This window comes from Gymnodraco acuticeps, unplaced genomic scaffold, assembly GCF_902827175.1.
Source record: "Gymnodraco acuticeps unplaced genomic scaffold, fGymAcu1.1, whole genome shotgun sequence".
Classification (NCBI taxonomy): Eukaryota; Metazoa; Chordata; class Actinopteri; order Perciformes; family Bathydraconidae; genus Gymnodraco; species Gymnodraco acuticeps.
Genome location: NW_022990529.1, coordinates 1 through 135,000, shown reverse-complemented (window position 1 = coordinate 135,000; position 135,000 = coordinate 1). Strand labels below are relative to the sequence as shown.

General features: G+C 40.2%; 1 protein-coding gene and 1 long non-coding RNA gene across 3 annotated transcripts; both read left to right on the top strand.

Moving 5' to 3' along the window:
* Window positions 1-28,374: 28,374 nt before the first annotated feature.
* Window positions 28,375-113,801, top strand: LOC117553375 (solute carrier family 23 member 2-like). Of its 2 annotated transcripts, none has more exons than XM_034227272.1 (12): window positions 28,375-28,426; window positions 51,170-51,319; window positions 60,431-60,588; window positions 70,168-70,348; window positions 71,908-72,089; window positions 78,423-78,540; window positions 80,595-80,751; window positions 84,623-84,876; window positions 99,783-99,947; window positions 105,506-105,614; window positions 113,317-113,412; window positions 113,486-113,801. In XM_034227272.1, exons 1-12 carry the CDS (start codon window positions 28,409-28,411, stop codon window positions 113,665-113,667), a joined length of 1,770 nt encoding a protein of 589 aa, XP_034083163.1. In that variant the 5' UTR covers window positions 28,375-28,408; the 3' UTR covers window positions 113,668-113,801. The 2 variants fall into 2 exon arrangements, with proteins under 2 accessions (XP_034083163.1, XP_034083162.1); XM_034227271.1 differs by lacking the exon at window positions 28,375-28,426 and adding an exon at window positions 33,108-33,242.
* Window positions 91,631-96,764, top strand: LOC117553376. Its single transcript, XR_004570144.1, has 4 exons — window positions 91,631-91,695; window positions 92,168-92,239; window positions 95,853-95,974; window positions 96,428-96,764. It is a non-coding gene; the product is annotated as an uncharacterized LOC117553376 (long non-coding RNA).
* Window positions 113,802-135,000: the final 21,199 nt, after the last annotated feature.

The window sequence follows — 135,000 nt, the reverse complement described above, 5'->3', positions numbered from 1 at the left end:
CTTTGTGTCTAATATGGATTACTACAGGTGTAAACGAAATGCAACACAAGGGTGAAGCGCTTTATCTAATGATAGACTATAGAAATATAATCGTGATAGATGAAAAGTAATTTTCATCAACACAGACGTGCAATCACCGCTAAATGCACTTTAACACAGAGGTATCTCCTCTTGCACTTTAGGTATCTCTTGTATCTCCTCTTGCACTTTATATGTCGTAGCTGCTACATTGTATGCCATGTGGTAAATACTTGTATATGCTGCTCATGCTCTTTCTGCATATCATGTATTTATTTATGCTATGTTTATAAATGTCATGTTCTTATATGTTGTATGTGACGGACTATGGATTTAAATGAGCTCAAAGCTAAAATCTGGCATACTTGCATTTTAAGCATTATTTGTTTAGAGCACAAACTCAAGGCCCGGGGGCCAAATCAGGCCCGTGGTGGATTTAATTTCGGCCCGCAGGATAATTTCTAATTCCTATTAGATCTGGTCCTCCGGTAAATTGCACGCACACCTTCACTCCATCCTGAGGGTCTCCTCAGCTCAGAGCCTGAGCCCAAACATTGATGAACTTGCTCCCAAGATGAGATGCCAAGTATCTGAACTAGCATCACAGAGCAGCACACTGAGTTCAATGGATGTTTCCTTCTGCACTTTCTCTCACAACAACAGGGCATGTTTGGTTTGTTCTTTGAGGGAAATAGTTTTGTTGAAGCTGTTGTTGGCCTGTGGGAAAATGTACTCATAAGAAATGACTCTGGAAAAGCTGCAGATAGAGCCGTAAGAAATGAATGCAACTGATTATTTAATGTTTCCTGTTGTTTTTATAGGCAATAATTTAAGCTTTGTTAGTTCCAGGTTTAATATGTGCAATAAGTTCATTTCAATAAGTTCACCCTCCACTAGCAGCCATTTTTATATTTTGGCCCACTGTGTATTTGAGTTTGACCCCCCTGCTTTAAAGTGTTCATCAATGTGTCCCTGTTCAAATAAACGATTAAATGAAATGAACAACATTTTTTATTTTCAACTCTCCTGTTTTTGCCGTTGCAGGCTGTAATATATGAATAGACGCTTGTTTTTTTAAATGAAGAGTATTTATGTACATAGGCTCCCGGTAGCTTTTCCATAAATCCCATAAAAACCAACAATCCAGCCGTAGTTTCTCAGAAGATCAGCAAATACTTTATTAATGAAAAAAGTCATGAAATGAACCGGCTTAAATTAGGGATAAGCAAATGTTGTCATTAAAAAACTTTGGAAGAAGACAGTAAAACACCATGTCACGGTTATCCTGGCCAACATTATGTTATCCTGATTCATCAATGTGCTTAAAACTCTCCAATTTTACCTTTTTTTAACAAATATGTTTTGTATCACAGATAGAAAACATTCAATTCAAGATTCAAGGCTTTATTGTCATGTGCACAGTAGCTTCAGTGTAGTTATGGCAATGAAAAACTGAAGTCACAGGCTCCTCCAACAGTGCAGCATGAATATATATATATAAGACATACAACAAATCAAGCAGATCAAACAATATCAAAAGCCACATTGTGCGTGGATTGTTAAGGTCTTTCTGCAGCTTCTCTGTCTTTGAGCGTCACACCGTCACGAGAGTCCACGCTTCATCACAGCCTGGAAATTAAGCTCTGATCCATTATTTTCAATGCATCTAATCACATGTTTTATTAGTCACTGTCTGGCACGTCTGTCTGATTGTTAAAAGTGGTTGGTAACTTTTAGGCGGTTAAGAATTATATTACTAACGCATCTGTAGTTAGGTTTGATCACCACTTTTTGAAATGGTGTCAAAGGCATTTTATCTTATTGAATATACGCGATCTGGCACTTCCTATGTTTTAAGCTGAAGCTACAGCATGAAACCAAGGTTAACTTTCTCATGATGGAAGTATTCCCACCTTCTTGTTGTTGTATCACGTGAAAGACTCACACTGTGGTGAACTTTGAAAGGCTGAAGATACAAAGAATCCTTTCAGAACGAGGAGTACTTCAAACACTTGCTGTAAAGACTCACAGCTGCAACTGTGTAGTAAAACAGTCTGTAAGCTGCACTTTTTAAAAAGGCAAATAGAAACCAGCCCTGACGGAAAATAAATTATCTGTGTAGAACGCATCCAGGATTTACAGTACACATTCTTAAAGATCAAATGCAAAGCTTCCAAATATGCTACATTTTTATAGAAATGTTGTTTTTAAGACTGCCTGTATTTTTTTTTTATTTAAATCGAGATAATACACCCAAAAAAAAGCTTTTTATTGATCCAAAACTCGACCCAAAGCCGTCTGAATTTCTGACATGTAATTCCCAGCAGCCTCCGCGCGCATGACGTAATAGTGGCCAAACAGTCTCTGGACCAAATATCCCGACTCGGCAGTCTCGGTCACATGTTTTTCGAAAAGAAAACTGAATTAACATGGGTTATTGTTGAGCTTTTTGTTGTACGAACGGTGCGGGATCTGGGAGAGTTTTACATGCATTTCCCAAAGTCCAAATCATCCGCAAAAAATGGATTTTGTTAGTGAATCGTGTTGGATGGCAACCGACAAAATGGAGCAAGTTGTGTTCTGACCACTTCGCGTGTGATGCATACGACGTTGATCCTGCTATCATGAAGTCTGTTGGTGGTGGAGAAGCATTAATAGCACGTCGGAGGCTGAAACCCGGAGCCGTCCCCTCCACATTTCAGCACAAGAAACCACTGAAAGAACGAAAGAGCCGGGCGATGCAGAAACGCCAAAGAATTGAGGTAAACAACTTTTGATTAGATTTCAAAGCGCACGGAGCACAGCAGATAACGCAGATAACGGAATTGCAGTTGTATTGCTTATAGAGGTGGGCACCGTTAGATTCGGTGTCTTTACGATCATAAACAATGTGTTGGATGTGGAGCTAGGATAAGTAATAAGGGCGCTAGGAGTGATAGGTTAGCATTTTTCGCTCGGGGCTAATTCACTGTTAGCATTGTAGTTTATCTGCAGCTCATTCATCGCTCCTCCACTCATAACGGAAAAGTGTGAACAATATGCATTATGATAGGGATTAAATCCACTATTATTCCTCCTGGCCCAATTAAAAATGCCCCCCGCGCAATTAAAAGTGACTGTGAGCACTTAGAAAACCCAACATTCTTCTAACCACTTCATTAGGCCTATGCATCAAAAAAGCCCTCCGCCATGCTTTCATTTCTTTCAGCCGAGTGGGTGCTTATAGAGGTGGGCACCGTTAGATTCTGTGTCTTTACGAGCATAAACAATGTGTTGGATGTGGAGCTAGGATAAGTAATAAGGGAGCTAGGAGTGATTTTGATGCATTAAGTTGCCGGAAGTTGGCTATAGGGGACGCTGGCGTGTTTTTCGCCGCTCTTCTTGCCAACGCTTATTCCTCGTGTCTATCACTCCCTGCCGTCAAATCTTTTTCACATACACAGCGAAAAGATTGTTCTGCTCTGGTTTTGTGTTTCTGCCATCTCCGTTGCTCAGCTGATTATGTTTGGCTGCTGTTTAGTTCCTAGCCTCTGCCGTCCTGCCATTAGCAAAACGAGCTCACCGTCGTGCTCTGCTATCCGTGGAATCCCCGCTCTGGAATACCCCAACTGGGCTCCTCTCTGTCCCGCTCCCTGGACTACCCACGAACCCTCCCTCAGTCCTGCCATCTCAAGTGGGGGGTTTTCCATCACCGCTGCTGAGGTTCGAGGTCCGGTTTCTACCAGGCTAATGGTGCTAGCTGCTAGCTGGCTCGCTGTTCTTCCCACATGCCCTACCCCGGAGCCTGCGGTCTTCAGACTCTGGCCCCCCGCACCAACCTGTGAACCTTCGGGGATAGAGCCTTCAGTATGGCAGCCCCCACTCTCTGGAACGCTCTCCCTGCGGAGATCCACAACATCCCCACACTTGACGCCTTCAAAAGGGCCCTCAAGTCCCATCTGTCTGCCAAGGACTTCGGCCCCAAATCTATTTGTTGTTTTGTCTGACTGCCTTTTGTTATGTTATGTTTGTTATGTTTGTTTATACTCCTGTTCTTCCTTGTAAAGCGACCTTGGGTATTATGAAAGGCGCTATAGAAACCCAAGTTATTATTATTATTATTATTATTATTAATAGGTTAGCATTTTTCGCTCGGGGCTAATTCAGAGTCTCACTGTTAGCATTGTGTTTGGTTGTGATGGTTCCCAAATTACCCAGTGGTGAGTCCGCCTGGACTTTATTTTTCTAAACCTCTCTAAAAAGGTCAAACGTCACTTGTTTTGCATCAATCTTGATACAGGGTACCTATTATGTTATAGTTTGGATTCCTAAAGCTTTTAGTCTATAGTCTACTCAGAATCAGACATGATAACGAAACTAAGTTGTACTATCGGCGGAAGCAGCTGTGAGCGATAAGCCAAGGTTTGTTTGTTTGGCCACTGTGACGTCACGCGACGCCATCTTGCGGAGGAGCGGCTGTGAAAATAAATGGTCGGACTTGGTGTTTGAACAAAATAAATATTGCGCATTGCCAGACGCATATTATCTCCGATTTTAATACTGCAATATCTTAGATAGTGTTGTAGCTATATGATTTCGATTTTACTGGCAATTATAAAAAAACCTTTGCATTTGATCTTTAAGCTGTCTTAATGATGATAAAACAAATATATTTTAGCGCCGGTTCAAGTCCCCGAACAGACCTAAATATGGAGTGTGGACTGCTACTTGGAGAGGTCCCAGTTCACCTCCTGGGCCCCTGCCGTGGTGCCCTTGCCGCAGATATACATTGCCAAAATAGCTACATGACATTCACCAAATATGTTATTGGCTCTGCTTGGAAAGGTTTTCAGCACTCAGTGGCAATTTCTAGTTCTGTACCCAAAGGGGAACAAAGTCACAGTCACTGAGCGGTTTTATTGCTGATCATGTGGGGGGGGGGGCTTACAGAATCTTTGACTACTGATGTTGCTTTTGAAAACACACATAAAAACAGTACTACTTACAGTTTCAAAGGCGCCCCCTTGTTGTGATGATGTAGGTTACATTAGAATATCAAAGGGTGGACTTTTAGGAAAAAACGAATAAAACAACTTGACGTTGACCAGGCAATATTTCTACTGCTCCCAAACTGTTGTGTGTCTTCTGACTGGCTCTACATGGTGCAATGACACACAATATACACAAGTCTCAGTGGGGCAACGAACCAAAGTGAATGGTTTGGCATACAAATGTACACATGAAAACACAACGTGCTTGAAAAGAAAAAGGTTGGAGTGATGGAAAACATTCTGATAAACTTCAGATTTGTATTCCTCTCGCAAATCATTGATGTATGACCTTCCTACATGTGTATGGAGCCATGTAAACGTACTGTGGCCTACAATATAAACATCTTATAGCAAAAGGGCAAAAAGACTCCCGACTCCTTTAAGAAGGGCCTATAAACCTTTCTTTTCAAAAAAGCCTTTATTAAACTTGTGTTTTTAAGTATGTAGTTTATGCCCCTTGTAGCACTTTGGGATTGCTTTTAGTAATGAAAGGTGCTTTACAAATCAAATGCATTATTATTATTATTATTATATTTATTATCAAAGAATCTTTCAAAGTCTACAATATAAACATCTTTTCGCAAAAGGGAAAAGATATATTTCAAAGTATGACATATGGTCCCTTTTTTAGAATCTCTCACATTTGTATACAAAGGTATGGTAATGAGAAATGAGAATTTTAAATATTTGAAACATTATTCCATAATGCCAAACAATATGTCTTGGTATTATGTTTGAAATTAATTCATTGTTTGGTCATCAATATTTAAGCCTCAGCTGCTCCCAACCTTTTCTCAATGAATCCAGCTCTCATGGCAAGTCACCCGAACACGCCATGACATAGGAGTGAATTGATTTTATGATTGGTTTCCATTTGACACACGGTACGGTGAGGGTAAACTTAGTATCCATTGTTGTGTAAACTCTTTAGAGCAGGGGTGGGGAACCTTTTTCCTCTCAAGGGCCATTTCAATGTTTTCAACATCCTCCGAGGGCCGTACAAATGATTGACCTCTGCTTAAAAATACTAAAATGACAGTCCACTCATTTCACCTTTCTTTGCTGTGCAAAGAAAAAGCAACCTCTTAATCCAGATATCTCACCATGACTCGCGTATGCATGCACGTGCACGGTGTGGCATGACCACCAAAACAGAAAGATATGGACACAAGATGTGTGCAAATGTATTTAGTTTCCTATCCATGTGAACATGATTTAAGTGGGGGGGGACCTAACCTCCTCTAGGGGGGTCCGGGGGAATGCACCCCCGGGAAGATTTTTTTTTAAATGTTGAAGTTAAAAGCATCAATCTGGTGCACTTTGAGAGCAACATTAGGAGATCTATGGAAACATCTCTCAGCACCCATATGAAACAGATCTGTAAGCAGATTTTATTTTTCTTTATGGATATTTTACAAATCACTCCCCTTTCAAACTGTATTCTTGTTTATTAATAACAACTTTTTTTTACTGTCATATAGTATTTTATACCTGTTTACTTTATTCTCTTATTTTTGTAACTATAATGATCATATAAAGATGTGCCTTCACCTCACTGGTTGTAGAAAAAGCTTCTTATATTCGTTAGCATAGCTAGCTAACCAGATGCTAATAACAACAAAGTTATTGACTGTATGATCAGTATGACAGATGAACAGATCGCCACTGGGCTTTCAACTAAAGACACAGCCACGCAAAAACTATAGGTTACTTACGTAACCCCAGTTCTCAGAGTAACATGAAGTGAGATGTCTCACTATGGGATGCGCCTCATCGCGGAGCAAACAGAAGCATCAATCTCATTACGCCAATCCTGATTGGCTGGTGATCTTGACGTCAGGGAATTCACCCCCTATAAGTAGCTTGCGCCACGACGCATGCGCCATTCAAAATAAGCACCTCTTCTCGCTTCACCATAGCAAGGAGGGCCGTCTGGTGAGACATCTCACTTCATGTTACTCTGAGAACTGGGGTTACGTAAGTAACCTATAGTTCTCATTCATAACACTCCGTTCGATGTCTCACTATGGGAAATTGTAGCTCCCGTATTGTCAGACGAGCTTATCTCGAAAATCACCAAACCAACCAGAACTTAACAGGTAGAGCTCTGACTCAACCAGGTGCCCAGCACTGCTTGAGTCACCTGGGAGCAGAACGTCCAGCCTGTTAAGAGGCGGACAAAAGTGAGCGGCGAGGACCAGCTCGCCGCTGCACCAATGTCTTGGATGGGAGATATCCTGGACAGAGTCCAGGATGTCGAAAGAGCTCGCGGACCCGAGGGTGCCTGCGAACTCTGACTCGTATGAGCCCCAAAGCAATTGCTTCCACAAACCAGTGGGAGAGCCGTTGCTCAGTAACAGGCTTGCCCTTATAAGGGTTAGCCCAGGACACAAGGGGTTGGTCATTATGACGAAGCACCCTTGATCTGTCCCTGTATGTGCGTAAAGCACGGGCTGGACACGGCAAATCCGGCCGCTGTTCCCCGGAGGAATACAGTGGCGGGGAGGATGCCTCAATGTCAAATGTGGTACCTGAACCAACCGCCTTAAGATAAAGGCAGGGTTGGGCTTCAACCACACTCTGTTTGCCCTGGGGCGAACTGAGTGCATGAAGACTGTACAGATAGTGCATGAGTGCCACTGGCTCGCTTGGCAGCTGCCAGGGTCAGCTTCATGTCACACCGTATTCAGATTGTACCACTCACGGGCCAGGCCCATAGAGCCAAGCGCTCTGGGTGTGGGTGAAAGATCGCCCCCCCCCGCTTGGGACAGTATGTCCCTGCGTAGTGGGAGCTGCCATGGTTGCCCGCACAGCAGCTGATATATCTCCGCTAGCCAGTACATAGCTGGCCAGTGCGGAGCTATCAGGATAAGTGTGTGGCGTTGCTCTCTCACTCTGGCCAGAGTTGGGGGTATCAGAGCCAGGGGTGGGAACGCGTACAGAAGGCCCGGGGGCCAATTGTGCGAGAGTGCATCCACGCCTAACGGTGCATTTAGATCGCGCATCGAAAAGAACAGCATGATTTTAAAAGCAATGTATTTCTACTGCCTGCAGCACGTCTTTTTCTCCGGTCGGGTCTTGGAAGACCGGAAGCTGTGTGGTTCATAAAAACATGTTCTTACTCAATATCAAGCCACAGTTATTGCTTTTATTTTAAATCGTATAATTTCTGACTTTTATTGCCGTCTGTGAGGAAAATAAATGGGGCTCAGAGCCTCAGGATACTGAAATCTGTATTTTTTAAAATCTTTTTTTCCTTCTAATTTGTTATTCTTTTCAAAATAACACACTGTTATTTACTCACCAATAACACACAATTATCCTTGCTTTTATTTATTGGTTTAATTCCATAATCTCGGGCTTTTTTGGCGTCCGTCAGGAACTGAATTTCAAAATAAAAATAACCGGAAACAGACGTAGGCCTATAAGGGACATTTCGAGCATCATTGCGATTGTCAACATTTCTGAGTTTAGGATGGCCGAAGACACTACACTACCCATAATCCCCAGCTATCGTTTAGGACTACAGTCCCCGTAAGGTCACGCAGAGCGTCAAACAGCTGTGTGAAATGGAATTAAACCACGCCAAACTATCCAAAACTGGAATCGAACGCCCCCCCAGAACTACACATGCTGGCTATTGTGTTTCGCAAAATGTTCTATGGGACGTCTCTACTGAACGTTTTCGTTTTTCCCACAATTAGAAGTTGCCAGTATTAAACACATTGGTGTTATCAAATGTAAAACATATCATTAATAAATGGGTGAAAATCGCTTGTGTCCATAATGCGCAGCATTAATACCCACATGACAGCTCATTGTTACTTTGTAATTCTACTCCACTACAATTCAGAGGTTAACCTGGTATTTTTACTCCACTGCATTTATTTGAGTTACTTTGCAGATTCTGATTAATGATGTGAAATATAAACAACCCTTAAATCAGACTTTAGTTACACCTGAGTAAAATTCAAGTAAGGTGATTGTCAAGTGCCAACAATCAGGAGAGATATTTGATAGTTGGTGCTTGAGAAGACTAAACATGTATCTGCAATTGACATGAATGGAAACGAGTAATAAAGTATATTCATTACTCGTTATTCTCTACTAATAGTTAATTAAAGACTGTATATTATGGCTATTTTGCACATCCCTTTCAATATTTTCAAAGGTGTATTGACATATCATATACACAACTACGGTGTAATTATGCAATGAATGAAACACTTGGGTCACAGATTCCTCAACAGTGCATTCCAAGACATCTATCAATATGTGTGTACCTCCACCATTAAACTGTCATATTCTGCACATTTATTATTCTATCTACATACATAAGAGTATAATTCATATGTATAATATCAGTTAAAATAAGTGCTTCAACATAGTTAACATTGCAGGAAAGCAATATATTAGACGTTAAGTACTTTGTCAGGCTTAATCTGTATCTATCTGTAGATAGATACCCCCAAAGTTTTTTTCTTATTTAAAAGAAGACCTTAATCTGTTATTTAATGTTTAAATAAAGGTTAATTCGTTTTTCTGTTTTGCACCTCCTCCTATTAATATCTTTGTACATTCTGCACTAAACTGTTTTATTGTAGAGATCACTTATAGTATCTTCTTGATTTTTTATATTCTATATTTATACTTTCCCCCTATGAAAGTATGTACTCTTAATATTTTTTTAAACAAATAAAACACAATAATTCAATAACGTGCTTTAACCACTAGGCGGTGCACACAAGGTACACACAGCCATAATAACATCTGAAAATGTGTAGTTTTATGCATGCTTTCACATAATTTTACAGCATATTGCTATACTATTTCAGACTCAGTATTTACATTCAAAGAAAATCAGTAATATCTTTAAAAACTACAGTCCTTTTATATCAGCTGTGCACCGTTATGGTGTAAATATAACCTATCTGTGAATTAGATCAAATGTAAAAGTCAGCCGAATTAGTGTTGATACTGCAAGGAGACGTATTGTGTGAAGAGAAATTGAAGATGTTGTTTAATTGTTGAATATATTTATGATCCACGTCAAGTATTCAGTTTCGGCGGCATTTTCTCAGTTTTTCCAAAGGTCTTCTCATCAGGGCTCTATAAATAAAGAACTACGGCAGATCTGTAATATGTAATGCAGCCGAACCGTGTATTACAATGCCGTTATTTGATGACTTTCAAAGAGAAAAGCAAGAGCGCTCGGAATTAAGTATTATTTTATTCTTTTAAAATGTTTTCCGGATTTCATATCATATAAACACCAAATCCCAGCATGCATTGCGGCTAAAACATCCAATAAGCGAGCTTAAAACCATAGCTGAGGATCTTGGGTAATCGCTCGAAATGCCTACGTCTGTTTCCGGTTATTTTTATCTTGAAATTCAGTCCCTGACGGACGCCAAAAAAGCCCGAGATTATGGAATTAAACCAATAAATAAAAGCAAGGATAATTGTGTGTTATTTGTGAGTAAATAACAGTGTGTTATTTTGAAAAGAATAACAAATTAGAAGGAAAAAAAGATTTTAAAAAATACAGATTTCAGTATCCTGAGGCTCTGAGCCCCATTTATTTTCCTCACAGACGGCAACAAAAGTCCGAAATTATACGATTTAAAATAAAAGCAATAACTGTGGCTTGATATTGAGTAAGAACATGTTTTTATGAACCACACAGCTTCCGGTCTTCCTCGACCCGACCGGAGAAAAATACCTGCTGCAGGCAATAGAAATACATTGCTTTTAAAATCGTGCTGTGCAACACGAAAAAAAGGGGCAAATCATGTTGGTGAACACGAATCAATAGATTAAAAATCGTGTTGGTGAACACGAAATGCCGTGAGACTGGGTTGGGTATTGTGCATGCTGCCTCGCTGTCACATGGCTTGCTGGGAAACTTAAATAGAATCCAGCCATTTAGGATTTTAAAACATGTTTAAATGTCTCCCGTAAAAAAGGGTCTATACTTTTATTATGTATGCATGTCAATGAAAGTAAATATTTGCACTCTTTGAAAAGTCCAAGTACCCAAAGCAACATGTTAATAATGATTTTCAATATTATAAGTGATTTAGCACATTTGACTGTTAGGTGTCATTTGAAGTTCATTAGGTCAAACAATTGTAAGAAGGACTTATTTAACTGATCTCTGTCTAAAAATTGGTGGAGTTTTGAGAAAGCTCTCTAAATAAACACAACAAAACACAAGCTACACAATTGAGTTAAGGGTCCTAAAAAAAGTCTTAATCCAGCCCCTCTACGGAAATACCAGCAAACAAGCCTCATAAATCAAAAGGGTTTAGTGAAGTGAAGTTCTACTCACTTTTAAGACGGATCTACTTCATCATCGAGGTGTTTTTCTTTGAAACAATACACCTCAACTTTGGCTAGCTCTGCTCTTATCGCTCTTCAGTCCTCAGTCTCAGAATAACTGCATGCAAATACGTAAAGATCAATAAAGTAACAGCTCCTAGTGCTCATGGTACAGTTTATTATTTGTGGAGTGAAGTCCTTGCTACAGTTTGAGCTGAAGTTGATGCAGAGAACTGTCCTCATGATTAACGACGTGCATACCCTCCCACACAGACACACACACACAAATGTACAGACACACACAAATGTACAGACACACAACGAGAAAGAGATACAACCTACGTATCAGATACATCACAGACATGTTAAGTTATGTGAATACATTGAACACTTCAATGCAGATGAGCATCCAGCAATGCAGCGGTATTACACTTTGCAGATAAACATACTTATACCCGCACGGCCTCTGTATTCCGGTTTCCTCCCGTTTACCATTTGTTTCTGTCTCTCTGTCCCTCATGCACACATAATCGCACACCAACAAATTCCTGTCCCTGGCTGTAAATCAAGACTATCAAACTTTAGAAGTCATTTAAAAGAAACATCAGCTCTCGTCATCTCACGCCTAGACTACTGCAACTCCCTCCTGGCTGGTCTACCTGCATGTGCCATCCGACCTCTGCAGCTCATCCAGAATGCAGCGGCTCGTCTGGTCTTCAACCTTCCTAAATTTTCCCACATCACTCCGCTCCTCCGCTGCCTTCACTGGCTTCCGGTAACTGCTAGAATCCACTTCAAGACACTGGTACTTGCTTACCATGCTGCGAATGGATCTGGCCCTTCCTACATCCAGGACATGGTTAAACCGTACACCCCAGCGCGTGCACTACGCTCTGCATCAGCCAAACGACTCGCTGCACCCTCGCTGCGAGGGGGACCCAAGTTCCCATCGGCGAAAACACGTGGGTTTGCTGTCCTGGCTCCAAGATGGTGGAATGAGCTCCCCATTGACATCAGGACAGCAGAAAGCTTACACACCTTCCGGCGCAAACTGAAAACTCATCTCTTTCGACTCCACTTCGAGCGTTAGAACGATTAACAAAGCACTTTTATACTAATAAAGGACTGGATTACCTAAAGCCAGTTGAGTAGCACTTGAAATGTTTGGCTCTATGAAACCTGATGTACTTTATGATTCTGTTTTCTTCAAGGTTGTGTCTTCCTGGTCGAATGTACTTATTGTAAGTCGCTTTGGATAAAAGCGTCAGCTAAATGTAATGTAATGTAATGTAAAAAGAAACATCAATGCATAATCTTACAAGCTTACACAACAAAATGAACTGTACTTTCATAATCATTCAACAGCACGCTGTCAATTCAGCTCTTTTTCACTGAGTTTGAACTGCACTTTCATTTCGTCCAATTAATGGACCTAAACTGTGGCTTGATAAATGTTAGAAATAAACATTTCATTTTGGGGTTTTTTGTAGATCTTTTGACTTTGTAGTCATAGCAGCTGAACAGAACAGAAGCTACCATGTCTTAGATTTTTGAATTGCTGAAGCTGTCAGTATCAAAATAATTGTGGTTATACAATTCTTCAGGTTTCCACCTTTCTGCAGTCACATTTGAAGCTTCACTCGTCCTCAAATCTACTTTGACAAGCTAAGAATCAAAATCGTCTTGCCAGTCATGCTTGAATGCAGCAAGGAAAAAAAGCCACCGTCTTGTCCGTCTCCTTTCTCAAGTTCAAATTGGATCATCTATCATTGGTGCTATAGAAACTTCAAAGTGCATATCCGGTTATCTTCGATGAGTAAACATGAATCCAACCTGTCAAACTCCCCAGTCTGCCCTGACAGCTCAGCTTGTTACAGTGGATGCAGTTCTTCTATATAGATACAGTTGCAAGAAAAAGTGAACCCTTTGGAATGACCTGGATTTCTGCATAAGTTGGTCATAACATGTGTTCTGATCTTCATCTAAGTCACAACAATAGACAAACACAGTCTGCTTAAACTAATACCACACAAACAATTATATGTTTTGTATTGAACACACCATGTAAACATTCACAGTGCAGGGTGGACCCCTCGGCTAAAGACTTCTTCAAGAGCTAATTGGAGTCAGGAGTCAGCCAACCTGGAGTCCAATCAATGAGACGAGATTGGAGGTGTTGGTTAAAGCTGCCCTGCCCTATAAAAAATACACACCAGTTTTGAATTTGCTATTCTTAAGAAGCATTGCCAGATGTGAACCATGCCTCGCACAGAAGAGCTCTCAGAAGACCTACGATTAAGAATGGTTGACTTGCATAAAGCTGGAAAGGGTTACAAAGGTATCTCTAAAAGCCTTGATGTTCATCAGTCCACGGTAAGACAAGTTGTCTATACATGGAGAAAGTTCAGCACTGTTGCTACTCTCCCTAGAAGTGGCCGTCCTGTAAAGATGACTGCAAGAGCACAGCGCAGAATGCTCAATGAGGTGAAGAAGAATCCTAGAGTGTCAGCTAGAGACTTAAAGAAATCTCTGGCACATGCCAACATCTCTGTTGACGAATCTACGATACGTAAAACACTGAACAAGAATGGAGTTCATGGGAGGACACCACGGAGGACACCACGGAGGAAGCCACTGCTGTCCAGAAAAAACATTGCTGCACGTTTGAAGTTTGCAAAAGAGCACCTGGATGTTCCACAGCACTACTGGCAACATATTCTGTGGACAGATGAAACCAAAGTTGAGTTGTTTGGAAGGAACACACAACGCTATGTGCGGAGAATCCAAAGGGTTCACATACTTTTTCTTGCAACTGTATATGTGTGTGTAAGAGTGTGCGTTTGCTTGTCTGTGTGGGTTGTTCATTCTCAGTGTGTGTGTAGGTTTGAGGGCCGCCATGCAGCTGCGAAACACTGTTGTTAGTGTGTGTGAGGGTGTTTGTGTGAAGGTATATTTTGGGACTTTTTTTTGCTTAAGTTTCGGTTAAACATTAGGTTAATGCCAGCATGAATGGGAGTGCATCTGCATTAGTCACTTCACGTCGCGAGTTTGTCAATTTAAAGTATCCTGAGACTCACTTGCTCCTTGCACTGTGTGTCCTGAGTGGGTGCAAGGAGACAGGACTTGGCACTGATTCGCTATCTTTCCCCAACAAACCGTTTAGCTTTAAGGACTTTTCCCTCTGACTGAACAAAGTTCTTATGGAAGGTGACAAGAGCATGTGGCTGGCACAAAGTGATTTCCCGTTTTACTGTCACTTTAAAGTGCTACATGTCGCAGAGTCAATTCCCCGCTACCTGTGACAGATAGAAATTGGCCAGGCTGGGGCCCTGCAAAATGGGTTTTCCAGTTGATGTGAGCGAGAGCACCACAGCAAGTCACTCGGAGAGATCCATTGGAGTTTAGATTGCTTCAAACGGTAACGGTGGTCCGGTGGTTTGCTGGTACATAGTGTGTGGAGATGCTATCGGCGGATGCGAGTGATGTTACAGCCAGGGAAAGATACATTCATTATCTCCTCGTTGTCCATGATAACCTCTTACATCATACAGGCAAACTGTGTGTTTGGAGTTAGTGTTTGGAGACCCTGATAGAGAAGGTAAACTGGAGAGGTTGTAGGGGCTTTGGGTATGGGTTGTGAGTTTTGGTATTTGATGTGATCATCAGATAGGAATGCAGTTTTGGAGTAGAAACTGCTCTGAATTAGAGGAATAATAAAAGAGGACTTTTGAGAAAAATCCTGGAGATTTAAGAGACGTTCCATCAACAGAGACTTGGCAGATGGTAGCAGGAAATCATTACATTTCTTTCCAGCTAAAAAATAAAAAGATAACCAGACATCAGTTCCTTGACTATTATCTTTATTTATTTATATGTTTCTTATGTTTTATTTTTCTTTATCTCATGAACCTGAATTCCTTTAACATCTTTTTCATTTTTTTGTTTGCTATGAAACAGTATTTAAGATACGAAAACTTTGTAGATAAAGAATGATCACCTAAATGAGGAGCATACACTTATTTTTATTTATGTATTCATTTGTTTAACAGGGACAGTGCACATTAATTAACATTCCTGTAAATGTGCCAGAGTTAGCCAAGAGGCTATTTTTCATCTGTTGTCCCTGGACAGATTTGATAAGTGAACCTAAAACAAATTTAATTTAAACAAGTAAATACAATCAAATTAAAACATGCAACATACATTACTGGAATACTTAAATAAATAAAAAGACAGAACAATAAAACAAAACAAAATAATATGTTGTGACGACCCCTCCCCCCTTCTGCCTGTCTGTGCCATGGATGTATGTGCTCCCTGCCTTGCTGTCCTCTGGCAGGTACTGGGAGTGTCGTCCTGTCTGTGCCTGCCCATCTAGAGGCGGAGCCTCAAGAAGGCATAAAGGCTTGCCCAGCTGGGAGGTTCACTTTCTGATCCTGATCCTGGCCTGCTGCAGCAACCTCAGCCTTCCACCTGTGTTTGTATTTTCACAAATAGAATAAAGATTTCACAAATCTGAAACTGTGTTATAAAGAATCTTTAGACCCTCTGGAATAATCCAGTCCAGATTTGATGAGTCTAGGTATAGTGGTTTTAGATCAGGACCTGGTCTAATGTGGTCTAGATTAAAAAAAAGCACTGAAATCTCCCTTGTTTGTATTTTCACAAATAGAATAAAGGTTTCACAAATCTCAAACTGGGTTATAAATAATCTTTAGACTTTCTGGGATAATCCAGTCCAAATAAATCGGCTTTGCAGCGATTTAAGAGGTTCAAACACGGAGGATTGTTCGCTCAGCGCTGTAAATTAAATGTCCCTTAACTTTCCCCTTAACTGCCGAATCGGATGCTCTGAATCGGAAGCCAACTTCAGCGTCGTCAGTTTGAGAGCAATACATAATTGGAACTGCTTGTCTCATTTAAACAGAGGTTATAATTGGATGCATCCTGCTCCATCTCTTTTATTTCACTATACATGTACTCCTCTTTTTGTGACCTGGAAATTGATGTTTGTCCATTAGCTGCCACAGGACAGTACCTCACACTTTTTATTTTTCGTTTTAACATATATTAGTAGCATGATGAATATATTAACATTTGCTGAGTAACTTACAGGCATAACTAAACTGTGTTTGTAACAATCACAAACTATGTAGTCAGGCTGTTTGCCCTTCATGTAGCAGAACTCAACAGCTTTTAGGAGATTGTTTAATGTCCTGGTGTCAGGTTCTCTTTCAAAAATTAAAAATCTCCCAAGAAAAGTTTTTTCCTCCGCATCAATCAAAAGTATTTTATTGATCCATTCTTTAGCCAGAGAATTGCACTATAGTCTTCCAGGGAGTCACGTTCAGGATGGCAGCACAAGCAGTTTCACATTGTATAACACATACATTTCATTAAAGCAAAACAAGGGAATAGTACAGAAGGAGGGACATCAAGGCCATACCAGCAATCTCTCTAGGGGGTATAAAACAGCAGCATGTTTCCTTTAAGGCATTTTGTAAAAGTTTAGAGGTATTTAAAGAAGGCAGTGCTCTTAAGGTAATGATATTTTGCAACTCAGTCCATGCCCAGGGAGCATGAAAAGACAAAGTAGTCTTACCGCTCAGAGCACACCCTAGGGACTTTTAAAATAATTCAATGAGAAGATCTAGTACTGCATTTGCTGGTGTGAAAGGATAAAAGGCTGGAGATATAAATAGTTTACCTAACAATGTATTGACATTAAACAGCAACACGGGCAGTTATCTGCTCCAAGTGATACGATTGTTAAAGGAATGCTCCACTCATTAGATAATTAATCAAAACAACTTCAGTATTTAGTGAAACATTATGTTTAAACCATACCCTGAAGAAATCAGCGATATTCCCCGGTAAATAATGATTGTATAGCTCTTTTTTATCAAAACCTGTATATTCCGTCAGGCCGCTGCCATTTTGCCCATTTTCAGTAGTCACGTGATGGTCGTGATGTCATCCATGCGTTCACTTTGTAAACACACGAAAACATGGAGTATTTGAGTTCGTACTCGTCAGCCGAGGAAGAAGTTTTGAGCAATATGAAGAGATTGGTTGGGGGAATACAGCCATACAGGTTCGAGCCTACTTAGTACTACTTAGTAGATACAATGATTTTGATTACTAGATATGTATGCATGTAGTACCACCCTTGCTAGCGATTCCCTCTCTAGTTTAGCATACTCAGCCTCGTTGTCCCTGGCCCTAGAACCACGATTTTATGGGGCCGGAAAAACTGGGGGAAAATACCCACTAGCCGGTACTACGCTATATGGAAAGGCCACCAAAAACTGGCCTGGACGATAAAGGACGTTTAAACGGGACTACCCGCTGCAATGGAAATGCGCTATAACATACCTTATTCTTACTCCGAGCACTACTTCTGGTCCTCCGTCGCTTCACACTTGCAGAGGGCGATTTCTCAACTGGCCGAACTGGTGTCCTGGTCGGTGATGACACCAGAAAGACCGATGGTACTGCATCTTCATTAAGTAATGGTTGTTCAATAAATCCCATGTTATGTTTTATCATACTCTCAGAGTAGTCGTCCGGAAACTTGAAATGTTCGCTGCATACATGCGCCTGTGGATCTTTCGGTTCGGGCCGGCCACATTTCGCTAGCCACTGCCTCCGAACGTACTTCCTACGCTTACCTTTTGGCAACAGATGGAACCGAGCATTCCGTGGATTGTTCCTATCAGAATTGTGGCAATGTTTCGCGATACAATGAGGCATATTTGAAGAGAGTAACTACAGTAAATAACATGAACATCAACGTGTCCTCGAAACCAAACGCATTGTTTACGTCACGTCCGGTTAAATGGCGCCGCCCACAGTGTTGATGTTATTTCGGTAATTAATCAGTTTAAAATCACTGATAATGTCATCGGATTAAAAAAAAAAAAAAAAGACTGGCAGAGACTGGTCTGTTTTGTCGGATGATAATTATTTAAAAATGAGTGTCATGAGCATACCATTCCTTTAAAATAAATTGTGAGGGTGGGTATTTTTTTTTAACGTTCTGCAGTGTGAAATGCAGAATGTAGTGTCATGAAGTAATGATAAAGTTGCATACATGTTAATCACATTGCCATAGTCTTATACAGAAATTAAGAGTTCATAGAAGAATAGCCAATGCTCATGCTAGTGCTAATGGAGATCCTAATAAAGACAAAGAGTGTTTTCTTTGTGCGTCCAAGGAAAAGCATTTTTAAATGGAACGTGTTTTTTGTACGAAATGAATCTATACATGAACCTTGTAATGTTAAGATTGTAGGATCAGCTTCATAATAGCGAGAACGATTAAAGGGCATTCAATTAAAGCTGCAGTAATATCAAACTATCTTGCCTCACCTCTTTACCTTAATTCAAAGAGGGCAGCGCTGTGTAGATAATGTGTTGTCTTTGTCTAGACTTTAAAAGCTTTAGGATCAGTAATTATTAATGGAGGAAATACTCTATGAGATCAGATGGGGTGAGATAGTTGCTAAAAGAAAATCACAAACTTAATGGCACATCTATCGATTATAGGTTGTCATATGTGAACTTTTATTACATGTAAAGGATAAGTTGTTTGTTACACATGACACATATTGTGTGCAGTAGACAGTTGTATTCGTGCTTACAAGATCAGGATTCAGGTTTGGTAACAACAAGCTGTTAACTGTTAAGCCCCAAGCCTGTTTTTCAGATCTCAGGCTCGAAAACGACATGTCCAGAACAAATGACTATATCTTCACTTCTAAAAGGGGTACATTAATATCTTTGTTCTCAAAGCAATGGTAAACCTGTGAGTCTGATGTAGAAAAGTCATAATCAATATAGATGTTTTTATTTTAAAGTAAATTCAGATTGAACATATATAGTAAAACAAATGTGAATGATAGTTTCCGTCATTAGTAGTAGTAGTAGAACCTTTATTTATCCAGGAAAATCAATTAAGAACAAATTCTTATTTACAATGATGACCTGACAGGAGGCAAAGGCTTCCTGAGGGGATGGGGTTTGGGAGGAAAACAAATACAAAGACAGACTCCGGGCACTACAGAACCCAGGAGACAACACAAACACATAGAGCAAAGATGACAGGCATAGCAGTTAAACATATAAAAACTCTAAAACAATATTGCTGTGGTTCAATCAGTCATTAAAATCAGCATCAGGCAAAGCAGCTACATGTGTGTACCAGGGTGTCAATAATAGTGACATTGAAGGTGCGGGGCGGGGGGAGACAAAGGTTTTCATTTTCAACGTTTTTTGAATGACATTCCAGCTATCTGCTGCTGCAAATTGAAAGGCGGAGCGGCCAAAGGATGTATGGGCTTTGGGGATCTTTAAAGCCCCTGTCACACTGTCCCGAAATTGACACCCGATGGACACACGATAAAGGAAATGTTCAAATTCGGCTGTGATCGTAGCAACATTGGGCCATTCGTGAGGGCATCTTAAGCCATCGTATGACCGCCGGTGGAGTTTCTCAGGCTCCGGCAGCAACTTCGTGAGCGGCAACTTCGTAAGGCACTCGTGAGGGCATCTTGTCAAGTCGTGTCATCTTCGTGTTATCATCGGTGCATTCGCCCTCACTCTGATCGGGGCGAATGCCCGATGGCACCGATGATAACAAGATGCCCTCACAATGGCCTTACGAAGGGCAAAATTGACACACGAATTCAACACGAAAATGAACCTTCGCAAGGTTCTTTCAGCTGTTTTTTGGCATGCCAAAGATTTTGCCACCGCTCACGAAGTTGCTGCCGGAGCCTGAGAAACTCCACCGGCGGTCATACGAAGGCTTAAGATGCCCTCACGAATGGCCCGATGTTGCTACGATCAGAGCCGAATTTGAACATTTCCTTTATCGTGTGTCCATCGGGTTGTTTTATTGCACAACAAAATGATGTAAACATATTATGTAAATAACCCAATTTGTGTTCTGTGAAACTGAAAAGGATATAATATATTATTTTGAAGGCGAGTTGACAGGAAGTTGTTGTTGCTATGAAAACAACAACATGACGGAAAAAACTTAATATCTTCTACATATAAAGACGGATAAAGTAAAGAACAAAGTCTGAAGATATCAGTACAGTATCATAGTACTTTAACATAATTGTTTGTGTTACTTTCGTTGCAGTTGTATGTCTTAAATGTAATGTAAATGTTGCCTTTGTGTGTGGTTCGGGGCCATCTTCGTGCGAAATTCACAATTCAATATTCGTCTGTCCATCGGATGTACATTTCGGGACAGTGTGACAGGGGCTTAACAGGATGCTTGTAGCTGACCGGGTGTTGTGCTTCGGGGGTGTGCGGAGTTGCAGTAATTGTGTGAGGTAGAAGGGGGTGAAAACCACCCTTGAATTATGGGATTGGAGACAAAAAGCTTTAGCAATCCAGACTATAACATATAATAAGTACCCTGTATCAAGATTGATGCAAAACAAGTGAAATTTGACCTTTTTAGAGAGATTTAGAAAAAGAAAACCCACCTACAGTATGGGGTCATTTGGGTGTATTTGCCATATCTCTGGAACCCATTGGTCGATGTTGGTGATTGACACCTCTTTTGAACCGTTAGAGCCAATAGAATCGAGAGGAAGTTCCTAAATCCATCTAAACATTACCATTGGTGAATGAGAGTGATGCGCAGCCAGCATGTCCAAAACCGGAAGCTCTCATACACAGTGATGATACTTATATCATTGGAATCTGTGGAATCTCAGCTTATGATATGTTTGTGCAGATTCGATGAAGTATAACATATTTCTACCGTGAGTTAAGTGCGTTAGCACTCTTTCGCTTAGTGCTAATTCATACGCTTGGTGTTAGAGTTGTGTTTTGTTTCGGTATAAATGGTTCATATCGTCAGTTAGCTGAGTGTCTTCCCGTTAAGTGGGTATGACACATTAATAGGTTGTCAAATGTTAAGAAGCCCTGAGACACAGTTTTGTGAAAATGTTGCTTAACAGGTTAATGTTTAAACAGATCTAATAAATGTTAACTGTTTAAATATATATCCTGAAATGTTCCTGTTATTTAAGGGTGATAGAAGAGAAGGAATTGTTTTATTTTTTTTTAATTAAGGTTATTTTTTTGCCCCTAGTGGCTAAAACTGCACATCACACTGAGACTCTTCTGGAAACTATTTCTATACTTAACGAATCTTTTTTTTTTTTAACCAGATCTAATAGCTGTTAAAGGTGGGGTATGTCATTTTGGAGAAACCAGCTTGAGATCGCTAGAATTTGAAAATACACAGCCGGAAAAAATCTGCCACTTCCTCACAGAGCCCCTCCTCCAACACACACGAACGCGCACATGACCAATGAGAGCACAAGATAAGTTTGTGCACAGATGGAAGGCTGACAGGCAGGTAGGCCATCCAGTTACTTTAGCCGGGCCGGCTCAGATGATTGGTCGTGCTTTTTACAGTACTACGGCTTCCACAGATGACATTTTGTAATGGATGTAAAGACTGAATCTAACTAGATGTTGTTCTTCTCTAGAGGGCAATACTGCACAATCACTGTGAGTTTAAGTCTCTACTGGATTTATTTGTATGCGTAATGGATCAGGTTTTTTTTTAACTGTAATGGCTTGAAATCGCCTACAGTATGTTCTGGGTGACCTTTTAAATTTAACCAGATCTTTATTTTGCTACCCTTTTCCTGTATTTTAGGAGTGCTAGAAGCGAAGGAATTTTAAAATGAAGGTAATTGTTTTGCCCCTAGAGGCTAGACTTTAGCCTAAAAAAAACTATACTATTACTACTACTACTACTACTATACTAACGATACTCTAGCCGCTTAAGTCTCTACTGGATTTATTTGTATGCGTAATGGATCAGGTTTTTTTTAACTGTAATGGCTTGAAATCGCCTACAGTATGTTCTGGGTGACCTTTTAAATTTAACCAGAGCTTTATTTTGCTACCCTTTTCCTGTTTTTTAGGAGTGCTAGAAGCGAAGGAATTTTAAAATGAAGGTAATTGTTTTGCCCCTAGAGGCTAGACTCTAGCCTAAAAAAATCTATACTATTACTACTACTACTACTACTATTACTACTACTATACTAACGATACTCTAGCCGCTTAAGTATCTTCTGGAACCTTTGTTGATGTTTAATAAATTGATCTAATAAATGTTAACTGTTTAAATATATATCCTGACTGAATGTTATTATATGTTATTGCTCACTCATTTTGAGCTTTAGTCTGTTCTGGAAATGTTTTTATGTCTTACTAATTGTTGTTGTTGTTTATCATGTTTTCTAAAGTTTCATTGTCAAGGCTGCCTTCTTCGTAGTCGTCGGGGACATCTGGGACCATACTAGAAAGGAAATTAATGAATCTTCTCCACCGTGGTATTTTCAAGGCGGCTATCTCCTGAACACAACGTTCTTTCACTTGTTGGAGTTCACGGATTCTCTCAAGCAAAGTCATTATCTCTGAATCCTTCTCAACAAAAAAGCGTTCCTTCTGTTGTTCCAGTTCGTGGTTTCTCTCATGCAAAACTACTATCTCTGCATTTTTCACCTCAACACAACGCAACTTCTCTTGTTTGAGTTCCTGGTTTGTCTTTTGCAAGGCAGCCATCTCTGCATCCTTCTCCTCAACACAGGGTTCTTCCAGTTGTTTGAGATCCTCTGCTTTGTCATTCTGATGCATCTTGAGGAGCTTTTCATATTTCATGTTCAGTTCCTCATAGTTTCCGCGCAAAACGTTCTGCTCAATTTTCAGGGCATTCTTTTTAACATTGTGCCTCACTTCTGGTTCCACCTTCACCTCATTTTCCTTCTTGTCCACCTTCACCACCTTCACCTCCTCCTCAACACAATGCTCCTTCTCTTGTTTCAGTGTTTGGTTTTCCTTCAGCAAAGCAGCTATCTCTGCATCCTTCTCCTCAACATAACGTTCCTTTTGTAAATGGAGTTCCTGGTTTCTCTCACACAAAGCAGCTATCTTGACAGTTTTCTCCTCAACATAACGTTCCTTTTGTAAATGGAGTTCCTGGTTTCTCTCACACAAAGCAGCTATCTTGACAGTTTTCTCCTCAACATAACGTTCCTTTTGTAAATGGAGTTCCTGGTTTCTCTCCCGCAAAGCAGCTATCTCTACAGATTTCTCCTCAACATAACGTACCTTTTGTAAATGGAGTTCCTGGTTTCTCTCACACAAAGCAGCTATCTTGACAGTTTTCTCCTCAACATAACGTTCCTTTTGTAAATGGAGTTCCTGGTTTCTCTCACGCAAAGCAGCTATCTCTACAGATTTCTCCTCAAGACAACGCTCCTTCTGTTGTTGGACTTCAATCTGAAGCTTATTCCTTAAAGTCCTTTCCTGCTCCAGCAACAACTTGATTTCCTGATTTTCTTTTTGCAGAATCTCGAGCTTGACTTCCATCTCATCTCTATTGTTCATCTCCATCTCTACTGCGGTGATGAAATGACCTGTTGTTAAGCAAACTGAATATAATTGTTCAACTGAATTAAAGCCACAAAAATGGAGTTCACTTAGATTATCTCGTTAAAATAGACGTGCAAGTCTACCTAATGTTAGCTTGCTACAAAACCTATTTCTGCAATGATCTGACACTAGCTGGAACAGTTCCTTCTGCCTTCTGACTGATGCTCTGACGCTCTGATGAATTCACCGTCACAGCTGAGACCTGCAAACTTCTAAAGCATCAAGGCAAAGATAATGTCATCAATCTGAAGGTTCCATTTGCTGATGTCAGCGAATGCATCAGCTGACAGGAAGTAAGAATGGACCCATGCTGTTGCCTAGCAACGCAATTCTGTTTAATACATAATATTAAGAAATGTAAACGATCAAAATGCTTTATTAAGTATAATGTATGTTTGTGAAAGAGACAACCAAAGGAAACTGGTGTCATAATTCTGTTCACGTCTCCTCTCTCTGTCCTTCACTTACGTGCTTTCGTTTTTTAACCTCCTCCCATTTACTTCACGGTGGGAGACAGGAGATAATAAGGGGAGAAAGGAAGCAAGCTCATTGAAAACCAACAAGATGCAGCCGTACAGTCAGCCTGGACAGTTTAGTGATTCACTGCCATCCCCTAAAAGCTGTTAAACTTGTCACTTTGTGTTTCACAAATGTAGGGCTTTGTCGCTAATGAGTTGTGGAATGATCAATCCCAGCATTAGAACTTTTACACAAAGTGAGCAATTTATTTGTTATGAATCTAATTAAAAACAGCTTCATCGTACAATTATATAACAAACAATCTGGTAATGTTAAAACCCTTTTAGTACAAGAGGGCTCTTACAATAAATAAAATATGCAAACACTGGTTTAGAGGGAAAGTTTATACAAATGCAATGTTGACCCCTTGTCCCACACTGCAGGACAGTGTCATAGACTGGACTGAATACATGTCGGTCATCTGGCTCTTCCAATTCACCTTATCCAATAAACGTCATAAATCCAAGAAAGCGAACCCATTTTAGGCTTGAGTAATAGTTATAGACAATTATAAGCAAATAGCTGTATGGAACAGTGTTGAGCTGATAGTACAATTATTATTAAAAAGTAAGTAGGTCGTTATTAAAAAGAATAATGATCAATTAAATAATAAGTAGGGCGGGGAAAATACTACATGGCAGATCCAGATAGAGCTAATTATTGTTCTTGAGATCCTTAGTCCAGTGGAGGTCTTATGGAATGAACAGAGCTCTGTGCCCATTTCTAGAGAAACTGCGTACGCTACACCACGAAAGAAGGCATCTGGATCTGTGGGTGGAGATGATGGGCGTTATCCTACATGATGTCATGGGCTTTTCCCTGCTGCTCACAGACCTAGAGGCCACCCGCAATACCAATTCAGGCCATGGCATAAATTGTAGGTCCTTTCCTCATTACCTTTCTGTTTACTTATATGCACCACTGCCATGCTCACCTTTGCACTGGCTCTACATTTTGATCTGAACTACAAACCTGTTAAGTTCCGTGACTGTGAATCTTGCGCGCTGTTGAGGTGACAGCATCTTTCAACATCTTTTCAACATCTTGACAGATTTATAGAGCCCTGATGAGAAGACTTCTAGACAAACATGAGGAACTGAAAACGTGACGTGGATCATAAATATATCAGCCATTAAACAACATCTTACATTTCTTTTCACACAATACGTCTCCTTGCAGTATCAACACTAATTCGGCTGACTTTTATATTTGATCCAATTGGTAGATAAGCTGTATTTACACCATAAAGGTGCACAGCTGATATAAAGGGACACCTAGTGGTTAAAGCATGTTATTGAATTTCATTATTTTTATTATTAGATATGAATAGGATCCCTATAAAGTATATTCATTACTCGTTATTCTCTACTAATAGTTAATTAAAGACTGTATATAATGACTATTTTGCACATCCCTTTCAAGATTTCAAGATTTTCTAAGGTTTATTGACATATCATATAGGCCTACACAACTATGGTGTAGTTCTGCATTGAATTAAAAACTTGGGTCGCAGGTTCCTCAATAGTGCATTACAAGACATCTATCAATATTTGTGCATACCTCCAGCAATGTTAACTATGTTGAAGCACTTATTTTAACTGATATTATACATAATGTATACTCTTATAAGAGGTATGTAGATATTTAATCTCCGGCCTTGTCAGGTATTGAACAATCAATAAATAAAGAACACAGAATTGTTAAATATAAAACACAGAATTTGTGTGATTATACTAAATGATTTACAAATAAACACCACTGCATATTTACAACTGTTACACATGCTGATGTAACGCAAATGTTCCAACTTGGGAACCATAAAGTATATCTTATCTTAAGCTGATCGATGGCTACTGCCATATTTGCAAAATTTGCCTCTGAACCTTGACAAGTGTATGTTTCAGGCTTATCAATTCATGTAATGTAATGTAATGTTATCAATTAACAACAGGGGTCACAAACATAAGACCAGCTGTTAGATAAAGCTCTTCTGACCTTAGCTGGCATGTGTATATATATATTAATGCTGCCCATTATGGGCACAAACAATTTTCACCCATTTATTAATTATATGTTTTAAATTTGAGTGTTTCCTATCCCCTAAACCTCCAGGGATGTACACAGTTTAATACTGGCAACTTCTTATTATGGGAAATACGAAAACGTCTTTTAAAACTACAACTCCCAGTAGAGACGTGCCATAGATAGAGAACATGTTGCGAAACAGAATAGCCAGCATGTGTAGTTCTGGGGACGGTGTGGGGGAGGGGGGGACGCGGTGGACCCGTTCAAATCCAGTTTTGGACAGTCTGCCGTGGTTCCATCCCATTTCAAGTGCTGTTCGAGGCTCGGCGTAACCCTCGGAGAACACTCTCCAATCACAGAGCTTGAGGACTATCACGGGGTTTGTCAAACAGAGCACATGGTGTAGTCCAAACGATAGCTGGGGATTCTGGGTAGTGTAGTGTCTTCTGCTATCCTTTACTCCGAAAAAATATTTGTTTCTCCGAATCGAAGGGGAAAAATACAAAAGCATTGCACACAGTTTAAACCAATCAATGATGTGTAATTAACAAGGATAATCTGGTGTTTTTTAGTCGATGAGTAGTGCAGATATCACTGTAAAATCAATCGACAGTAAGGGGAATACTTACTTCCGGGTGTACAATTCTCCGTTATCCAATGAGAATGGACGCTCACATTTTCTTTAAGGGCAGCCGACACAAACGAATGCCGTGCTACCATGAGCGTCATTACCAGTAGAAATACATTGCTTTTTAAATCGTGCTGTGCAACACGAAAAAAAAAGGGGGAAATCGTGTTGGTGAACACGAATCAATAGATTCAAAATCGTGTTGGTGAACACGAAATGCCATGAGACTGGGTTGGAACACCTCACACACACACTACTGAAAATTAAGCCTCACACACACACTATTGAAATCCTCTCACATTCACTACTGAACACCTCACACACACACTACTGAAAACATCTGGCCTTGCACACACACTACTGAAATACTCTCACATTCACTACTGAACACCTCACACACACACTACTGAAAATTAAGCCTCACACACACACTATTGAAATACTCTCACATTCACTACTGAACACCTCACACACACACTACCGAAAACATCTGGCCTTGCACACACACTACTGAAAACATCTGGCCTTGCACACATACTACTGAAATACTCTCACATTCACTACTGAACACCTCACACACACACTACTGAAAACATCTGGCCTTGCACACACACTACTGAAAACATCTGGCCTTGCACACACACTACTGAAATACTCTCACATTCACTACTGAACACCTCACACACACACTACTGAAAACATCTGGCCTTGCACACACACTACTGAAAACATCTGGCCTTGCACACATACTACTGAAATACTCTCACATTCACTACTGAACACCTCACACACACACTACTGAAAACATCTGGCCTTGCACACACACTACTGAAAACATCTGGCCTTGCACACATACTACTGAAATACTCTCACATTCACTACTGAACACCTCACACACACACTACTGAAAACATCTGGCCTTGCACACACACTACTGAAAACATCTGGCCTTGCACACACACTACTGAAATACTCTCACATTCACTACTGAACACCTCACACACACGCTACTGAAAATTAACGTCATACACACACTATTGAAATCCTCTCACATTCATTACTGAACACCTCGCACACACACTACTGAACATTAACCTCACACACACACTCCTGAAAAACATTTTACTGAAAGGTTCTCAGTAGGGAATGTGCATGTGTTTCACCTATGTGTGTGTGAGGGGATTCTTGCTGTAACGGAAGTCATTCTAATGTAAGGGAAGTCATTCTAATGTAACGGAAGTCATCTGCTAGTGGTCTCTTTGCTAGCCCCGTTAGCTTCATTAGCTCCAGGCTGCTACTCGGACGTGTTTGTTGTGTTGATGCCTGGTGGAGTATTCTTCATTGAAATATCGCACTTATCTTATGGCTCTGCGGTTCAAACAGACCGTCCATGAATGCAGTTTATTCGGTAAGTGAAATTCAAGCACTTTATTTCTTACTTGTCTCTTTATTCAGCTAACAAGCTAGACGAAGCTACATCTGTGCTAACGATGCTATCCGTAGCATACAAGTTAAAACATAATAGAGAAGTGTAAAACATTAAGAAGGATTACTGTAAAACATAAGGCTTCTCGGTGAGGTTGGTAAAATAAGGTCATGCTTGTACATTAGTTAGTTTGCTAGTTAGGTAACTGTATGCATTGTTATTGTTAATTTAAAATAGCTATGCTCGACGATGCAGACAGCTAGCGTCACATTAGTGTTGAAGAGCAGAGTATGAGATTAACCTCACTATAAGATCTGTGTATCTGAAAAATATGAATCTCACATTTCCAGTTGGTTCCAGAAATAATGTTGACGTAGATATTGCAATATGGTTTGTTGAGCTGGAGTTGATTATTGAAGCTTACTGGTTAACGTTCATCATATTAAACGAACGAACCCAAACGTTGTTGTTTTTATTAATATTATTACCAATACTTACTTAGCATTTTATTATCATTACACTGGAGAAACCGACTTATTTTGGCAGCAGAACGTGAACATGTAACTTAATGCCTGCATTTGAGGACGAAAAATAGCTCAGTCAATGCTTTAGGGACAAGGGAATGATTTGTTTAAATATTAGATATGACGTTATGTGTGCTTCTGTGACAATGAAGCTTATTCATTGCATTACATTTGTTGAAGATGTGTGTCTTTTACCCTTACGTGTGTGTTACAAATGAATGTGAATATGGCATAGGACAAATATTTAAATTGACTGTCTCATGAAAAACGATTCTAAAATGAAAAGGACCCCAACTATACAATAATACACAATCCAACTGATAAGATACAGTAAGGGCTTTGATATCCAGCACTTTTTTAAAGGATAACAAAAAGATTATCACATGACATTTGCATGTAAAAAAAGTCTGTGACCAACACATTGTTACTTTACATATAAAGTATGTTTACTTTTATTCAACCGAAACAGCCAACTGCTTTTTTATAGAAAAGGTCAAAGCAATGGTTGACAAAGGAGGTGTTTAGAAACCTAACCACTCCCATCACTGTACCATCCTCAACAAGCATAACATCCTGAGTTGGGAAGATTTAATAAAGTATAGGAACATCGTTCTGGTGTACAAAATCCTGCACAATACAGCCCCTCCACCTCTTAGCTCATTGGTTACTCAACGTAACAACACCAGACGGACCACTAGAAGCTCCACACGTGGCGACCTATCAGTCCCATTCAGGAAGAGTACTTTTGGTCAGTCATCATTCTCGGTCACAGCAATACAAAACTGGAATTCTCTACCCACTCAAATCAAAGACATACATACACATCCCACCTTCACAGCTCACTTAAAAACATGGTTCACTGAGAACTACACCTGCACACACTAGTCTGTGTTGAGTATGGCGTGAGTGTTACATGTTGTGATCATGGATATTGCCCCTGGTTTCTGTTATGTGATTGTGATGTGCTATATGTGACATGTACTGTATATAGTAACGTGTGTTGTTTATTGTTCTCTTTTATCCTCACACCGGTATCTACTTGTCTTTCCTCCTTTTTATTTTCTTTTATATATTTTATTATAACTAATGCTGTTGATATATTGTATTTTTAAGGGTGTCTATTACCATCTGGCCAGGGACAACAGCTGGAAATTAGCCATGTCGGCTAAAGCTGCACCATTTACTGTTTTTGTGACAGTTCATCGATGGGGACTGTCCACGACACTATAAATAAATAAATAAACTAAATCTCTCCGTTGGTGCGCTGGGCTAATGCTAATAATGCTAATGCGAGCAAATAAAATGGCGGCTTCACAAAAACTTTTCTGAGCTTTACGGGGCGTGGTTTGCAATTCGTCCAGCCAATCAAAATTGGAACTTTTTCCTCCCATGAAAGTACCTGCTCTCTAGCAGGGACTGAAAAGGGGTGAAAAGGTTCCCGAAAGAAATTCTAGTTCCAGATCTTTTTGGTGTGAACGCAAAATCCCAGGAACTATCGAAACTATTTCTGGGGAAAGTACTCCGGTGTGAAAGCGCCTATGGTCTCCGTTGTGAACTACTGTATCAAAAATAAAAAATATGTTAAAACAGCCAATAATCAAATCTAACGCCAGAAGTCGATCCACTAAAAACCCCTATGCTACGACCCAAATGCATTAACTCCAAACCTTTGATAAGAGCAGACCTAAGATAAGATGTTACCTCTATTGTAACAGCTGTGTATATTATAACAATTTTAAGATGTCCTTTGCTTGCTTATGTAATGGTGTCACTTTATTGTTTAAAACTACAAACAAATACAAGATTGCACTTACATAAATAAATACACTATTTAACAAGGCAACCTCAGACCATATTTAGTGCCTTTTTATTTTAAGATTGAATGCAGTAGAAAGGGCTTAAAACATTAGCATTCACCCGTTTACACTATAATGATGGTTAACAGATTTAGACCAGACTAAAATGGAAGCAGAAAAGGATACAAGTATAGACGAAATGCAGAAATCAGTTTTGTTTGGACGTCATAATTGTTGAATGTCATATAAACACAAGAATACATGTAGGGCTACATTAAGAGATCAGCAAACGAAAGGGACTTTCACTGATATTAATGACAATATCACACTACCTCATTGTCAGGTAACCTAAGTTGACCAGTGATTACATTTCCATTGTGAACTATTGTATTAACATTCCACAACATCTACAAAACATCATGCCCACTACAACAGGATTATAACACCAGGACTCATGGACACTGCCTCAAGTTGAAGAAACAGTACTCAAGACTGGCTATCCGCCGCAACTTCTTCAGCCTGCGTGTGGTTGACTTGTGGAATGATCTGCCAGAAAGCGTTGTCACATCCAAGACGGTTAACTGTCTCAAATCCCGCCTCGACCACTACTGGTCAAACATCACCTTCACTTTGGACTATGTGACTGTTGCCAGCATCCATAGTAAATAAAGAATCAGTGATCTACTCATTTATTTATGAGCGACTAAAAGGCCTTAGGCCTATTACAGCCGTATCCTATTGATTGATTGATTGATTAACAATTTTAAAACAGCCAATAATCAAATCAAACGCCAGAAGTCGATCCAGTAAAAACCCAATGCTACGACCCAAATCAAAGTCAACTTTAATGTTACTCAGTTTGTGTTTACAGACAGAGATCGAAATGACGTTTCCAACAATCCCGGATGTAAAATGATACAGTATATAGCTATCAGTGATGTACCTGAACGCGTTCAATGAACGATCGTTCATGAACGCGTTCATATTTTGGGCGAACGTGAACTGAACGTACTGTATTTCCGCTAGATGAACGTAATTGAGAACGCGTTCATTCTCAGCGCTGTATAACGGCGTTCAAAAGTGCGTTCATTCTCAGCACTATTATAACGGCGTTCAAAAGTGTGCCAGATTTCATATGCCTTTCAGCCGAAAACCCAGTTAAAACACACCGTAAACAGGCTTCAAAATAATGCGGAAAATCACCCAATCTGGCAACAGCAAGCTGCCTGTGACGCGTACGCGCCTGTCACCCCTGGCTGTCGCACTAAAATACACGTCATCAGACTCCTCACAACAAACAATGTGGACCCGCTGAACCGGCGAGCATTGAATGAATGAATGAATTAGTATGGACGAAGCCGAGAGCAGCTGCAGCAGCACTCGCTCAGAGTCAGACTCTACGGCGTCGGCGTATGAGCATTTAAGTGAGTTTTTACGTTAAAGTCAGTACTGACTCAGACGGAAAAAATCTAACGTTTGCCTGTAACCTTAGTTTCATACCTCAGCCTGGTTCCTAGCTCGTGTTGTGTTAGTACAGAGTTATGTCGGCACATGTTTATATGTTATATGTTTGCACAATGACTACTTTCACTTTTGGTACTTTAAGTATATTTGGATTATTATACTTAATAAAGACCATTCAAGCAGCACGTTTTTCCTCATGTTTTTGAAAATATACTGTAGAGATGAAAGCTGCAGCTGCTACTAGTGTGGACTGAATGGGCGGCAGCAAAGCGTTATGGAAATGCCAGTATTCTGATTGCTGTCTGTGGTTCTATATGGGTTGTGGCAATCATTTTGACAAATAATAGCTCGCAGCAACGTATTGAAAAAATAACTATAAATTAGTTCATTTTTGAAACCATGAACTTTAGTTCAACATTTTGAATTATGAACTATGAACTGAACTAGTTCATTTTAAAATGTGTGAACTGTGAACTGAACTAGTTCATGTAGAAAGTGAACTTTCCCAACACTGATAGCTATGTATAAAATATGTATATCCTATATACACAAGCAACAGACACATTTACACATATGCACACATTAATATAAAAAAACAGAACAATCAATCCATACAAAATAACAGTCACGTTGTCGTGTGACAACGTGCTGCTCTCCTCTCATAGGATCCATCGTCACACAACAGCAGGCACATGACCGTAAGAAAGAGTTACTAAAGCCCACATTGGCTTAGCAGCAAACAAGCAACATTTCAGAGATTACAAAATAATTGAGCCACTCTGTTTCGCACTGTGAGACTCAGTGCCCTGGCGACGTGAGACTCATGTTGTCTTTGTAGCTCTGCGGTCCGTCAGTCAGAGTTGAACTCCCACCGTGTGTGCTTGTTGATCTGTGCGGAGTCCACCAAAAGAACTATACTTTATTTTGCCTTGTTTTAATATAATGCGGCTCACTACAGAGGAGAACATAGAGCTGGGAGGCAAAGATCAGGGGACGATCAATCCTGCATTTGGGGTAAGTTTTTATTGTGTTTTTTTTTAGGTTAGGGTTTGTGACACTAACAAAATCAAAGTGTCAAACCCTGGGTGAGGGTTTAAAATGAGTCACTTGCTTATCTTTTGATTATGAACAATCATAAGAATCAGAATACCTTTATACGTCATACAGAGGGAACATTGGTATTTGTTAAAGCAAGAAAAGAGCCAAAGACAGCTTAATGTTACCTAAGAAGCATTCATTACAAAATATAGAAGAAAATTTACACAATGTACATAATACACATCCTGTCACGAGCTGTACAAATAATCATTATTCAAAGTCAACTTTATTGTCAGTCTCAAAATATGTTTGTACACACAGAAAGATCGAAATACTGTTTCCCACAGTCCCGAGGTATAAACAATAACACACATTAAAATGCAAGAACACTCAATAATGACAAAAAACCACAAAATAACCGTTTACTTCAAGTAAGCAGGATATATATAAAGGAAGATGAGAGTGCAAAATGTTTCCATAGCAGCGTAAAAAGTGAATGTTATTCATATATTATTACGATAATGATTATGCTTTAACTATAACAGACAAATGGAAAGGTAACTGAACTAAGAGCATCCATAACATTCACCTGTTTGCAACTCACACATTATGTATCACTTGTATATAGAATCTTATGGCACTACTTCAGTGTTATTGTGTTGCACTGTTGGAGGAGCCTGTGACCTAAGATGTTCCTCGACATTACTACTGTACACTATGTACAGTGTGCAGCTATTTACGAATGACTAATACAAGCCTTGAATCTTATAAGTACAATGCTGGTTTCTTACGTTATAGCAGTAGCAGCTAAATGTAAGCCATGGTGGAATGTGAAATGACCAAAGTGTGATCACTTATACGATACGACTGGATATTTCATTGGAATCAATTGCATGCTTTTTTAATGTCTGTGGAAAAGATCAGCCTCGAGCGTAGTTAAGATGGAACAAAGAGCTCCAAGTTCAAGCTAGTAATTCTCTTTGACTACAAGAAACTGAATAAAGGTTCTTCAGGCAGGGATGTGTGTTATTTGCGAGTACGGTATGAATGCCTAGCTGCATGGGGTGTGAGAGTGGACACAGCTGAGCTCAGGGTGGATGTTTTCTCTTACTTAACTGAAGAACTTGAGAAGATGGGAATACAAACACACACCACAGCTTGTCTGCAGATGGGTAAACACGTCAAACTGTCAACATCCGCAAAAATAGAATACAGGACAAGGAACATGGCCACTATTGTTTATGTTATTGTCTTTGTCTTGTTTCTGTTCTGATTGTATGTGAAGCGTCTTTGAGCATTAGGAAAAGCGCTATGCAAATCCCATGTGTTATTATTATTATTATTATAGTACCTGCTGTACCTGAAACAACAAAAAAACGATATGCTTTTACCATACAATTAATTCAAAGATGTTGAGCCAGGATTTCAATATTTCATAAATCGATGGAGATTGCTGGCTTTGGCATCAAGATGTCATAATTAATATTTACACTTTGAGCATCAAAATCTAATTCAAGTAACCTCTTTTGAACCCTGTTTTTTTAAAACTTTTTTTAAATAAGGGAATCGAAATGCAGTATCAAAGTCAAAGCTCAAGTCAAAGTCAACTTCATTGTCAATCTTTCAGTTTGTATGTACAGACAGAGAGATCGAAATACTGTTTCCCACAATCCAGACGAATACAGAATACAAATATGTATAAACATATATATACAAAACCAACAGACACATTTATACATATGCATTACATTAAAGACAACCGTATGTTTTCAATAAAACACATCTTAACTTAGAGGTCCCATGTCATGCTTTTCTGGTTATCACCCGTCCTCTTGTGTTATGAAGGTTTTTCTGCTTGTAAACGGTCTGCAGAGTCACAAACCCTCAAAGTACACCCTGAAGCGAGTAAAACTCTAACACAGAAAATACCTGTCCCAGAACGCCTCGTTGGAGATTTCTCTTTTTCCATTGTGTTCTTCCTGGGTATAGTGACGTAACGGCTTCCTCTTTCACACACACACACACACACACACACACTCAATCTTTTCTCAGCTGCAGTTCCGAGACGGCGGGACGCGGCGATGCTCGGCCTGGGCTCGCCCTGGGCTCGGCCCGGGCTCGGCCTGAGACGGCGGGACGCGGTGATGCTCGGCCTGGGCACAAACACAGACTCACAGCCAGGCTGCAGGTTTTTTGCGCTCTGGCTGGATTCGGACTGGGTTTCGCTGTGTCTCGCACAATATACATCTATTCTAGTAGAGCTCAACAATGGAATTATGATCAGTAGAAATGGCCATGTCATGGGACCTTTAAGTCTACTCCTGGGAGGAAGTTGCTGGATCTTTTAAGAATATTTGGGGACAAAGTCACCCCACTTTAAAGTAAGATGTTACCTCTATTGTAACAGCTGTGTATGTTGGAGCAATTTTAAGATTTCCAAAAAGAAAGAAAAAGTATACTACAAACAAATACAAGATACATCCTTCCACTTACAGAAGTAAATACACTATTGGAGATTTAACTAGGCAACCTCAGACCTTATTTAGTGCCTTTTAAAAAAAAAGATTGTCTTTTTGGACGCTTTAATTTGGTAATACAATATTTTAATGTCATAATTGTTGAATGTCATATAAACACAAGAATACATGTTCTACCAGGACTACATTAAGAGATCAGCTAACCAAAGGAATGACAAAGCAAATGGGTTTTTGGCATATTGCTTGTCATTTATACAAGTGAACTTTTGTTTGTCAGTGCACTCACGAGTCGAGGCGAAGCCAATCGTGGGTTTCAGGTGTCGACACAGGAAAGAGGCAAAGCTCCAAAAACAGGGGCTTCCTTCATGAAGAAAAAACATCCGCCTATCCGCATGTCTCACATCTCGTATTACTTAATGGTGGACTTTAGTATTCTCTTCATACAGGAACTCTGTCGAGGTTCAGTAACTCTGACTCTTGATCTACTCACTGGTGGTTGTTTTTAATGCTGGTGATAACATGGCTTTAGGGTTATTCTAGTTGTTTTTATTAATATTAAAAACTTTATTGACATTAGCAAAAGTGTTATAAGAAGTTATCGTCTTGATATTTTGTTGCAATCAAATTCATTATAACAAAGTGACCAATTACTTTTTCCAAAGTCGAATGGAAAAGCCAACGAAAAAATGAAAACACAACTTTTAGTGGGTCGTAGTGGAAGTTTTTGAACATAGCAAGTCCTGTAGCTACGTGTGTTGCATGCGTGTTTGTATGTGAGCGTGGAAATCTATATAGACTGTCAGTCACCTGCTAGTGTGCCAGTCTCATGAGACATGGTCACAGTAAGAAATGCTCAGTTTGCTTTAACTTTTCTTAAGCCTTTTGTTGATTCGGAAAAAACGTATTTTCTCATTTTGAGACAGAGTGTTATATTGAAAGCTATATCTGATATAACCTTGGCATCTATTTCATTGTGGGTATGTTAATAACAGTTAAGAGTATATGGAAAAACATGAAGTTGTAGAGGTTAAGAAATAAAGAACCAAATAACTTCTTTCTTTGATGACATAAGATATTGTATTGTTTCTTTACCAACTCTATTGTCAATCTTTCAGTTTGTGTGTACATACAGAGAAATTGAAATACTGTTTCCCACAAGCCTGAAGATTAGAAACTGTGACTCAACACTATATTTCCGTAGTAACACACCAACACTATCCTACTGTTACTGTGAGTAGGTGAAACCACACAGAAAAGGCACCTATGATGATTGCTAGTGTTTAATAATGATGTCTTAGAGTCTGCTACCCAGTAAAGGTAAAACATGTTGATGTCACTTTAGGTCAAATACACGGTTGATATTTAATATAGCTACACTGGTTAGGCTATCAATGTGTAGAGTAGAAGAACCTGAGTAAACGTGACCTTAATGTCAGGTTCTATAATGACAAGTTGAGCAATGAGTGTTCGTGTGTGAACTCGGACATTGAGGAGGAATTCTGGGAAAACTGCACTCCTTCGCTCAGAGAAAACACTTCAGGAACAGGCTACTGGAAACCTGCCACATTCACCATTGATCAAAGAGCATTTTTAAATGTTAACTTTGATACATGAAACACATTGGAATAACAAGATAAGGAAAATAATAGGAAATAATAAGATAAGATAAAATGTACTGAAGGGAAATAATACAAATTGGCCTTTGGATTAAAAAAGAAACACTTTATTTTTCCTTTAATCTTTATTTCAAACAAGATGACATTGCTGTTTTGCTTTACAAAATCATTATATTATAGCTCAAGGCTTTTAAAAGTCCTGCTAATAGAATAATAACCTCAACAATGTTGCAGATGCTGCCGACAGTGGTCATCCAGAAATAAAACCCTGGTCCTTCATCATTGAGAAACCACTGAACCACTCCTTCCTGCAGTATGCTAGTCATTAACTAAACACGCCTCTGCAGCCAGAAAACTGATTTGTCTTACCACGCTTCATTTATCCATCCATACCGTCACAACTGTGTCTGTGACGAAGGAGGCACACACCTCAGCACATGATGCTGTGCACTAAATAATCCCACTGGTCAGCATTAGGGATGATTCACCACACTCTGAGCACCACATATCTCTATGTATCTACTGGTTCTCCACTGCTAATTCTCCTTTGGATGAGCTTCATTTAAAACGTGTCATTGTTAATGAATGTAACTGCAGTGTTGCAACATATTGATTCCTGCTTGAAGCATTATTAACGTTTTTTTGGGGACCTATCCAAAATCCACGTTATCATGTATTTTCTACATCAACATGTGTCCCCTCTTCTTCATGTCTATTCTACATCAACATGTGTCCCCTCTTCTTCATGTCTCTTCTACATCAACATGTGTCCCCTCTTCTTCATGTCTCTTCTACATCAACATGTGTCCCCTCTTCTTCATGTCTCTTCTTCATCAACATGTGTCCCCTCTTCATCATGTCTCTTCTACATCAACATGTGTCCCCTCTTCTTCATGTCTCTTCTACATCAACATGTGTCCCCTCTTCTTCATGTCTCTTCTACATCAACATGTGTCCCCTCTTCTTCATGTCTCTTCTACATCAACATGTGTCCCCTCTTCTTCATGTCTCTTCTACATCAACATGTGTCCCCTCTTCTTCATGTCTCTTCTACATCAACATGTGTCCCCTCTTCTTCATGTCTCTTCTTCATCAACATGTGTCTCCTCTTCATCATGTCTCTTCTACATCAACATGTGTCCCCTCTTCTTCATGTCTCTTCTACATCAACATGTGTCCCCTCTTCTTCATGTCTCTTCTACATCAACATGTGTCCCCTCTTCTTCATGTCTCATCTACATCAACATGTGTCCCCTCTTCTTCATGTCTCTTCTACATCAACATGTGTCCCCTCTTCTTCATGTCTCTTCTTCATCAACATGTGTCCCCTCTTCTTCATGTCTCATCTACATCAACATGTGTCCCCTCTTCTTCATGTCTCTTCTACATCAACATGTGTCCCCTCTTCTTCATGTCTCTTCTACATCAACATGTGTCCCCTCTTCTTCATGTCTCTTCTTCATCAACATGTGTCCCCTCTTCTTCATGTCTCATCTACATCAACATGTGTCCCCTCTTCTTCATGTCTCTTCTACATCAACATGTGTCCCCTCTTCTTCATGTCTATTCTACATCAACATGTGTCCCCTCTTCTTCATGTCTCTTCTACATCAACATGTGTCCCCTCTTCTTCATGTCTCTTCTACATCAACATGTGTCCCCTCTTCTTCATGTCTCTTCTTCATCAACATGTGTCCCCTCTTCATCATGTCTCTTCTACATCAACATGTGTCCCCTCTTCTTCATGTCTCTTCTACATCAACATGTGTCCCCTCTTCTTCATGTCTCTTCTACATCAACATGTGTCCCCTCTTCTTCATGTCTCTTCTACATCAACATGTGTCCCCTCTTCTTCATGTCTCTTCTACATCAACATGTGTCCCCTCTTCTTCATGTCTCTTCTACATCAACATGTGTCCCCTCTTCTTCATGTCTCTCTTCTTCATCAACATGTGTCTCCTCTTCATCATGTCTCTTCTACATCAACATGTGTCCCCTCTTCTTCATGTCTCTTCTACATCAACATGTGTCCCCTCTTCTTCATGTCTCTTCTACATCAACATGTGTCCCCTCTTCTTCATGTCTCATCTACATCAACATGTGTCCCCTCTTCTTCATGTCTCTTCTACATCAACATGTGTCCCCTCTTCTTCATGTCTCTTCTTCATCAACATGTGTCCCCTCTTCTTCATGTCTCATCTACATCAACATGTGTCCCCTCTTCTTCATGTCTCTTCTACATCAACATGTGTCCCCTCTTCTTCATGTCTCTTCTACATCAACATGTGTCCCCTCTTCTTCATGTCTCTTCTTCATCAACATGTGTCCCCTCTTCTTCATGTCTCATCTACATCAACATGTGTCCCCTCTTCTTCATGTCTCTTCTACATCAACATGTGTCCCCTCTTCTTCATGTCTCTTCTTCATCAACATGTGTCCCCCTCTTCTTCATGTCTCATCTACATCAACATGTGTCCCCTCTTCTTCATGTCTCTTCTACATCAACATGTGTCCCCTCTTCTTCATGTCTCTTCTACATCAACATGTGTCCCCTCTGTGGAAAGAGACTCTGAAAGTTTCAGGAGCAAAGATTCTCTCTCTTTTTGATCCATTTCTATAAAAACCTGTCTGAAAATGAGCTGATCAGATTTTGGCCACTTTATGATGTCATAACGATTTTTTTTGGCTTGTGTAACCATTAGCCAATCAGCAACCAAGGTACCCCCCCCCCCCCACACACACCTTATCACCTGAATCTCAGCACCATAAGGAGCACCATTGAGTTCTTTGTAACCAAGTCTCTCTCAGAGGGGCGTGGGGAGGGGCTCCTTATTTTCATCTAAAGTAACAGACAGAGAATCAGCACTTTGGAAACAGGGCTGAAACAGAGGGGATTATGGGTAATGCTGCAACGATCTGCTTGGTGTTTGGAGCCAAACACTTCAGAGACATGTTATGTATCTGAGACCTATAATATATGCCTAAAAATAGCATCAAAGGAGACCTTTAAGGCACAGCACCCAAGATTGAGAGAAAGGAACAATTGTATTTTATATAATCCCACAAAATATTGACCTCGGGTAAAAGTTTACTCTTATAATATACAACCCAAACTACATTGTATTAACCCAACAAAGAATGGATTTAGATGTAAACACCACAGCACTTACAGTCCCACTGACAGAGTAAGACCTCCATCAAGACTACATACAACATTAAAATACACTCTGAATTGTTATTTCATCACAGATTTCTAAATGTTCTAAAATGTTACTGCTAAACTTCTTTGTAATGACTTTGAATACACAGATACACCAACAAATATGTTCCTCCTGGTCGTATGACACCTAGGAGACTATTTATTTTGAAGTATTGCCTTTTATAAGTGTTACAGCACATTAGAGTTATGACAGAGCATAAGGAGAAAGAGAGGGGGGGCGGGGATAACATGTAACAAATGTCTCGAGTGAATCAAGCCAAGAAAATTGTAAAAACGTGGTCCGTGTCGTACACCCCGAGGCTCGTGAGATTTATCAATCCAAGTATCATCCAACGACAAGAGCCAACAGCTTCTATCATCAAACATATGTCATTCCAGAAACAGTGACATTGTTCTGGATAATTCACAAACACTACTCTCAAACGCTTTCATGGGGACTTTTTCTCTCATAGAACGTTTTTCCAATTTGAACAGTTCACAAAGAGGTCTGTGGAGTATCCAGAGTCACAGGGAAATGTTTTTGGACAGGCAAGTTGCTTCTTTTGTTAAATCGCCAAAGTAATTTAACAAACAACAATATAGTATTATGGTACAGCAAAAAATACGCTTTTTTTCGTAATTTCGGTGAAAACGGTCGGTCCACTATTTATGTTAATCCTTCTAGGCAAGGCAAGTTTATTTATATAGCACCTTTGAACACAAGGCAATTCAAACATTAAAAAGCAAATATAATGAAACATGAATAACACAGGTATATGAACACAAGATGTAAGATGTGAATAGTTCAATTAAAAGCAGCGGCTAAAGCAAAGTCTTCAGCCTGGATTTAAAAGTAGTCAGAGCTTCGACTGTCATGCCCTCCTCTCTTGTTATAGTGCAGGTAGATAACCACTAGATGGAAGCAATTAGCCGTGCAGCCGTCACTAAAGCAAACATGTGTGTTCACTACCTGCTGAGAACTTTATGACGAGAGTAAATCAAAGACAGAGGAAATGCGATGCAGATACGTAGTGATGCGTACAACAAGGCATTTCTCTTGTTTGAAGTGAGAGCTGAATGTTGACTGACTGTCTGGTTTCAGAGCAGCAGCTTCAGCATGTGGCTTTGGACCTTGATGTGCAATGACTGTCTAGAACATATTTAGTGTTGTCTGCTGGTTGGAGTGTTTCATATGGATCCATGGAATGAGAGGAAGAACAAAAAACAACATTACAAGTCTATAATAGTGCACATTTGACTGAGACTCGTGTCATTTCTGGTGATGGAGAATACCTTTGACGTGGAAACTCGTAATTGTTTTAGTCTTTGACTGCAATGCTCCATTCACTGATAAACATCATTACTAAAGCTGGGTTTTAAAAGCCATTTTATTATTATTGCAGGGATATTTTTGGTGAACAGGTAAACTTAATAAATCCTCAATTTAGTTAAAGGGCCAAATAAGGGTGAGATAATTATTTTTGTTGTTTCGTCCAGTGTTTAAATTGAGTTTTGGTGAGGGGTGTTCTTCCAACCCACATCACACGTTTAATCTTCTGCTTTACTGTCTATTGATGCTGATATCAAAGTGTTGTTTATGATGTGGGAGGAAATGGTCTGAACAATTGTTTGTTTACACTCCTTTTAAACCAAGCCTTTGTTGGACTATGACCATTTGTTACACCCATGTCCTCGCAGTGCCATGTCAAATGTCAATACCAACTCTCCCACCACTTCCACATTTAAAAGACCCCTCGGACACTTCAAACAGACACATTGTCAATAGTTTGTACAAGCCCTTTAGGCACTGGTCGGTCCCATGTGGAATGTGTTGAGAGGGGACTGACCTTTGCATTTAAAAACAGCGTGTGGTGTCCCATAATATACCGTGTACACAAATATACACAGAGGCGTGTGGTGTAGTGGGTTGTCCGTAGGTGTTTGGGTCAGGGGGTCACAGGTTCAAACCCCACTGCAGTCAGCATGTCGTTGTGTCCCTGTGACACTTCACCCCAAGTTGCTCCTGTGGGGATTGCCCACAGTGTTGAGTATGTTAGTCGCTTTGGATAAAGCGACTAACAAGTAACGTGTAATGTAATGTAAAATATATATACAGAAGTCAGAAAGTGTGCCGTATTGATTATGAAATGCATAGTAATGTTAGGTTGATGTTTTATCTACATATGAGATACATGTGTAGTTCTTTAACGTCATCCGTCGCTTGTGGATTGTTTGAAGAAGGAGATGACCTCAGTATTTGAAGATAGCCCCTGGCCTCACATATATCAGGTAGCAGGATCACTCTGTCTTAGTATTCATCCGTTTGCTCACATCCCTCATTAACAACTCTCACATTCCTCCAAAGGATGTCAAATGCATTCCTGTGAACACCCTGCACAGATCAGGGTGCCAGAGCTTCACAGAGACATTGCCAATTTCAAGCCAGATGTGACTAAATAGGGTCTCAAAGCAAAGTTTACTCATTATCCTGAGTGTTTTTGTTGTTTCAGCTTTAAGGTTATGTGTATGCTTACATTTGGTGTACTACTTGTCTTTAGCATCATTTTTCAATGCTAAAATGTTTCTTAAAAATACTTATTTTGTATTATCCTTATATATTTATTTTTTTACATACTTTGCAAATTCTAACTTATTTTTTTAGATTGTTTTTGTTCGCACCACCAGATACCAAAGCAAATTCCTTTTATGTGTAAACGTAATAAACTTGATTGTGATTCTGATGCAGGTTTTAATAGTAGCAATATATTTGTGTTTAATGATACAGAAATATAAACTACATTTGCAAATACTTGAATAACTTTAAACAAACATTTCTAACACAAATACAATACAGCTTTCATTTCATTTCAAACCTTTATTTATGCAGGTGAATCCCATTGAGATCATTGATCTCTTTTTTAATAAAACACAGCATGCGATCTCAGGCAGTAGCCACTTACAATTCGCCGTGAGATCAGGGAGCAGATGTAGGATGGAAGTTTCCCTAACATGGCTTTGTATATGAAAATGTACCAGTGACTGAGCCTCCGTACAGTGAGTGAAAGCAAACCAGCCCTGGCATACAGGGTACAGTGATGAGTTAATGCTTTACAGTTTGTCACAAATCTCAGTGCGCTGTGATACGCAGCATCTAACTTGACCAGGCAATTGGCAGGTGCATTCATATACATCAAATCACCATAGTCCAGCACAGGTCAAAGGTCACAGAGCCTTTTCCTGGCCTCAAGCGAGAAACAGGACTTGTTTCTGTAGAATAAACCTAGCCTAACCCTCAGCTTTTTAAGCAGGTTATTGACATGACATTTAAAAGTGAGACAATCATCAAGCCAGATATCAAGGTATTTATAACAGGTAACCACTTCAAGTTGTATTCCTTGCGTCGTTTCAATATCTACAACAGGCTCTGGTGTCTTTTTAGCTTTTGAAAAGAGCCTTACCTTGGTTTTATCAACATTTAAAAGAAGCTTTAGTTCAGAGAGCTGCGTCTGGATAATGTTAAAAACAGCTTGCAATTCAACACCAGCCTCCTGAATGGAGGGATCTGCACAGTACATCACGGTATCGTCCGCATAAAAATGTAAGGTTGCTCCATCGACATTTTCACCTAAACTGTTGATATACATAAAGAATAAAAGTGGACATAAAACAGAACCTTGAGGAACACCATTAGTAATGTTTAACCACTCAGAAGACAGCCCATCAAAGTGAACACATTGGGACCCTTCAGAGAGGTAGTTCACAAACCACCCACTGCATGGCTGGACATGCCGATACTGACCAGCCTCTGCTTCTCTTTTATGCTTTATTTCTCACTTTAAACCTCCAGACCAAAGTGCTGTACAGGCAAATAAACAAAACAAAACATACAAAAAGTAACACAGCTCAGCTCACACACCATAAAACAAGTACAAGTAAAAACAATAGACAATTTAAAAGCAATAAAAGCTCCAGAGAAGCAACGGCCCCCTTTGATGTCAAGTACGTCAAGTTAACATATTTTAAATGTTAAGTTTATTGAGTCAACATTTACATTTAATGTATATATTTTTTTCACTTTTATTGACTGAAATTAAGAGCACTAGTCACTACAATAGCAGGTTTGAATCCTGCATGTGGTCCTTTTACAGTAATCTCCTCAATCTCTGCTTTTTCAAACCTTTCAAAAAATAGAAAACTAAGCATGAATCAACTGATTCATGTCAATGTTGTTATGTAATCTAGATGTTGAGGTAGGAGACTCATGAAATGTATTTGGTCGCTCAAATGTTTAAGTACCAATGAAAAAAGTAGACATCTTGTTACGGGTGAGCGAAGCAAGCAGGACCCAAATGCAGATAACACTGAAAATACCTTTATTTCAAGGATACACGGATAAACAGAACACTCCCCTGTGAACAGTCACAGACAAACGACTAACCAACAATGACAGACAGAAAAAACAGAACTTAAATACACACAGGACTAATCAAGGAAACAAGAGACAGGTGAGGAGGGAGGAGAAAACACAGGGGCACCAGGTGAACACAATCAGGAAAACAGGTAGGAGGGAACACACACAGATCTAAACAAGACAAAACACAACGCAGACAGATCGTGACACATCTAGCCTTTTTTAGAAATGATGGGCATTTCTTTCCAAAAGTAAATGTAATAATCTGTATACATTTTTATTTTGACACCTTCCCTGACAGTCTGGCTTCTCTCTCATAAATGATGGGTGTGCCCCTATCATGTACATATGCATGCTTAATATCATGATCTTATTTGTATATCACATTTGCTTTTCGTATTAAAACGTATGTTACCTCATATTAACCACCTGACCTACTCCATTGGTCTTTGTGTGGTCAGAGGAAAGCCAGAACACATTTACGTTACATACCTAAAGACCTGGGGCCTCATTTATAAAGCGATATACGCTCAAAAAATGGCGTACGCCAGTTTCTACGCAATGTTTGCGATTTATAAAATACTAACTTGACGGGAAAACGTGCGGTCCTCCACGCAAACTCTGACCCATGCGTACGCACTAAGCACAACAACGGGAGAGACGAGAAACTGCGACACCGTTGGCAGAAGGAAGAGTGGAGAGAAATATGTGGAAATAATACCATCAATAAAACGTTACCTCTCATTTATCATATGAAGAATTCATTTTCAAACATTGATTAAAGCCAATCTTAAAATGATTAAACAAACGCCTGTTTGCGACTCCTCAGTGCACACAAACACATAACGTGGAGAAATAAATAAATACGGATATGTTATTTAAAACCACCTCGAATATGTTGTGTTAATGTTATGAAATGTTTTCTCATAATTATGCGGTAAACAGGAGGACAGAATTACGTCTAAACTGACGCCGTGTTGCATTTCTATAGGTTGTAGATACGAGCATGGTTTTATATACTATCATGTTTAATCGTGTTTTATGCCGTAAGTCGCTCGTAAAACACAGGAGGTGGAAACTAAGAACATCATATGTGGTAAATTGTACAGCTAATATAACACAACACATTAGTTGTATTTCCTTTAACTGGTGGATATAGGGTTGCTGCGGGGGGGGGGGGTTGAGACGCACAGGCTGCAGTGGAGACGCTGCGCACAGCTGATCGACAGCTGGGACACAAACCACCAAATACAAAAACATAATTCAGATCCAGTCGTCACGACTCCACTCCGGAGGGATTCCCCGATCACTTCTTACAGTCTCTCATCAAGGGGGGGTCTCCTGTCCCCGGTACAAACACACTGCCTGAGGAAGGCTGTGTGTATTGTTTTTGTCATTAACCTTTTTCGGACCACTTATTTATTTATTTTGGTGACGATCCGACCTCCATGCTGCTACTCTGGTTCAAACTGCATCCACCAAACAATATGATTTATCTCCACCTCCCCAAAATAACCAAAATCTGACACGGTGTGAGATGTCTTTTTGAGCTGTTCTGTCGTCATTTCCTGCGATCTCCTTCAGTCAGTCAGTCAGAATGAATGAATAAATGGGCGTTTCTTTGACTATTTATAGGCAAATATGGGCGTTACGTGAAGCCCGCAAAAGCTGCACCGCATTTCGAGTCGATTGTGATTTATAAAGGAAAACCGGCCTAGGAAGTGCTCTACGCACTTTCCTTGCCGGTACGCAATGTTTGGTGAATCGGGAAGTGGCGGAAAATGTATGGACCTATTTTTCGGATTTCTACTACGTAAGCAACCTTCCCACGTGAATCCTACGCACGGCGTTATACATGAGGCCCCAGAGGACCAACCTTTAAATGCATGTCCTCCCATGATCTATGCTGTGCTTGATCTCAGCAAAAATGATTGAAATGGAAAGAAAAATATTACTTTCAAGATGAAAATGTAGACAACAAGATCTCCAGTTTCAAGTTCTTTGATATGTGTAGGCAGTAATTCCCACAGCATGTTAATACTTTGGGGGGCCCCCAAAGTATAATGGCTCCCCCCAAAGTATAATTTGTGTTTTTTTTTTTTTTTTTTTACTCAGTGAGCACTCATTTGCATTTGCATTGGTGGCAATGAGTGCTCAGTGAGTACATTTTTTTTAAAAACCATAAATTATACTTTGGGGGGAGCCACCCATAAATTATACTTTGGGGGGAGCCATTATACTGGTAAACAGCCTCTATGGGCGCGAGTCCAGACCCACTTTTGGAATCAAATGATGACGTCAGTGGGATTATCTCCTTTATCAACTCCTAAGCATCCCTGGGACAACATCACTAGCCCCGCCCCTAAAAAGGTGTGAACTTGAGCCAATCAAGGACTACTACTACTAGGTCGTCCTGAGACGAGTTTGCCAACGGGTTCGCCAATCCTCACGGTCCTCCATACACCCGGCCAGCTCTGTGGAGCTTTCCATCCCCACATCCTTCCTCAGCACCTCCACGTATGTTGGCGTGGGGCGCCCTCTTGGTCGGTGCCCGTGTGTTGGCTCCCAGAGTACTAACTTGCCAGCTGGAAGTTCCTGGTGTCGATGGCAGTGACCTGCAAATGTCAGTTTCCTGGATGCCACCTTGTCACTCAGCCTGGGTAGCCCACCAGGACTAGCCCCGCTCCTACATTTTTGAGAGATTTCTGAGGAGATTTGAGGAGGAGACCCCCCCCCCCCCACCCCACCCCGAGTCGTTCCCCCAAAGTATATTTCATTTCTGCGGGAATCACTGGTAGGAGTATAGCGAGGTGACTTTACCCAGTGAGATGATAGTGAACTGTTCATGAACTTGTCATGAAAAGTTCATGGAATATCAGTGAACCATATTCATGAACAGCTCATAAACAGCTCATAACAAAGTTGATGAACTGTTCATGAAATTTGCATGAACATTAAATGGCACTAATATAATATATATAAAATATAACATATTATGGAGATCACAAAAATACACTGTCAATGTTAATAAACAAAAAAAAAGGCAATGTGCCTGCAAGACTTCACTCAGGTAAACAAAACATATTACCCGTGCGCAGCAGCTAACCTGCCTGCGAGCCTTCGCTCAGGTCACATTTACACAGGCGCGGCTGAAGCCCGCGAAAATGGCATCTATTGTTGCCGACAGTTTAGTATTTTTAAAATACCGTTACTATGTCAAACATGCTCCAAACTTTCCGACACACTCTCCTAAACATCTCCAACATCATATCTAATTCACACAAGTTAACATCGATCATTTTCATCATGTACTGACCTGTAGAAAACAGAAAAGTGCAGCAGCAATAATTATACACAGGATCCGGTTGATCGTCTGGATTGCTTCTGAGGAGGGGGCGGAAGTGTCCCCCCTAAGATAACCCAGATGTCACCGCTCACCTGCCAAAGGTTCCACCTTGGCGCTACTTACTCATACTGCTTCTCAAACAGTACAGATAAACCATAAAATGATATGAATGTCACCAAAATAAATACAGATAATGTTCAGTTTCAAATTCACTATTGTTTTGTTTTAAGATTAAAAGTTTTAAAAAATAAAGAAATGTTCAAATAGTAGATGAATATTCAAGAGGTCTTTAAAATCATCACACTGATCATCAACAGTTCATAAAATGCTCATGAATATTCAAAAATATTCTGAACTTGCCACAATCATCCAAAATCCATGAAATGCTCATAGTCATGAAAAGTTCATGAAATGCTCATGCAAACTTTTTGGAGTTTTAATTATAATTTTGTGATTGGCTGGATCATGAAAAGTTCATAAATTGCTCATAAAAGTCTGTCATCAGCAAAACAGGAACTTTATATGAATGAACAATGTTCATAAACATTTCATGAACTGCTCTTTAAAATGGTTCATGAGCATTTTAAGAATGTTGGTTCATGAACATGACAAGTGAACATATAATGAGTTGTTCATGAATGTTTCATGAGTGCTCATGAACAGCTCATAAAGTCATGACTCATGAACTCCATCTGGCAGGGGTAGCAAAGGTTAAAGACAGTGCCTCTTAACTCAAAGATAAGGGAGTACTTTTCATAATTTATGTTATTTAGTCAACACTTTCATGTCAAGTGCCTTATATCACTAATGCACACAATGAACTCATATAACCTCTTGAATTGTTGGCTTTATTAAAAACACATGCACATTTTACGAGCTGAAGAAAGTGTCATCTCATTGATAGTTGTGGTTGGTTGGATGTGGAAAATAAAATGTGCCTTTTTATAATTATGCGAAAACATTTTCAGTCCCTTCTCTGGAAAGTCAGAAGTAGACCTTGCATAGTCCACCACTTATATAACTGGATACCTCAGACTTTCAAGGTTAAATAGTATTAAGGTATAATGAAAGACAGCTATTAACAAGAGGCACATCACAAAGTTGGGGCAATGGATTTTTGGATCAGGCATATGATGAGGGGAGGGCACTGAGACGGGCTGAGGCTGTCTTGATAAATGGAGAAGTCAGTGGGAAGTGAAATTGAACTGAAAGAAGTTAGTAAAACAGAAATATTGCCAACTTAGGCTGTAACAAAACTGATGTGACCTTCTACAAAGCACCAGCTTCACCAGTGATAATAATAAAAACAACACATTCTTCTGCATTTCTTATTCCAAAATTCTCATATTTTTAATATACAGGTTTTGAATGCAAACTCAACCAAACTTGGTGCCTCCCAATCAAAGCTTCACATCCTTACATTTCACATTCACACAATAACACAGATATTGTGCTCTTTGAACTTGGCAGTGATTTATGTTGCAGTATGACATTTTCCTCCACTCTGTCTTTAAATATACATACACATAAAACATGAAATTGGTTATACAAGGTTACAAATATGTGTGTGGGAGGACCACTTCGATTTATCTTGATATGATTTGGGAGATGTTGTTCACCTCACCTGCCCTCCCACCCACCCACACCGATGCTCCACTCGTCATCACTCACACTAACTGCGTACGATTGGTATTTATGTCTCATCTCAGCCCAACTGAAGCAACAGCTCTGCATTACAGTGATGATAGAAGTATTTCCCAGAGCTACCCTCAGTTTCAAGGACAGAGGAAAAAATACACCCATTATAAAACCATCCGCTATTTCTCTGCTATGCTCATCGCAAGACTGAGTTATTACTAGAGGTGAGGTTTATTGCCTCATAAGTTCAATTATAAGTTGGAAAAATCAATCCAATGTACATGTAGGTAAATTATTCTTGATACTTGAAAATGCTGTAAGAAAAAATCATAGCTCTCCATAGGGTTTCATTTATTGTGTTGACGGCTCCTTCCTTAAAACAGAAGCCTCAGATTGCTTATCCAGTTGAGCCCCATGCCAATGCCCCCATAACAATGTTTAGCTAAACGAAACACAAAGGGTATATCAAGCCTCAGAATTAGCCCTAAGCTAAAAAATGCTAACGCACTTAGCACAGAACTCAAGGTATAAATACTTTATTACTTATCAGGTCTGCACAAACAAGATATCAGATTAAAGCTGAGATTCCACAGATTCTAGAGGTATCACTGTGCGACCAAAACTCAGGGCAGCGAAGGCAAACCCAGACAACACACCACGTAGCTTTACGGGACCAAAACGGCAAATATGTCTTACCTTTGCTGTTTTTCTGATCAAAAGTTGTGTTCAATGGCATTAAAACACATACAAACGCTGCTGAAGGTTAATCCAATGTCTCTGTGTCCCTCTGAAATGATTACTGATAATCCATCATCATATTTATGGCTTTATAAGAAGAGGAAATATGAAGGGTCTATTTCAAGGTTGTGTGTTATCGGGCTTTTTACTTATCAACTTAGATTTGTTAGAACATGTTTTCAACTTGAATTGATTGCATTTTTGGGAAAAGTGGGCTTATTAACACATGAATGAACATATATATTCAAGAAGTACAATATAAGACAAGCAGATGTTTATTATACTTAAGTCATTATACTTTTGAATTTGCTGAGAGCCGATTCAAAATGGTCCGCGGTCCGTAGTTTGGACACCCCTGGTTTTATGGTATGTTTATGTTGTCAGAAAGTCTAGGAATTTGTGTGGAATGAAACAGGGTTAGATGACATAACACTGTTGAATTAATGACTTGTTTACCTTTGCTTTGCTTCTCTTCCAGGTCAAAGACGGTGATGAACAGCCTCAGATGACAGTGGACATTGGGGATCCACACACAGAGTCCTTGGAGGAGGCCGTGCAAGGTTCAGATCTGGTTTACTCCCTCAACGACAGGCCGCCCTGGTACCTCTGCATATTGCTCGGTTTCCAGGTCAGTTCATCTCATCACTTGTTGGGTCAACTATGATAGTATTTGTGTAAGATAGATAGATAGATAGATGGATGGATGGATGGATGGGTAGCAGTGGCGGCTGGTGGAAAATATGTTTGGTGGGGCTGTTGATATAGTGAGTAAAACAATTTTTTTTGGGAGAAATGACCCCTTAAATGAGGACTTCTGGTGATGTAATGGCGCGTTTCCAGTGCAGCGCGGAGCTCGCTTTAATGCTGCGTTCAGACCGGACGCGATGCGAATATTCGCTTCGCTCTAAACGCTCTTATAGCATCGCTCTAGTTGCTCGAGTTTCACCGCGGCTGCCAGCTGTGTTTACTCGCATCATTCAAACAAGACACGCTCGGGAGCTACAACTACAACAGAATGAACATATTTTACCGTGATTAAATTGTAATACACGTTTCTAAATGATGCCGACGTAACAACATACTGATACCGGTTAGTAAAAACCATGAATTAATGCTTTGACAAGTCTGTAGACAGACGGCAGGCGAAAAACCTTTTAGAATGCTTGTTTTCTGAATGGAGATTGGGTCGACCAGGCTAAGCTAACGTTGTATGCTCACTCCACACTCATAACAACGGCCTACAGACATAAATAAACCAGCGACTGTATTCGCCATGACACAGTCTGTGGTTTGTACTTGTTTAACTTTTGTCTAGTTTCTGAACAGATCGTATCTCTCCCCGGCTGTTTGAAGGGCAAGCATGGGAAACAAAAGACAGCATTTACCTGTTTGCATCCAGCTAGCCATGCCTTTCTGGTGTACCAGCTACGTGAGAAGCCTCGTTGATATGTTTTGTCTTTTTCACGAGCTTGCTGCAATATATACAAATCGGGTTGGTCCGGTCCAAGGTCTTTAAGCAACAATTTATCTCCCAAACTTCTCCTTTCGAAAGGATTGGAGATTAGCTCTTGAACGGAATTGGGCGGGGACCGAGGTCCGGCGACTCCACCTGCACACGAAGCCATTCTCATCACCTTGGTCACTCACAAGTCTAAAAAACAACTCACGGCAACGCACGTAAGCAACGTGGGCGCCAACGTGAGCGCCCTCGTGACCAAAATATTTGACGCCGCTGATTGGCTGAAATTATGTTTCGGCGGCACAGTTTACTATTGAGACTTTTGCAACGTGCTGGTTGCTGCTGTTTGGCTCGGGGGCTCCGCCCGGTAATGATAAACTAATGCCATGGGCAAGGCCAGGCAGGAAACCTGTGACTTATCAGTAACTTTAGACATCGTAACACAATTTTAAACGATATTTTATTGTAGATTATACATTTTACTGATACCAATTGTATGATTTTTACCTTGTTCATTAAAAATAAAAATATTAAATATTTATATTTTTTAAATATATTTTTTTAAATATATATTTTTTAATTTAATATTTTTTTTAATTTAATTGTTTGTATGTGGGAAGAGGTGGGGCGGCGCCCCTAGCGCCCCTATGGGCCGGCCGCCACTGATGGGTAGGTAGGTAGGTAGGTAGGTAGGTAGGGGTATCTTGACTCCTTCTCCATCTTGCCTCTTATGAGATTGTATAGCCCTATTCACACAGGGATAGTATTACCTGGTGACTGTTAGAAATTAAAATCAATGTTGATATGGCGTAATTTGAATTAAATACACTATTTAATTTAAATCAGTTTTATTCTGAAAAACCGGAAGTTCACTAACTATTAACTTAATACTTTTATTCTGAAAAGTATTCATTTCCGGTTAGCATTAGCATGTGGCGAAATGCTGCATTTTCAAACCGTGAATCAAAGGTGAAATGACATGTGATGTTGTACACCGAGCACACTGGGTTTAGCACTCGTTTATTACCGCTGAATAACGTTTATTAGGAAATGTTTAAATAACCACAGACACCAGAATGATATAATTTAACAACGGAAAAAGGCAGGAATTGCATTGGACCCGTCCCCCGACGACGCCGGCCAATAGGAGAAGACCTCAGATGACAACAGGAAGAGCAAGCCAATAATTGACCCCTTCTACCTGCTGACCTGGACTGACCCAAGCCCCCAGGAAGTGCGCCGGACTCAGATGAAAATATTCGTGCTGGCCAAACGGTGGTACTACACTTCCGTTTGGTTGCCAGGCCCGGAAACACTTTTTCCCATTGACTTACATGGGGAAAGAGTGGTCTGTAACTCGTTGGATAATTTTGTTTTAACTAAATAAACTACCCAGTATGAACACTTGTATAGCCCTTATTAAAAACATTCGTTCCTCAAGTTGTAATAATGTGCTAATAACGTTATTCTGAGAGTTATTTCCCTCTGCATTATGAACGCGCATCTAGCCCACGGGACCGCGCCGCCCGGCACGTTCATGTTACGTGTCCCGACCAATCAGAGCACACTGTGCTCACAGGGAGGGTGGGGGCTGAAGCTATTGGAGCTACAACGAGCCGTTAAAGGCAGAGAGTGAAATTCAGTGAATACACGTAGTTTACAGAGATGCTGTATGAGAAACCAATGTGAGTTGCGTTTATCTTTACCCATGGATGCACAATAAGAACGGATCCATATCGTCTTACTGCCATCCCACGGAGCTGTAATAATGGATATATTGCACATGTTTGCTGTAATTCATTATCATACTACATGGGCTGTATGATTAAATCTTGTACCGTAAATGTTGTATTAAATAAAGTTAATATTACCGACATTATTAACGTCCCTGTAGCTTCGTATTGCACTAAGAAGCTTATTGCACTGTCGGCCTATATACATATATATATATATACAGTGCAATAATTATTTCATGCTAAATGAAGCTCTGTTGGATATCACTAGATCCTGTTACAGCGTAATATAAGTACATACCGATTGATGTGTACATTAGCATCATTACTAGCTAGCTGCTAACTGCCGCCTCGTTCATATCAAATCCATGATAACAACAAGCCATTACCATGCTGTCATGAACGCGCGGTGCTGTTACGTGTACGCAAATTGACGTGCTCAATGTGAACGAGCATTTTGGTTAAAGTTGCGCATGCTCTATGAGTGCACATACGGGTACTTCTCAGGCATGCTGGGTAATCTGTGACGTTTCACTCTCTCAAAAGGTGGGCCATTTTATCATCATGCGCTAATGAGCAGCTCTCATAGGAATGAATGAGGCCCCGCCTCCCACGCTGTATCCAGTTCTTATTATACATCCATGGACTGACCGGGCGGATGAGGAGAGCGCCTCCACTCGCATATTTCATTTTGTACACCACCGCATCTTTTGTGTAATTAAATGCTGTTAACTTTTATAAGCTTCCCTTGACTCTTTTCAGTCTCTCCTGCCTTCGGGGTTCTAGAATATACTAACATGACCTCTAGTGATTTGTAATAATTGCAGAGGTCGACTAATCTGCCATGTCTGTAATTTGTCAAGTAAACATTCCACAACAAAGTACCTACGATATATCTTCAAACACAGAAGTCATGTCTCCTGCAAGGCGGCATTATGGGATTTGTGAAATTATTTTGCAGCATTAAAGGATTTGGGTAATTTCTCTCTGTTTTTGTACGGCTTTATGTTTCCTCCAAGCATGTTTTCTGACCAAACCAGAGATATGGCAAATGCACCCAAATGACCACAGAAGGGTTTTTTTTGTGCTAAATCAAAAAAAAAAAGGTCAAATGTCACTTGTTTTGCGTCAATCTTGATACAGGGTACTTATTATATGTTATAGTTTGGATTCCTAAAGCTTTTAGTCTACCATCCCATCATTCAAGGCTGGTTTTCACTATAAGTAATGTTTTTTTTGTTGGACGGACACTATAATTTACATTTTTTTACTATGTTCAATCTGAATTTAGTTTAAAATAAAAAAAATTCTATATATATTCTAACTTTTCTACATCCAACTCACAGGTTTATCATTGCTTTGAGAAAAAAGATTATTAATTTACCCCTTTTTAGAAGGGAAGATATCGTCATTTGTTCTGAGAATGTCATTTTCGAGCCTGAGGCCTGAAAACAGGCTCAGGTCTAAACTGGTTGAGTCCAGTTATCAAGAGAATATATGGAGCAGAGAGAGGGGATTTGTTGTACAGTGAGATGTCCTCTTGACACAGAAATCCTCAAAACAATTGTCAAAAGCTAATCCCTGACAAATGATCACTTTGTTAAGGTGCTTTGGGCTCCACTATGCTTTTTAAATCATCAGCTAGCCTTTCAATTACTTTGCACCACTTGTAGTGTACTTTTGGTTTAACAAGCCAACAGCTGCTTGGTGCACATGGCAACAAGGTTGGTCAAAGTGATCTTACTAAACCATACAGTAAATGTTCTGAAAAAAACCACAAACAGTGAGCCAAAAGAGCTTAAATATCACATGTGTTTATATTCAATTTAAAAACAGTATTCATTTGAATTAAAATGTGTGTTTGTATGAGTACCTCTGCATTTTGCTTGGTTTCCAGGTTAGTTCCTCTCATCACTTGTTGGGTCAGCTATGTCATCTTGTTACAGAAATCCTCAAACCAATTGTGCAATATAAATACCATTACCATTATTACAAAACACTCGCTGCTATATAACATGTGCAATATCATTATTATTAATAATGTTCTATAATAACACTACTTAATTTACACTACTAAATACTGTTAATATTTACATTAATTATGTGACCGTCTGTAGATATTTAATTGTTATTTTACTGCACTGTTAGTGTACAGTTTTATTATTAATATGCTGCTGTGTTTATTGTATTTTTGTACATTTGTTGAATAAATGTACTTAATGTGTACTTAGGCCTGCAAAATGCATACACTTTAAAGAGGTGGTCATGAATCAGCCATTTAGATATTTATAGTGTAATAGTTTCAGTTTTTTGTGGGTTAGGGTTATGGTTACATATGTTACATTGTGTATATATATATATATGATTTACTATTTTCATTACATTTTTAATTGTTAATTCTTGCTTCTATAACAAAATAACTTCCCAAATTGCGATTAATAAAGCATATATATATATATCCATCCATCCATCTAAAAAAGGAGGGAAAGCAAATAAAGGGTTTTTTCAGTGCGTTTTACTTGACATTGAAATATGTAATGTATAATTTACTATTCAGCAGGGCATATGGACTTGCTGTGTGATATACGACCTGATTATGTCAAAGAACAGGCACAAGTTCAAGAGTGGCATGGCATGACCCTTAACTGAAAGATTCAAAACACAAAAATAAAAGAAAAAGAAACTTGAGAAGTTAACTGTTGACCCCAAACAGTTGGTCCAGCTGGACCCATCACTAAAACAGCTGCAACAACATATTTTTCCACTGGGATCATTTTCTCCAATTTCTCATCGTGCATCTTTTTATCACCTCTCTGTTTTTACTTAAAGGTCTCCTATTATACTGTTTTTCATCAATATATTCAATATATCAATCAGGAGAGACGTGATGTATGAAATACATGTTTATTACCGGACACATAATATGAAGGAATAATGATTGACAGTTTACAACAAGTAAATGAAATTATGTTTGGCGATTAGGCCCCGGTTTGCAGGATGATCGTTCAGGAGGGAAAAACCGCTCAGATGAACCCCCCGGGGTCTAGACACTGGTGGTGGTGATAAGTAGTTCGGTCCGGTCTGAAGGGAGAAGGTTTTAGCTTGGCCCTGTATTAGGAGACAGGAGGTGAAGGGGTGGAGGAGGGTTGCACGTTGACACCTGAAATGACAACTGACGGAGAGGGAAGAGCAGATTTAAAGGGGTTAGCGGGTGCGATGATTGGCTAGCCGGGGAGTAACGCCCCTGATCACTTAATGAGAGAGGAGAGAGTATTGAAGTGACGTGTAACACCAGAGAATATTGGTCTTCCTGGTTGAACTTGCGCTAAGCTACATTTCTCAGATATATACAACACATGTCTCTGAAGTGATTGGCTCCAAACACCAAACAGATCGTTGCAGCATTACCCATAATCCCCTCTGTTTCAGCCCTGTTTCCAAAGTGCTGATTCTCTGTCTGTTACTTTAGATTAAAATAAGGAGCCCCTACGAGAGACATTTGGTTACAAAGAACTCAATGGTGCTCTAGGAGGAGATTCAGGTGATAAAGTGTGGGGGGGGGGGGGGGTTACCTTGGTTGGTGATTGGCTAATGGTTACACAAGACAACACATCGTTATGACATCATAAAGTAGCCAAAATCTGATCAGCTCATTTTTATATAAATGGATCAGGACAAAAAGAGAGAGAATCTTTGTTCCTGAAACTTTCAGAGTCTCTTTCCACAGAGGGGACACATGTTGATGTAGAAGAGACATGAAGAAGAGGGGACACATGTTGATGTAGAAGAGACATGAAGAAGAGGGGACACATGTTGATGTAGAAGAGACATGAAGAAGAGGGGACACATGTTGATGTAGAAGAGACATGAAGAAGAGGGGACACATGTTGATGTAGAAGAGACATGAAGAAGAGGGGACACATGTTGATGAAGAAGAGACATGAAGAAGAGGGGACACATGTTGATGTAGAAGAGACATGAAGAAGAGGGGACACATGTTGATGTAGAAGAGACATGAAGAAGAGGGGACACATGTTGATGTAGAAGAGACATGAAGAAGAGGGGACACATGTTGATGTAGAAGAGACATGAAGAAGAGGGGACACATGTTGATGTAGAAGAGACATGAAGAAGAGGGGACACATGTTGATGTAGAAGAGACATGAAGAAGAGGGGACACATGTTGATGTAGAAGATACATGAAGAAGAGGGGACACATGTTGATGTAGAAGAGACATGAAGAAGAGGGGACACATGTTGATGTAGAAGAGACATGAAGAAGAGGGGACACATGTTGATGTAGAAGAGACATGAAGAAGAGGGGACACATGTTGATGTAGAAGAGACATGAAGAAGAGGGGACACATGTTGATGTAGAAGAGACATGAAGAAGAGGGGACACATGTTGATGAAGAGGAGACATGAACAAGTAGATTTTGCATATATAGGTGACCTTGAAGCACAAACGACATACATTTCTCTGAATCATGTATCATGCCTTCCAGGAAGAGAATGATGTGGTAACCAGATACCAAACTTGTGTTTATTTGAGTGATTATGGTGTTTTTCAGAACATGTATATCAAATATACATATTTAAACAAATATTTTACGTAGTATTTTGGGTGTTGTGATGGGTATTTTTCACAATAAAGATATTTATAGTGCCAATATATGGATCCAAAAGTGTATTTGTACCTTTGTTGACATAAACAAAGCAACTGAAACCCGTATAGATCACAGCAATTTCAAGTTGAGGGTCTTTAACAAGGGTCTGCGCTTCTTAACACAGGATGAGGGATCTTTCATCCACTTCAAAGACGGTCTCGACTGAAGAGAAAGAACAAAACAGGAAGAGTCAAAGTGCTGTAAATTCCTAGCCGGTTGACGAGCTGTAAATCCAGAGCTATACTGAAACAAAGGCAAAAGACCACATGTGTACATGTTTTCTGGGTCACCTCAGAGTCAACTGTTTGACTTTATCACATCATTAAATAGTGTCTTTTAAATCGTAATGGTTGTTAAACGACACCTTAATGTTACATGGCATGTCAGCAGAATAATAAGGTTGTCTTCTCCTTGAATTTACTCCGATTAAGGCCTTGATTCTTAAGAAAGGAGGTATTTTGAGCGTCTATCTCACACCCACAATTATTGTAATATTCTCAAGTTAAGGATAAAGACAGGGCATGCCAACCATAGCAACGGTGCGGCTCATTGTTGCGTTTATGCAACCAATTGGTTTATTCACCAATTATTTATTTTTTATTACAGGTCATTAGATCATTGCTGTATCCGATTAGGTTTAAACATGTTTGAGATGTTCTTTGGGAGCATGAAAACTAGATATATCATGTTAGATATATATACAACTGCTGATCTACACATGGGCCTCACTACTCTTCCTCATATGAACTCAAATACATTGACATATAGGTGTTTGTTTGTGGTTAAAGGCACGGACACACCAGGCCGATTATCGGCGTCGGTGGGCGCCAGGCCGACGATGAGGGCCGACGCCTTTGCGGGCGAAAACCCGCCGATTCCACATGTTGAATCGGTAGGCAATCGGCAAAATAAATCACTCTGATTGGCTGTTCAGCTAGCGATACAGTGCATGAGAAGCGAAACGGAAGTGAGGGACCCAAACAAACGATTAAGAAGGCAAATCTGAGATTTCATTGAACTCCAGCTCTCGACTCAGGTTCGGGAAAGCCCCGTGAGCTTCTCGCTGTAGAGGGAAATGGAACGCACACGCTATTTGTTGTTTGTTTATATCACGCAGTCTGTTCTTCTTCTCTCGGTTATTACGCAGTCTGTCTTCCGGTTGCCTCTTTTGAATGAAGTCGAATACACACTACCGCCGCCTGCTGGTAAGGAGAGTTATTGCCACTCACGCATGCGCAGTTCGTACGTGCTTCTTGGCCGTCGGCTGAAGTCTTTGCGGTGTGTTCCAGTGCGACACATGGCCAAGACGCAGAGACGCGAGGCGACGCAACAGTCGGGGGTCCGTCTGTGTCAGTTCTTTGTTGTCAGATTGGTGTGTCCGGGCCTTAAGACCCATCTCGTGTAATCCTAATATCCCAAATTTGGTTCCAGGCTTTGATCTTCATTACAATTCATTTTCCAGTTGTGTCCTCTTTATCTTTTCTATTAAACGCAAACATCTAAAGAACATTTTCGAATAGCCATGACTAAGAATGATGATTGTAACAAATGAAATAAACTGTACCAAAGGTTTGCATTTTGACATCAATAAAAGCTGATCAGTTTTGTTTTACATAGTTTTTACAATAACTCATCTAGATATCAGCTATTATGAGTTATTTTAGCATATCACTTTTCCATTGTTCCTTGTGATGCCTGGTTTTGGAACACCATCGAAAAAAGAAAGCAATTAAGATGTCTTTGTTTAAAGAAACATTATTTCGTATTTAAATATCTAGACTAGAGGAAAGCAGAAGTCAGGATATTTTAAAGTGTTATGTTGTTTCTCTTCCACCCCTTCAAAGAGTCCCCAGATGATCTAACTTGATCTTCCTCTGCAGCATTACATCCTGGCGTTCGGGGGCATCATCGCAGTCCCCCTGATCTTGGCCGAGCCCCTCTGTATAAAGGACAACAACAGCGCCAAGAGCCAGCTCATCTCCACCATATTCTTTGTGTCGGGACTAAGTACACTGCTGCAGACATCCATCGGTACAAGGTAACTAACCCCAGTCTCACAGTACCAGTGAACCACGATATTGCACTAAAGAAGGTCCACACATCTGCAACCGGGGTCGATTCGCGGTGTCTGCGTTGTGTTTTGTTTCGTTGAAGGATGAGTCCTGAGCCAGCATAAAGTTGAGCTGATCTCCGTTTATTCACTGACTGACAACAGATAACGAATCAGTAGTTATTTAGTGGGAATGCTGATACAGCATTCCAACTATCTGTTATGCTACGCACAAAATTCTTTATTATTCCGCCGGATATTTTGCACCTCTTCTTCTCCCACATTGAACATCACAGAAACTCCGTTCAAACATCAAAACGTTCAGCTCGGTCGGGAATCAATGGCTATTACTTTTATCATTCATAACTTTCATAATTCCAGAGATACATCCCATAATACATCCCATTGTTAACATGGAAGTCAATGGGGAACTCTTCAGACTTCAACAATCTTCATGCAACTGCTAAATGCTCCTTCTTCAACTGCTAACTGCTCCTTCATACTTTCACTCAGAAACCTCATTCCAAAATGTCACATCTTTCTGACATTATTCGTGTAACACAACTTTTAAATCTGATTCGTACTTTTAGAGATATTAAACATTGTTCAGACCTTGGTAAAGAGGCCTTCTTCAGATTTTAGATTGTGTGATGTCACAGCTAGAGTGGAGGACAGATTTAATTTTGCCTTCATATTTTCTTTTAAACCTGCCATAATTCCCAAACCCTACATTCCTGAGACATAATTAATCTCGTAGCTTGAAAGATAAAAAAAATTAAGCAAAAATAATTAAACAAAATGCCTCTTGAGGGCATGAAGTGACAAAAACATTCAACATGTCTTCATTAAACTCCATTGTAAATTCAGCCTCACCTTTCCCCACCACACTAGCCGCACACCTTTAGTTAATCTGCCAAAAAGGCCACATTATTAACCCGAAAGTACACAAAAAGTACACTTCAGATGCTCAACTTCCTTGACATGCTTCACGCTTGGAAATTTCACCGATATCTGTTACGGTTCTTCAACAAAACGTCCACATGTAACAGGTTTATCTCTCATTCAGAACAATGAAAATGCCTTCCTCTCACTGATCACCATGGAAACCTTTGATCTCTGGACACGTCGTTAGCTCAAATATAAACACCTGTGTCACGGAACACGATGTCATAACTCCAATGGACATAATTAGAGCCGCAGACTAATGACGTGGTCCCTGGAGTTTAACAGACTGTCTCAGTCTGATGGAGACTTCATACTGACTTCAACATGTTCCACATATTTTAGAAGTTATTGGTGACGTATGCTTTTAGTTCTAAAGTTTTCAGTTCAAATATTCTGCTGCTTTTTCATGCATTTAGACTTTTATTTTCTTGTTCTTGTTTCACATTCAAGTCCCCTCTATTCATGAACCCTTCAAAGTACTCAGCCATACCACTTATATGCCACGTGCAACTGTTGCTATGTCAGTTAATCTTTCAAATACAAGGTTGCTTGTTTGATTCAAGCTCTTGTAGTCAATATGTCTAACATTTTGTCAGCTAACTAATGACACACACTCAGAGGATCTTTATAAACGTTGTAAGTATTGCACATCTTTAAACATGACTCTTATAAATCACTTTTAAAACCAGCGATGCACTACAGTGTCAGCTTTTCTAAAATAGAAACTTCAATGTTCACATCTTTCTAAATGATTCTACTTTTCAATGACCTACAAATAATCCTAATAATAATCCCATTTTCAATCTTCCAACTGTTCATATGTTTTGGTCAATTAACCTGTTACAAATGTGTTGTTCAACAAATGTGAGCCTTTGCCACATTGATTTGATCACCATGGAAACCTTTGATCTCTGGACACCTCGTTAGCTCAAATATAAACACCTGTGTCATGGAACACGATGATGTCATAACTCCAACTGACATGCTCATAGCAGCAGACTCCAGATAATGGTTAATGGTCCTGCCCTCAACAGCTCTACGTCAATTATGGGGTGTCATTATATGTCATTTCCATGCAAACGCATCCCTCGCCATAAAACACGATGTCGCTGTAACTCCAATAGACACGGTCCTATCGTCCCCCAAACTTCGCTTGTATATCACCGGTCCATGCCTCAACAGCTTTACGCCAAATCTGAGATCTCACCATAGGCTGTTGCTTTGGAAACGCATCCCTCGCCATAAAACACGATGTCTCTGTAGCTCCAATGGACACGGTCCGGTCGTCCCACAATATTCAGCTGTATATCACCTCTCCATGCCTCAACAGCTCTACGTCAAATCTGACATCCCACCATATCTCACCATATGCCGTTTCCATGCATCCCTTGCCATAAAACACGATGTTGTCGTAACGCCTATGAAAAGGGTCAAAACAGCACCACACTTCAGATAATGGTTAACGGTCCAGCCCTCAACAGCTCTACGTCAATTATGGGGTTTCATCATATGCTGTTTCCATGGAAACGCATCCCTCGCCATTAAAGACGATGTCGCTATAACTCCTATGAACATTTAAAAAAAAATGCTCAAACTTCACCTGTGCTAACAGTCCAGCCGTGAAGACATCTACGGGACTGTTACGGTTGCTGTTTCTGTCTGCTCGTTAATCTGCCTGTGAGTGTTTTCAGATGTGCGTGTAATATGTAAATAAGTTGCGCAGTAGCCCTGACGTCATTGGCTGCCCATCCTCTGGTCCGCCTCTGAAGATGGTGATTGGATTGACGTCATCCAATCGCAGCGCACAGCCGGCGCACCTGCTGGGGAGGAGTACAAAGGCCGCGGACTATCACCACTGTTGAGTGAACAGACGCCTCTCGCTATTTGCTCTTGGTTCTGGGGGTTAACTTGTGTGGACCGTGTTATTGTGATTAGCAGTATTGTTGTGATTAGATGTGCTTAGATTAGTTTGATTAGATGTGCTTAGATTAGTTGAGTATTGTTTGACTGTTGTCTTAGCTGTGTTTTCTTACAGCCTTCCTTTGCTAGTTGTACCACTTTTACAGTGAGGTTTTGTTTCCTTCTTTATTCAGTGTGTGAGTATTTAGTTTCCCTGCAGGCGACTGTGGCTGCGAGGGAGTGTGGTCGTCTATCAACCAGAAGGTTGTGGAATCGATCCCAGCCCATGCAGTCAACATGTCGATGTATCCTTGGGCAAGATACTTAACCCTGAGTTGCTCCCGATGGCATGGCCAACGGTGTGTGAATGTGTGTGAATGTGTGTGAATGTGTATGCTTTCAAAATGCTCCAAACGGCCCAACACTTCACAGGTTTGGTAACGATGCAGCCACCAACGCATCTAAGCGTATTATGGGATGTCATCAAATGCCGTTGGCATGGCGACAGATCATTCACCATCAAGTTAGTTCAAAAGTTTGCAGTTCAAATATTCTGCTGCTTTTCCAAGCCTTTTTACTTTCTTCTCTTCTCATCACACATTCAAGCCCCCAGTGTTCACGTATCACTTCAATCTAAATTCTTCACTTTCTTCTTACACATTACATTTCAGCAGTTTAGCGTCAGCTTTTCAGCATAAAGCATTCCCACTAGCAATTTCTTCAGGAATTGCATTCTCTAGTTCAATTAGTTTTCCCTCACACCGACTCCTCTCACGTGGAAAACGTTCACAAAAAGTGAAGAGTAAAACGTGAGGGACACAATATGAAGGGGGGAAGTCCACACAAAAACAATCTGTTTACACATGCACGATTTAACAGCTTCTTTGTGTGTGAATTTCCCAGATATTCAAACCCTCCACGGATTTAAGATTTACAGCAGGTACAAACTGAGGGAAGATTTCTAGTTAATAGTGTTCCCAAGTTGCAGGGAACTCAAGTATATTACCCTTTTTTTCACATCTTTGCCCGGAATATTTTACACTACCGATAATGAGGTTTGAAGTATTTAAATCGTGATTTATTGAGGATTGTGTGGCAGTATACCCCTGGCCTCCCACACTTGCCCTAACTACACTGTCTCTTTACTGTGAGTCGGTGCTGAGCTTTATTTACAACATCCTGAATCTCAGGTCTTCAGAGACTCCTGTGGAGGTTCATGTGGAGTTAAACGATGAGTCAGTCCACCAATGGGCTCAACAGGACACTTCAAGTGGAACTTACATTTTACTTTTCACCCTAAGTTGTTTTTCTTTAAAGCTGCATGATCTCTGAAGTGTAGGAGCTTAATTTGTGGCTAACCTTTCAGAACAGTGATTGATCTGAACGCCTCACCGCAGTGCAGCGGCCTCCCACACACACATACACGGCTCCACACACACATACACGGCTCCACACACACTGTACAGGCTCCATACTAACTGTACACGGCTCCACACACACTGTACAGGCTCCACACACATTGTACACGGCTCCACACACACTGTGCAGGCTCCACACACATTGTGCAGGCTCCACACACACTGTACAGGCTCCACACACACTGTACAGGCTCCACACACACTGTGCAGGCTCCACACACACTGTGCAGGCTCCACACACACTGTGCAGGCTCCACACACACTGTACAGGCTCCACACACACTGTGCACAGCTCCACACACATTCTACACGGCTCCACACACATTGTACACGGCTCCACACACACTGCAGGCTCCACACACACTGTACACGGCTCCACACTCACTGTACACAGCTCCACACTCACTGTACACAGCTCCACACACACTGTACACAGCTCCACACTCACTGTACACGGCTCCACACTCACTGTACACGGCTTCACACACACTACACTGCACAGCTCCACACTCACTGTACACAGCTCCACACACACTGTACAGGCTCCACACACACTGTACACAGCTCCATACTCACTGTGCAGGCTCCACACACACTGCACAGCTCCACACACACTGTACAGGCTCCACACACACTGTACACGGCTCCATACTCACTGTACAGGCTCCACACACACTGTACACGGCTCCATACTCACTGTACAGGCTCCACACACACTGTGCACAGCTCCATACTCACTGTACAGGCTCCACACACACTGTACACAGCTCCATACTCACTGTACAGGCTCCACACACACTGTGCACAGCTCCATACTCACTGTACAGGCTCCACACACATTGTACACGGCTCCATACTAACTGTACACGGCTCCACACACACTGTACACAGCTCCACACACACTGTACACGGCTCCACACACACTGTGCACAGCTCCACACACATTGTACACGGCTCCATACTAACTGTACAGGCTCCACACACACTGTACACGGCTCCACACACATTGTACACGGCTCCATACTAACTGTACACGGCTCCACACACACTGTACACAGCTCCACACACACTGTACACAGCTCCACACACACTGTACACAGCTCCACACACACTGTACACAGCTCCACACTCACTGTACACGGCTTCACACACACTACACTGCACAGCTCCACACACATTGTACACAGCGCCACACACACTGTACAGGCTCCACACACATTGTACACAGCGCCACACATACTGCACAGCTCCATACACACTCTGTAACAGTAAGCCTGAACAAATAGCTAATGCTTTTGTTAGAAGTTCTCCACCTACACAGTTTGGCAAAAGCTTAAAGGAACAAAAGTGGGATCCAGCTTCCACTTTGACATTGAATATTAAGCAAATATTTAATCTTTATTTGTGTAATACGAGACTCAAAACTTTGGTATTAAGGGCTTTATGAAACATCTTTAGTAATATGCGTAGAAAGCTCCAAAACATAACGTTAAAAGTAACACACCAATAGACAATTTAACTCATGCATACATAGTCGACATTGTTTCATGAAAAGCCACTTTGAAAACATGTTTCAATTTCCAAATGTATAACTACCTCAGATTCACTTCAGTCCATCCAGAGCATGAGAGATTGAAACTAAATCAGAGCGTTTGAAGAGAAAGAAATGTGTGACAGCTTTGCAGATAACAGTTCATATAAATACATATCCTGCAGGGCTATTGCTGCAATGAAAGGTGAAATCATCAGAGATGGAAAAAGTACACACTTCCTTTACTCAAGTAGAAGTACAGATACTTGTGTTTAAAAATACTCTGGTAAAAGTAGAAGTACTGACTAAACTTCTTTACTCAAGTAAAAGTAAAGAGGCTTTGAAATGTACTTCAGTAAAAAGTACCCATAACTAGCAGCTGTTTTAAAGAGTACCTGACCTCCCTTTATATTAATAGAACAATAATGTCATTGTTAGCTAATGAATGTTTCCATGCTGAACAACGGCAACATGACAACGTTTCCATTGGTCCCTCTTCTTTAGAGAAGACCAGGAAATGATGGATACACGGATCGTGTTCAAATCAATAGGCACGCAATGACTCTAAAGAATAATGATCACGCATCAAACACACATTCAGACTAAAGGAACCAGCTGTTTGGGAAATGAGAGAAGTAGAAAGTACAGGTATTTGAGTTCAACATGTAAGAAGTAGAAAGTACAGGTATTGGGTTCAACATGTAAGAAGTAGAAAGTACAGGTATTTGGGTTCAACATGTAAGAAGTAGAAAGTACAGGTATTTGAGTTCAACATGTAAGAAGTAGAAAGTACAGGTATTTGTGTTCAACATGTAAGAAGTAGAAAGTACAGGTATTTGTGTTCAACATGTAAGAAGTAGAAAGTACAGGTATTTGTGTTCAACATGTAAGAAGTAGAAAGTACAGGTGTTTGTGTTCAACATGTAAGAAGTAGAAAGTACAGGTATTTGTGTTCAACATGTGAGAAGTAGAAAGTACAGGTATTTGTGTTCAACATGTAAGAAGTAGAAAGTACAGGTATTTGTGTTCAACATGTAAGAAGTAGAAAGTACAGGTATTTGTGTTCAACATGTAAGAAGTAGAAAGTACAGGTGTTTGTGTTCAACATGTAAGAAGTAGAAAGTACAGGTATTTGTGTTCAACATGTAAGAAGTAGAAAGTACAGGTATTTGTGTTCAACATGTGAGAAGTAGAAAGTACAGGTATTTGTGTTCAACATGTAAGAAGTAGAAAGTACAGGTATTTGGGTTCAACATGTAAGAAGTAGAAAGTACAGGTATTTGTGTTCAACATGTAAGAAGTAGAAAGTACAGGTATTTGAGTTCAACATGTAAGAAGTAGAAAGTACAGGTATTTGGGTTCAACATGTAAGAAGTAGAAAGTACAGGTATTTGGGTTCAACATGTAAGAAGTAGAAAGTACAGGTATTTGAGTTCAACATGTGAGAAGTAGAAAGTACAGGTATTTGTGTTCAACATGTAAGAAGTAGAAAGTACAGGTATTTGTGTTCAACATGTAAGAAGTAGAAAGTACAGGTATTTGGGTTCAACATGTAAGAAGTAGAAAGTACAGGTATTTGTGTTCAACATGTGAGAAGTAGAAAGTACATGTATTTGTGTTCAACATGTAAGAAGTAGAAAGTACAGGTATTAGGGTTCAACATGTAAGAAGTAGAAAGTACAGGTATTTGGGTTCAACATGTAAGAAGTAGAAAGTACAGGTATTTGAGTTCAACATGTAAGAAGTAGAAAGTACAGGTATTTGAGTTCAACATGTAAGAAGTAGAAAGTACAGGTATTTGTGTTCAACATGTAAGAAGTAGAAAGTACAGGTATTTGGGTTCAACATGTAAGAAGTAGAAAGTACAGGTATTTGTGTTCAAAATGTAAGAAGTAGAAAGTACAGGTATTTGTGTTCAACATGTAAGAAGTAGAAAGTACAGGTATTTGTGTTCAACATGTACGAAGTAGAAAGTACAGGTATTTGTGTTCAACATGTAAGAAGTAGAAAGTACAGGTGTTTGTGTTCAACATGTAAGAAGTAGAAAGTACAGGTATTTGTGTTCAACATGTGAGAAGTAGAAAGTACAGGTATTTGTGTTCAACATGTAAGAAGTAGAAAGTACAGGTATTTGAGTTCAACATGTAAGAAGTAGAAAGTACAGGTATTTGTGTTCAACATGTAAGAAGTAGAAAGTACAGGTATTTGGGTTCAACATGTAAGAAGTAGAAAGTACAGGTATTTGGGTTCAACATGTAAGAAGTAGAAAGTACAGGTATTTGGGTTCAACATGTAAGAAGTAGAAAGTACAGGTATTTGTGTTCAAAATGTAAGAAGTAGAAAGTACAGGTATTTGTGTTCAACATGTAAGAAGTAGAAAGTACAGGTATTTGGGTTCAACATGTAAGAAGTAGAAAGTACAGGTATTTGTGTTCAACATGTAAGAAGTAGAAAGTACAGGTATTTGTGTTCAACATGTAAGAAGTAGAAAGTACAGGTATTTGAGTTCAACATGTAAGAAGTAGAAAGTACAGGTATTTGTGTTCAAAGTGTAAGAAGTAGAAAGTACAGGTATTTGTGTTCAAAGTGTAAGAAGTAGAAAGTACAGGTATTTGTGTTCAACATGTGAGAAGTAGAAAGTACAGGTATTTGTGTTCAACATGTAAGAAGTAGAAAGTACAGGTATTTGTGTTCAACATGTAAGAAGTAGAAAGTACAGGTATTTGAGTTCAACATGTAAGAAGTAGAAAGTACAGGTATTTGTGTTCAAAATGTAAGAAGTAGAAAGTACAGGTATTCGTGTTCAACATGTAAGAAGTAGAAAGTACAGGTATTTGTGTTCAACATGTAAGAAGTAGAAAGTACAGGTATTTGGGTTCAACATGTAAGAAGTAGAAAGTACAGGTATTTGTGTTCAACATGTAAGAAGTAGAAAGTACAAGTATTTGTGTTCAACATGTAAGAAGTAGAAAGTACAGGTATTTGTGTTCAACATGTAAGAAGTAGAAAGTGCAGGTATTTGAGTTCAACATGTAAGAAGTAGAAAGTACAGGTATTTGTGTTCAACATGTAAGAAGTAGAAAGTACAAGTATTTGTGTTCAACATGTAAGAAGTAGAAAGTACAGGTATTTGTGTTCAACATGTAAGAAGTAGAAAGTACAGGTATTTGTGTTCAACATGTAAGAAGTAGAAAGTACAGGTATTTGTGTTCAACATGTAAGAAGTAGAAAGTACAGGTATTTGTGTTCAACATGTAAGAAGTAGAAAGTACAGGTATTTGTGTTCAACATGTAAGAAGTAGAAAGTACAGGTATTTGTGTTCAACATGTAAGAAGTAGAAAGTACAGGTATTTGTGTTCAACATGTAAGAAGTAGAAAGTAAAAGGTTGTCAGAAAAATAAGTAGTGGAGTAAAGTACTGATACCAGAAAAATGTACTTAAGTACAGTAACAAAGTATTTGTACTCCACTACTTCCCACCTCTTGAAATCATGTCTGTAGGTCAGTGGTTCAACAACAGGTACATTATGTAACAAAGTTTGTGAACATCTTGCTGAGACAATTAAAAAAAAAAACATTTGGGATTTATATTTTTTACACTTCAAAAGTAATTGTTTTCCCACTGAACTGAGAGAGAACGAAACATCCTCATTAAAATTCTCAACCTTTAAACTAGCTTTGAACAGTTTCATGTCCTCCTAGTATGCAGAGACCTACAATATTTTGGTTAGGTGACCTCCTGACCTGTAACCCCGTCACCTTACTGACTTGCAGGTTACCCATCCTCCAGGGTGGGACGTTCAGCTTCATCACTCCAACCCTGGCCATCCTCGCTCTGCCCAAATGGCAATGCCCCGCCCCCAAAGCATCCATGATGCTGGCGGCGCAGAACAGCAGCAGCAGCCCGCTCCAGATGGACGACTCTGATGAGGTCTGGATGACACGAATGCGTGAGGTATGTCAAATATTCACTTTAGACAGAGGATCCATCTGAGCACCTCATGTGGCCCGACAGGGAATCCAATCAATTTCCTTGGCGGCAAGAATGGATAAAGGGGAACAATAAATATCTTATATGGCTTTGTCACACCTTAATGTTTGCATGATGATAGTAGCAGTCACAGGGTTCAGACATTCTGCTCGCCTTCAAGAAAGCTCACACAAAATATACCTTTTGAAACCCGACATGCCTGAAACCATGGGTGTCCAAACTGTTACGAAGGTCTGGGCCACTAGCTAGAGATGAGGTATATTGCCTCATAAGTTCAGTGATAAGTTGGAAAAATCCATCCAATGTAGGTAAATTATTATTATTATAAGAAAATAACAGCATACATCCAGCTCTCCATGCGTTTCCTTTATTATGTTGGCATCTCATTTCTTAAAACAGAAGCTTCAGATTGCTTATATAACAAGATGAAATATGAAGGGTATATTTCAAGGTTGTTATGTGAATGTGTTATTGGGCTTTTTTCTTATCAACTTAGATGTGTTGGAATATGTTTTCAACTTTAAATACTGAATTTATTAGAAAACTGGGCTTATTAACACATGAATAATGTGTAATATATTTGAACATATATATTTAAGAAGTACAATATAAGACAAGCAGAAGTGTATTAGACTTAAGTCATTATACTTTATAATTAGCTGAGGGACGATTCAAAATGATCCACGGGCCGCATTTGGCCCCAGGGCCGTAGTTTGGACATCCCTGCTGTAAACGCTAAAACAGGAACCATGAAGTAGAAATAACATTTTGACTGCATACAACCCATTCTAGTATAGTAAACAGTGGGTTGCTTCAGGTCAACCCAACACCAAATTCATGGTTGTTTGGAAAGAGCTTTGCCCACCGCTTCAGCCTCTCACATTTATTTTGGACATGTTTTAACCTTCCTCTTGGATGCACGCTCACAATCTGGTGCTTTAAGCTATACTTTTGTAGAACCTAAGGCCATATTGTCCCATACAGCAAAGTGAGTTACGATCAGTTATTCGGTTCATTTAGATTTACTTTTTCAATTCAAGCTGATTCATTTAAGATTTTGTCATTGCAGTATAAAAATGTCATAAAATATTTGTTTGTGTGTGTCGGGGGAGCAGTGTGTGCGCCAGAGGATGATACCTGTCAAACACCAGACACTTTTTTTTACACTGACAGTCTTGCACTAATGTACATTCTCAAAGATATTGAAGTGACTTTTATTTTGTATATATTGATTGTTGTGCTTTTATTTAGGTCTTAATGTGTGCATATATATACATCTTTTAATATATATTTGTTTTTAATATATATTCGTGGGAAACGGTATTTCGATCTCTCTGTCTGTACACACAAACTGAAAGATTGGCAATAAAGTTGAGTTTGAAGAACCAGACCATATTTTGTACTTGGTTCGTCCGGGGACTTGAACCCGCCAAATCCAAACCCCTACGGATTTAGAATCTAGCATATGTATCGCAATTTTACATCTTGAAATAATTGTGTCGCTACAACCCTCTCTCCCACAGATCCAGGGAGCCATCCTCGTGTCGTCTCTGGTCCAGATTGTCCTGGGTTTCTCCGGGCTGGTGGGTCTGGTGCTGAAATACATCGGCCCGCTGGCTATCGCTCCAACCATCAACCTCATCGGCCTGTCCCTGTTCATCGAAGCTGGGAAAAAGTCCGGAGGTCACTGGGGAATCGCTGCTCTGTGAGTGGATAGTGTTTGTTATCGATTGATTGAAACCTACATATTAGAGCTACACAACATTTCAGAACGGAACTGGTGTAATATCAGTATAAGATCGCAATATTTGTTCAATTTCAATGGGTGAAAATCCCTGGACTACGTTTTTTTGGTGCTGCAGGAAAGTCCCTGTCTTCTACAGTCACATACAAACATCCATGATTGGTACAGAGCTTCTTTAAAAATAACAACATGCCGATAAAATCACTTCCCTCCCTCAAATCACAACTGCAATCTCCGTCTAAATATTAGCAATTTTGTCCTTTTCGTGAATGACAAAAATGTGTAGTATTATGTGTGTACTTCAATGTGTTGTACGCATACACAGATATGGGACATATTACAGGAAAATACCAGCATTAAGTGTTTTATTAACTTAACTCAACAAACCTCGAGAGCTACACATCGTCCACTTAAAGATATATCACATTTGTTTTGGTTTTTTATGATCTCCCCAGCCTGAGCCCAAAATGTATATCCGAGGATTTGTGAGATACATATCATATGATTAACCTAATTTCCCACAAACTTGAACCTTAACTCCCTTCATTAAGCATCTGCATTTGTTAGGTCTCTCATCTCATTTATTTAGTTTTGTTCTTTGTTTTTTCATTCGTCTGTGTCTGGGGCTGTTAAGCACGTCTCCCTTAAAGCTTAGTGACATTAGGAGTAATGATAAAATAGCTTATTGATATAATAAGATTAGGGTTTCAACAAAGCAACTCTAGCATTTACAAATACAGTACAGTATACATAGAAGTACATGGGAAACACATGAGCAAACATAGGGTTTAATCTAATTACAATACTTCTGTGCGACAAAATGTCAGCACAATACTGCTGCTTTCTTTCTTTCTTTATCGAAGCAATCATGTCCACAATTTAAATTCACAACATCTCGACAATTGCTGCTCCTTCTGCAGCTCACTGTTCCACATTAACTCTCCTCTGATTTACTTTTGCTGCTGACCTGTCCAGCCCCAGGCAATCGGTCTTCATTTACCGCCGCCATCTCCAGATAATGCAGACTAAAGTCATTACACAGAGTGATCCTTGTGGGTTTTAAAAGGCTCAGCACATCCACCTCCTGGTGCCATGTATGGATGGTAATCAGTCATATCCTTCTTAGCCCTACGGCCCTGAAACCCCCCCGATAACAGTCTACATGCAGGATAGCTAGGAAGTTACAGGAGCAGAGACACAGACATGTAATTCAACACTCCCTACACAAAACCCTGAGACTATAGTCTGCCATAAGACACAGTGCAGAGGAAATGAGGAAGTCAATTTCCAAAATATGATCAATATGATTAGCAAAGAAGATGTTGACATCCTTTATTTACTAAGAATGTACTTGAATGTAAAGTGGGGAATGCAAAGTCAATAACTGGGTGTTTATTTGGGTGGTTAAAAGCTAAAGGTTTAATTTATGAACTAAAATGTTTTAGAAATATAGTTAACTTTACAGTATGTTATTAATATCACATGGAGTGTGGCTTAGTGGTTATTGTTTAATAGGCCCCTTCACATGATATGGTGAGTGGTTGGATCCCCCAGCTCCTATAGACCACATGTCAAAGTGTCCGAGGCAAGATACTTAACCACAAATAGCTCCTGAAGGCATACGATATTTTATGTATGTGTGCTGGAAAGAAGCGCAGTTAAAGCTCCCCTATTAAACTGTTTTTCATCAATATATTATAGGTCTCAGATATATACAAACATGTCTCTGAAGTGTCTGGCTCCAAACACCAAACAGATCATTGCAGCATTACCCATAATCCCCTCTGTTTCAGCCCTGTTTCAAAAGTGCTGATTCTCTGTCTGTTACTTTAGATGAAAATAAGGAGCCCCTCCCCACGCCCCTCTGAGAGACATTTGGTTACAAAGAACTCAATGGTGCTCTAGGAGGAGATTCAGGTGATAAGGGGGGGGGGGGGGGGTTACCTTGGTTGGTGATTGGCTAATGGTTACACAAGCCAAAACATCGTTATGACATCATAAAGTGACCAAAATCTGATCAGCTCATTTTCAGACAGGTTTTTATAGAAATGGATCAAAAAGAGAGAGAATCTTTGTTCCTGAAACTTTCAGAGTCTCTTTCCACAGAGGGGACACATGTTGATGTAGAAGAGACATGAAGAAGAGGGGACACATGTTGATGTAGAAGAGACATGAAGAAGAGGGGGACACATGTTGATGTAGAAGAGACATGAAGAAGAGGGGACACATGTTGATGTAGAAGAGACATGAAGAAGAGGGGACACATGTTGATGAAGAAGAGACATGAAGAAGAGGGGACACATGTTGATGAAGAAGAGACATGAAGAAGAGGGGACACATGTTGATGTAGAAGAGACATGAAGAAGAGGGGACACATGTTGATGTAGAAGAGACATGAAGAAGAGGGGACACATGTTGATGTAGAAGAGACATGAAGAAGAGGGGACACATGTTGATGAAGAAGAGACATGAAGAAGAGGGGACACATGTTGATGAAGAAGAGACATGAAGAAGAGGGGACACATGCTGATGTAGAAGAGACATGAAGAAGAGGGGACACATGTTGATGTAGAAGAGACATGAAGAAGAGGGGAAACATGTTGATGTAGAAGAGACATGAAGAAGAGGGGACACATGTTGATGTAGAAGAGACATGAAGAAGAGGGGACACATGCTGATGTAGAAGAGACATGAAGAAGAGGGGACACATGTTGATGTAGAAGAGACATGAAGAAGAGGGGACACATGTTGATGTAGAAGAGACATGAAGAAGAGGGGACACATGTTGATGTAGAAGAGACATGAAGAAGAGGGGACACATGTTGATGAAGAAGAGACATGAAGAAGAGGGGACACATGCTGATGTAGAAGAGACATGAAGAAGAGGGGACACATGTTGATGTAGAAGAGACATGAAGAAGAGGGGAAACATGTTGATGTAGAAGAGACATGAAGAAGAGGGGACACATGTTGATGTAGAAGAGACATGAAGAAGAGGGGACACATGTTGATGTAGAAGAGACATGAAGAAGAGGGGACACATGTTGATGTAGAAGAGACATGAATAAGAGGGGACACGTGTTGATGTAGAAGAGACATGAAGAAGAGGGGACACGTGTTGATGTAGAAGAGACATGAAGAAGAGGGGACACGTGTTGATGTAGAAGAGACATGAAGAAGAGGGGACACGTGTTGATGTAGAAGAGACATGAAGAAGAGGGGACACATGTTGATGTAGAAGAGACATGAAGAAGAGGGGACACATGTTGATGAAGAAGAGACATGAAGAAGAGGGGACACATGTTGATGTAGAAGAGACATGAAGAAGAGGGGACACGTGTTGATGTAGAAGATACATGAAGAAGAGGGGACACGTGTTGATGTAGAAGAGACATGAAGAAGAGGGGACACGTGTTGATGTAGAAGAGACATGAAGAAGAGGGGACACGTGTTGATGTAGAAGAGACATGAAGAAGAGGGGACACATGTTGATGTAGAAGAGACATGAAGAAGAGGAGACACATGTTGATGTAGAAGAGACATGAAGAAGAGGGGACACATGTTGATGTAGAAGAGACATGAAGAAGAGGGGACACATGTTGATGTAGAAGAGACATGAAGAAGAGGGGACACATGTTGATGTAGAAGAGACATGAAGAAGAGGGGACACGTGTTGATGTAGAAGAGACATGAAGAAGAGGGGACACGTGTTGATGTAGAAGAGACATGAAGAAGAGGGGACACGTGTTGATGTAGAAGATACATGAAGAAGAGGGGACACGTGTTGATGTAGAAGAGACATGAAGAAGAGGGGACACGTGTTGATGTAGAAGAGACATGAAGAAGAGGGGACACATGTTGATGTAGAAGAGACATGAAGAAGAGGGGACACATGTTGATGTAGAAGAGACATGAAGAAGAGGAGACACATGTTGATGTAGAAGAGACATGAAGAAGGAGGTAGGACACATGTTGATGTAGAAGAGACATGAAGAAGAGGGGACACATGTTGATGTAGAAGAGACATGAAGAAGAGGGGACACATGTTGATGTAGAAGAGACATGAAGAAGAGGGGACACATGTTGATGTAGAAGAGACATGAAGAAGAGAGGGACACATGTTGATGTAGAAGAGACATGAAGAAGAGGGGACACATGTTGATGTAGAAGAGACATGAAGAAGAGGGGACACATGTTGATGTAGAAGAGACATGAAGAAGAGGGGACACATGTTGATGCAGAAGAGACATGGAGAAGAGGGGACACATGTTGATGTAGAAGAGACATGAAGAAGAGGGGACACATGTTGATGTAGAAGAGACATGGAGAAGAGGGGACACATGTTGATGTAGAACAGACATGAAGAAGAGGGGACACATGTTGATGTAGAACAGACATGAAGAAGAGGGGACACATGTTGATGTAGAAGAGACATGGAGAAGAGGGGACACATGTTGATGTAGAACAGACATGAAGAAGAGGGGACACATGTTGATGTGTAAATGTCATGAACAAGTGGATTTTGCATAATAGGTGACCTTTAAACAATATGTAATGTGACGTAATGTTTTATCATAGTATACATAAGACAGCGGCACTCCTCAGGGGACTGGAAGCTCAAAACACATCTCCTGCATCTCACCCCCCCGAGGTGTTCTGGCCCTGTAGGTTTTTCATACAAAATCAAACAGGATATCTTAGAATTTGCCTTATAATACACAATACATTTTATATTTCATTGTTTCAACTACAATGTTTAAATTGGAATCGAGTAACTTGCTTACTGAACATCTCCTTTCTTTCCAGTAATCTTGTCTTGTGCACATTTCTTAGTATCCCCATGGCTGCAAACATTCCCATTACTCAGCATGAAGTGCTTCACGCTCAGCATGAAATGCCATTTAAAGGCAGGGAGTAAAGTCATTTATAATGTTTGAATTAGGGATGCTCCGATCGCCAATTTCGGGGCCGATCCGATCCAGTGGGCGGGGCCTAAATGGAAGATTTAAACATCACTTTAAATCTTCCATTTAAAGTGATGTTTAAAACTCAGTTAATGGGGCTCATTCACTGGAGCTTCCACAAACAACAATCAACTTAATTATTACATTCAAATGATGTACATTATTCAAGTTTACATTCACTTTGGAGAATAACACGGGAGAAATTAGCGGAGTGCTCTCTTTTCCTCTCTCCCTCTCTCTCCCCCCCTCTCTCTCTCTCCTGACAGCCTGTCAGTATCTCATGCAGCTCACTGATCCAGTAATGAGTGACCCGACAATGAAGAATAAATATATTTATAATAACTAGTTTAGCTTGTTCCAGAGGTATAAAATAGCTAAGTGTGTTAGGTCTAACTCTTACGGTACGTCCACACAGCAGCTTTTCAAAAATCTTGAAAATCTTGGAGCTGGGCGTGTCTGAAAGCTTGGGGATTTTTTGCGAGCAACGCGACCAACAACCAATCACATGAATCTCCCGCCCCCGACATACAAAGCAAAAAACCCCGGGGATTTTATGCGAGCAATATATATATATATATATATATATATATATATATATATATATATAAACTCCCCAAACAGGCGAAAACCTACCAGTTTCACCCACTGTCTCTGCCACCTCCCTCCATGCCTGGTTCCTCCGGTTTGTATCCCGTTAATAGTTCCGGTCGTAAAGAACCGGGTGATTTGCTACCGTAATTTCTCGTTTGGAATATGAGGAAAGGAACTGGTTCTGGTTCTCCCTGTGTGTGTGTTTCGCTGCACTTACCGGTCCGGCGGGCGGAGCTGCAGGATTTCTGCTTCACACACGTTGCAAACCGCTATTTTACTGTCTTTTTCGGACACCTTAAAATAATGCCAGACCGGTGAAGCCATTTTGGCGAGATTGTTTTGCCGCACACAGAGAAAAGTGTCATGTATTTTACGTCATGCGATCGGCTCTCGCGATCGGCATGTTTAGAGAGCACCGATCGATCGGTAGAGAGTGAGTATCGGCCGATATCGATCGGTGACCGATCGATCGGAGCATCCCTAGTTTAAATGCCAACTTTCACCACACTTGTACTTTTACTTTCCCATAATCCTTTACACGTTGACAAGTATCAACTTGATACTTGTTGCCTGCTGTGTCAAATGGCATGTTTTCACTTGCTGTGACCTCCCCTCTAACTTTGATCTATGGAAGCATGCCATGCTCAGGCAGAATAACTAATGGCCTAGAGCGAGGGCCAGGTCATCGGGGAAACCACTGTGAGTGAGACATTTGATCCTGTCTTCTGTTTTCCCACAGCACGGTCTGTCTGATCCTACTGTTCTCGCAGTACCTCAGCAAAGTCGATGTTCCGATGATCGCTTACAAGGATAAGAAGTGGAAGGTTTTCCAGTATCCCCTCTTTAAGCTCTTCTCTGTGAGTTCCCAACATTGCTGCTTTTATCTTGTAAACCATTGGCATCTGAACTTGTTACGCTTTTTTAACATTTATTTTTTAAATAGGTTTGTTTAGTTGAGGTCATATGTGACTAGAAACAGGTATGAAGAAATGACAGGATTGTGTATTTTCTGGGCTTGGGATTGACTTGAGTAAACGCAACCCCAGTCAAAGTCTTTAAATATAATTATCCTGTGACTACAGTTCAACATTGCTAGTGGCTATAGATCAACACAAATAATGTGTTTTTAAACCATTATTATATAACGATAGGTTTCAGTCATGCACGAAAGCTTCTGGTCGCTTTCTATCAGAACTGTATGCTGCTTGTATTTGATTGGTTGATTTACACTGACAATAGAGTATAAATATGTTTACTGGAAATGAATGCAGTATAACATGTTTTTATCAATAGGCTGAACATTTTACTTTCAGTTCATCAAGAGGTGAACAAAACAGGTGTTACATGAATAGTAAGCATAAGGTTGGTAGGCCGTGCTTTGAAGCAGCTTGGTGTGAATGATTATTGTGGTTTTAAAAGATTGAAAAATATATAAAACTTAATGTAGGAGCCCATCCAGACAACGAAAGGCTGTAGGACTCTGTTTGGCTTCAGGGTTTGAATGATTTATGAATTAAGCCCCACACATTTTGACAGAATGACTCACATCTTGTGAACGACTAAAACGCCTAACAAAAAAAGCTATTCATCACTGTTCGTTGTCCATCAAATCAAGCCATACAAAAATAAAAGGTGGCACTTTGAGCCAGGGATTAACGTACATAGAAAAAGAGAATGTATGAGGTTAGCCAACACCCAACAGTTTCTTGGAAGGTGGAAGGTCCCATTCATGTTTCAGTGGTTGTGTAATGCATGTCTTACATCTGTAGTTTCAATATTATACCTAATTTTCACAATGATTTCTCCTCTGTCTATACAACTATAAATGAAGGTATCAGAATGGCAACAGTGCAGAAACAATATAAACACATCTCTCTGACATGTTATTCTGCCCTTAAGCCAGGCGTTCCCAAAGTGGGGAATACAAATACAACATATATTAAAAATAATAATAACGTGTGTGCATAGACATTTGTCAGGGGCGGACTGGGCATCTATAGAATTTCCCTGCAGCGAGGCTTCCCCATTGACAATTCACTAGCGCACCCCCCCCCCCGTTGACAATTCACTAGCGCACCCCCCCCCCCGTTGACAATTCACTAGCGCCCCCCCGGGGTCGCCAGCCTTATTTGTGGGGGTTGCGGGCTGAAAGGTTTGGTTTGGAAACCCTGCCTTAAGTTACTGTTTGACTTTCATCAAAGATCAACCTTCTTCTGTGGGACTCTTCACTCCCGTATAATCCCATTAGAAATGCTTTCAGAAGTGCACAGCGGTACCCAAGGCGTGTTGTACAAAAGCACATCCATGCTGACATTGATCTAGAAACAGTACAGTAACAAAACCATGTCTTTGGCTTGTCATTGACTTGTGATTGAAATTCAAGATTCAAAGGTTTTAATGTCATATGCACATCAGCTACAGTGTAGAAAAGGCAATGATAATGTTATGACCCCAGCTCCTCCAACAATGCAACATATATAATAAAATACAAATAAGAAATAGTGCAAGAAGTCTATATACATGTAAATAGAATATGACAAGAACAGAATGTAAAATTACATATTGTATATTAAGACGAAATTAAATACGGTTTATTACGGTGATAACTATTTAGATAAATAAGTCAATTGCAAGATAACAAACAGATGAATGTTTATCGAGGCACTTAACAGAGCTCAGGTGTTTAGGAGCATTTAGAAATCATGCAGATGATTGGCAGGTTATCAGATGCTAGGCATGTACATAGGTGAGTTTAACATTTTACTTAGGGTTTTTATTCTTCAAAACTTGCAGTGAATACTGCCTCAACAGGCCAGAAGAAGTTGCTTAAATAAATTGTTATGTTTTTTTACATTGGTTGAACATCACTGTATTTGTGCTGAAACTCTCTGTATCTGATGACACATTCTAGGCTCTGTTCGGGATGTGTGGCGCCTGGTTGGTCTGCTTCTTACTGACCATCTTTGATGTCTTTCCATCAAAGTCCGATGAGTATGGTTTCTCAGCCAGGACTGACATCAGCCTGGACGCTGTGACAAACTCCCCCTGGTTCCATGTACCGTACCCAGGTAAGTGCAGTCATATTATACCTAATTGTTGAAACCTGGTCACATTGAAACCTTAGAGCAGCGGTGTCCAAACTACAGTGGCGAGCCGTGACTTTTATACCTAGGCCCTCTGACCCCCACCCCTTCCCTCGAGTTATTACGTCACAGTGTATACTTCAGCGGAATATCAAAACAACGGCCCGGGGTGCAAAACGCATCAATGAAAGCGACCCTCTACCACACAAAACAACACCTGTAAATAACCCTATTTGTGTTCTTTGAAATTGAAAAGGATATTGCGTTGTGTTTGTTACTTTCGTTGCAGTTGTATGTCTTAAGTGTAATTTGGCATGCTTTTATTTTGAAGGCGAGTTAACGCTATTGACAGAAAGCTGTTGTTGTTATGGAAACAAGAAAAGTTTCACAGCGGGCGGAACTTGTCATAAAGTCCGCGAAAATAACACCCACCCATTTAGAGGGAAGATATGATTGGTCAATTGTACTGTCATTTGACATTACTCTCTCGTTCAGTTACTATAGCTGGGCCTCTGTGAATTCACAGCTGGACCGCCTGGACGTCCAACAGCTCCTCTCTTCACAGTAACTCGCAGATACAGCTTCTTTCATTTAACCCTTCACATTCCAACAGAAACTGAATATGCAGATTCGAAGGATTTATTTATTTGGAAATGTTATTTTAAATACAATTAAATCAAGTTATTTTTGGTAAAACTAATAAAAAATATATATATTTTTTTAATGTTTTTAAATATTATTTTGTATAATATCTTAGGCCCTCACAGAGGGCCTAGAGGGCCCTGACGGCTCGCCACTGCCAAACTACGACCTGGGGGCCAAATGCGGCCCGCAGGCCATTTTGAATCGGCCCTGAGCAAATAAAAAAAGTATAATGAAATATGGCCCACACATGAAACTTCTGCTTTTCTTATATTATGCTTCTTAAATATATATGTACAAATATATTACACAGTAGTATTCATGTGTTAATAAGCCCACTTTTAAAATAAATTCCCAATGACTTATTTGCATAACAAGCTTGAAATAGACCCTTAATATGTCATCTTATCATAAACAATCTGAGGCTTCTGTTTTAAGGGATGAGTTGCCAAGAAGATAAATGAAACGCATAGAGAGCTGTGATGTACGCTGTTTTTGTCTTAAAGCATATTCAGGTATCAAGCCTAATTTACCTACATTTTGATAACTTGTACCTTAACTTAGAAGGCAATGTACTGTACCTCTAGTGAGAGGCTCAGCCCTTCGTATATTTTTCTGTATGTGGCCCTCGCTGAAAACAGTTTGGACCCCCTTGCCTTACACATATTTTTCGCAGAGCTTTTTTTTAATAGTTGCAACCCTCTTGGTTTCAACTGTTTGGGGTAAGGGTTATTTCTGGGGTAAAATGTCCTAACTGTCCACAGTTGTTTCACCCGGCTTAGTACTGGGGTTTCTGCAGTTTATTCAACTTGTTTGCCAGCCCCTAATGTAATCTTTCACAAAATATCCAAAATGAATGCAAACAGAGGACGTTCTGCGGCTTAGAAGAAGGTTGCACAACTGCTCTTTAATGACCCGTAAAGTTAAAGTATCAGTGTTTGCTTATAAGTGATCTCCAGCTAATATATTGTACAACATGGAATAATGACTATTCCTTATTCAATGAAAGTTTTTCACAACCACAATGGGTAAAGAAGCGTCCGGACAGTCATTGGCAACAACTCAAGCAGGATTTCCATGTGGAGCATGACCTTAGTTTCTTGGAACATTTGCTGCCATAATAAAACTCTACAATTGTTGGACTGATTTTTAAACATTTAACAGTTCATGGTTTTCTCTTATAACGGTCATGCAAATAGTTTATATTTCACTAGAATCTTCTTTGTTCTGCCAAATATTAAATGCATGTGTCCTTCAAAAGCAATCAATAGATTTAGGATGTTCAGAAACAACATCAGGGTCATTTTGGTGCCAGTTTCCATATTCATAAATGTAAAAGGGAAAAATGTAAGTCGTTATGATTATTTCCATGTGGCAAAACATTCGAATATAATAACACGAACAACTGTGCCAATGATGAACCATTTGGCTCAACATGTCGCTGTTAAAAATCTCTGTACATAATGGTTTTGGCAGGACATTATATTACGTAAGCATACGGATCATTTCAAAAGCAACAACTGAATAAAACACAAATCTAGTATTTTCAATGCAGGCATTAATAACTGAGGTGGCTGTTCAATTATTATCAAAATTAAATACCATCTAATGATATATATGCAAATGATGCTCAGTGGTATTTTATGACGTTTTTTATGAATATGAACCGTTTTTTTATGAGAAATAATGTTCTTTACATGCCTTTAAAAAGTTCTGTATTCATGCCATTAATGGGATGAATCTGCATCTAAAAGAGTGGATGCCAGTAATGGAGGATGGAGTAAGACATGAGATTGAATAAACCTTAGTCTTCCTGATTGAACTTCGGTGAGCTTAATTTAAATCAGATTTGTACATACAGTAGTTGTAAGAAAAAGAGAACCTCTATAACAGGTTAAAAAAAAGCTGCTTCCCAAATCCACTTTTTGAGATATCTGTATAAAAAAACAAAACATGTTCTTGCTTATGTTAAACATGTAGCAGCTTGTTTATATGTAAGTATTTGTGTATGGATGTTGTAACTATACAGAGCTTTAGCAATACTTTCTGTAATTATGGTCATGCTAATAAAGATATTGAATTGAATTGCATCAGGAACTCTAAAGTCCACAAGACTTCAAAGGTCAGGCAGTTCAATTGAATAATGTAAGGAAATACAATCAATGTTTGTGTACCAGATTGAGTTAAGTCGACATGGCATCTTGTTGACCTTTGGTCTCGCAGACGTTTTGCACTGCTTCTTGTATATAAATCCTCAATGGGTTTAGTAAGATTGTTTTATCTTTCAACATAATGTTTCTTGACCTTTAAGATCATCTGAGAGCAGTCTGCTAGACAATCCTTTAAAACCAGGTAGAGAACACTGAGTTGATATGTCACCCAGACAAAACCTTAAAACATATTTACATCATAGACTCTATGCATTACGTTAATGCACACAATGTACACACAGTCCGGCAGTGGCTCAGTCAGTAGGGGCTTGGACTGTGAGCCGTAGGGTCACCGGTTCAAGTCTCCGACCAGACCTAAATATAGAGTGTGGACTGCTACTTGGAGAGGCCCCAGTTCACCTCCTGCCCTGCCGTGGTGCCCTTGAGCAAGGCACCGGACATCCCCCTTCCCCCCTCACTCCCATTGCTCCCCGGGCGCTGTACAATAGCTGCCCACTGCTCCTAGTACTAGACTCCTGGTACTAGGATGGGTTAAAAGCAGAGAACACATGTCACTGTGTGCTCTGCATGAGAGACCATTGAAGAGGGTTTCATCCCTCCCAATTCTATTCTATCTATCTTGTTTTTGTATTACTGCACATATTTTATTACATTCTATTTCAATGGAAATACTTCTATATTTTACTATATTTGTTATTGTTACTATAGTTTTCTTAAAATAGTGTTCTATCTGTGTTTTATTTAGGCTTTTATTGTCATTTGTTCATAACTACAGTGTAGTTATGAAAATGAAAAAAATGTGGTCACAGGCTCCTCCAACAGCACAACATAATAAAACAAATACAATTGTGCAAGTAAAGTAAATACAATAAAAATATAATATGCACCACTACACCAAGTGAAATTCCTCGTACGTGTCAACCTACCTGGTAATAAACCTTTTTCTGTTTGTGATTCTGAAAGGATTTTGGTAGAATAGGTCTTAGAGATGTGGTCTGAATCTAACTGAATGGAAACTAATTGTGCCTTCTCTGAACACACAGGTCAATGGGGTATGCCCACATTTAGTGTGTCTTCAGTGTTGGGTATGATGGCGGGGGTCTTGGCGTCCACCATGGAATCGATCGGGGACTACTATGCTTGTGCACGCTTGTCTGGCGCTCCTCCTCCCCCAACTCACGCCATAAACCGAGGAATCGCAGTAGAGGGCATCGGCTGCGTCCTGGCTGCTCTTTGGGGAACAGGAAACGGGACCACGTCCTACAGCCAGAACATCGCTGCACTCGGCATTACCAAGGTACATAAACGTTATTAAAGGTATATATATATATATATATACCTTTTATATAAAAATATTTAAAAACATGTCTGTGATATGTTTTGCTCAAAATACCAAGCAGATCATGCATTTTAGATATCCCTCATATCCCTCATATGATATCCCTCTTAACCTGTTAAGCCCCAAGCCTGCTTTTCAGGTCTCAGGCTCGAAAATGACATTCCCAGAACAAATATACTATATCTTCACTTCTAAAAGGGTTAAATTAATAATCTTTTGTCTCAAAGCAATAATAAACCTGTGAGTTGGCTGTAGAAGAGTCGGAATCAATACAGATGTTTTTATTTTAAAGTAAATTCAGATTGATCATAGTAAAACAATGTAATTTATAGTTTCCGTCCAAAAAAATATACTGAATGATGGGATAGTAGACTAAAAGCTTTAGGAATCCAAACTATAACATATAATAAGTACCCTGTATCAAGATTGATGCAAAACAAGTGACATTTGACCTTTTTAGACATATTTAGAAGAAAAAAAAACCACTTCTGGGGTCATTTGGGTGGATTTGATGATTGACACCACTTTTGAACCGTTAGAGCCAATAGAATCGAAGGAGAAGTTCCTAAAATCCATCTAAACATTACCATTGGTGAATGAGAGATGCGCAGCCAGCATGCCCAAAACCGGAAGCTGGGTTGTCGCTCTCATACACTTATTAACAAAATGTTTATGATGGATGATGGATCAGTAACCATGCATTTCAAAGTGACACAGAGACATTGGATTAACCTTCAGCAGCCTGTGTTTTAATGCCATTGAAACAACTTTTGATCAGAAAACAGCAAAGGTAAGACGTATTTGCCGTAAGACATATTTGCAGTAAAGCTAAGTTGTGTGTTGTCTGGTTACGCCTTCGCTGCCGCGAGTTGGGGTCGTGGAGTGATGATATCTGCGGAAGCTCAGCTTTTATATGATATCTTGTTTGTGCTGATCCGATGAAGTATAAAAGATCGCTAACGTGAGTGATGTGCTAAGTGCGTTAGCACTCATTCGCTTAGTGCTAATTCAGTGGCTCGGCGTTAGAGTTGTGTTTTGTTTCGGTAAACATGTTTCATATCCTCAGTTAGCTGATTTTCTTCCCGTTAAGTGGGTATGACACATGAATAGGTAAATGTTAAGAAGCCCTGAGACACAGTTTCGTGAATATTGTTGTTTTTAGCCCTCGGGGGCGGGGCATGGGGTTTAACAGGTTAAAGAAATGCTGATTCTGGGTCCTTAGCTTGAAAAAAAAAAAGAGGAGGAGGAGCTAATGCCTGCTCAGAATTCTACCAGCAGATACAGTTAAATTCTGCCGTGGCCTGTGATTTAACGCCATATCATGTTCCACAACACATCAAAGATTATTTCTGAAGCAGTATGGAGCTCAAATACTTTTTCTCTTGCGGGTTTACCACAAGGTGAGTTCCTTTTTTTATTTACACATTCTCTCTACAGGTTAGCTCTGAGTGTTAGTAAGGCTTGCTAATGTAAACACCGACCATATTACGTCCAAACATGTCACGCATTGTTTCTGATAGCAATGTTTCTGATAGTGCCGTGGGTCCACATTTCCGATATTACGTCATATGGGACACAAAACTGGATCAGCTCCGTTGTTCCCCCGTTTTTAGAGATGTGGGTACGAGGACAAGAGAGAGGGTTTCTTTTTCTGATTCTTTGTGAGTTCCCTGACACACCGGGGACACATGTTTATGTATGAAATACATGAAAAAGTGGATTTTGCATAATAAGTTACCTTTAAAGTATTCTAATGTGTTTAAGGACCCTTGCTTTATAACTCAATATGACTCTGCAGAGGCTCAGGAGCAGAGGTCGCGTTAACCGAATATTTTCCGTCTATGACGGATTTGTTTTAACAATGACGGAAAAATCTGAAAACAGTCCGTCATTTTGACGGATTAGAACAAACTCGGAACAGCGCCAAAGTTTCCCAGCAGCGAGGCTCCGGTGTTAAGCATGCCTGCCAAAAAGGAAATTATACCGTTTCCAAACCCAACTTTGCCGTACAAATCATTGAAATGTCTGTGAGTTTTGGCTTTACGCTGTGCGCACTCCCGCGAGGTGCAGTGGGCATGCATAACACGGCGCTAACAGTTCACAAGCGTGCGCCCCGCCCCCCGTTGACAGTTCACGACTGTGCTCTCCCCCCCCCCCTCCCTCGGTTGACAGTTCTCTCTCTCTCTCTCTCTCTCTCTCCCCCCCCCCCCCCCCCCCCCCAGAGTGTAAAGGTCGACGGGTAATTTTACGATCCTGTCCGTCGAAATGACGGGCAGTGAAAAAGTCTAGCGCAACCAAGGTCGTCCTTCAATCAGAAGTTTGTTGTTTAACTCCAGCGCCTGCGGTCAACATGTCAATGTGTCCTTCAACAAGATACATAACCCCGAATTGCCCCCGGTGCTTGGCCAGTTGCGTGTGAATGTGGGAGGATGTTGGTTTCCTTGAGCATGCCTCTGCCTATGTATGAATGTGTGTATGCCTTCTACCATATGACTCCAATGTGTCCAATATCATTTATCAATATCATAAATGCTTTCAAAACATTTTCAAAGCTAGTATAGACACAAACTCCATGTCACACTGTAACTTAAACACACCAAGTTCAAACCGGCTTTACAATAAGCCTCTTGTTTGCATACACCAAAGCCTAATCCTGCTAATGTCAGAATTAGCTTTTGGCTATTCGGCTAACAAATGACTAAATCTTGAAAGGCTTGACTTGTCACTTCATGTCTTTTAGCAGAGAGTTGTGATGTTTCTCTGCCCCTAGGCTGAATTCCTGCTGCTGTCTTTTCTTTCCGTACTTTACAAACTCAAGTTGACTTCAATGAGCTCAAACCTTGCAAATGTTCTCTAAGCTCTTATGAGTTCCTCAAAACTTCTGATTTCTGACAAAACAAAAGGTCAGGAGATTAAATATATGTACAGGTTTGATTCAATACTTAGATAGCTGTCTTTTTTGCCTGTTCTAAAATGCACACTCATGATATGAAATGATGTGTGTTACTTTTAGGCCATAAGGTGAACCCTGTTATCGTTTCATCCCGCTCCACAGAAGTGGAACTACACAATCTTTAGTTCATAAAAAAGAACGAGTCATGCTTATCCACCAAAAAAAAGTTTGTCGCTAAAATTCCTGTCAATTCTTCTAGGCACGTAATTATTGGCTGAACTAGTCCCTTCAAAGCGTAATAATATCTTGGTCAAAAGTAGTGCCACGGTCCGTCACGTGATCGTGCTACACCAATTGGGTAGCTGCATATACCGGTATCAACAAACAGATTTGGAAAAAATGGCGACCGCCATGGTTTCATCGAGTAGCGGGGACGAGGAAAACGCACCAGAAAGTCTCAAAAAGTCAAAATGATCAACACACAAACATTGTTACATGCATATTACGTCTGTGAAGCACGACAAGGTTGATTGTTTTACCAATACAAGATGGAATACGTACAGGACAAGCTTACAACGGTGGCATTGATTTTGAAGTTACAAATACAATATTATCATATTACAATAATAATAATAATATAATATATATATATATATATATTATATATATCTATAATAATAATATATATATATCTATAATAATAATCTATATATATCTATAATAATAATCTATATATATCTATAATAATAATCTATATATATATAATAATAATCTATAATAATAATAATAATGCAATTCATCAAATTATTATATGATGAATGAGTAAATAAATGAATCAATGGTCATTGGTATAAGTACTGCATTTTATTGATCTAAATTACTTAACGTAACAAGTTAACCTTCTTGGACGCAGCTATGTATGAAATCAAGTCATGTTTATTGTAAGAGTGCATTTAACGTGTACAGGGTAACAATAACAACAGACAGACAGACAACAAGTCCTCAGTCTAATGGAATAATCCACGAGCTCAGCCAATGAACCTAGCGATGCGAACATGGTAGTCCAGGAATGTTGTTGTAGCTGGAGTTGGCTGATAAACGCTGCTAGCCAATGTTGATTCGATGGTCAACTCTGTTCCCAGATTGTAAAACCTCTCACAAATACCGCGTATATAACGCAAATACCTCGGACTTAGTGATGTATTAAGACATATGACAAAACATGACATAAAACAAGCATACAGCACTGTTTAGAATCCATTTGGTCTGGTTTAGCGTAACCATGTAGGCGGCCATCTTTCACTTCTGTTGACAATATGCAGCTACCCAATTGGTGTAGCACGATCACGTGACAAACCGTGGCACTACTTTTGACCAAGATATTATTACGCTTTGAAGGGACTAGTTCAGCCAATAATTACGTGCCTAGAAGAATTGACAGGAATTTTAGCGACGAACTTTTCTGTGGTGGATAAGCATGACTCGTTCTTTTTTATGAACTAAAGATTATGTAGTTCCACTTCTGTGGAGCGGGATTTATTTTCTAAAGGACTTTTCGAGGTTCACCTTGCGGCCTATTTGGTCATTTTGCCAAGTTGTATATTCATATCAATCAACTAAAAGTTCCTTGATCAGAGTTTCTTCATCAGAGTTTCCTCAATGTCCAAATGTGCCAATAAGAATTGAGTACTCCACTAATATGTGCAATAAACTGAATGATCATCCGGCCCTATAACAAAGCTGTTTATTGGCACTATATCGGACAGGGCCACTATGTTAAATTGCTTTAATGAGCATTTTGTGTCCTGTGGTTCTCTGTTTGATTCTGTCACTAACTCTGTTTCTGTGAACACCACAGTCTGTGACTCTGAAAAACGTGTTTTGGAAAACCCTTTTAGTTTTACTCCTTTTACTGTTAATGTTGTTCGTGAAGCTTTAACCAAGTTAGAACATAAGAAACCGGCCGGCCCGGACAACGTAGAACCTTTCTTTTTAAAGATAGCTGCAGATTTTATTGCTCCACCTCTCACTACTCTTTTTAACCTCTCCCTCAGCACGAACACAATTCCAAAATTGTGGAAGTCAGCGTATGTCCTGCCTCTACTAAAAGTTGGGGAGGCCACTTTATTAAATAATTATAGGCCCATCTCTAAATGATCAGTTCTGGCTAAAGTTCTTGAACGCCTAGTGAGTGAACAGTTAAAGGCAAGGAAAGGAAAGGCAAGTTTATTTATACAGCACTTTTCTGTATGTGACAATTCAAAGTGCTTTACAAAACAAATTTAAAAGACTTTTTAGGAATAAATACATTAAAAACACATTATACAATTTTACAACAGACATTACAAAGCAAAGATAATATAATAATAAAAATAAACACCACAGGTATACAATACATGTTTAAAAGGCATACTGTAGTTCCAATATGAGCAGCTCAATTAAAAGCAGCGGCAAATAGATATGTTTTTAGTCTCGATTTAAAAATAGTAAGCGTTTCTGTGGACGTGCATGATTTGGGTAGTTTATTCCAGAGTGTCGGGGGTTAATAGCTAAATGCTGCCTCTCCATGTTTTGTTGATACTCTCGGAACCGATAGCAGACCCGTCCCAGAAGACCTGAGGCACCTTGATGGCTCGTAATTATGCAGGAGTTCAACAATATATTTTGGTCCTAAACCATGTAATGATTTAAAAACTAGCAATAGTACTTTAAAATCAATTATTTGGCCGTAAAGGTGTTTTTATGTACAAATGACATCCTGTCTAAACATCAGTCAGGCTTCAGAAAGCAACATAGCACCATCACTGCCACAATGAAAGTGGTGAATGATGTGGCGAGTATTTTAGATAATAAGCAGAGTTGTGCAGCTCTATTTGTTGACCTGTCCAAAGCGTTTGATACCGTCGATCATCGCATTTTGAAGCAGAGGCTGGTCAGTATTGGCATATCCAGCCATGCAGTGGGGTGGTTTGTAAACTACCTCTCTGAAAGGTCCCAATGTGTTCATTTTGATGGGCTGTCTTCTGAGTGGTTAAACATTACTAATGGTGTTCCTCAAGGTTCTGTTTTAGGTCCACTTTTATTCTCCATCTACATCAATAGTTTAGGTGAAAATGTCGATGGAGCAACCTTACATTTTTATGCGGACGATACCGTGATGTACTGTGCAAGTCCCTCCATTAAGGAGGCTGTTGTTGAATTGCAAGCTGTTTTTAACATTATTCAGACTCAGCTCTCTGAACTAAAGCTTCTTTTAAATGTTGATCAAACCAAGGTAATGCTCTTTTCAAAAACCTGTTACAAATACCTTGGGGTAACATTTCAGGGTAAGCCAATCAGAGACAGAGTTGGGCGGGTCTTGCCTTATGGGGAAAATACGGAAAATACACAGACACACAAACACTTGCTAACACACACACATACACGGCAACGCCCACCACCAGTATGGCGTTATATTTGTGCCTCTATCCTGAGCACGCAATGAAACATGTTGAGCATAGAAAATGCTATTGAGCGCGCACTCGAACATTTTTGAGCACAGAGAAATATATTTTCTTTCATAAAACTCCTGCTCCGTGCGCAAGCAGACCGCTGCACGCGCTCTCTCTCCATCGCTTGCTCGCCCTCTCCAGCCTGTGCGCGCTCATCTTTGCCTGCGCTCGCTCAAGTTGTCACAGAGTTACAAATGTGCCACAAAACCAACCAATCGGAGGACTCGAGAAGGTCAATTCTGATTGGCTGGTCGTCTCCAATCATATCTTCTATCTGAGATAGGAGAAGAGAGGGATTTTCGGTTGCCATCAGGCTGGTGAAGTTCTTATTATCGTTGACATTTACAGGACATGACAGACTCGAACGAAGACATTGCTACGCCACAGTGTCAGGTGAGTTATACATTTCTAGTTTTCTGATATCACGTTATTGTTTGCAATACCTTTGACGAAACCTTTTATCCGATCGTTTCAGATAAGGGTGAGTTTGCTAGCCGGCAACATAGCTATATGGGTAGTTTAAGCAAACAGCTAACAAACCGTAGCCTAATATTAGCGCTAGTTTCATGTCGAATTGTTGGAATTTTAACTGAAAATATGATCATGTTAATGTTACATCCTGAATTGATTGTGATCGCTACAATTAGATCGCTAGATACAGAATTGTGGAAGCTTTATGAAAAAAATAAAAAGATGACTGATTAAGTGATTATAGTAGATTTGTTCTTGTAATTATTGACTCATATTTCAGAAATGCTTTTTAATTTACTGTATTATAGGGCTGTAGGATTAACATTATATGTCTTCTTATCTTGAGACATCGGCTGTTGTGTGAGTAACGAAAGTTTGACTCATCCTTCTCTAGCAATCCCAGCTGGCACAACATCCGACAATGTGGAATGAACAGCAACACCAAAATGTCACAGCAAGGCCACATGTAAGTCGTTTTTGATTTGGTTGTATACTGTGTCTTATGAACCTTTATGAAATTCAGTTTGTATGTTTATCTGTACATTATTAGCTTGTGAACTAGCTATCTTGGTAGGTTGCTAATGCTATCTAATTTCATGTTTGAATAAAGCTGTAGTATAAAGTTAAAGCCCGAAAAAGGAAGTTTGACGATATAGCGGTTAAATATAAAATGCAATTGATCAACTACGTTGATGTTTTAGGCAGAGTGTGCAACATCTCATTGGCTATGGCCAGGATGCTATACGGGGTTGACACTAAAAGGCTTCATATTAATTTGCTGAAAGTGTTGCTTTGTGCTCATTGAAAATACGATTTTGATGTTGATATATACTGTAATGCCTATGGTGCACAAATACTGAGAATGGACTTTACAGTGAACTAGGAGGCATCGTGTTGCAGTTAAACTTGTGAAATGAAACATATTTGCATATTTATAGGTTCTGACATTTTTAAGGAGGGAGGAGTAGATGTCATTTTAAGGAGATAATTTAACTTGTTTTGTGGATAAACTTTATCAGACTAATTATTATTTGATATTATATAAGGGGTAAATGTAACGTTATTACTACACTGAACAAAAATATAAACGCAACACTTTTGTTTTTGCTCCCATTTTTCATGAGATGAACTCAAAGATCTAAAACATTTTCTATATACACAAAATAACCATTTCTCTCAAATATTGTTCACAAATCTGAAAGAATCTGTGATAGTGAGCACTTCTCCTTTGCCGAGATAATCCATCCCACCTCACAGGTGTGGCATATCAAGATGCTGATTAGACAGCATGACTATTGCACAGGTGTGCCTTAGGCTGGCCACAATAAAAGGCCACTCTGAAACGTGCATTTTTGCTTTATTGGGGGGGTCTGGGGGGGTCCGAAAATCAGTCAGTATCTGGTGTGAGGGGTAGGGTTAGGGTTAGGGTAATGTTGTGAATCGAGTGGCCCACGGTGGTGGTGGGGTTATGGTATGGGCAGGCGTATGTTATTGACAACGAACACAGGCCACTCGATTCACAACATTACCCTAACCCTAACCCTACCGCTCACACCAGATAATGACTGGTTTTCGGACCCCCCCCAGACCCCCCCAATAAAGCAAAAATGCACGTTTCATGTGCAGGCGTATGTTATGGACGACGAACACAAGTGCATTTTATTGATGGCATTGTGAATGCACAGAGATACCGTGACGAGATCCTGAGGCCCATTGTTGTGCCATTCATCCACGACCATCACCTCATGTTGCAGCATGATAATGCACGGCCCCATGTTGCAAGGATCTGTACACAATTCCTGGAGGCTGAAAACATCCCAGTTCTTGCATGGCCAGCATACTCACCGGACATGTCACCCATTGAGCATGTTTGGGATGCTCTGGATCGGCGTATACGACAGCGTGTTCCAGTTCCTGCCAATATCCAGCAACTTGGCACAGCCATTGAAGAGGAGTGGACCAACATTCCACAGGCCACAATCAACAACCTGATCAACTCTATGCGAAGGAGATGTGTTGCACTGCGTGAGGCAAATGGTAGTCCCACCAGATACTGCCTGGTTTTCGGACCCCCCCAGACCCCCCCAATAAAGCAAAACTGCACGTTTCAGAGTGGCCTTTTATTGTGGCCAGCCTAAGGCACACCTGTGCAATAATCATGCTGTCTAATCAGCATCTTGATATGCCACACCTGTGAGGTGGGATGGATTATCTCGGCAAAGGAGAAGTGCTCACTATCACAGATGTTTTCAGATTTGTGAACAATATTTGAGAGAAATGGTTATTTTGTGTATATAGAAAATGTTTTAGATCTTTGAGTTCATCTCGTGAAAAATGGGAGCAAAAACAAAAGTGTTGCATTTATATTTTTGTTCAGTGTAGATTCTGTTTGCAGAGAAAAAGACAAGGGTTCCACCCTGACAATAAAAATAAACACAAACAACAGACACATCTCTAATAAAGGACTAGTAAAAGTACAAGTATACCCTGCTCAAACAAATCTCAAAATATTTAAAAAAACATTTTAAGAAGGAAAACACTAGTACAAACATGGACATTCAAAATTCACAATTAAATAAATAAATAAAAATAGGCATCTGTGTGACGCTCCTATGATGTGTTAATTTGTGCAATAGCTGCTGGGATAAAACTGTTTTTATACCGCTTCGTTCTACTCCTTGGGACAAGTAACCTCCGGCCCGAAGGAAGAAGCTTGAATTCTGAGTGCAGAGGGTGCGAGTCATCGTCTAATATGGAGCTGGATAACCGCCTGATAACTGCCTGAGGTACAGGGTCTCCAGGTTTAGCTGTGGCTCACCAATCAGTCTGCTTGACCACTTTATGATCTGACTCAGAGAGTTTCTGCTCTTTAAAGTCAGGTTACCAAACCATGACATTAGTGAAAAAGACAGAATTGACTCGATAAAAGCACGATAAAACATAATCATCATGGTTTTGTCAATGTTAAAATAGGTCAATTTCCTAAGACAGTACAAACGCTGGTGCCCCCTTTTGCACACAGCTTCACAGTTTGGATCAGAGCTCAATTTTGAGTCAATAATTGTCCCGAGATATTTGTATGATTGCACACATTCTACTTTCTGATTCTGGATTGTTAAGACTTCATGTATGTGGGGATGTCTTCTAAAATCAATGATCATGTCCTTGGTTTTGCTTATGTTCAGTTGTAGATAGGACTCCTCACACCACCTGACAAAGTCGTCAATGACAGGGCCGTGGCTGGTCTCATTGTCCTGGAGCCTACTAACAATTACAGAGTCATCTGCATACTTTAAAATAGTCCTATTTTCCCACCTACTTTGACACATATTAGTGTAAAGTATAAATAATAGTGGTGAAAGGACACATCCTTGTGGGGAGCCAGTGGAGGAGCTGACTTGATCAGATAAGGTCCCATTCACCCTCACTCTTTGTGTCCTATTGATTAAAAAATCAAGAATCCAGCCCATAAGATTATTGCTTATTTCAAATTGTTCTAAAAGTCTGCCAATTAGAATATGAGGTTGAATTGTGTTAAACGCAGAGGAAAAATCAACAAATAAAAGTCTAGCATGAGATCCAATTCCCTTCAAGTGTTTCAAAAGTAAGTCAGATAAGGTGACCATGGCATCCTCCACTCCTCTGTGTGGCCTGTAAGCAAACTGCATGGGATCGAGTGCATGCTCAGTCTTCCTTAAGATTTCTGCTCTGACTAGTTTTTCCAATGTCTTCATTAGAATTGATGTAAGTGCAACTGGTCTAAAATCGTTAAGAGTTTTTGGGCCTCTGGATTTGGGGACAGGGACTACCACAGCATCCCTCCAAACCTTTGGCACATGCTGTGTCTGTAAAGACATATTAAAAATGTCGTGGAACACAGGGCTACATTCTTTTGCGCAAAGTTTAAGTAAACGACCGCAGATGTTGTCAGGTCCATGACTCTTATTTATTTTTACTAAACGAAAGGCCTTTTCCACTTCCCTCTGATCTATGTTAAAATGCTTATTGTCTGCTTGATATCTCTGATGTGGTTCACCTCTTTGGTGTGCACTACATCTTTGTCCCTCGACTTCGAGCAGACCTTGACACCTTTATCCAAGGATGGAATAATCATCCTCTAAGGACAGAGGGAGGTCTCACTCCTGAACAGCTGTGGTGTATGGGACATCTACAAGATCTAGACGAAGGGGAGAGACTTGAGGTAACAGTTATAGAGTTCCCATTAAATATATTTTAAAAAAACAATTGAGTTGCAAAGGGGTGTGGCAGGCAGATATATCTAGTTTCAATGTCAATTGGACAATGGAGCATGAAAGCCAAAATTATTTTTTAAATATGTATTTCTAAACAACATGGTTAAAAGGTCTGAATCAATGTGAGCTTCTGTCTTCAATTGTGCATAGATATGCTGTAATTCAATTGTTTCCATCTATAAACCTTACAGTTCTGTTGCATTGAGTGATGAGAGGCATATCTGATAACATTATTGGAAACAGCAACCTGTTCAATAACTAGTATTTATAGAATAATACAACTTTGAGTAAACAAAATCACCTTTATGTAACATGTTTATTTTTAAAAATCACACGTTACATAAGTGTATGAAAATACTTCATGTACTAAACTTATTTGAATTGTTTTCCTGGATCCTTAGGAACTTCAAGACCCAGGCATCGACTGGGAGAGTACCATACTGATATTCTGTACAAACTGTGAAGACCACTGAGACAAATTTAACATTTGTGATATTGGGCTATATAAATAAACATTGATTGATTGATTGATACTGCAAGAAGACTCGAACGGGGCAGTTGTGGTTCCTGAAGTTGTGTGTGCCCCCTGGATGACGAAGACCTAGAAGAACTTCAGAGAACTGTTGATCCTCTGGAACATTCTCAGTCACATGACTTGTACACACGATTCTTGTACAGTGTGTGCAATGACAATTGAACGTGAACTTATAAACTGACACATTAGCTGATTAAAACAACCTTGGTTAACAGATATCTGTTGAGAATACACAGAGCCCAACCATTGGTCCTTATTTGCCTTTTTGCTTGTCTGATGTTTTGTTAAAAAACTTTGCAACAATGTATGCTTTCCCAACTAATAAAAGCACGACTTCATCAAACAGCCATTAACAAATATATTTAAACATATATACACTCAGCTCTTGCCTTAGTTTGAGTAGAGCTAGTTGTTTTAAACTCTGTGGAATCCACCACCATATCTCACTGCTTCACCCATGATTCTTCTAAAGTCAGTGTAAGTGCTGAGATGCTTTACTGGAAAGTCACAGTTTTAGTGCACGCACTCACAATTGGGTAACAAATTAAGTGATCTCCTAGCCGCTCCCTGCAGTCATGGTCAAATGTGCATGTTATTTTGAAATGTCTCTGTTCATCAGGGAGGATGGGGATGTGGGCCCCGTCATCCACTGGAGCACGTGTGGCACTGCAAGAGGCTCCTTGTCACCAGCTGCACTGTCTGTCTCCCCATCTGTGACAGATGTATATTTTAAATAACACATTTAAGAAAAGCAAATATCCAAGAACATTTATTAGGTATATGCTCAGTACATTAAAATCAGTAAAGCATTCATTCATATGTGTACTGCATTCTACAGTATATCATACCTGACATTTCACCTTCCTCTCAGTTCTCTCCTTAGACGTCCCTTTTTCGCTAAAACGTGGCTGGCAGTTCATCATGATGAAATCTGCATCAGGCTATAAAGAGAGTGAATGCAGATTTAGTTTAATATCTTGTGTTCAAACCAAAGCTATTAAGGCAATACAGAATGAAAAGTACAATACAAAAGAAGAATAGAGTCTAAACATAAATAAATAGTGGCAGTTAAAATTCTTACTTTGGTGATCTTCCCCGGAACAAATAAGGAGTGACAAGCTTCAGGGTTTCTAGCCATCTGATCCACCAGGCCATACAGCTCCATGCCCTTTCTGAGTTGCTGCAGCATTGGAATCAGTCTTGTTGTGGAATGTAAGACAATTGCTATTTGAAGAAAAGCAGAAAGAAATTAAACACTGGTTTGAAAAATAAACATTTTAAAATTCATATTATCCGAATGATGCTGTCTTTATTGTCCAGTTTGAGCTGGCTTGTATATCCACAGCTGACAATTTCATCAGCCCACAACATCAGAGACTGCTCATCTGCAGAATCTTCGACCTGAGAATGTGCAACATTGAAATAAAGGACAGATTTACAATAGGTGTTAAAACATAGATCTAATTCATATCTAACAATGCTCAACAGAGTACTCACCTTGCTGATGAGAAGACCGGATTCTATATCAGAAACATCCTCCTTTGAAAGTGAATGAATGTCCTCCTCTCCTGTTCAGAGGAAGTTGTAGCACTACGCTCTCACCTTGTGCGATGCTTACTAACATTATTTCACCAATAGTTCTGTGAGTGAGTGAGTGAGTGAGTGAGTGAGTGAGTGAGTGAGTGAGTGAGTGAGTGAGTGAGTGAGTGAGTGAGAGAATAATAATTTACTTTTTGGACTGACAAACTATACTTCTGTGTGATCACCATCTAGACTAAAAGCTTTAGGAATCCAAAGTGCAACATATAATAAGTACCCTGTATCAAGATTGATGCGAAACAAGTGATATTTGACCTTTTTAGAGAGGTTTTGCAAAACAAACTCCACCTCGGGGCCATTTGGGTGCAGGAAATGGGCGTTTTTGCCGTTTCTCTGGAACCCATTGGTCGATTTTGATGATTGACATCTCTTTTTAACCGCTAGAGCCAATGGAACCGAGGGAAAGTTCCACGTACACACACAGGTTACCAAATAAGGAGTGAGAGTGACGCATAGGCAAAACCGGAGCTGCAACACACTCTGGCTACCATTAGCAGCTAATTTGTATTCTCCGATTTTTGCAGAAAAATGTAATTATGAATTATCAATAAGTGTTCAGTGTTAATTCAAAGTGACAGACACATTGGATTAACCTTAAGCCGCGTTTTTTCTCGTTTTAATGCCATTGAACACGACTTTTGATCAGAATAACAGCTAAGGTGAGCATATCTCTGTGTTTTGCTACCTAAAGCTACGTGTCTGTATTTGCTTCAACCTGGTCTCACCAGAATGCGTGACTCCACCACGACTCCTTAACACCGCATTGCGTGGTGGAGTCACGAACTTTGCTACATTTACGTGTCTGCAGTGTTTCCCCTAGGATGGAGTCATAGCAGCGGTGCTAAGGCACGTGGGCCCAGCATAATGTGAGCGCGGAGCGCGTGGAATTTTTTAGTGTGTGCACGTGCGAAGTGGGCCCCGCCAATTTGTTTCTATGTGTCTGCCAGCACAAGAAAGGCCTAGTACCAGGGCCGGTTCTAGACAATTTGCTGCCCTAGGCGAGATTTGTAAAGAATAAATAAAAAATCTCTACAAAAGGCAAATACACTACAAAAACAGAAACGTATTGACATATGTATTCATTATTGTATGAACATGTTCGTGACTCCACCACGCAATGCCGTGTTAAGGAGTCGTGGTGGAGTCACACATTCTGGTGAGACCAGGTTGATTTGCTTCCCCTGTCACAAGTTCTGATCGCTCAGTGATGATCCTTTTATTTCTATAATCTCTGGACTCTCAGGATGTTATCTAAACTTGTTTGTGCAGATCCAATAAGTATATCGATCGGTATAGCTAGAGTTCTGACGGCGTTAAGATTTTTTCGCACAGGGCTAATTCAGAGGCTCAGCGTTAGCCTTGTGTTTTTTTTTGCAAAAAATAAATAAAATCATCAGTTAGCTGAGTTTCTTCCCGTTACATGGATATGAAACATTCATAGTTTATTAAATATTAAGAAGCCATCAGACACTGTTGCTTGCAGATGTTGTGGTTTCAGACCCGCCGAAGGGTCCGGCATGTGTATGCTTTTCAAAAGTTATTTGTTGATTGCACAGTCCTGGTAAGAATATGGCTGGCATGTATACATAAGATAACCAGTCAATGTGCTTGTTTTTTGCCAGGTTGGCAGCAGACTGGTCCTCCAGACAACCGGACTTCTGATGATCGTCCTGGGGATCTTTGGGAAATTTGGAGCAGTTTTTATCACCATACCAGACCCAGTCATTGGAGGAATGTTCCTCGTTATGTTTGGAATGATCGCAGCAGTGGGGATATCCAACCTCCAGGTAAACACATTTCAATATTTTAACATACAGTATCAAATGTTTTTTTGTGGACACTGTATCCAAAACATCCCTTAGACGCCAGCCTTCCTTGGGAAATGAATACTCTGAGACACAATACTCATCCACCCTGCTAAGAGGCCCATGAACTGAATACTGAGTCCAGCTGCTTCTAGGTGTGCCGCTCTGGCCCTTTGACTTTTAAAATCTAAGATAAAACATAAGATGTCTAAATGGATCTATTAAAAAAATATATTATTTAATTTGGTAGCTTAAAGTGATTTAGAACATAAATAAATATTAAAAGTTTGCAAATGAACAAATCAAAACAGAAACATATTATAGTAAAGACAGTGAAAAAAAACAAAAAATAAATAAATAGGTTTTCTGGTGTTTTTATTTGTGAGACAATTTATAGATTTTTTATCTTCCCGGTCATCTGTATATATATATTTTTTTAATGATCTAATACTGGTTTATTTCTATTTTGAGATATTCATATTTTAGAATGGTTTATTTCTCATCTTTTAATTTGTTATTATGTGCAATGCCTTGTTTTGTTTTATGCTGCTACAACGAAAACATTTCCAAAATTGGGATTAATAAAGTACATTTTATTTGATCTTTAATCTTAAAAAATGAAAATCAGACGGCTGGTAGTTAGAGATATATTAAAAGGATACCTATTAAAGTGTGTTAAAATATGTCCACTTAGTCAGCAAGTCTTCAATCAAAATCTACAGTGTGCCATATTTTTCGGGGGGGTTACAGGTCTAAGTAGCAACCCCAACGTTTTTTGTTTTAACTTAGGGAATCGTTAAAAGAGCAGCTGTGAAATATCTTGGGGTTCCTCAAGGTTCATAAAACAATATGGAACCCAGAGGTCGCGTTAACCTAATATATTCCGTCTATGACGGAATTCTTTTGGCAATGACGGAAAAATCTGAAAGCAGTCCGTAAATTTGACGGATTGGAACAAACTCAGAACAGCGCTAAAGTTTCCCCGCAGCAGGGCTCCGGTGTTAAGCCCTGATTTCGTTTCCAGACCTAACTATGCCGTACAAATCATTGAAATGTCTGGGAGTTTATGCTTTACGCTGTGGCGCGCTCCCGCGAGGTGCAGTGGGCATACACAACACGGCTTAACACCGGCGCTAACATTTCACGAGCCCCCCCCCCCGGTCAGTTGTGTACAGACCGACGGGTAATAATGGATTTTGACGGAAATTTTACGATCCTGTCCGTCAAAATGACGGGCAGCGAAAAAGTCTAGCGCAACCTCTGATGGAACCTGTGATATAAAAAGAGGAAAAAGCCATTAAGTACCTTAAAAATAAGAGAGAGACTTTAAACCTTTCAAAGCGGTGCAGGGAGCCACTTTAGTTTGTGTAAGACAAGTTATATGATCCCCAATTTAATGTATTGTCTGAACCCTGGCAGCAGCATTGTGATTGGTTCGTAGCTTTGCAATGGCTGCTGGTAGGCAACAGTGGTACAGTAGTCAAGAAGAACAAAAACAAACTTTTTAGCATCATGATAGCTCAGTCGAGGTCTTCGCTATATTGCGTAAAAGGTAAAATCCGGTTTTTGTCGAAAATGTAAAAGAAGCATTACAATTGAGTATATTTTCCTGGCAAAAAACGTTTACAGGATTTCCTACTTTTCTCATACAGATAAATAAAAAAGGGATATATTGACCTTTCTTTTTGTCGCTGCTTTTAATTGAACTATTCATATCTTAGACTGCACCTTAACTTTTATCCATGTATTTTTTCTTTTAATGTTTATTTTATTAGCTTTTCTTTTTAATGACTGATTTTAAATGCCATTTTCTTAATGTCTTTCATTTTTTGTAAAGCACTTTGAATTGCCTTGTTTTGAAAAGTGCTATATAAATATACTTGCCTTGCCTTCGACAGAACATTTTATTGACGTTATATATTACTAAATAAATACCACAGTGTCAGCCCTCCCCAGGCCCGGTTCTACGGGGGTGCATAAGGGTGCATTGCACCCTCAGTTGAGTCGTTTGAAAACCCTCATTTGAAAAATGAAAAGTGAAAAAAATAAAATGAGAAGTGAAAAAAAAAAGTAAAAAATATTACATATATAATAATAATAATAATAATAATAATAATAATAATAATAATAATAATGGTAGTAATAATAAGAAGAAGAATTTAGTTGAAATAAAATAAATTGTAATTGTGATTAAATAACATTGTCTGCTGCATTTATTTGTTCAATTTAAACTGTAAGTAACGTTATTATTATGTCAGGTGAGCGTGACCTGTGCCGCTGCGCGTTCGTCATCTGCAAGGTTCTTACAAAGCAGTCAGTGATGGACATCAGAAAATTGTTAAAACAACCAGCCCTTATCGCCAGCAGTAACACTGCATCTACTGCAGGTAATAACAGTTCAGATCATGGGGACATTACGTTACCCGCGGCCACTGTCGTGGACAATAACGCCCGACTCGCCGGCTTTGCCCGCCTCGCCCACAGAGGCGGAGCAGCCGCAGCCGTCTTTGTTGCCCCAAACACCGCCACCCCTCAGCGGCCCGCAAGTGCCAGAGGACCTCGGCAAAACAGAGCCTGCCCAGGTATATTTAAAAAAGTGCCCAACTCGTCTGTAGGCTACTCATTTTGCAGCTCATGGTTTCAAAACAGAGATTGGCTGGAATATTCATGTAAAAAATATGCCATCTTCTGGTATGCATGTAGACATTTCGGTTCAAGTAAGTCAGATGCCTTCACCGGCTACAAAAACTGGCGCCATGCTCTTATAGGCTACGTGATAAGGGACTGGGAAGGCATGAATCAAGCAAAGAGCACATAGATCCATAGATCTCTTCATTTTTGCTCTCAACGTGCACCAGATTGATGCTTTTAATTTCAACATTTAAAAAAAATCTTCCCGGGGGAGCATGCCCCCGGACCCCCCTAGATGTATCCCAGTTCACAAAGGGTTAACAACACACAAGTTCCAGCCTAATCGTTACACAGAGTTTTCAACAAAGAAGTGCTTTAGCCAATCAGAATGCAGATCCTGCAGTACTGGAGGCGGGCTTTACTGCACTCGCGATGTGACAGTGAAGGGAGAGATCTGCTTCCGATTGGCAGAAATATAACTCAGATAAAACCGTAATAACTCAATATAATGTTGTCAAATCAAAATGGTAACAATTTGCAGTGGTATTCTTTCACACACACATACGGGTATTGGGCCGAGCGCGACACCGTACTTCCGGTATCCGCCGTTTTACGCGAGGTGCAAGCAGCCGTACACCGTCTAGGTGTTGCTAAGCTTCCTGTACTGAATATCATAGTCTATTGCCTTAATCAATATCTAGTCAACTCTAAAATACCACATATATGCAATGGCATGATAATATTATTGTGACAAGTGGGGTATTCACCTGGTGTTTCCAGAAATTAGACGTAGATGCAGCCAAAATCGACGAAGGCCACAGTCGTTTTTCCATACATCTGCAGGCAGTCTGTAAGGGCAATCGGACAACCCACACAGCTCTAGTTTACGCTGGTAACGACCTAGAGCACACCCCTCAAGTCCAGAGATGTAATCCGAAGACATGCAGCGATTTCTTCGGTTGTTAATTCAGAAAAAAAAACTAGTGTGCTCTGCCTGGCTACGTTAGCTAGCTGTTTATATTTGCACTTCCAGGATATTAGCACCTCCAGGTAAATGGCGTATTTATATATATATATATATGGCGCGTGTTGCATTGTGGGTAGCTCGTGACGTCACTGTGTGTGAAAGAATATGTGTATGTGAGAAGGCCTGCTCCCGGAAAGCTGGCAGCTGACACAGAAGGGCTCCCGAATTTGGTGATTCGCGGTAAAGAAATAAACAAGAGAGAAAGTGCATCTCTGTCAGCAGAGCTTCTGTCAGTCAGAGGGTTAGGTAAACGTTGAGATGTCATTTGAGGAGAATTAACAAAAATACACTTTATATATTTACATTTATTTTTAAATAACTGTCATGAATCTGTGTGTGAGATACAGACAGGGAGAAAAAAGTCGCAAAGATCGCAAATGTGCCCTTTCATGCATTTGAGCCCCTTCCACATCCTCTGCACGTTTCAAGAAGCAACATGCATAGTAAGATAACTACTTTTTTCAAATGTTTTTAACTGAGAGTTTGTGTGTGAGACACAATATTAATGGTTGACTATAACTGCCTCTGGTCTTAATACTGGTAGGAGAGGTTTAAGTCCATTTCTGTCAATATCATGGACTGTGACATTTATAGGAAATCTGGCTGAGCGGAGGTATGTGTTTCTGTATGTGAGAGGGTGTGTGTGTCAATTATTGTTCATTTTTAGATTTTCATTTTGTATGTGTGAGAGATAGAGAGGGGCACATAGAGGAAGAGAGTGAGGGAGCTCACAGAAAGGCTGAGAGCAAAAGAGAGAAGGAGAGAGAGAGAGAGGTCGGGGGACATACACCCAGCATGTGTGCCTGTGTACTGTATGATGTGGCTCTTTGCAGTAACACAGGAAGATTATTGGCTCTTTACCTCTGTTGGTTGGCCACCCCTGCCTTGGGGTCCACTCCCCACTTATAAAAATAGCACTTTACCACTGCACCCTCTCTAATCTCAGATGCACCCTGAGTCATTTTGTTCTGGAACCGGGCCTGGCCCTCCCATACTTTCCCAGCTCACACACTGAGAAGGAATTTGGAGCAGAAGTCTGACAGAAACATTCGATTAAAAAATGAAATACTACAATGCTAAATCGGACCCACTATGTCAGCCCTTTTTATGAGCTTTCTGGCTACAGAATGTAACTGTTGGCCTTTTTTATTGAAATGTCTCAAACTGCTCCTTTTAAGACCACTAGTAAAAACGTAGAGTATTTCAGTGGGGGGTTCTTTATATTCCAGGCAAAGAGGAATCGAGGGAGTATGCCAGGATACGAAAATCAAAATACAAAAAATATTCTGTATGTACTTAAGATTGTGATACTGAATCATACGCCTTGAGAGCCAACGTCCCACCCAGGCAGTGTATTTTTTTACCATTATGTGTTTTTTCCCAGCAACAGGATACAATTGTATGGTCCTATGATTATTTAGTTTGCTTTGAATTGAAGCTCCATGGAGTCTTCATGATATTAAAATGTATGGGAGGTACAGTATTATGTAAATACACAAAATAGTGGTTTTCAATAGAGCAGTGCAGTAATGAGGTATTTGTGATGCTCTTTATTAGTAACATTACGTTGTAAAGTATGTGAAATAGCCAGAACTGTGACAATCCCCCCGGTTAATCTGTGAATTAGGACTGAATAAAGGTTGCTTCTTTATATTTTAGTTATTAAGGAGCACTTTAATAGACAGGGTTGATCTAGGATGGCCTCAGTTCTCCTATCATGAGACCAAATAAGTCAGTCGTGGACCGAAATAGAATTAATTCCTTTATCGAGTTTTCTAATTATTTCTAATCACATTTTAGTGAAGTTACAAAACAGAGATGGCCGCCAGCAGGCCTAGAAAAAACAAATAAAGATTCTCTCTCTATGCCTCTTCCTCTCCAGTACGTGGACCTCAACTCGTCTCGTAACCTCCTCATCCTCGGCTTCTCCACCTTCAGCGGACTGGTTCTACCAACCTGGTTTCACTCCAACCCCGGCATCATTGACACAGGTGATTTTCAGACATACATTCACTAATACACATACACAAAGGAATAGTACAGTCCCCTCCAAAACTATTGGAACAGCGAGGCCAATTGCTTTATTGTTGCCGTACACTGAAAACAAGGTTTGACATCAAAAGGTCAGTATTTCAGCTTTTAATTCCAGGAATTTACATCTAAATCTTATAAATAACTGAGAAGATAGCACCTTTTGTTTAAACCCACCCACAGCATCATTGGTATTACTGTCTTGTGAAAACCAAAGTTAGAATCAGCAGAAATTGGCAATCATTGACACAGGTGATTTTCAGACATAAATTCACTAGGACACAAACACAAAGGAATAGTATATGTGTCCTCACTTTCTAAGCTCTTTAAAATGGGAACAGACCTTCAGATTAAATAAAACAATCAGAACATATATTGATTATTTCCGCCAACATTTGGTGGACAGTAACATAGGAGCAAAATGTAATGACTGAGTACAAGGCATTTGGGGGTAGGTAGAATACTATTTATTACTTTACCTGTCAAAATCCCAATCAGGTTAGTTGTGATGCCTAAACAATATTCATAATGGGCCAAAAAAACGTAATGTGTGTGTATACACTTACTTTGATTTCCCTACTTGTTTCTCTTTTTTTGTTAGTGTGCTTTTTTTTTAGCAAAACATTTGGTGACGATCATTGTTACACAAACACATGCACAAAGGAATAGTATTATGTCCTTACTTTCTAAGCTCTTTATATAGTAATAGGAACGGACTTTAAGATTAAATAAATAAATCTGAACATATATAGATTATTTTTGCCAACATTTTTTGAATCAGCAGAAATTGGCACATCCCAGCCCTGAATCCTCATCAGAGGAGCGATGTGGACAGAGAGTACCCACTGCTCCTCCAACAGATTACACAGGAGGAGGAGGCAGTGGTTCTGCCAGCATAAGCTTCTGACGCTAAGGTGTTTCCAAATCCTAACGGCACAGATGGCATACACCATTTTAATTGTCTTAACCTTAACCCTGCGTTTGTTATCGTTTCTTTGAACTCAAATGCACACCAGGGATAGACATTTTAGGTGGTTTGTATGCCTGTTATACGGGTGGTTAGAAAGTAAAGATCTAAATAAACGCTTACAACTTAACCTTTAGGCAAGGCAAGGCAAGGCAATTTATATAGCACTTTTCAGCACGTGGCGATTCAAAGTGCTTTACAAAATAAAAACAAAAGACATTTAACCCTTTTTTTTCTCTTGATATTGATGTTATACACCTTCACATTTTCCTTTTGCTCGTTATTGCTTGGTGTTTAAGGCTGAAGGGTTCATTCATTAAATAATCAAGGTATTGTCAAACAACATTTTTTTAATCAGAGATCCTTTATTCGTCTAGCAGCATGGACAGTGATTTTTGAGGGTCAGAGCAATTCAAAGAGGATTGCCTTGATTCTTCATGATTAGCCACCTGGTGATCTTCTTCTACTCTACTAGGCGTGTACAGATTGTTGGTGATTACAAAAAAGGGAAACTTATTCTTGAAAAAACTCCTGCAGGGTTAAATTATACTTTAATGGTCAAAAATCTACCTGCCTAAAGTCAATTTTCACAATTTTATCATTATCATCTACAGCTTTTTTGGTTGACTGTCAATTTGTCCTATTCTAGTGAACGCAATATGTCATGAAGAGCGAGACAGTATTTCTTCAAATTTGTAAAAGTTTGGCACAATGTCTAACGGCTCATGGATTGACAAAGTAAAATGTCCATTCATCCTGTCCTTTATCCAATTCTTGTGAATGCTTTATCTCCTGATTGCCATGAGGGTATTTCTGGCACCAACTTCCTCTTGGACTTAACAATGAACTATAATAAAAGTAATACATTATGAAGTGACGGCATTTTGGACAGACATGGATGTTACTACAACTTTACTTGCTAGCAGACATACAACCGAAAGGAGTTCATTGTAGTTGACAATAAGTAATTAATGAAAGTTAATTTTACAAATAATTGTTAATTTGAAAAATAATAATGTTCATGAAAAACTATTTGAAAATGCATTTCGTTTTTTACTTTAAATTATTGTAAAACCTTCCAATTATTACTTTATAAATCCATTTTGTTAACCTGGTAGTTCTTAAAAAAGGTTGGAGCAATTTATAACATATTCAAACCCAGGTTTAATCCAAATTAAACTCAGGTTTCCAGCTGGATTATGTCAATACAAAAAATATATTTTTGGGCAGAAATGACATTTTCCACTTTACATTACTTTACTGTAAAACATACATACATTCTTACAAGTAACAAATATTGACACAACCGAATCCAATTACTCTAATCGAGCCATGAAACGTTTTTTCTAACAAATGAAATCAGATGACTTTTACAAGTACAAGACTGAAGAATCAGATGTTTTATATCCAATCATAAATCGATCTCAGGCTCTCACCTGATGACTCCCTGCCTTTCATTACGCATTGATGGGTCTCAGAGCGTCTCTGTGGCCACCTCCTATGAAGTGCTATCAAAAGAACAATCCCTAAGATTAAACAGGTCTACTCTCTGCAGACATAAGAACATGATCCCATGAGTCAAGTGTCTCCAAAGAAAATAGCTAATCCAGAGTAGGACACTGGGCATGAGGGTTGTCTGGTTATTTTACGTCTAGGCTACTTACCTCCAAATCCTCTTGGCTAACCCCCATGTCACTGCCAGGCTCAGATAAAGTTCTCCCCAGCCTGATGCCCCGGCCACACAAGGACAAAAACGGCCGTTTGCGTTACTGTTTAGTGTCATATAGACCATTCGGCCATACGAGGACGACCGCATACGGCACTAAACGACTGAGGAAACGATAACGGGTCCCAAGGTGGATAGAACGGCATACGCAACGCTCTGGGGGGTCAAACGGCTCCGTGTGTGCGCCCTATACGATCATTTTCTGATAATGATTGCGCAATAGCCCCGCCTCTCCCCCACCTCTGCTGCTCACCTCCGTTTACCCCGCGCCATTGCTGATGTGTTTCGCCACCAACAACAACAACAATGGCGGATCGCAGAGTTGCTATCGTGCTCCGGACGCTACTGACCATGCTACAGTTCTTTGTGCAACATCTACAGCAGACTTACACATCCGGGGGGGATCTTACTCGCTGCTTTTGTGGATATGTACTGCAGCTTCAGCGATCATTTTTCTGATAATGATTGCGCAATAGCCCCGCCTCTCCCCACCCACCTCTGCTGCTCACCCCCGCGTTAAAGTAAACTGCACACTGAATTCAGATTATTTATCTTTCTCTCGATATGGACATAAACGCGAGAGAAGTCTAATCTGACAGGACGGAGACACCTCAAACTACCTAAACTAGTTATAAATATGTTTATTTTTACTGTCGGCCGGGTCACTCATTACTGGATCAGCTGCTACATGAGACAGACACTGACGCTGTCCAAAGAGAGGGTGGAAAATGAGAGGCTCCGTGTATTTTATTATTATATTATATAGAGTCGTTATTCATTTGTTTTAAAGCTCAATAAATAACAAAGAAGACCTTTGACCGGCACTTTTATAATTTTGTCGGAAGATTTAAACTTTAATACACGTTGACTGGCGAAAAACTCTGCCCGGTTCCCTCGGCCCCCACCGCGGAGAATAAACAGAAGGGCAACCATGACAACCATGCTTCTTCGCTGCTTTTGTGGAGGAAGTTACAGCGCCACGTACAGGCTCCTGCATATGTACTGCAGCTTCTCCAGCGGTTGGAGCTAAACGGAGCTGTCTCGTGTGGGCAGACACTATCCGGATAACTATTGCGTGTGGACGGAAGCTTGTTTGCGATTGCGTTTGCGTTAATCCTATGCATTTAGCCGTTTTCGTCCTCGTGTGGCCGGGGTCTGAAACACTCCTCTGATAGCGCCACACAAGAGGAGGCCTGTCTCAGTAAACACTGATTTTCTTCCAGATGCCTTTAGATGTACAGGCTGAGAGATTTAAAACCATCTCAGTGAGTGCCTTGAACTCTTGACTGCTCCTCTTTGGGCAGGAAGTGTGTGTGTGTTCCTGCACATGTTTGGATGGGTTCTTTGAAAAAGACTGTGTTTGTTGAACTACGTGAGCGCTCTTTGCCATCCTTGATTCAATATTTCTATTTTACAAAACGTCAATAGGCAGTTAACACATAACACACATGTTACCACAAGATGGGCCAATTCAGGATATTGGAGCAGGCTGGAGTGATTACAGAGAATCAGCCCACAAGAGACCTTTATATATCAGATACATGGACATCTATTGACCTGCTACAGGGGTTAGTTTCTCCTTATCTGTCATTTAATCATTGTCATTACATAATTAATATACAGAACAATCTTATATTTATGCATACTATATATTAGGTCATGGAGAGAAAAGATGAACTTGGTACCGGTACTTAATTGGATCAGTTCTGTAATACTGATAAGCTGCTGGACGAATGGAGATGTAAAAGTTATTTGTGTTACGCTACGGTTGGTGAGAAACATGCAGCTCTTGTGATGGAGGCAATGAAACCATTCAAAGGCAAAGCTATATAAACTTAAAGGTCCCATGTCATGCTTTTCTGGTTATTACGTTATTATGTAAACGGTCTGCAGTCACAAACCCTCAAAGTACACCCTGTAGCGAGTAAAACTCTAACACAGAAAAGACCTGTCTATGCTGCCCCAGAACGCCTCGTTGGAGAGTTCTCTTTTTCTTCCTTGGTACAGTGACGTATTTGGCTATAGTGACGTAACGGCTCCACAGATTGGTCCAAATGGACCAATCCACGGAGCCGTTACGTTACATCCGCGGAGCCGTTACGTTTGGACCAATCCGCGGACTTCCTCACACACACACACTCGGCGGGACGTTGCGAGGCTCGCTGCTGCGAGGAGCGGGACACTGTGAGCTGGCTCACTGGTGTGGGGTCTGCGAGGCAGCGAGACACCGCGGAACTCAGCCTGAGCACACACACAAACTCCCAGCCAGGCTGCGAGTGTGTTTCGGGCTGGGTTTCGCTGTGTCTCGCTGTCTCGCAGGCGGCCACTGGGCTCACAGGGAGGGGGGGCAGGAGCTCCAACAAGCCGTTTAGGACAGAGAGTGAATACACATACTATACCGAGATGCTGTATGAGAAACCAATGTGAGTTTGGAAATGTGCACGATATAAATCTATGTTAGTAGATCTCAACAATGGAAATATGATCAGTAGAAATGGCCATGACATGGGACCTTTAACACAAAAAGTAAGGACATTTGTGTTTGGTAGATTATTTACAGGCTTTCCAACAGTATAATATTCATTGCCAAGAAGCATTGTTACAACATAGAAATAATCTACCAAACACAAATGTCCTTACTTTTTGTGTTAAGTTTAGTAAAACAGTTATTTCTGCAAAAGAATACATAAAATAAGTCTTGTTGAATCCTTTTTAAACCTTTCATGTAATATATTTTTCTCTTTTTGGCACAACATTATGGATAGTACTATGATCGTTAAGATAAATACTGGAATCAATTAGCAGTACCGGTATCAGTATTGAGAAAATCCTACAGATACCCATCCCTGACTTTTCATTTCAAAACCAGCAGAGGAATGATTCCTTTGCCACAGTGACTCAGACACCACCTTTATGTCATTTTCGGTCATGGGTCTAAGCAATCACTGACGACTGGCAAACAATCATCACTTTAGCCGATCATTTTAAGTTGGTAACATATGGCCCAGGGAAAGGAAACTTGCTCCACCTCCCAGAGAGGATAGTAAGCAGTACGGCTCTAAGGCTTCCAGTCTGTAACCCTCCAATGACTGTGAATTACTTCTGGTCGATTGCCTTCAGTGTTCTTATATGTCAAAATGACAAATTACCATCAGATTGTTCCATCATTGTTAACAAATCCAGTCTATGATTTGTGACCGATGACCTGGTTTTATACTCATAGATCAGGGGGCTTTTTTGCCTCCTCTATCCTATCTCAGAGATAGAGTAGAGGGTGTCCAAAACTTGGTCCCTTAACCCCAAAAGACCCGGCAATAGGCGCTTTCACATTGCGGTACTTTTCCCACAAAGGTTCATGTGAACTTAGTTCATGAGAACTCTTTAGTTCTCATGAACTAAGTACAGATCGCGTTCACACTGGAAAAAGTCCCTGAGGGAGGATTAGGCAAATGAAGCCGCTGACGTCACTGGTTCTTCTTCTGCTTTGGGTTTACTGGCAGGCCGCAAACCACTTCACGGCGTATACTGCCGCCCAAAGTCCCCGGCCGGAAGTCCCCGGAGTTGGGGACTGGCTTCAGTAGAAGCTGCTGGGACTCCCAGCAGCTTCTACTGAAGCCTTCCGAGTAAATCGCCAGAACGCCGACACCTCCTCATCTCCACCACTCCCATGTTTTATTTTGTGTTGCCATAAGTTAGTCTCTCTGCGTTTCTGCGCTGGGTTAATGCTAATGATAATAATGCTAATGCGAGGATAATAAAATGGCGGCTTCACAAAACTTTTTGGGAGTTTTACGGGGCGTGGTTTGCAATCCGCCCAGCCAATCAGAAATGTAGCTCTTTTCTCACAAAAGAGCCGCTCGAAAGTCCCTGCTCTCTAGCAGGGACTTTCGAGGGGGTAAAAAGGTTCACATGAACTAATTTTAGTACCGGCTCTTTTTGGTGTGAACGCGATAAAAGAGTTCACATGAACTAAGTTCACATGAACCTTTGTGGGAAAAGTACCGCAGTGTGAAAGCGCCTAATGTACAAGACCCTAACAGAACGCATCTAATACTTGATGCTAATTGAAACAGCATGCTAATCCACTCGTTACTTAACCTAAACACTCACTGAACACTTGCTGTCACAGATACTGTTGACAAAGGCCTTTGATCACAGCTGGGTATATTTGGATCCTCTCGGGTATAACACATAAACAGATTAAAGGACCCCATGGTAGTAAGACTTCTTAGAAAAATACCAAAAACACCAAATCTTCCTGGTCAAATCTCTGACAGAATGTATTTACAGTATTCTTTTAATTGGGTAAACTGATCCTTAATGTTCCTATACATTTCCGATTACTGATTGCACTTAAGCTTCAACAATTCAATATTTTATCTTTTTGATTCAGGTTATACAACAAGTATTGTAGCTTTTTTGAAATATGTTTTAATGTTTTTATAGTTATGTTAAAATAGTTTTCTATCTGTTTTTAATTGTCTTTTTACTTTTATGTATGCACTACAACACCTAATCAAATTCCTCGTACGTTTCAATCTACCTGGTAATAAACCTGTTTCTCATTCTGATCCTTATATACTACTGATGATGACAATGCCATTTCTTGACATGTAAAAGGAATTACAATTCAAAGTCTGGTCAGGAAAGCCAGAAAGCAGTTTTGAGATCCATCCAACAGATGTATCACTCGACTCTGTGTGGATTAGCTTGTATCCCGTACTACAGGATTTACTGTCAGACCCCTGTTGTTGTTGTTGTTGTTGAGTTTGAGGACATTTGTTTTCTTTTGGTTTTAGTAGACTACACTTAAATCTGACCTCTGGCCTCTGTGTGGAGGAGGACAGGGGTTAGGTTTAAGATCATCCCAGAACAAAGGGAACCTGCCCACGAGATTTATGGTTGTTATTTCACAAGCTATTCATTGTTGGGTAACAGCCATTTCCTTTGCTCTCTTCTCTGTTTAAAGGAATAAAAGAGCTGGACCAAGTGATTGTTGTGCTCTTCACCACCCACATGTTTATTGGAGGATTCTTTGGGTTTATCTTGGACAACACTATTCCAGGTATGACAAAATCCTTACAGTATCAAACAACTATAAAACTACTATCAACTAAATGTTGCTTTTTTCTTTTCAGGCACTGAAAAAGAGCGAGGTATCAAAAGCTGGCAGGACAAGGCCCAAAAGGGAAACACAAACTTTTGTGACGCATCATGCTACGATATCCCTTACTGCAACGGCATTTTCAAACGGTTTAGATGTTTCCAATACCTTCCCTTCCTCCCTTCTTTCAAGACCAGCGAACAGGGGACTTCCTAGTAATTATGTTTTATCTAACAGGGTAGCTTAAACCATAAGGACTCAACGTTCATACAATTTAAAGGTCACCTATTATGCAAAATCCACTTGTCCATGTCTCTTCTACATCAACATGTGGGACACTTTTAGAGATTTTAAAAGTTTCAGGGACAAATATTCCCTCTCTTTTTGTCCTGATCCACTTATATAAAAACCGGTCTGAAAATGAGCTGATCTCATATGATGTCATAACGATTTTTTGGCTTGTGTAACCATTAGCCAATCACCAACCAAGGTAACCTCCCCCCACCTTATCACCTGAATCTCCTCCTAGAGCACCATTGTGTTGTTTTTAACCAAATATCTCTCATGGGGCTTTCACACCAACGCGGTTCCAGGGCCGGTTCGGAGCTAGAGCCTGAAAAGCACCGTTTTTTCCTGTTCACACCAAAGCAGAGCCGCCTCTAAGCTCTGGAATCCGGATCTTTTCAAGCACCAAAAGCTTGTCAGTCTAGAAGCAAGAACCGCATACGTCATGCTTACGTCGGAGGGGGGCGAGATTAACCTGAGCTAACAGTTAAAGGCGAGTACGGCAAATAAAAGTTGTAACAAGCAGTAGCGCTGAGCAAAACTCAACCACACAGTTGTAAAAAAAAACACACTTTATAAAGTCAGGTAACACTAACAGGCTTCGTGTGATTCTGTTTATTTGTTCCTTACTTTGACCATCCGTTCGCTGTTATTGATCATTGTGGAGAGAGGCAGACGTTTTGTTTTGTATTATAGCAGCTATCGGATGGAATCAATACATGGGCTGCACAGGTTGTCGTGTCCGACTATCACAACTAGAATCATAATGAAATATACGCCGGTAAAATGTGCCTCTAGGAAAACGGCTTATGCCACAATAGGATAGCAACAACAAGTAGTCAAGATAGTCAGTTTAGCTTCGGTTGCTATGCTAACATCACCCATTTTATACCAGAGAAACTTTCATAACAGCATTGTGATGCCAAACAGCGTCAATTCAGACTGACACACATTCACTTATGGGGAATTAGGGATATGTATCAGCTGCTTGTGTGACAGTCGGACAGTTAATACTTTACAGCGGCTGCTGCCGTGTGAGCTAACCCGGAGCTAACGGGAGAATAAACTCCGGTGGAAGAGCAGCCAGCACTGCAGCGGTCGGTAAATGGCGCTGAAATACATGAATAAACAATGAACCACGGCACTCTGGAGAAAAGTATAAGGTTGGAGAAGTCGTTATTTAATTTAATCTGGCTTCATATGATTAATAGCAACACGATCATCGACCCGACGCAGTCCCCCATTGTTGTTGAAGTGAGCGCTGTAACTCCGCTGGGGAGAAAATCAACGACGTAAACGGTGACGTCATGACGCAGCAGCGGCAGCAACAATCGGGCTCTGGGCGGTGTGAACAAAACGGGGGCTGAAAATAAAAACCGGTTCCGAACCAGAAAAGCTCTAGCACGGAGCTAGAACGGGAACTGCGTTGGTGTGAAAGGGGCATCAGAGGGGCGTGGGGAGTGGCTCCTTATTTTCATCTAAAGTAACAGACAGAGAATCAACACTTTTGAAACAGGGCTGAAACAGAGGGAATTATGGGTAATGCTGCAATGACCTGTTTGGTGTTTGGAGCCAAACACTTCAGAGACATGTTTTGTATATATCTGAGACCTATAATATATTGATGAAAAATAGTATAATAGGGGACCTTTAAACACATTTTTTAAATTCCCATCACAATGTTGAGGTCCGGTGTTCCCTTAAAGTTGGAATTCGACAACTCTCCATGTTTTAATAAAAGTTATAGTGCCTTATCGAGCAAAGAACAGCATTAATCCTCATAACGAGCTTGCAACAACATTCATAAGACCCTCCTGTACTGTTTGAAATAAAGTTATACATGTTGTGGGTGTGCTTGAGACTTTCAGCAAACTTTGCAACACCTTTCACTCATCTTGGACATCAGCCAATTCAATTGACATAATCAATAGCCTGAAGCACTGTTCAAATGTATTTTCTGGTGTAATGAATGAGATAATATCAAAAAATGTGTCATGAAGCTGCACTGTTTAGTGTGTAGAAACCAATAACTTTTGAATAGGATCATTACTACCTCATCACAAACAATGACAGGTTATTAATGGGAGAATTATTTCATTCATAATGTTATTTTAGGTTTTCTTTAACAGTTGATTATTAAGGTAACTGCTTTTTACAATTAATTCATCTGTATAGAAGTACATTTTTAAATATGATGCATTGACATTTTACTATATGCAAGTTTACTAATTTTGTACTATAATTATTATTTAATCAGTCTTAAACTGTGACGTGTTTTAAAAAATCATATGTAAATAAATGTTGTTATAAACATAAATAAATCCTGAAGTTAATATAGAATTGTATCCTTTTTTGCAAAATTATTTCAACTTAAGATATTACATTTGATTTGTGTTTGTTTGTTTTTTGCCAGAATTGTTATCTCCACAAGTTTGTTATTACATGTGGGTGTGTGTGTCTGTGTGTCTGTGTGTGTCTGAGTGGCCTAGCATTACTATACTTGTGGGGACCTAAATCTGTTTACACAGTCACGTGTGGGGACTCGCCTCCCTTATGGGGACAAATTGGAGGTCCCCATGAGGGGAATCATTCATTTTAGGGTAAAGACTTGGTTAGGTTTAGGATTAGGGTGAGGGAATGCTCCGGTTTTGGGACAAAATTAACATGTGATCACTCCGGTCATTGTACGTACTTGGTCTCACTGGAATATTAACGGTCAGATTGAATACAACATCGACCCAATTTCTCCGGTCAATGACGGGAGAGTTTTGAAAGTGACAAAACACTGTTTCACACATTTAAAAACACTTAAACAATTAAACAATGTTTACCCAGGATTCAGGCACCTTCCCTGGCTTGTAAAATGTGGTGATGCGCCCTGGAGGTATCAGCCTATTTAAAACATGTATACCCAGGATTCAATCACTTTTCCTGGCTTGTAAAGTGCTTTGAAGCAGCCTGTTCTCTGGGTGCAGTCTGGGTGCAAGAGCCATGCACTGCAAGGAGATCTGTGGGTGCGCTCTGTGGCTCTCAGAGCCCGCTTCTCTCTGGCTGCTCTCTCCCTGTATTCACAGCACTGTTCCCCAGCTTTCAAACACTTATTGCTGGGTATGAAAGCCTTGTGCATCACCCTGGAGCTCTGCCTAGGTGCCTTTGAGTGTGAGACCCTGCTTACAGCAGTGAACCTGCTGCCAGCATTACAAACATATTAATCAGGCGTTTTAACACTTTTTTCCATGAAAATGATTTTTATTCACTATCATGTGGCTATATAAATCAAATTCCGGGTAATTAAGAGCACAATTGTACCTTTTACTATTTAAATGTATTTATATTATATATTTTTGGGCTATTAAAGTGACATTTCTGTGTGACTGTGTCAGTTTATGGAGCTTAGCCCACAATTCCTGGAGGTTCCAGGCCGAATTTGGGAGCTCATAGGCGGCCTGCCATGCGCCCCCACCCGTGGAAAGCAGAAAACAGTAAAGAAAACGGTCAATTATATCTTAAAATAATCAAAGATGAAGTTAAAAAAATTCTCGAAAAAACGACCGAGTGCCAACAGAGGAGGGGCTCCAAAAAGCTCAAGTCTTCGGCGCTTCGGGCCGAAGCCCCGGACACTTTTGCACTCCCCCGTTGCATTTTACAACGGAGAGGGGAATCGAGACCTCCCCTCCTCCGTCAAAAAAAATGCATTCATGTTTTTCAAGCTACCATCTGCACGAAATCGGAAAACCAGTTTTTGAGAGGACTCAGAAAAAAAACAGCTGTTTCACATCATGGAGGAATGTGTCCACTACATGAGTGCTTTGGCTCGGATACAATTGTTGCATGGAGACCCCCAGTATGGTTCTTACCAAACTTTAAGTTTTTGAACTGGCCTCTGGAGGGATGCAAGGGGTTTAGTTGTCAGGGAATTATGAGACACTATTTTCGGATACAATTTCTCCATTTTCACCCCTTTTCTCTGGTTATCCCAAAAGTTAACTTAGTTTTTCTGACTCTGGAGGAATGTGAGGAGAGTTGTCAGAGGACTCTACCCGCCTTATGGGACACTATTTTCGGATACTTGTTTTCCATTTTCACCCCTTTTCTCTGGTTCTCTGAAAAGTTAACTCAGACTTTTTCCGACTCTGGAGGAATGTGAGGAGAGTTGTCAGGGGACTCTACCTGGGTTATGAGGCACTATTTTCAAATACTTTTTTTCATTTTCAGCCCTCTTCCATGGATGAATTGAAACTTATTTTTTTTACATTTTGGTCAATTTGACCCAGTTCTGGTACCGCATTGCCTGGAGGATAGGACCGAGAGATGACAGACTCTCTGGCCGCCTCACAAGTCACTATTGTTGGAGACTTTCTTTGCTTTACCCCGGGTTCTATCACTCTTTCCTCCTTTGACCATAAAACGTGTTTCCTGCTGGGGTACTGCCTGGTTCCGGGGCACCCCAAACCCTCTCATGGTCGGGGCACCATGAATTGATGCACCAGCCCCGCGTTGGTGCGGAGGTGGGACCATTTAAATCAAATCAAATCAAGTTTTATTTATATAGCTCATTTATAAACGATTTTTGGTCGAGCCAAAGTTCTGTACATATAATAAAAATAGCCTACAGTAGAGACACTTTACAGCAAATACAACAGCACAGATTGTTCAGAATATCAGTATGAGAAAAATGACACCCTCTATCCTTAGACCCTCACATCGTACAAGGAAAAACTTCAAGAGAAAACCCACAGTTTAAGGGGAAACAAATGGGAGAAACCTCAGGGAGAGCAACAGAGGAGGGATCCCTCTCCCAGGACGGACAGACGTGCAATAGATGCCGTGTGTAAATCGAAGAGATAATACATTCTATAGCATATCGACCGAATGTTAGGAAATGCATGTGTCTGTAATAAGAAGATGAATCCACGAGGATGTCAGCTACAATCCTGAGGAAGCCATCAGGGAAGCAGCATGACGAGACCCAAGGCAGGACCGCAGAGACAGGTTCAGCCACGACCCAAAGTCCACGACTTAATCCAGAACTCAGGATAGAGGATCCAAGACACAGGACTACAGCAAGAGGATCAGCCTCAACTCTGGATCCCGGCGTAGATATAGATACAAAACAAGAAAAAAGATTTGGCTGGGTTAATCGGAACTAGAGAATACACAGACACAGACAGAGAGGGAAAAGTTCATTGGATAAAAGTTATTCTTGATAACCCTCTAGAAAGATCTCATGAACTTCCCCACTCAATCTATCAAGACCCGAGCAGTTCTATTAGATATAGGATAAGAAACAGAGCACAACAACCTATCTCTTCGTCAGATGCACTCCCCCGCTTATCTAAGCGACTCTGTACCCCGTTACCCTCTACAAGGCCATAGACCAGCAGAGGGGAAATGGGGGGTGGGTAAGGGTAACGGTTTTGAAGAATAAGACGCAAGGGTCTAAAGGGAAAAAATATGAAATATAAGGTATTATATTTTAAGTAATCCTATCTACTATTTCTATATTCGAATAATGTATAAACTATTTAAAAAATACTTTGAAATCCTATGTTATGTTATAAATATTAAAATAAAGAACTAAATGAATAAATAAATAAATAAATAGATGAATAAATAAATAATTAAACAAAAGCCAGAGAGAAAAAGTGAGTTTTAAGTGTTGATTTAAAAAAATGTAACCCGGTGGTAACCCAAGTCCTCCCTTGGTTTGTGTACCAGGCATTGAAGCATCGGACCCATTGTTGCAATCACCAGTTACGCTAACGCATATAAACGGAGAAACAGAAAATAATTTAAATACAATTCACTGTGTGTGTTTTAGTAAGGATGTCGTCCGAATGCCCGGTGTGCAGACTCTTCTATCTGGCTTTGAACAAGCACCTTAAGCACAAACATGCAGTGCGGAACTTGGAGGAAAGAGGCATCATTCTTAAAATGGCCAGTGGCAGAATAAATGTTCGGAACAAACCCTGTCCCATCACAGGGTGTTTGTATGCTGGGAAGAGACTAGACCGTCATGTAACTCATGACCACCCTGAGTTCTCCCGAGATGAGGCACATCAGGTCCTGGCAAGGCTGAAGCATAATGTGGCCCTGCAGTTGCTCCATGACCTCCGAGAGACTAATCCCATCATTGGAATGGCTACATCATTGGATATAGACAATGAGAAGGAATACCCGGTGCACCCTCCACCCTTCTCCCCACATACCGAGTGTGACGAAGAAGACTGCAGGCAGGTGATGCTGGAAAATGTGGCATTAAGGGCTCAGAAGGATGCCCTCATTAATGAGGTGAAGACCCTGCGCTCCAGGCTGAAAAAGGGGCTAAAACCCAGGAAGCAGAGTGCCACTGCTGCTGTGCTTGAGGAAGAGGAAGAATGTATACGATTTAAGGGCCTGGCAATCTCAAGTACCTCCAGCATAAACACAGTAGCCTCCGGCAGCAATACCCCTCTCAAGACCCCGGTCAAGACTGTCATGCGGTCCGCAGAAGCCTCCGGTAGTGAGACCCCTCTCAAGACCCCGGTCAAGACTGTCATGCGGTCCCAGAAGCCTCCGGTAGTGAGACCCCTCTCAAGACCCCGGTCAAGACTCTCATGCGGTACCCAGAAGCCTCCGGTAGTGAGACCCCTCTCAAGACCCCGGTCAAGACTGTCATGCGGTCCCCAGCAGCCTCAGGCAGCAATACCCCTCTCAAGACCCCGGTCAAGACTGTCATGCGGTCCCCAGAAGCCTCCGGCAGCAATACCCCTCTCAAGACCCCGGTCAAGACTGTCATGCGGTCCCCAGAAGCCTCTGGTAGTGAGACCCCTCTCGAGACCCCGATCAAGACTCTCATGCGGTCCCCAGAAGCCTCTGGTAGTGAGACCCCTCTCAAGACCTTGGTCAAGACTCTCATGCGGTCCCCAGAAGCCTCCGGTAGTGAGATCCCTCTCAAGACCACGGTCAAGACTGTCATGCGGTCCCCAGAAGCCTCCGGCAGCAATACCCTTCTCAAGACCCCAGTCAAGACTGTTATGCGGTCCCCAGAAGCCTCCGGTAGTGAGACCCCTCTCAAGACCCCGGTCAAGACTCTCATGCGGTCCCCAGAAGCCTCCGGTAGTGAGATCCCTCTCAAGACCCCGGTCAAGACTGTCATGCGGTCCCCAGAAGCCTCCGGTAGTGAGACCCCTCTCAAGACCCCGGTCAAGACTCTCATGCGGTCCCCAGAAGCCTCCGGTAGTGAGATCCCTCTCAAGACCCCGGTCAAGACTGTCATGCGGTCCCCAGAAGCCTCCGGCAGCAATACCCCTCTCAAGACCCCGGTCAAGACTGTCATGCGGTCCCCAGAAGCCTCCAGTAGTGAGACCCCTCTCAAGCACGATATCATTTAACATTGAACCTCTCCTGGAAATGCACATTTTTTGTGCATTTCCAGGAGAGGTTCAATGTTAAATGATATTGTGCAAAATGACAGGCTAAAACTCTCTTCCAGACGTTTAAAAACACTTTTCCCGACCATTTAAACATTATTTCTGGCTTGTAAAGTGCAGTGATGAGCCCTGGTAGTATCAGACTATTTACAGGATTACCAGGAGCATGAGAATATTCTCCACAAAAGGGGGGGTGGTGGTGCTGTGAAGAAGGCCGAATATGGATGCTGATGGGCTGACAGAAAAGCACCACAAAATCCACCACCTTTAAGTGTTACCAGGGGCATGAGAACATCCTCCACAGGAGGGTGGGTGGTGTTGCCGTGAAGAAGGACGAATATGGATGCCGATGGGCAGATGGTAAAGCACCGCAAAATCCACCCCCCCTTTAAGATTACCAGGGGCATGAGGTTCTGGAGGGTGTGAACATCTGGGTTTAGTCCGTGGGGGAGTGCTTAAGTCCGGGGGCCCGGGGACTCACGGTGTGCAAGGTTATGGAAGTGCGCATGTGAGGGAGACATGCTGGATGTCATTAGTCCGTCCTTTGGGGCTCTGTGACGGGCCACATAAAGGTGCCATTACTGGTCCCTCTCCTGGAGGTGTGAAATAAGCAGAGTGCCCATGTGAGGGAGACATGCTGGAGGTCTGTAGTCCGTCCTTTGGGGGTCTTGGAGGGGCCACAGAAAGGTGATATCCCCAGTCTCTGTCCTGGATGTGTGAAATAACCTGAGTCCCCATTTCAGGGACACATGCTGGAGGTCTGTAGTCCGTCCTTTGGGGGTCTTGGAGGGGCCACAGAGAGGTGATTTCCCAGTCTCTGTCCTGGATGTGTGAAATAACCTGAGTCCCCATTTCAGGGACACATGCTGGAGGTCTGTAGTCCGTCCTTTGGGGGTCTTGGAGGGGCCACAGAGAGGTGATTTCCCAGTCTCTGTCCTGGATGTGTGAAATAACCTGAGTCCCCATTTCAGGGACACATGCTGGAGGTCTGTAGTCCGTCCTTTGGGGGTCTTGGAGGGGCCACAGAGAGGTGATTTCCACAGTCTCTGTCCTGGATGTGTGAAATAACCTGAGTCCCCATTTCAGGGACACATGCTGGAGGTCTCTCTCCCGAGAGTGGACGTCCATTGCCTCTAAATAGAGGTACAATTAGGTCTGTCACTTTGGGTAACCGCACCACTGTCAGACGTCTCCCGAGAGTGGACGTCCATTGTCTCTTAATTGGGTTGGGGTAAGATTAAGGGTAAGGGTTAGGGTTAGGCATGTGTTGGTTATGGTTAAGGTTAGGATAAGTCTCCAGGAAATGCATGTAAGTCAATGTAATGTCCCCTGAAGCGATGTATACATGGTATGTGTGTGTCCTAGCATTACTATACTTGAGGGGAATCATTAATTTTAGGGTGAATACTTGGTTAGGTTTAGGGTTAAGCGTTAGAGATTTTGAATCCTGTCACCGTAAAACGGCAGCAGGATCGAATGCACTCTCCATCTTTGTCACACATCAAGGCATGTTCACTTCTCATTCAGGCCCCTGGGATACACTGTGTCGAATCTGGCCGTCCACTGTCTCTCACATCTACGTCTCTGGGCCACAGACCATCTGGAGTTCGATTCCTGGACCGCTGCTTGAACGGATTGCCATTCATGAAGCAGGAAGTGAGTAACTAATGGAGTAAATGTTTTTTCTTCTCAAAATGTTATATCTATGTTGCGTGAACCGTATAGAAATAGTATTACCCGTTTCACCCACATATTGTAGTCCACATCGTTTACATGTAATAAGGTATACACAGTTTTTAGATTGTAGGCTGCCCAGATCCTGTGTTATATAAACATTGTTGTTGTATTTGCTGCGCAACCAGATTTGTTGATGAAAAAAATCCCCGTGACCTTTGGATTTTGGGGTCAATATGGGTTGTATCTTTGCTTTGACCAAGTAAGACTGCAGGTTTCTGTTTTTCCTAAATGCTGCAATTATACTGTGGTCTTGTAAGATGTCCGTTTTTCCCATAATGTTTTGAAAGTTAGATTTTATAACTCTGACTAGTTTAACAGCTGACTGGGAATATGTAGTGATAAACGGTCATTTGGAGGAGACCAAAACGTTTTTTGTCTGTTGAAACGTTCTAAAGCATGTTCTTAGAAAGGAACGAGTATACCCTCTAGAGGTCAATGCACCAAAAGCGTTTTGGTGGCCATTTTGAAATCATCTTTGTTACTGCATATTCTATGGAACATTGGAACCTCAAAAGCTGTGATTTAACCATTCCCGCATAAGTGTGCTGCGGATGGTGGCTTGTTCTGTGGAGCAGGGCGTGGGTGTCTGTCTCTTTAAAAAAAACTTTAATATCCAATTTGTGTGTTTCCTGGAAATTAATTCCTTTGAATGTGGTGGTGTCGAGGAAATCCTGGTGATGGATTTTAGTGAGATGGATTTGTTGTGGTTATTCAGAGTGATAACAAAATAATCAAAATCCTCCTTTGAGTGAGACCACACACCCCAGATGTCATCCAGATATCTGAAATAATAAGTGAGTCTTTTGGCAGGAGGACAAGGCAGATGTTTTCCACTGTGCCATAAAAATGTTCGCATAGGCCGGAGCAAACTTCTTCCCCATAGCAATACCTTTAGTCTGCAGGAAGAACTCTCCATTAAATTCAAAATCATTACGTGTCAAATTAATCTCTAATAATTGGAGTAATTCCTTATCTGGTCTTTTTTCATTAGGGTGTTTCCAGAATGTATTTTGTATGGCTTGTATGCCTTCTTGGATATCAATATTTGTGTATAAGCTATCTACGTCCATCGTGAATAAAATGGCATCCTGAGGTATAATGAGTTGTTTAATTCTTCTTACAAAGTCGTAGGTGTCCTTTAAATAGCTTGTGTGGGTGATGGAAATTAATTTTAGGGTGAATACTTGGTTAGGTTTAGGGTTAAGGTTAGGGTAAGGTTAAGGCTAAGGGTTAGGGTTAGGGATGTCTTGGTTATGGTTAAGGTTAGAATAAGTCTCCAGGAAATGCATGTAAGTCAATGTAATGTCCCCTGAAGTGATGTATACATGGTGTGTGTGTGTGTGTGCGTGTGTGTGTGTGTGTGTGTGTGTGTGTGTGTGTGTGTGTGTGTGTGTGTGTGTGTGTGTGTGTGTGTGTGTGTGTGTGTGTGTGTGTGTGTGTGTGTGTGTGTGTGTGTGTGTGTGAAAATACGAAATGTGAATAATACATTCTTGTCTTAGTGCTCTAAATGACAAATGTATTCTTTGAATTTGAAACAGTAGCCTTTTGCTCCTGTTTTTCAGCACTTCTGAGGCTTTGCATGGTAAAAATCTATTTTACTTTGTGAAAGAAAAATGCTCCCTGTACAATTGTAACAGTCATTTCATCCTGGCGCCTGCCTAATTTATTATCGTTGGAGATATCCATAACAATGACAGTGAAGATTAGGGTCAATGTTATAAAAACCTGGTCCCATTAAGGTAAAAGGTTGAGGACCACTGGTCATCAGTTACTGTGAATAGAGGTTGGGTTTTGTTGCTTTTTATGAGGACTGGAACACTTTGGTTTAACTCTTATCAAAGGTAGTTTGTTTTAAGTTGATAGTATATCAAAATATACTTCAGGCTATGTCTTCCTAGTTTTATGCTTTCCGAATGTGGGGAATATTGATAGCAAGAGAAGAGCTGACGTCAACAATATCAACACAAGTTCTATTTAAAAGGATTTCTGGAGGATTGTTCATGCCAACATGGCAACCTGGGAAAGACAATTGTTAAATTGGAGGGACAAGGGTCATTTAGTAAGATTAGGCTTTTAGTTGTTGAGGTTAAATTGAGGTTTAGGCAACGCTGCTAAATCAGAGAATAAACGTTTCTATACGTGTGTGCGTTTGCACATTGATGCAGGATTATCTGTGTGTCCACATTTTTTAGCATTACCAAATTATTGTCCTTAAAACCAATCTTTGATGTTAATGTTATGTCTTGATGTACATTCCTTCCTGATATTTAAGATCTTGAAAATCTCTACTTTTTTTAGGATTATGGTCTATAGTACATCCGACCGTACAGATCTGCATCTCTGGTGTCTTTTTTGTGTTTAAGAAAGGTTGGATCTTCTAAAAATCTCTGTTGTGTTTAGTCTCCTCATCAGGCCTATCCTCTTTAACAAGGTTCACAGGTTTAATCCTCTGTGGTATTTACTGTCTATCTGTAAATCCCTGCATACTGCATAGACAAACTTTGATAGGAGCAACTATAACATGGATTTAAACTGATTCTGTGACATTGAAATGATACTTTATCTAAGTTGTTTTTCTTTATATGTATTAACACCCTTCAGCTGTCTCCTTGTTAAGTATAGATAACATAGGACCTTAATAAACAACCCAGTCTCACGGCATTTTGTGTAATAGTCACGAAATAAATTTAATCTATTGATTCGTGTTCACCAACACGATTTTCCCAATTTTTTCGTGTCACACAGAACAATTTTAAAATCAATTTCTATTGGTAGATATATTTCGTGCCTGCACCATGTCTTTTTGTCCGGTCGGGTCTTGGAAGACCAGAAGCTGTGTGGTTCATAAAAACATTTTCTTGCTCAATATCAGGCCACGATTATTGTTTTTATTTTCAATTGTATAATGTCAGACTTTTTTTGCGATCCGCGAGGAAAATAAATGGGGCTCAGAGCCTCAAAATACTGAAATCTGTATCTTATTTTCAAGTGGCCATTTTGATGCTACTGCAACTCTCCGCACACATGGCATCACGGTTCTGCACTGCAGGTTGTCGTTTGATTCCATATTACATATCATTGAGTTGTTGACTGGGCACCAGCCGGTTATGTTCACCTGGAGAATGTTAATGGAAGCATTTACTGTGACATACATCCAACAGCTTCTTTGACATATATCTACTGTGCACAGTAGGTGCCCAGAGACAGGCTGTCGCTGTCGATTGGACTTACAGCTACATCATGGCAACAGCATTTGATGCTGACACCCCATAATACGCTTAGATGCATTGATGGCTGCATCGTTAACAAACCTGTGAAGTTTTGGGCTGAGTATTTTCACTGAAGTTATGAGAAAACCGTGTTTTATTACATTACTCTCTCTCTTCTTTTGATCGCCCTCTCTCTCTTCTCTCTCTTCGGCATATGATGATAACACCCCATAATTGACGTAGAGCTGTTGAGGGCAGGACCATTAACCTCTATCTGGAGTCTGCTGCTGTGAGCATGTCAGTTGGAGCGATGACATCATCGTGTTCCATTACACAGGTGTTTATATTTGAACTAACGAGGTGTGCAGAGATCACAGGTTTCCATTGTTCTGAATGAGAGATAAACCTCTTACATGTGAACGTTTTGTGGAAGAACCGTAACAAATATCTGTGAAATATCAAAACGTGAAGCATCTCAAGGAAGTTGAGTATCGGTAAGTGTAATTTTTGTGTAGTTTCGGGTTAATAATGTGGCCTTTTTGGCAGTTTAACTAAAGGTGTGCGGCTGCTGCCATGAGGAAATATCAGCCTGAAATTACAATGGGCTTTAATGGAGGAATGTTGAACGTTTTTGTCACTTCATGCCCTCAAGAGGCATTTTGTTTAATTATTTTTGCTTAATTATTTGTAATTTTTCAAGCTACGAGATGTTTTCCTACGTTTGTCATGATAAATTATGTCTCAGGAATGTAGGGTTTGGGAATTATGGCAGTTTTAAAAAAATATGAAGGCAAATGTCAAGATTTCCTACCCTCTAGCTGTGACATCACGCACTCTAGTTAATGTTAAAATCTGAAGAAAACCTCTAAAACAAGGTCTGAACAATGTTTAATATCTCTAAAAGTAAGAATCAGATTTAAAAGTTGTTAACAGCATTCCCACAAAATTACCTCTATCGGGTTCACATGGGTGTAAATGTGGCTCTAATACTAGCCAGTGCTTTCTTATCTATTGACATCACTGCACGTCACTTTGAGTGACGTTACAGCCATGTGGCGGGTTTAACTGCCCATGTTTTCAGAAAGCCTATCACCTGGTCACGGATAAATCTAAGAAGATCTACCCTGGCGTCTAACAGGATTACTTTGTCCTAATCAGGATTGAGTTGTATCGACTGACGGAAGTGTTCAGTGCCTGGGTTAAAGTAGAAACTCATTATGGATATATGCACCGCTGAGCTGAATGTTTTAGATTTTAGGATGTAAAGCATGGGAGTAGTAGTACACATGCCGCTTCAATCACATTAATATGCATACAAAGTTACAGGTGGGCCCGCCCCCAATTATGCTAATGAACTAAGTCCCGCCTCCCTTTGTTCGAGGTGTGATCACATGTAGGTGTGAATTCACACGTAGGTGTGATATCCTTTGATGTGAGGGGTGAGGTGTCATCACACATAGGTGTGAAATGCCCCCCGGTAGTAGCGCCTTTGTTGTCTAATCTAATTAGCCTTTGATGTCTAATCCTTTGATGTGAGGGTTGAGGTGTTATAACATGCAGGTGTTATATCACACCGCCATGTTATAAGCCTCTGATGTTAATCTAGGTGTTGATTAAGGCAGTCTCTTTGAAGTTGTGCGTGAGACTGTCTCGCCCCCGTCCCCTCACTGCCTTTTGTTGTCTAATCTAATTAGCCTCTGATGTCTGTCCTTTGATGAACCCTGGCAGTTGTGCCTTTGTTCTCTAATCTAATTATCCTCTGTTGCCTGTCCTTTGATGTGAGGGTTGAGGTGTTGTAACATGCAGGTGTGATATCGCACCGGCATGTTATAAGCCTTGGATGTTAATCTATGTGTTGATTAAGACAGTCTCTTTGAAGTTGTGCGTGAGACTGTCTCGCACCCCGTCCCCTCACACCCCCTGCCTCTCCCCCCTTTCTCCACCCCTTCCTGTCACATCCCCCATCCTTTGGCTATGAGGCCAGAAGATAGTGGGGGTGGAGTTAGGTAAAAAAAAGGCTTGTGATTCTTTAAGAAGATCTGTTCAGAAAAAGTACTTAACTTTCTACCAGTTGTACAGTTGACCAACGTAAAACTGTATCCACAAGTAAGAGAAAAACAACGAGAGAAAAAAATAAATCTGCCTAGTGCCAGTAAATAAGTGTTAAAATCACAAACGTGCCTTTTTAGAGTCACAGTCTTTAAGAAAATAAATGTTACAAAGTAATTGACATCTACCAGTTGTAAAATGTTCCTACATAAAAGTGTATCACAAAAGTATCTTGGTAACAGAAAATAACTAAAATATGTAAGGTTATCAGAAGAAGAAACCTACATCATTCTACCAGTTGTAAAGTTTCCGGACAACAAAGTGTGTCTAAAAGTATCTTGGCAAGAGAAAAAAGCCAAAATCTGCCTAGGCCATTAAAAGAAACCGAATTTCTGACAAAAGTACTTGGTTGCAGAAAAAACAAAAATCAGTAAAGTCATCTAAAAAACATATATTTAAAAAAGTAATGTTAGTCAAGTCAAGTTATCAAAACTGCATTGTTTCATCGAAACAGTGTTAAAATCACAAACTCTCCATTTAGTATTTGATTCTTTAAGAAACTCAATTCATTACAAATCAATGAATATTTTACCAAGTCATAAAGTTTTGCATCCAATAAAGTGTAACTATAAGTATCTTTGTAGGAGAAAAAACAAAAATCATTTAAGTTATTTCCAGAAAACGGGATTGTCTTAAAATCCCAAAGTGCCTTTAAGAGTCACAGTCTTAAAGAAAATCTGTTCAGCAAAAGTACTTAACTTTCTACCAGTTGTAAAGTTGTCATACATAAAATACTAATAAGTATTAGACGGCTTTTTCCAAGGTATTAAGAAGGTCCACAGCAACGACAACATGAAACACCCTTTAATTTACTGAAACAACATGTCGGGAAACCCCCTCAAGTACCTCATTCACACCAACGGTGTTTCAGGGCCGGTTCGGAGCTGGAGCTTGAAAAGCACCGGGTTTTCCTCTTCACACCGCAGCGGAGCAGCCTCTTAGCTCCGGAATCCGGTTCGTTTCAAGCACCAACAAATTGTCCGGCCAGAGCAAAAGCACCACATACGTCACGCTTACGTCGAGGCGGGGGCAGAGACAGATCAACTCCTGAACAACAACAAAAAGCCCGCGTTTTATCCAGTTTGTACAACGATGGAGAAACTTAACAACTTTAAGAGTTTCAGTGTTTCTGCCATAGACTGTATAAAGGTTTCTGCTCATGGTGAAGCAACGTGTCTGCGTGTTAAGGTGGAACCTGAGCATTCACGTTGATCACCTCATTATAACTCATTATAGGGAGGCGTGTGGTGCAGTGGGTTGTGAGTTGGTATTCGGATCAGGAGGTCACAGGTTCAAACCCCACTGCAGTCAGCATGTCGTTGTGTCCCTGGGCAAGACACTTCACCCCAAATTGCTCCTGTGGGGATTGCCCACAGTATTGAGTATGTAAGTCGCTTTGGATAAAAGCGAGTAACAAGTAACATGTAATGTAATGTAATAAATCTATAAAACTATAATAAATACTTTGCTTCACTAATTTCTGAAAATGCCTTTATAGACAGTCAATAGATTGCCAATTACACTTATGTAACATTTATGTTTAGTACTTGTCTTTTTTAAGGTGTATGAAAAATGTGTGCAGGTCATGAATCTGTGAAATTGCTTCTGTGTAATCCTGGAGAAATAAATGTCTGGTTAATCTTCATTCTTAACCCTTAGATGCATTAGTGGGTCTTTTTGGACCCGGTGAGGTGGTTTTCTTGAAGTATCTTTGTAATTATATTTTTTTATCATTTCATATTCCAGCTATTCCTCAAGAAACATGTTTTGGATATCAAGCCATTCACATTTTAAATGTACATTTTAAGAAATTGAAGTTTTTGTATTACTACCCCAAGCTTCCATAAGTGGGTCAAAAATGACCCGCATGCATTTTCTATAGGACCCTATGGGAACCTTTGTTTCTTATCACCTGTGGCTGTCAGGAATACATTCACTGTAGGACACACAGACTACATCACAAGTGACACCTCTCAGGAAGATTATTTTACAGCAAGATCTGATACCTGTCAGTATAATAATAATAATAATAATACATTATATTTGTATAGGACTTTTCAAGGACTCAAAATCGCTTTACAATATAAGGGAAGGTTAGGGTGGGGGGGGTATAGGACTATCAAACTTGATCAACCGGCATGGATTGATGGGGGGTGGGCTATGAGTAGACAAGAGGAGAAGAGATGAGTTTTGAAAAGGGACTGGAATACTGTGAGGGTCTCAGAGTGGAGATCTTTGGGACAATATGTTCAAAACGTTTTTTTCAAAATGTAAAAAAATGTGTTAAATTATGAAAAATTAAATATAAAATGTTTCTAGTGTGAACCAAAATATAATACTAAATATTATACAAGTGATTTTTCTTAACCAAAATGACAAAAATGGCATAAAAACACCTATTATTCTAATACGGGTCCTTTTAGACCCACTTACAGTATGGAAGAGTGTAGGGTGCAGTCACTCGTGCATCTAAGGGTTAATTGATGAGAAAGTTGTTCTGATGTTAAAATGTATGTTCAATACAACACACAAATTGATATCATAGAAGATTTTGGCACAGCTCATAAGCATGGACAGAGTCATTCCTGAAACCATGTGTTAAAGTAACATTACATTGGCCCAGGTTAACCATTAAGTCCCACGCAATAGATACTCACGTGTAATAATACCGCTAGGGAGTAGGCTAAACATTGTAATGTAACCCTTGGTTCGATTCACAATGGGAGCCAGGAATAATAAAGGTTGTTCAACTTATCTTAACCTCCAGACACTCAGAGCCTCCTTGCATGAAGTGCGAAGGACAGCTCTGACTCGTACCAATTACACACACCTGGAACTCATTGGCACTGTCGAAAAAGTTTAGGGAGAAAATGCAATGGATTACGTTCACTGGCAATATCTTGATCTGATGCAAGGAAAGTCATTCTCTTATATCACAGGTCAATGGAGGAATTTGATTAAATAAATACCAATATTTTCCTAACTTTAACCAAGTGTCTTAGTATCTTTGCCCTAATCTTACCATTATGTCATTGTATACTATGAACTTCACTTAATAGCATTGACTATTTGTTTTGTGCACATTTCCTTTAACAGCGTTCATAAAGCTTGTGTTTTTTCTTTAATAATTGTTTTTTAGTACTTCTTAGTATATTAATCAGAATCAGAATACCTTTATTAGCCCCACAGAGGGGAAATGTATGTCTTTACAGCAGAAAAAGAGTCACATACAGCTTAATGTTACATATGTTATCAAATCAAGTTTTATTGATATAGCACATTTATAAACGATTTTTGGTCGAGCCAAAGTGTTGTACATATAATAAAAATAGCCTACAGTAGAGACACTTTACAGCAAATACAACAGCACAGATTGTTCAGAATATCTGTATGAGAAAAACGACACCCTCTATCCTTAGACCCTCACATCGTACAAGGAAACACTTCCGGAGAAAACCCACAGTTTTGTTTTAATGTTACATATGTTACATGCATTAAAAAGTATTAAAGTAAAAGAAAAAGTTATAATATTATAAACAATATAATACAAATAAAAAGTTACACAATTTACAAAATACACATCCTGTAACAGTTATTAGGATTTAGCAGCCAGGTATATATTGCATAGTTATTAACGGCATATATATATATACACTGAACAAAAATATAAACGCAACACTTTTGTTTTTGCTCCCATTTTTCACGAGATGAACTCAAAGATCTAAAAAAAAAATTATATACACAAAATAACCATTTCTCTCAAATATTGTTCACAAATCTGAAAAAATCTGTGATAGTGAGCACTTCTCCTTTGCCGAGATAATCCATCCCACCTCACAGGTGTGGCATATCAAGATGCTGATTAGACAGCATGATTATTGCACAGGTGTGCCTTAGGCTGGCCACAATAAAAGGCCACTCTGAAACGTGCAGTTTTGCTTTATTGGGGGGGGTCTGGGGGGGGGGGCGGAAAACCAGGCAGTATCTGGTGTGAGGGGTAGGGGTAGGGGTAGGGTTAGGGGTAGGGTTAGGGTTAGGGTAATGTTGTGAATCGAGTGGCCCATGGTGGTGGTGGGGTTATGGTATGGGCAGGCGTATGTTATGGACGACGAACACAGGCCACTCGATTCACAACATTACCCTAACCCTAACCCTACCCCTAACCCTACCCCTACCCCTACCCCTACCCCTCACACCAGATACTGCCTGGTTTTCGGACCCCCCCAGACCCCCCCAATAAAGCAAAACTGCACGTTTCAGAGTGGCCTTTTATTGTGGCCAGCCTAAGGCACACCTGTGCAATAGTCATGCTGTCTAATCAGCATCTTGATATGCCACACCTGTGAGGTGGGATGGATTATCTCGGCAAAGGAGAAGTGCTCACTATCACAGATGTTTTCAGATTTCTGAACAATATTTGAGAGAAATGGTTATTTTGTGTATATAGAAAATGTTTTAGATCTTTGAGTTCATCTCATGAAAAATGGGAGCAAAAACAAAAGTGTTGCGTTTATATTTTTGTTCAGTGTATATATATATACATATACATGTAGCACTTATTGCACATAGTTGGTTGGTATTTAACAGCAAGGGGTGTTATAGTCTGTGTTGTCTAAGTTGCCTTTGGCTCTTTTCTGCTGTAACAAATGTAAATGTCAACCCAGCTAGAAATGTTTGGTTCGAAAAACATTCTGAGAATGTTACATTCATTGTTCTAGAAATGTTTTCAGCGGGAAGTTTTCTTTTGGTTCTCAGAACGTTCTTCTGAAAGGTAGAATAACGTAAACACATTCTTAAAATGTTTGGTGATAACATTGTTAGAACATTATGCCCTACTGTTCTTAAAATCTTTTCACCTGCAAGTTAGATTTGTTCATGTTGCCAGAATGTTATTATTTTAGAGAAGGATAACATGCTTTATGTTTAAAACATCATGCAAATGTTCTGTGGTAACAATTTACTAAAATATTTGTACATTATTAGAACATAAAGACATAATATTCCTGTAATTGTTCAACTCAAAATTCCTGGGTAAGTGGACTGACCACTGTGGTCATTCGGATCATTTTGATACTTAACTATTGGAATGTTACTATTAACACATGTAAAAGGATGATTCGGAATCAGCTGGTGAAAGTAACATTTGTTTATTAGAAAAGGGGAGCTGGGAGTGGAGGTTGGTTATGGCGGCAGTGGGAAACAGTTGTTCCAGGGTATAGAGGCCTGGCTGGTCTTGATTGTGTGGAAGGCCTTGGATTCCTCCTGGGAGAGACACAACAATGAGAGTGAGGCAAAAGCAGGCAAAGTTGTCAATAGATCTGCTGGCAAAAAGCTAGAGCGGCACGCAACACACCGTTCACAGCAACAATCCGGCAGGGAATGAGAGCAGGCTGCAGGCTTTCATAGTGTGGCTGATGAGCAGGTTGCAGGTGTGGTTGATTGGAGATTGCTCCCAGCCGTGTCGAGCAGACCAACAGGCAGAGAGAGAGACACACAGTAGAAACAAACACATACAAACACTAACAGGGGTTTCAGGGACGGGCAGTGATAGTCGGTTCGTTCTTCTATATGTCTGTGTTTGGTGTTCTAAGTGTTATTCGATCCATATGACGATAGAGATATGTGCATAAACAACAAAAACACTTGGGGTATAATGTTCGAACAATGTTATCACCAAACATTTTAAGAATGTTTTTAGAGAATGTTATCCTACCTTTCAGAAGTACATTCTAGGAACCAAAATAAACTTCTCGATGAAACCATTCCTAGAACAATGAATGGTAACATTCTCAGCATGTTTTTAGAACCAACAATGTCTAGCTGGGAACTCAGACATGCCAACGCAAACATGCAATATCATGAATTGCGTGCTTGTTTGTTTTTTTAAAAGGAAAATGTGGTGACATCAGATTTATTTTAAACATCTTTTTCAAACAAATGCAACAAGTTTGTTTTTTAAAGCGCACTAGAAATAAATCTGACCATGACCGTGTTAATATTTCGCATCACAGGAACATTTTATAAAAAAGAATAACCTCCTTATAACATTATCCAAATGTTGCTTTCAAAATGTTCTTCTTTGGTTATCATGTAACATTGAGGGAATGTTTTATAAAACACTTTCTGTCATCTCAGGCCTCAATAACATCCTGAAATCATCAAGAGGAGGAGGAGGAGGAGGAGGAGGAGGAGGAGGAGGAGGAGGAGGAGGAGGAGGAGGAGGAGGAGGAGGAGGAGGAGGAGGAGGAGGAGGAGGAGGAAACCGTAAGGCGGTCCATAAGCAGTCAGACCAGCCTTCATCCAAGTGTCGCAAGTATCGAGAGGAATACATCCAGTACGGATTCACATGCCTCATTATCAATGAAGCACAACATCCCCAATGTGTGACTGAGGTTCTTGCACATGAGAGCTTAAAGCCCGTAAAAATGCTCAGACATTTAAACACGAAGCACCCCTCTCTTGCTACTAAACCAGCAGATGTTTTCTTAATATAAATATGTGTGTGTGTCCACATCTGTAACCTGTTATTGTCTCATTATACCGCACTGTCAAGGAATTAAAAGTAAATATATAAGTCGTCATGAACACATCTGTCCATCAGACAGAGGGCTGCTGTGCCTCCTGTCATCATTAATGGACGTCTCTTTAAAATGACCGCTCAGAGGAGAGGAGTTCTCATTTCTCTAACTGCCTGCTGCTTCCCCTCCTCTCTCCTCGGTTCCCCTCCTCAGTCCTCCGCTCGCATCTCCTGTGGGCGGGACTAAGTCTCGAGGATAGGAGTCTGCCTGATGAAGTGA

What these genes read in the sequence shown, in the direction of transcription:
- LOC117553375 (XM_034227271.1), top strand. Translation starts at nt 33,171, where the DNA reads ATGCGGCTCACTACAGAGGAGAACATAGAGCTGGGAGGCAAAGATCAG. An exon ending in GGATGACACGAATGCGTGAG is followed by an intron (nt 70,349 to 71,907) that starts GTATGTCAAATA and finishes TCTCTCCCACAG; the next exon opens with ATCCAGGGAGCCATCCTCGT. An exon ending in TGGGGATATCCAACCTCCAG is followed by an intron (nt 99,948 to 105,505) that starts GTAAACACATTT and finishes CTTCCTCTCCAG; the next exon opens with TACGTGGACCTCAACTCGTC.